Source organism: Dendrobium catenatum, unplaced genomic scaffold, assembly GCF_001605985.2.
Source record: "Dendrobium catenatum unplaced genomic scaffold, ASM160598v2 fragScaff_scaffold_292, whole genome shotgun sequence".
In the NCBI taxonomy this organism is placed as follows: domain Eukaryota; kingdom Viridiplantae; phylum Streptophyta; class Magnoliopsida; order Asparagales; family Orchidaceae; genus Dendrobium; species Dendrobium catenatum.
The window spans coordinates 992,971-1,106,348 of record NW_021318754.1 but is presented as its reverse complement, the minus strand read 5'-3'; the positions used below and the strand labels follow the sequence as shown (position 1 = coordinate 1,106,348).

The 113,378-nt window shown below is 34.7% G+C and overlaps 5 protein-coding genes and 1 long non-coding RNA gene across 14 annotated transcripts; 2 read left to right on the top strand and 4 right to left on the bottom strand.

Moving 5' to 3' along the window:
* Positions 1-4,610: 4,610 nt before the first annotated feature.
* LOC110104870 (calmodulin-binding receptor-like cytoplasmic kinase 2) lies at positions 4,611-9,733 on the bottom strand. 3 transcript variants are annotated; one of them, XM_028693472.1, is made up of 7 exons: positions 9,280-9,419; positions 7,986-8,090; positions 7,840-7,920; positions 7,598-7,766; positions 7,418-7,507; positions 5,973-6,271; positions 4,611-5,222 (listed from the first exon to the last, which is right to left on the bottom strand). In XM_028693472.1, exons 2-7 carry the CDS (start codon positions 8,019-8,021, stop codon positions 4,866-4,868), a joined length of 1,032 nt encoding a protein of 343 aa, XP_028549305.1. In that variant the 5' UTR covers positions 8,022-8,090; positions 9,280-9,419; the 3' UTR covers positions 4,611-4,865. The 3 variants fall into 3 exon arrangements, with proteins under 3 accessions (XP_028549305.1, XP_020689806.2, XP_020689804.2); XM_020834147.2 differs by having other exon boundaries at positions 5,973-6,220; positions 7,840-8,090; positions 9,280-9,733; XM_020834145.2 differs by having other exon boundaries at positions 7,840-8,090; positions 9,280-9,732.
* Positions 9,734-29,292: 19,559 nt separating this feature from the next.
* On the top strand, positions 29,293-44,699 carry LOC110104881 (ethylene receptor 2). Of its 2 annotated transcripts, none has more exons than XM_020834166.2 (3): positions 29,293-29,613; positions 30,108-31,967; positions 43,936-44,699. In XM_020834166.2, exons 2-3 carry the CDS (start codon positions 30,231-30,233, stop codon positions 44,464-44,466), a joined length of 2,268 nt encoding a protein of 755 aa, XP_020689825.1. In that variant the 5' UTR covers positions 29,293-29,613; positions 30,108-30,230; the 3' UTR covers positions 44,467-44,699. The 2 variants fall into 2 exon arrangements, with proteins under 2 accessions (XP_020689825.1, XP_020689824.1); XM_020834165.2 differs by having other exon boundaries at positions 29,293-30,007.
* A 2,509-nt stretch (positions 44,700-47,208) lies between these two features.
* Positions 47,209-56,452, bottom strand: LOC110104872 (bet1-like SNARE 1-1). 2 transcript variants are annotated; one of them, XM_020834149.2, is made up of 6 exons: positions 56,443-56,452; positions 56,022-56,124; positions 52,982-53,126; positions 49,369-49,425; positions 49,195-49,254; positions 47,209-47,342 (listed from the first exon to the last, which is right to left on the bottom strand). In XM_020834149.2, exons 2-6 carry the CDS (start codon positions 56,033-56,035, stop codon positions 47,235-47,237), a joined length of 384 nt encoding a protein of 127 aa, XP_020689808.1. In that variant the 5' UTR covers positions 56,036-56,124; positions 56,443-56,452; the 3' UTR covers positions 47,209-47,234. The 2 variants fall into 2 exon arrangements, with proteins under 2 accessions (XP_020689808.1, XP_028549304.1); XM_028693471.1 differs by lacking the exons at positions 56,022-56,124; positions 56,443-56,452 and adding an exon at positions 53,470-54,059.
* Positions 47,881-49,110, top strand: LOC114579313. Its single transcript, XR_003700240.1, has 2 exons — positions 47,881-48,159; positions 48,928-49,110. It is a non-coding gene; the product is annotated as an uncharacterized LOC114579313 (long non-coding RNA).
* A 1,788-nt stretch (positions 56,453-58,240) lies between the features above and the next one.
* LOC110104878 (actin-related protein 9) lies at positions 58,241-105,254 on the bottom strand. 3 transcript variants are annotated; one of them, XM_020834160.2, is made up of 20 exons: positions 105,111-105,254; positions 104,897-104,969; positions 104,620-104,729; positions 104,452-104,511; positions 104,268-104,333; positions 98,592-98,694; positions 96,492-96,691; positions 96,253-96,373; positions 86,196-86,260; positions 85,860-85,949; positions 85,608-85,658; positions 76,262-76,393; positions 74,636-74,725; positions 72,954-73,024; positions 72,662-72,861; positions 72,041-72,084; positions 71,920-71,969; positions 66,335-66,380; positions 59,018-59,068; positions 58,241-58,497 (listed from the first exon to the last, which is right to left on the bottom strand). In XM_020834160.2, exons 1-20 carry the CDS (start codon positions 105,111-105,113, stop codon positions 58,354-58,356), a joined length of 1,770 nt encoding a protein of 589 aa, XP_020689819.1. In that variant the 5' UTR covers positions 105,114-105,254; the 3' UTR covers positions 58,241-58,353. The 3 variants fall into 3 exon arrangements, with proteins under 3 accessions (XP_020689819.1, XP_028549302.1, XP_028549303.1); XM_028693469.1 differs by having other exon boundaries at positions 96,492-96,661; XM_028693470.1 differs by having other exon boundaries at positions 96,492-96,658.
* A 4,710-nt stretch (positions 105,255-109,964) lies between these two features.
* LOC110104871 (1-aminocyclopropane-1-carboxylate oxidase homolog 1-like) lies at positions 109,965-113,091 on the bottom strand. 3 transcript variants are annotated; one of them, XM_028693466.1, is made up of 3 exons: positions 111,572-113,091; positions 111,148-111,469; positions 109,965-110,274 (listed from the first exon to the last, which is right to left on the bottom strand). In XM_028693466.1, the coding sequence occupies exons 1-3, from the start codon at positions 112,063-112,065 to the stop codon at positions 110,047-110,049; spliced, it is 1,044 nt and encodes a 347-aa protein (XP_028549299.1). In that variant the 5' UTR covers positions 112,066-113,091; the 3' UTR covers positions 109,965-110,046. The 3 variants fall into 3 exon arrangements, with proteins under 3 accessions (XP_028549299.1, XP_020689807.1, XP_028549300.1); XM_020834148.2 differs by having other exon boundaries at positions 109,965-110,298; positions 111,572-113,089; XM_028693467.1 differs by having other exon boundaries at positions 110,060-110,260; positions 111,572-113,087.
* Between the last annotated feature and the right edge of the window lie 287 nt (positions 113,092-113,378).

The following is a 113,378-nucleotide window of genomic DNA, read 5'->3' as shown; positions in this document are numbered from 1 at the left end:
AAGCATAAATTACCGAAATTTCCTAGCTTACTTTATATAATACACAACAATTTCTCTTTCTTAAATGATATTTCGAATTTCTATAAAGAATAAAGCCAACAATTAAGTCGGCTCAAATTGTCGAATTAAATTAACTAAAATTTAGGGCTCGTTAGATTAGCCTCACCTTGATGCACATTTATGATAGAATAAGTTTATATTGGAAGTCGAAGGAGAACTCAGCTAAAGGGACCAAAAGGTGCCACTCACCTAAGCTTTCTTGGGAGCTCACGCTACATGAGCAAATTGATGATTCATCTCTAGAGTTGGTAACTCAGCACTTACCATATTTTTGAATCATATCTCAGTCACTCTCTCTCTTGTAGGAAGACAATTTTCACCAAAGTAAGCTAGATGAAGGCACCTACGTACTCATGAGGCCCTAAATTCAACTCGCCGCGACCTTCCAAGCAAGAGTTCTCCTTTCCCCGTGAAAAATCTTACTCGCCTCTCTCTATTTAGGCAAACTTAGAGCTTCCATTCAAGTCACCGAAATCGTCAACCTACTCACCAACTACTGCTCACCTCTCATATAAGCACTAGCCCAAGCACACTCGACACTACTGAAATTGCCCATAAGCAACTCCTCAAAGCCTTCCAACAGCAGCCTCCTTCGATGAAGCATGAGATAATACTTGTTTAGAGTAGTGTGTAACATTGTACAAATATTCTATGTAGCGTTGTACTTTTTAACTTTTTCTTGTGTAGCATTTCATATAGCACTTAGAACCCTATAAATAGAAGATGATGAAGAATAATTCAAGAAACTTTTGGTGTCGATATAGTGGATACTTTGCCAATTTTGAAACTCATAGTTTTTTTAGTAATCTATAATTTTCCTTTATACTCTCGAGGTGTATTTGAAATATTATGCTTATCGAATTTAGCCTGACAAGTTAAATAAATTAACAAGACAATATTGAAATTCAAGAGCCTAGCTACACTAGTCATCGATTATCAAAAGAGTGAATTATTATAATTGATATGTATATAAACTTTTATATAAATAAAATGTGAAAATATGTAAATCTTCTATTAAATATATTCTGAATTTTGAAACCTAATTGATCAATTGCACCAAATTATATTATCATATGAAAAATTATCACAAGAAGCTATTGGAATTTGGAATATCTTATTATGTAAAAGGAAAAAAAAATTTCTGTGCTAATAATGCACCGTTAAAATCCCGATGAATGAACTAAAAATTGCTAATGTAATATGGTTTTTCAGTTAAAAATAGGATCCTTTTTGGCCCAAACCATGAGACGTTGGAATTTTTATTATGTTAATATTTCACTTTCGCTTTTTTAGTCCCACATTGCTAAATCCTGTTATATATTGTCATATATAGAACTCTTGAATGCACCATGCAACCGCTGAGCTCAGCAGCGCGAGCTTGTAACCCGTGTGGGGGCAGTTGGGTGCCTTGAATGATTCGTCTGATCCATTAGCTGGTTTGTATCTGGGCTGAATATTGGCCCGCCCGATCCAAGATGGGTAGTTAATTGCAACTGTGTTTGGCGAAGGCCTGAAACAGTTGTGTTCTAAATTAGAGGGGAACGCGTGAGGCTGGTTTAACAGAGCAGCGTATACCTCTAGCTCTCATCGGTGGATGGAAAACGGAACGGTGGTCCGGTCAAACCAAGTAGCAGTTGGGTCTGGTGAACCAAACGGGCATCCCTTTTTGTTGCAAAAAAAAAAGTATAAATTGGTCTAATTTTGATAGCAATGCAAGTTTGGACTGAATCAGATTCTTTATTGACTCGCTTTCATGACGAAGTCAGTAGGCCTTAGCGTTAATTTCAATGCCATACATTGGTCTAATGGTGATATCTTGTGACAATGTTGATAGTGATGGTGGCCTTCATGTTATTTCGGGTCAATGGGTCAAGTTCAGGTTCAACCTGACTTGACATGAACATAAATTGGTTAACTCGAATCTGACCTGTTTAGCTAAACGGGTGCAGATGTCCATCCTTGACCCGACCCGACCCGTGAACCTGAAATAGGGTTTAGGTTACATCAGGTACAATAGTAGTCGTTGCAGTTCTGTCGACAGCTGGCCGGTCTGAGGTCGAGCGCGAGTTTCGAGTGCCATTCGGCCTGTCTGAGATCGAGTGCAAGTCGCCGGTTGAAGCTAAGCGGCCTGGGCTAGGCCCACGTGTGGCGTGGCAAGCCAGGCGAGGTAGTCGGGACATCGACAGGCAGGGTTGGGCGTGCACGACAATGTCCGACTTCGTGTGACGTTGTGACCACGTGATAGCGAGTCAATTTGGCGGGTCAATTCAGGTCAAACCCGGGTTGTTGGGTTGACCCGAACCTGACCCGAACTACAAATGAGTTGAAAAAAAGAACCCGAATCCGACCCATTTCCTTGTCGGGTAGACCCGAGCCCGGCTTTTTTGGGTCGGGTTTTTGGATTGTGTCAAATATTGACAACCTTGTCCGCTCAACTCATCGAGCGCCTTGCAGAGGTGACTAGGGGGGGAAAGGAAATCTCAATCGAGCGGGCAGACATGAAGATTCAAAAGTAACTATATCATAATTCCCTCGGATCAAATTAAATAATTTGACACCAAAATTTGATCAATGTGCCCATTCAAGTGAATAGGATCAAGTGAGGTGTATTTGAATTATTGCATGAAATGGAATTTAAACTAACAAATTAAGCAAATTAATTTTAGATAATTCACATTAATTCTGTGCTAAATATGCACCGTTTAATATGTTCTTCTTCTACAGAAAGTAAGCGATAAAGGATTTCTTATTATGCTAAGCTTCCACCTTTGCCTATATATTAATCCCACATCGCTGAATAAGTCTTGAGTATTATTCAATATAGACTTCTCAATTGAATTGCACAGTCGCCGAGCTTGGTGACGTGAGCTTGTAACCCAAGTGGGGGTATTAAGGTACTCTGGATGATTGATCCACAAAGGCTAGTTTGCATTAGGCTGAAGTGCCCGACCCAATACGAGTTGGCAGCTTAAATGCTGCGGGTTTGCAGTTAAAAACTGCGTCGACAGGCTAAATGCCTGAGTTTAAGCCTCTCTAGTAGAGAGAAAAAGAGAGGGAGTTCCATGTCGTTGGGGTTATGGTATGGGTAGCTGGGCTTTCAATCTGGTCAAATTAGCCTTAGCCGTTTGATTCAAACGGGTACTTTTTTTATTTTTACCTTAATATTTAATTTTATTCTTTTCTTTCTGCCATTTACGTTGAAATTTTAATTTGATTATTATTTTTTCCCCTCAACCTCATTCCATTTGTTTTCATTGATTTCCATGAAAAAATCATACCCTTTTTTTATTTATTAAATTGTTATAGCTAAAATTTACTTGCTTAAATTTTTAACGTGTGATAAATTTTTGCTATGTGCTAAAAAAATTATGGAAGAAAGAGTGCTTATTCTCTTGATTTTATAAGAAAATCTAATGCACAGATATGAACATATTGCAAGAAAGGTGGTTGGAGAGAATAATTTGAATCAACATTATTGACAATGACTTTGGTCGAGAGACTTTGGTCAAGCAATGGTAGTCTAATGGCGGTAGTTGTATGACATTGGTCCAACGATGATAGTAGGAACAATAACGATGGACTGATCATGATGGTCATACAGTAGTCGAGCAATGTTTGTATGGTGATGGTGATTGTGCAGGAATACCTCTATTATAGTCATTATTAATTTAAAATGTGGTACAACTTTCATTGTTATGAATGATTATATTATAATGCATAGAAATATTTAACAAAGTATTTCATGAGTTTCATATGGGTTTTAAGTATTTTTAAAGGATGTAAATTATTTCGGTTTAAAGATGGTTTGGAGTTCATAATTAAGAGTGTAAATTATTAATGTAGTTAAATAAAATTGGCACAATTTTTAGCGAGAATGGTTTATACCACAAGCAAGTTCGCTTGACCACCTCCGCTAGTCACTACCATCTTCAAACTTTACACTATATTCATCTTACTTTAAAAAAAAAAATCATTTACCAGAATTTACTTTACACTCATTCAAAAAACTCTAAAATATTTTTTTTACACTGCATTCATTTTTTAACCAACCCAACATCCCCCAATCAATATGGCCACTCACTATTTAGCACTACCTACTAAATAATAAGTTTGTTGAGTCTGACTCCCCTTAAACTAATGCTTTAACCCACCTAAGTTTCCACATCAGATCAATTCATAAATGCATAAGACATGGAATGCTTGAAATGTAGGCTTTATTTGGTTATTTGTTATTCAGTACCTTTTCTTAAAAGATAGTTTTAAAACTATTATTTCAGAGAATAGAATTTTCTAACAGAGAAATTAGTATTAAAAAGCTTTTGAAAACAATACAAAAATACAATTCTTTAAAAAACATTTCAGCAAAGTGGCAGATACAGACAACAACAACAACAACAAAAATTTCTGTCTTTTCGAAACTAAAAAGACAATTAAGCTGTCTCAAATGAGGCTTTAATATGAAATCAACACTTTTTTGGAAACAGAGGCTTTGATGGTATTTCAACACAAACAAAATAGCCGATGTTTGAATATGTGAATAGAAAACCATTAAAAAAAACCTTCTCTGACAATTCTGACTGTACTGATATAATAAAATTTATACAAGCAGAAATATAATAAGACTAATCATCTAATCATGCCATAGCTGTATCTTACAATCTTCTTTACTTAACAAACTCTCAGTCCCTCCACCAACTCCAATATAAACTAAGGCCAGCAAATTATCAATATACAATACATTATGTCCAAATGATATAAAAACTGACCATTTATTATTGGCAGTGGTGTTATTCTTTTTACAGCCTTCAATTCTGCTTACAATACACTTGTTTAGCTGAACGCTGCACGCTGCAGCTTTTACTCGCTTCATTTTTTGATTTAGAAGAAAGATGGTGAGGTTCCATTCTGCCATTAGAGGAAGAATTTCTCCATTGTGAAGGCACAGAGGGAGGCTCTGAATTGAAGAGCTCTCTATAATACTTGCGAATTCTCCACAAGATTTCTGCACATCTCCTCATGCAGGGCCGATTCTGTCGAGTTGGTGCCATGCACTGCAATGCTAATTCAAGGATTTTTTCCAGGGCAAAATTTGTGGAAGGGCTCGCTGGGAGATTTGGGTCGAGTGTTTCCTTTGCATTTCCCTCAGAGAAATTTTTGATAACCTGCATGGTGTTTAACCAACCCAAATTAATGAATTAATCTGCCATTAAAAATATGCTGTTATACATATTAGAGAAATATTTATTGGAAACTAGTCATGGTACATGATAGGTGATGTGTTTAATGGCTTGTTTTGAGGAAATGGATGAATGTGTTTGAATGAAATGAATTAGCCCATTTCTTCTGCTATTCCTCCACCAGTTTCCATCGTCTTCCTCCCATTTTTTTAGGTTGCTTGTAATCTCAAATCGCCAACAACAACAACAACAACAATAAGCCTTTATCCTACTATGTGAGGTCAGCTATATGAGTCCTTTTTCTCCATTATCTTATTAAATACTGCAGCTTGGTACTGATCGGTACTGCGGCTCGATACCGCTCGGTACCTAGCTCGGTAATGCTGACGTTGCACATTCTGGTTGGTCTCCGGACGGTGAACTATGTTCGGCGTTCGCACAGAATAATCTCTCCTAATTAAGAGTCAAATTCTCATCTAATTCTAATAAAGAAAGATCATTTCTAATATTTTATAACCAAGTCTTTTTAAGTATACATCTACCTTTCTTAACATAAATCAAATCTAATACATTTGCTTTCCTAACCAGATCATCAGAAGGAACATACGGACTTTGCTTTTTGAGCAAGTGGCTTGTCTCCATCTTGAACATGTTCCTTGGAATCAACCTTACATAGATATTGTATAAAGAACTTCTTTAAAACCGAAGTGACAAACGAAATAAAATATAACGTACCCATTTTGCTGTTATTGTCTCCTTACGATCCCTTTTTGGTTCTATAGGACGCCTCCCAGAAATTAGTTCCACTAACAGAACACCGAAGGAGAAAACATCACTCTTTTCTGTGAGCTGATAGGTTTTGAGGTATTCTGGGTCCAAGTAACCTGCAGTCCCTTTAACCTGGGTGGTAATATAGGAAGCTTCACTTTCATTCATACCAAAGCGAGCAAATCCAAAATCTGTAACCTTAGCACGTAGTGTTTCTGTAAGAAGAACATTGGATGATTTAATATCTCTGTGGATAATAGGGTGATCTGCACAGAAAAAGATTCACTGTTCTTTATTGAATGTTCTTAAGAGAATAAAAGAGTCATAATAGAGAATAAATAAGAACTGTCTAGCTATCAAAGGATTCAAAGATGCCTGTAGAATATGTTTGAAGGTTCAAAACTAGCTAAATATAGCAATAACTGTGACCAAGAAATAAATCAAAACAGAACTTCTCAACTTATGTTCAAGAGATTTTAACAGGGCAGTTTGTGAAGATGCAAGTTCATCATTCATGCACGCATGTTCGCTGGGTCATGTTGATCAAGTCACACAACGAATGATCAAGAAGTATTCTACTCCAAACACCAACAAATGTGTAAACTTTGACAAAGAAAATGCTAAGTAGTTTCTAAGCTAAATAACAGACAAATTCATAGATTCTAAAAAGATCGAAACAAATATTATTTTTAGTAAACTCGTTTCAGTTTGATATAAAAATAAATGAAGCATAAGGATGTATATTTTTGAAATGTAATCTTGTTACTAGATTGAGGGCATTAAAATTAGAATTTTCTTGTGGCATTCTTGTTTGCCTAGTCTTAATCTCTCTTCTTGCATAATTTAATGATTTTAAGATAAGCTAAAAATAAACTCTTAATGAGATTAAAATAAGAAAAGAAAGAAAGTATAAGTAAGATTATGATTCCCAATCTATACCAGTACTTCTCATTTTCTCATCTTATGTGAAAAATATTCTGTCTTGAACGATGTTTTAGACGTGAAAGATTAAAAAGAACCAATTCTACATTTTAATGGATTGGAGTATGTTTCTGATAAATTCTTCTTGATAATTTAACATGATAACAGGGTGAGTGTGGCTAATTAAATTTTCATCTTCAACTGTTTTTGACATTTTCATTTTCTTTCTTAAACCGTCTCCGGCCCTCTGTCCTCACCCCCTCTCTCTCTACAAGTTATAACCACAACATTAATCTAATTAGAAAGTAAGAATGCATAGTTTTGATCTAACTAATTAACGCAAAAATAAAATTAACATCCTCTTATGAAGCAACTAACACAGTTGACAGACATTTTTGTAAAAATTTGCTGTCTGAAAAGCTGATTTAGAATTTCACAGTAGAACACAAACAAAAATTTTGAAATTATTTTAATATCTAAGAAATCATGACCTGCATACATGTGGAGGTAAGTAACAGCATGAGCAATGTCAATTGCAATATCCAGACGTGCAGCAAAATCAAGAGGCTTTCCTTGCAAGCCTACATAACCAAGAGCATGTCATTCATGAAATTTGATGGGCTCAGAATAGGCAAAGCAACTTCAGAATATGAGGTTTCCATAGAACTCACAATCGAGATGCTCCCTAAGAGTTCCATTAGGTACATATTCAACGACTACTACTTTCTCTCCATCTTGTTCTACATATCCAATGAACCTGACTAGATTGCAATGCTCTACACGAGCCAAGGTTTTTATCTCAGTCTGGAACTCCATATTCCGACAGTTATCGCGGACTCCCTGTGAATAAGATTGCAGTAAAAACAGAAGCTCTTCTTCACAACAAAATAAGGTAAGGATCTCACCAACTCACCATCTTGGCGCGTTTAACTGCGACTAAGGTTCCATCATCAAGATTTCCTTTGTAAACTGTCCCAAATCCTCCTTCCCCAATCTTAAGAGAGGAGCAGAAATTCTCAGTTGCTTTAGAAATCTCCTGTAAAGTAAATTTTTTATTACCAGGTTGTTTTTGGGATGGATTAGATCCTGTGGCATACAATCCTCTACTTGAACTTCTCATCCTGCTTCCTTGGGATCCACCATGGCTGCTTCCCGAAAATGTGGCTAGCAATGATGAATCAAATACAGTTAATCTCAACACCTCTGTGGACTACACTTTATTATATTAATTGATTTCAAAAGATAAATTTGAAGAAATTTTAAAGCAATCACTAGTTTTGTGAATTTATACAAGACGAACAGAATGCTTAAGTTGGCACTAGTATAAAACTAATCATAATCAGTAGCCTTATAATATATCTAACTAACATTAAGGCTTCCTTTGGGACAGCTTTCGTACTGCTTCTTAAAACAGCTTTTTAGAATAATTTTTTGTACTAAAAAACTGTATTAGAAAACAACAAAAAAGCTGTCCCAAACAAGCCTTAGGCTTAAGGTTTCATATGTGACAGCTTTTGGTCACTATTTTTTCATTGCTTTCAAAATATTTTTATGCTAGAAAGTTGCTTTAGTCTTCATTTGGGACGACATTAAAACAGTTTTATGTGCTACAAAGCTGAAAGCCGTCCCAAAGGAAGCCTTAGAAAGCAAGAAGAAAGCTATTACAAACGAACAAACGAAAGCCGCAGGCCGAGAGGGTCGTCCATATTCGTTTCGACGCCACCGGCTGCCTGTTGGAAGGAGATCGGAAGAGAAGAGGGACTGTCCATATTCATTTCGACACCCAATCCAGACGTGCCACGTCACCAAAATACACCGGGACCCAATGTATTTGGGTGATGTGGCGAGGCTGGATTGGGTGTCCTGACGTCCGGTGACCGGACATAATAATTTGCCAACTGGGAAAATTATTACGTCCGGTGTCTGGATTCGTCCGGACACCAATCCAGATGCGCCAATCCAGACGCCCCACATCACCTAAATACACCGGGACCAACTGCCGGTTGCTATGGCATGCGCTTAAAAGAAAAATATATATAAATATTAGACCCGAATATAAAAATATGGAGAATACTATAAAAATCATTAATTTATACCAACTAAAAAAATCCTGGCTTTGCCCTAATTAAGGTCATAAATATACACTTAGGTTCCCAAAATAAGAGTAGGTGTTCGACTTAGTTTTATAATCCCTCTCGGTGGGAGTCTTCTCTTTGCCCTTCAAAAGCCTAACTAAACGGGATATACTCGAACGCTTCTGTTGAGTAAAGCAACAGCCTAAAGGGGCAAAAGGAGGAAACTTTTCACAGCAATGAAAATATATAAAAGGCAGAGAAGACAAGAAGAAGGTTACAGGAAGGAGATTTGAAGTTCTTGGCCGGCTCTTCTTTTGTAGATCTCTCAATCTTCAAGCCAAAGCACGCACAAAACACCTTCACGGAGACCGCGACAAGATTCCTGCAGGTCCGCGGCGCCGTGGAAGCCCAGCCGTACGAGGAGCAATAGGTTTGAGCGACCTCGCAGTTTCCGTCGGAACTTCTCCGGCCACCGGAGCTAGGATTCTGCTTCAGCATCTTTGGAAACCCGGACAATCAAGATGAGCTATTTTGGAGTGGACGGATTTGATATCCAGCTCGCGGAATGCGCGGCAATGTTATCCTGCGCTGAGTGGAGCCAAGAAATCGAGACTGAGCAAGCCTTGAAAGTTTAGGGGACAAGACCGACAAATCAAGTCAAGCAATCGACAAAGGTGACGACTTTACGGGCTAGTTTGGATGATGAAGGTAGGATTTAACTCATGCAGAATTTAAACCCTCTAAATTTGAATTTATTCTGAGGATATTAAATCTTAAAAGTTGATTGGCATGATAAACAATAAATTTATTTAAGACTTCATTTAGGACAGTTTTATTTTCTTATTTTTTAAAACTATTTTTTAATAATAATTTTGTTTATTTGTATTAAAAAATTGTTTTAAAAATCATTAAAAAATCTATCCTTAAATTTGATGAATTATTTAAAATTTGTACGCTCAAATAAGAATTTAATAATAATTATAAATAATTATATTTTATATCATTATAATGAAAATAATCAAAATTATATTTATTATATACTAATATTAAAATAAATATTAATTATTAAATCAATGAAATATTAATTTAATTTATTTTTTATTAAATATTAATTAACTTTATTACAAGTTAATATTCTAATTAATAATTAACTATTGTTATTAAATTTATTAAATACTAGTTATAATTTAAAATATTATTAACCCTAATAAACATGTCAAAATAGTGTGAAATTTATGAAAATGGTAGACTCAAGTGTGACATCAAGTTGGCCTCGGCTTTCTCCTCGAGATGCTCCGCTAGGGTTATGCCCTAGCAGCATCCTCTCCTTCCTTCGCTCCTGGGATTATTCATGATCTTATCGCTTTGGGTTTGGTTCCCATATCTTTTGTTTTATTTGGGTTTTCTCGGTTATATGTGCCTCATCCGACCAGTTTCGCTAGATGGACGTAAATCGGCTGACTGATCGTAGGTTTCTTGATGGCAAATCATCTTCTTGTTCCTTTCTTGAAGCTTTGTCTGGAGCTTCTTCTTCGTCTGAGTTTCCCGACCTCAAACTCGGGACGCACCATGGCCTTCCATCGTTATGGATTTCTAAAGCTGAAATGCTGGTTCTTGCTAAACCCTTCGAGTTTGCATTGGTTTGTAAATTTTCAAATCACTGACCTCCACTTGAAGTGATTCATAAGTTTTTATTTAACCTTAAGCTTAACGGGGATTGCTCTGTGACTGTCTTGGATCCTAAACTTGTTTTAATCATGATGGTGAATGACTTGGATTATAGTAAGGTGTTCTCACATCGTTCTTACTTTTTCTTTAATTGTTGCATGAAATTGTTTAAGTGGTCTCCTTTATTTAATATTTTTGTGGAGTCTCCGGTTATTCCGATTTGGGTGTCCTTCCCAAACATTTGCCCGCATCTCTTTTTCTCCTCGCATTCTTCACAGTTTAGGCTATTTATTTGGGTGTCCATTAAAAACTGATAATGTAACTGCTCTTGGATCGGGACCTTCTATTGCTCGGGTCCTTGTCAAATTAGATATCTTTAAATCCTACTCTGAGTCATTTTGGATTGGTCATGATAATCTTGGTTATACTTAACAAGTTGTTATAGAGGATTTTCCTCCTTTCTGTGATCACTATAAATCTCTAGGTCATTGTAGAAATACTTGTTGTATTTAACACCCTCACTTAGATAGGGCTCCATCAAATGTAGCTAAGTATTTTGCACCCTCACTTAGATAGGGCTCCATCGGATGTAGAATCTCATGTTGTATTTTGCACCCTTACTTAGATAGGGCTCAATCAAATAATGACTAAGATGGAGGTATTCCTGCAAAATCACCATTATCATACAACCATTGCTCAACTACTGTTTGATCATCATGATCAGTCCGCCGTTATTGTTCCTACTATCATCGTTGACCAATGTCATTCAACTACCATAATTAGACTACCATTGCTCGACCAAAGTCTCTCAACCAACATCATTGACTATGTACGCACCTTAGATTTGTTGTTGGCTGTTGCAAATAACGTTAACGCATGTCATTGTCAATAATGTTGATTCAAATTATTCTCTCCAACAACCTTTCTAGCAATATGTTCATATCTGTGCATTAGATTTTCTTATAAAATAAAGATAATAAGCATTATCTTTCTTCCATAATTTTTGTAGCACAGCAAAAATTGATCACATGTTAAAAATTTAAGCAAGTAAATTTTAGCTATAACAATTTAATAAAAAAAAAGGGTATGATTTTTTCATGGAAATCAATGAAAACAAATGGGAAAAAATAATAATCAAATTAAAATTTCAACGTAAATGGCAGAAATAAAAGAATGAAATTAAATATTAAGGTAAAAACAAAAAAAGTACCCGTTTGAAACAAACGGCTAAGGCTAATTTGGCCAGATTGAAAGCCCAGCTACCCATAACTATGACCCCAACGAATGGAACTCTCCCTCTCTTTCTCTCTCTACTAGAGAGGCTTAACTCAGGCATTTAGCCTGTCGACGCAGTTTTTAACTGCAAACCCGCAGCATTTAGCTGCCAACTCGTATCGGGTCGGGCACCTTCAGCCTAATGCAAACTAAGCCTTTGAACCGGATCAATCATCCAGAGTACCTTAATACCCCCCACTTGGGTTACAAGCTCACGTCACCGAGCCCAGCGACTGTTCAATTCAACTGAGAAGTCTATATTTGATAATGCTTAAGACTTATTCAGCGATGTGGGTGTCACGACCCGACCCGAGACGAGACGGATCCCGCCCGCGCTGGATCGCGACGGAGCTGCACTAACCAGGATCTAGCTTTGGAATTTGGTTCGGAACTGAATCTTCCAAATAATTAATTCACACAGACAACAAACACAGAGCTACTATGTATCATCAAATGCAGCGGAACAAAACATCTATCCGATTTCATTTCCTCAAAACAATCATCTACAGAATAGTACATGGCTTTCGACAGAAAGAAAGACAGAACAGAAAAGCCATGACTGTACAAAAACCAAAAGTACAAAAGTACCTATACTGATCACTCTGAACTAATCCTGGACTTCCTTGCTTTAAGGATAAAAGATATTGTTAATGAATAATTTTCAAGATTATACAATATGTTATAATGAGTAATTAAGTATATTTCAATTCATTTTGTACTTGTGATTAGGGGTGCAAATAAGTCTAGGCAAGCTCGAGCCATGGTGTGTTCGAGTTGAGCTCGTATATTAAATACCGAGCTCGAGCTCGACTAGCCTCATGTCGAGCTCCATCCCGAGCTCAGCTTTCGAGCTCCATCCCAAGTAGTCTCATCATCGCATCCGCTGTCGTCCCGAGGTTCATAATCGTTGCGTCCTCTTGTCGTCGCATCTACCGTCGAGATCAGTCGTCATGAGCTTGCTCGCCGTTGTCCCGAGGCTCCACGTCGAGATCCATCGTCCCGAGCTCACCATCGCGTCCGCCTTGAGACCGTTCTTCTCGAGCTCGTTCGTCACCATCCTGAGGCTCCGCCATTGAGATCCATCGTCCCGAGCTCGTCGTCACATCCGCCGTCGAGATTCGTTGTCCCGAGCTCGTCCGTTGTTGCCCCGTGCTCCATCAATTTGGTTTTTCCTGCCCGACCTTTGAATCGTCGCGTCCTCCCGCTCGCACTCGATTATTGAGATTTCCCTTTCTCGCCCAGTCACCTCTGTTAGCCGCTTGATGAGTCAAGCATACGTATTCATAAACAAAACAAAGGTTCATAAACAAATAATGTATATCAATTCTATTCTCCTTTGCCTTATTCATAGCTATGGTGCTCTATACCAACCTTACTATAAACGATAGTAAAAATAAGTATCTTTTTGTACTATGATAACAGAAAGGAATAAGATTGAAGATGGAAAGACGCAAAAAAGGTAAATTAGTCTTGCATATAAAGATGCTTAGGCATTCCCTGCATCAAAAGAGCTTGATTCCAACTAAATAGGGGTGGTAACAACAGCATTTCGCGATGGATTTGGAATTGGATTCAATCAGGTGGCGGTCAACCCTAGCATTGTGGTGAATTGATTGGAAAGAGCTGCTGTTATATTTGATTTTGCATTTAGGTAACACAAGCACATCTAGAGTGTGATTTGGAGATTTCGTATAAACAATAGTGTGATTTGGAGATTTTGTATACACAATACTAAATGGGCACATGCTAGTGGAATGGTTAGGCATTGAATTTTAAGCAAATTTGGCCTGGCCGATAAGTTCATCATCTGAAGCTTTTGGCTGTTCTTGCAACAAATAGTGGAGCATGTTGTCAAGGGTAAGATTTACAACCTATATTTCGCCGTCAGTTTTGGCCTCCCCTTTCTTTGTTTAGCATACGAAACAATGTTCTACCACACAAGATGACTCACGACGGAGTTGAGGCCAATAGATAGAACTTTGCAGCTATTGTATTGTCTTCTCACACTTGACATGTGTCATCAATCCCCCACAATGCACCTCCTTAATCACCTGGTGATGATATGAAGAATCAGAAATATAAAGCAAAGTCTTTTTTAATAGAAAACCATGTTGAATAGAAAAGCTATATGTTGTTTTGTTGTGAAGACAAATGCCCATATTTTGATGAAATTTGGATCATAGGCATATAGTTCCTTTAAACATTGAAGTCCAGTGAGTTCAGTTTGTAGTTGAACAAGAAGATTCATTACACTAGAAGAGGCAAATTCTTATTTGGGAATGTTTAAATAGAGTTTGTGGTACCATAAGATTTTAAAAAGCGCCATTAAATATTGTAGATGTTGCTTGAATGTGGAACTATATACAAATATATCATCAAAATAAGCAACAAATAATTTATCTAAGAATGGCTTAGGAACCAAATCCAAGATTCATTACACTCTGACTCAACAATTTTGAATGCTACCGGGAAAAGGTTATTATTTGCATTCATGCTTACTACAGTCATTAAAGTACCCATGTATTTACCAAGTAGAAATATCCAGTCAAGTATAAGAATAGGGTAACAAAATCTCCACTCATCAATAGAAGGACCGAAAGACCTTAAAATTCTTTGAAATCTATGTACTTGAGGACTATATCATATACATTACTTCAAGTATTGTTGGTATAATGGCTTCCAAGAATAGATTCATAGTTTGATATGATCCCTCTTAATTGTCAAACACAACCTAAAGTCTTTCGTCTAGCATCCCAAGCTTTCATATAAGAAATGATGATATTAAATTTCACTTCAATTCGACCAATAATATATATAGGCTTAAGGTCTATTTATTTTCTTATGGTGGGAAATATAAAGTAGCTAATAAATTGGGAATTACACTGTTGGTGGCCATCAACAAGAATATGACTGGTACACGTATGCTAATGATTTACAAATGAGATTATCCAAATACCATATAAGTGTTTGCTTAAATCTTCCATCCAAACGTCATAAACAAGATTCGACCGAGCTTTCATGATGTTTTGCACAAGCTACTATGAGTTTTTGCTAATTCGATGCAATAAGTATGAATTGAATATTATTTTGGATAGACCATTCATGTAAAATAGGCTGCAAATCTGGTTTTCATGTGAAGAACATCCTTTCAATCAATTCAGCAGGAATTGAAAATTCTTCATCTACTAGGTTGACAGCACTAACATTGTCAAAGGCAATTTCCTCATCCTACTGATAGGTTGTCCGTCATATTTCAGCATAGTCATTATTAACAATCATTTCTTATTCTGTGCCAACAATCCTAGAACAATAATTTCTAATAATATTATGAATCTCATGATAATCATTTATTTTAGCTTCATTTAAATCAGGGCGTAACTCATCAACACTCTCACTGCCCTACTGGCTTGATTTACTGCTCATAGTTTAAAAACTTTCATCAATAATAGGAGATGATCATGTCGAAGGGCTTAGAGCTTTCAGTCCACATTGGTTTTGCATATCACTACATCAAAAATGCATATGTTTACTTAAAAACTAATAAAAGAACTAAGAAGCCTAAGCTTATTAATAATGGGTTTAATGGGCAACTTACTAAGCCTATGACTCTTCCATTGGCAATTGCCTTGAACCACCATCATGCATCTCATCCTTTCATCCAGGCTAAATGATTCACGGATTTGGGATGCCAAATTTTCATCAATACTTGTTCTCACCCCCAACTCTTCAACCTCCATATATAAGATAAGAAATTCTCCGGCATCATGACATAACACAACTTCACATACATCATCGTCTTCAACATGTGAAGCAATGAAATCATTCCCGACTGACTGGTCATAGACGAAGTTCACTATATACTTGGATGCATCGTGCTTGAGTATTTTGAACACCCTAAATTTAAGTTGCTCTAAATTAGAGTTTATTGGCACTTACAAAGACCGATTCCTACCACCAGTATACATTAGAGCAAATTTAACATCCAAAGTTAATTGGCCGTCATATAGGAGCATAAATGATTCTATTCGTCGACTCATTATGAACTCCTAAGCTTCGCTGTTGAATTTGAACAAAAGCCCATTAAAAACTTACAAATTTACCTTACTTTGGGGCCATACCATGTGTTGAAAAGACATAATCCAACTTTCATAACATCTAGCAAATAAATTCTAAATTAGTTGGATTGTGCAATTGCAATGATTGAAAGAGACTTAATTATGGACTTCTAGTTTATCTACAATGAAATTGACTCTTAGCTAACCACTTAATTAATTGCACTCTTTCTTGACGATTTGGATAACCTATTCTAAATCAATCTTATTGAATATTCCTACTTTTATCTATGACGCATTATTATAATTTTCATTTTAATCTTAAGTATGCATTAGTGTCAAACTCATTAAATATAATTTACAAATTTATAAAACATAAAAATAAAGAATATATATATACTATTAAAAAATTTCATTGTAATATTCACATTATTAAATAATCACGTAATTAAAAAAATATAGTTTAAGATAAAAATCTTTTCAAATAAGATAAATATGTAAGTTACTCTACAAATAACTACATTTTTAATTAATAATAGTTATGTTTATTTTTTTAAAATAACATAAATAAGTTAGTAGCATTACAAATAAATTATTAAGTTATATAATTTATTTGTGCAAACTGTGGATCTATCAACATAGAAAGTTAACTATTGCTTCGTTTGGGATAACTTTCTTACTGCTTCTTAAAATAATTTTGAAGTATAAAATTTTTAATTTTTATAATAAAAAGCTGTTTTAAAAAACAGTAATAAAGCCGTCACAAACGAAGCCTATATTTATTCATATAACTTGCTATACTTTTCATCACTAAGAAAATCAACATAGAAAGTTAACTAAAATTAAACTTAATATTCTGTTAACTTTTTCTAAGCTATTAAAAACGACCTAAAGCTCAACTTAGAACCCTAATCTTGCAAGCTTCTCTACACTAATGAAAACAAGATTTTGATGATTTTGCTAAAATAAGACAACTAAAGTAAAATATTTTTATAAATAATTTATTTTGGTTCAAGAACAAATAAAAATCCGTTAAACGAACAACTATGATCTTATATTTTTTTTTCGTTAATGATTTAAATAATATAATTTTAATTAAAGCTAATTTAAAAAAAATTTATTATTTTTTTTTTAATTTAAAAGTTTGTCCTATTGAATCTAGAGTATAGGGCTTGGATGTATTATTTTTTTCATTCTCACTTTGAAAATTGGAATATTCAATGTTTCAAACCATTCAATTTTACTATAAGACAGAAAAAAAAAAGCCTCTCCTAGCTAAGCAGGTCTTAGCCTAAATTGTCAGATTGGTCAAACTTTAATGCCCCTTTTGGATTATATCTCATTTTTTTTAATATAATTTGACATAGTATAAAATTTAATTTATGCTAAAAAATATTTAAAATGATATTGTTATTACTATTATTAATATTTGTTAGAGAAACAAGAATGCATTCTTGTGCGCTGAAACTGAAATCTATTTCTCGACTCCTTTGGGCAAATGATTTAGGTTTTTGTTTGAAAAAATCTTCTTATTAATTTAGAATAACTTTTTTAATTAATATTATTTTTAAAACAGCTTTCTAGTCCAAAAAATTTTTTTACTACAAATTTGTTTTAGCAAACCAGAAGAAAGCTTTCTAGTCGAAGCCCTACTCTCCGCAACCTCGAGCAAACTAAAGGGATTCAATACTTGAAATGATGAACTAGTTTTTAATTATCACAAATTACACAGAAATATACTTGTGCTAATATATGAATAGTTTAAGTTCTGATTTGAATATTTCCAAGCAACGTAACCAACATGCTAGAAATTCGAATGAAATTATTCATATATTAGCACAAGTATATTTCTGTGTAATTTGCATATTTTTATTGATTTATTTATTCATTTTTAAAAGCAGATCTAATGAGGCGCTAACATCCAGCGGCCATCTGGCTTCAAGTTTTTGCTTGGATATTTAGGCCAATTAAGTCAAGCTCACACACACAACACATACAAGCGCACGACTCGAACTCTCAATACTTCTTAGTTGGTAGTCAAAAACTCCAACCAACAGACCAAAAAGAGCTGAGCATATGGCTTCATGTTAATAGTTGACAACTTAAAATAGAAATTATATTAAAAATTATATCAAAATATTCTCATATAAGTTATATTAAAATAAATTTAAAAACTACTAAATTTATTTTATTAATTTAAAAATAAGTTCATCTTTATATAATAATGTCTAGTTAGATTTTGAGTCTATTTAGGATGTTTGCCTACTTCAAAAAAAAAAGTAACTTTTAAAAAGTTGTTGTGGATAATATAACAAATATTCTTTAAACAAAAATCAAACAATTATTTTCTTAAAGATAGCTTATATTAGCAACTCTGATTGTAAAATATTGCTCTCACCGTATGATTTTCTAGAAAGCGATAAAATCATAATTAGAAAATAGCAACCAATAAAATTATGATAGAGGCCTTAAAATAAAGCAATGAGAAAATTTTCGGTAATAAAAATTTTCAAGCTTTTGGTTTCCACTAATTTAAATTTTGGATCTGTTTGGATCTTGTTTTAGTTTTTTTATAAAGGTGGTTTAAAACTATTATAGAGAAAATAATTTTTTTGAAATTAAGCTACTGGTGTAGAAAATAGCTTATTAGTACGAAAAATCAAAGCATTAAAAAAGTGATGCCCAAACAAAAACTATGGCTACATTATGAAAGCAAAGCAATGAGAAAGTTGTCTCAAACGAAGCTTAGGTTTCGTTTGGGATGACATTTTTACTGCTTCATAAAACAGATTTTTAGTACAAATTTTTTCATTTTTTTATTAAAAAACTATTTTAAGAAGCAATAAAAAAGCCGGCTCAAACGAAGCCTTAATCTCGCTATATATCAACTTTTTTTATTTTTTTTATAAATATTTTGATCTAAAGACATAAAATTAATGAGAAGAGATAAATATATCAAATAATGGAATCAGACAAACTCATATAAAAAAAATATATCAAATGAACGTGAGCTTGTGCCCTCGCTTGGTATCCATCCATGACATAGGTTGCCCACAGATATTTTTTTTTTTAAGAATTTTTTTGGGACAATTTTTTTATTGTTTTCTAAAATAATTTTTCAGTAAAAAAAAAAATTTAACTAAAAAATTATTTTAAAAAATAATAAAAAAATTATCCCAAACTAAATCTAATTCTCTCTAATTATTATAATATTTGCATGAACGTTTTGAAGCCTATATGTGGTGGCCAACTGGCCATCATTAGCATGCATGCATATATTTATATAGTAACGTAAAGATGGAAGAAGTCTCTCTTTCATGCAAATGGAGAACAGTCGATCACGGAATGGCGCTTTGGAAGTAAATGAAGATAGATTTGAACATTGATTTTTTTTTTTTTTTTTTTCAAGAAAAGTTTTCAACTTATTTTTTGTTTTTGGCTGACTTTAATATATATACTATGCACGACTTAGAGTCTGTTCATCATATATATCACGTCAAAGTATTATACTTTAAAATTTTTATATTTTTTAAGAAAATTTATTTCACATATTTGAATTATTACATAGGAGGTGAGGGCTTTTAGTGAGCTATAGGGACAGTAAAGTCTAGGGGCGGAATCAATCAAAGTTTTCAGGGGAGGGCAAACTTATAAGTAATTGTTCGCATATATGTCGGGAGTCCAAGGGGGCAGCGCCCCCTGGCGGGGTTCGACATACCCGGTTAGGTCGTGGGGTCAAGGGGCAGCGCCCCTGCAGGGGTTTTCGGGGGCAGCGCCCCATAACAAATTTTGATTTACTATTTCTTTTTGTATTTAATTGATTCATCGTTCCTTAACAATAACACATATACACAATGTATTTAATTATATTGGGGGCAATTGCCTAAAAATCATAGTATTTTAATATTTTTAAGGGGGAGCTAAAAACCCTTGTAATAAAGACTAAAAATCACATAAATAAGAGTATAATAAAAAAAATATTTTTTGGGGACCCCAAAGGGGATCCGCCCTTGGTAAAGTCCAAGCAACAGGTGGTAGGCTATCGAACATCCAGCAAGTGTGACCACGATGAGAAAAAATAATGAACAACACCACTTGCATGTGTAAATAAGATCGGATTAGATTCATGCAAAAATTTTTAAGACGGCAAAAAAAGAAAATTAAGAGCGGCAAATTTTCAAAATTACCATGGCCTCTTATAAGTAAAACTTGACTATGGGTGTCAAAATGGGTTTATGGGCAGGGTTCAAATCCAACCCTAAATTGAGACACTCTCAATACACCCGACTCTAACCCAACTAAAGTATATAAATGAGTTAAAATCTTAGACCCGAACTCAACCGACCACCAACCTAACCAAAAGTTTATGAGTAATTAGTGCGGCACTAATTTTAAAGTTAATCTAAAAGTTTTGAGATATACTATAAACACTTTTTTATCAAAGTTATAATAATGATATAAATTTTTTCAGTTATATTGTGAATATATTGAATCATATTTCCTGATTAAAGTTTTGATAATTAAAAATTAAAATCAAAATTATTGAATTAATTTTAAAATTAACGTAATATATAAGTAATTAATATTACATTAATTTTAAATGGATCCAAAAAATCTGAGAAATTAATGTTGCTCCACTAAATAATTATCTAGTAGATATCTTCCTTCAATAAACAAGAATTTGAATAAGGACTTATTTGATTGTTTATATTTAAAAAAATTTAAAAATAATAATTTTATTTTAATTTATAGTGAATACAAAAATAAAATACTTAATTAAAAAATTATGAAATTTGTAAAATTTTAATATTTGATAAATTAATTTTAGATAATAATTTATATCTTTAGTCAGCTAAATTATCTTCAAATAGAGATGAAATTATTGCGTACGGTCACCGGATGTCAAACGGAGGCTAATCCGGATACACCGCATCACTACTTCACTGTGTATTGTCATTGTATAGCGTTGTGTATCAAATGATGTGAGTCATCTTGATTTACCTTCAGACGATCCTATAACCGCACGAAATAATTTCTCCAAATGGAAAGGATTTTTCATATTTCTAGACATGTCCAAAATGTTGGATACATGTGGATATCTGAAGGCCCACATATTCTAATATCTGTTAAATTCTTATTGGCCAATAGAGAGATATTTTCGGACACATAAAGCTATATATGTTTTCTCTTAATTGTTGAATGGCTTCATCCAACTAAATTTGCTTATGTGATATGTATGTGAATTTATTTTAATGGATCTAAATAACCTAAAAATAAATTAATTAACTCCCTTATTGCAGTTAAATTTAGGGAATTATCTTTTTGCATGAATTGCTAATTAATTTTCACTAATTAATGGATATAATTTATAATGTCTATGTGGGTATCACTAAAATGTAGTTCTCCTTCATTTAAGAGGCTATATTTAGGTAATATAAATAGAATTAAGCATTGTTGTTATGAAGATATAAATTTTAGGTGCATTAATTCCAAAACTATAAATAAACATACATTATATATGTATAAGATAGAGTTAATTATCCTCCTTATGAAGATGTTGTCTCACCCATTTTGTTGTGTTTGGTCCTTCTTCTTAACTCTTGGTTGTAAATCACATTCAAGATTAGTTAGTAGGGATGTAAATGTGTCGAGTCGGGTCGAGTATCAACCTTCTTACTGAGCTCAACTCAAGCTCAGCTCGTTTAAAAAGTTAAAGGCACGAGCTCATTTGGAAAGTTCGCAATTGCTTTCCAAACAGTTTTAAATCAAAATTTGCATTTTTTTATAATTTTTATTTTCACTATATAATTAAATTAAAAAGATTAAAATATACTATATAATGCTAATTTAAATTAAATTTTTACATATATTTTAAGTTCGAGAAGTTTAATGAGCTTACGAGGCGAGTCAGGCTGAGCTCTAGCTCAAGCATAAGCTCTAGCTAAGAGATTAAGGCTTAATTTGGAACACCTTTCTTAATATTTTATAAGATTTTTTTAGTACAAAACGTTTTAATTTAAAAATTTTTATACTAAAAAATTACTTTAACAAACTATAAAAAAGCTGTTCAAAACAAATCTTAAATTATTTGCTTGAGTCATATTCTGTCATATAATTTAGTGAAAGTTCAGATCTCTTACTCTAAATTCTCTTTATCTCTTATTCATTATTGTCAATAAAAATCTTATATTACCGACCTATTAATTTGGAACTAACACCGACATCAATTTCTTATTTTCTTAGGATCAAATTAAATTATTCATTGTTATTTGGTAAGATATTTTAAAATACATAAATCATAAAAATGCAAAATAATTGAAATACATGTAACTTAGGTTTACTTAAAGACAATTTTCTTACTATTTTTTAAAATAGTTTTTTTTTAAAAAAAAATTTGAACTTAAAAAATTGATATTAAAAAGCTGTCACAAACAAAATCTTCAAAATGTGATGGTTAATTATTTAGTTGAATGCAAACCAAATGTATTGAAATATATTTTTTAATAATTATAATAAAATTCAAATGTATTGAAATGCAAACAAGAAAGAATATGAGTGACGTGTGGGTCAAGCAAGGCCCTGATGTGGGTGGTGGCGGTGGGCAAGCTAGCTGTGCTGACTTATTACAAATTAAGATAAAGCTAAGCAAATTTAATTTTAGACTTCGTTTGGAACAGTTTTTTTAATGCTTCTTAAAGCAACTTTTTAATACAAAAATTTTAATTTTTTACTAAAAAATTGATTAAAAAACAGCTAAAAAAACCGTCACAAATAAAGTCCCAAATAAGAACAATTATTACGTCCTCCGACTGGATGAAAAAACTCGGTACACCTCGGTATCGGCACGTTTTTGCCTACAATCAAATGTTTCTTGCATTCGGTCAACCGGACCAAATAAAATTCCCCCAAATAAAGCCTTATTAAATGATAAATAAAATCGATCAAAAGAGGCTCCTTAATTTCTGCTGTTCGCGCACCCAACCTTAGTTAATTCTAAGCCTACAAAGGTGTTTATATAGTACGCAATGGCGAGTTGATCGTTGTCTCTATCTATATTTGTCCTTGGAGCATTTACTCTGATAAATTCGGTGTATGAAAGCTGTCTTCTGCGAAGTTCCCATAGTCAAAAAGAGAGGCAATAGCTTCACAATTTATGCGAAGCTCCAAAAGTCTTTCAAAACATTCCATGCATTAATATTTGAATTCGAGATAGGTTTGAACCAATTCCGATCTTGATCGAGGAAATTTATCTTTTTTCATGTTATTTTTGTTACGAGATAGATCAACTTATGAGAATTTTATGATGAGCACACCTAACTGTTGTTGCGTCCTGGAGTATTCGTGGCGGTAAAGAAATATGAAGTTTAACATCTTAGTATTGCACAAAGATCTAGCACGCAATTAAATAAGAGAGATTGTGTAACATTCATAAGAGACACCATAATTTTTACGTGAAAACCTCTAAAAAGGAGGAAAAATCACGAGGTCTGACCCAGTTTGAATGAATCCACTAGAATTTGTAGTTGATTACAAATGAGGCCCTTCCATGGGAGAAGACCTTGGCTTGATGTAACAAATGTACGTCATATAGAGCGCATTACACGGCGGGGGTTACAATAATCAACATAGACATGTTTGTATGGTTGGCATGGCCATAGTCGTCACGAGACAGGGGTTCGAAAGACCGTAGATTGCAGGAGACCAGGATCAGAAAGACCGTTGTCTGGTGATGGAGGTCGGAAGGACAATAATTGGCAGGAGATAGGGGTCCGAAAGACCGTAGTAGGCAATTAAGAGATTGGGGTTAGAATGACTGTTATATGGTGATGGAGGTCGGAAGGATCATAGTCAGTCGGAGACATGGGTCCGAAAGACTGTAGTAGAAGGGCGGTACTCTGGGAGAACTCTCGGCGTCAAGTGATAGCCCGGCAGAAGTCTGAGTCTCAGGTTGTAGTCCGATAGAATTCCGGGCCTCATGTAGCGGTCAGCAGAAGTCTGGGACTCAGGTGGAGGTCCGGCAGAACTCTGAGCATCAGGTGATGTCCTGGTGGAGCTCGGGGCCTCTAGTGGTGGTATGACGGAGTCCGAGCCTCAGGCAGTGGCCTGGTGAAGCATAGGGTCTCAAGTGGTGGTCTGACAGAAGTCTGGGCATCAATTGGTGGCCTGGTGGAGCACAAGGCCTCAAGTGGTGGTCCGAAGGAAGTTCGGGCCTCAAGCAGTGGTCCGACAGAAGTCTGGTCATCAAGTTGTGGTCCGGTAGAAGTCCGGGTGTCAGGTGGTGGTCCGATAGAAGTTCAAGCCTCAAGTGGTGGTCCAACGGAAATATTCTTTTTTTTTCTTTCTTTCTTTTTTTTTGGAGAGATAGTTTTCTCTCATAATTCTCATAACTTCTCCAACATCCCCCTCTTGCCTATAAATACCCCCCTTTGGGTTAAGAAATTCTTGCACCTCCCCCTCTCTATCTCTTCTTTCAATTGAGGCCTTCCCTTAGCCTTATACGGGTGGTATCCCTCATCCAGGCTCATGGCCCCTCTCTTTGTAATAAGGTGATCCGCCCTTCATCTCTTCTTTCCTTCTGCCCTCTTTCTATACGGGAGGCTTTCCCCTGCTTTTTGATAGGTGGCATCCCTTATCTGACTGTACTGTCCATCCCTATATAGAGGGCATATCGGGTGGCCATTCTTCTTCGAGAGATCCCGCGACCAAGAGGGATTCACATCTGTAGTTGGTTGGCGATGAAGGTCGGAGAGATCGTTGTAAGGAGGGAGGTTGAAAAAACTGTTGACAGGTAAAAATTCGACGTTGGGTAGAAATATGGCGTCGGGTAGGAGTCTGACGATGGACAGAAGTCCGACGAAGGGTAGAAATTTGGGGTCAAGTAGAAATCTGATGATGTGCATAAATTCAACGTCCAGTAGAATTCCAAAGTCGGGTAGAAGTACAGCAATGGTAGAAATTCAACATCGGCTAGAAGTACAACTGTGAGTTTGTTGGAGAGAGATTTAACCTTTGAGTTGGTAAGGCTTTGGTGAAAAGATCAGTTAGTTGATCCATTACACATAGGTGATGGACGGAGATGCTTTGTTTCTTGATACAGTCTCGGATGAAGTGGCAATCCACTTCGATATGTTTTATGTGGTCGTGGAATACCGGGTTGTTGGTGAGGGCTATGACAGATGTGTTATCGTAGTATACTGTGGTAGGTGCTTTTTCGGGTGTATGAATGTCTTCTAGGAGTCGTTTGAGCCATAGGATTTCTGAAGCTTCTACGGCGAGGGCGCGATACTCTGCCTCTGTGGAGGATCGGGCTATTGTATTTTGTTTCTTGACTTGCCACGAGATGAGCGAGTTGCCTAAAAAGTTGCAGTAGCCGGAGATAGACTTTTGATCTTGGTTGTTGCAAACCCAATCTTCATCGATGTATCCTCGTATAGTTAAAGCATTTTGGTTTAGGGGAATACTTGTGGCGATGGATCCGTGAATGTAACGAAGAAGACGCTTAAAGGATTTGTTGTGAATGTTGAGCGGAGTTTGCATATGTGACGCCCCAGGCATCCATAGTGAAAGGATTCGTCTGACAGTCTTACTTTCTTCCTCTTTTTTTTTTCTTTTCTCGCTTAGACCAATACAGACATCCAGAAATGATAATTACATTAAAGAAACCATATACATCAAAATACTATAATTCACATTTCAACATTTCATATACACAGTCCAAAAGAACATGTACAATAGCCACTCGGGCTACAAAACAAAGCCAGAACATAAACTACAAAAACTCATACTAGCGTCTGAAAGGAGCTTCACGCGGGAGGCTCTGCACCTGAAATTGTTAACCACATATAATGAGCTTAAATAGCCCAGCAGGTCACCAAAGCCTATAACTGAAATCAAAGCTCGGCACGAAAGTAATACGCATGTCAAATGATTAAATCTAATCCATAACAGTCAGTTGCACATTTTAAATATTTTTTTATCCTCAATAATCTTGCGTAATTGATATATAATAAAAAATTAATCATGATTGGACACAAATCTCAAAGCAAAATCAAGTTGGAAACTTTCAAAATTAAATTCGGGACATCTGAGCTTTGATTTCTACAAACTTATAATTGAACTAAACGTCTCAAAAATACAAACCCAATGACCCCAAATTAAACCCAATTTGGGCCCAAACGAGTCCAAATTGAAGACTCGAACAACATTCAAAAAGTTTAAACCATAAATTGGCTGATTAATCGATTTACAAATGTGACATGCTTATAGTCGAATATGAGCGAATCCACGAGACGAATCTAACGAGCCCAAGATCATTGAATTCTGATATAATTAAAACACTCAAATCCATAATAAACGGTTTATAATCAAGGGAGTTGATATCATCTATTCATTCAAAACACTCCTAACCTGCCCTTGATTTTATCCATATTTAATGGTTATGATACTCCTAAAAAAATTATAAATAGACACCTCATTCTTTAGTGAAAGGGGGCTTAAAAAAGGAAGAGAAAATAAGAGAGAGAGAGAGAGAAACTAGAGTTCTCTTGTCACCATACTCCTCCTCGACTACTGCTAGACCACCATCGGACCAACAACAGTCGTAGGACCACCAACTGACGTCGAACCACCACTGAATCACTAGACATCGTTGAACTTATGCTCGGCCACCAACCATCATCGGATTTCTGCCTGGCTATCAATCCACAACGGACTTCTGCCCAGCTTTCCAAAATATTGTAATTTCACCATCCTTTGGTCAATCATTCTAACCTAGTTAAACAATAGTAGGATCATTTTGACTAAGCGTGATCCCGTGATTTTTCCCTTTTCCAAAAATTTTCACGTAAAAATTATGGTGTCTTTATTATTTCTGTTTGTGAGCTAGATACTCATACAATACTAAGACACGCAATTTTTCCTACTTTGCCGCCACATATATTCTAGCCCGCAACAATAATATTTTTAATTTAAACAAATTATTATCATTAAATTTAATTATGATGAATTTAAAAATCTTTAAATTTATTTTGAAATAACTCTATATTTCCTTCTTTTTATCAAAAAAAAATTGTCCTTACTAATATAACACAATATTTTAATTTACACCAATTAGAAAGAAAATTTAAAATAGTTTAAATTTATTTTCAATAATTTATAATTTTAAATAAATTCAAAAATTAAAAAATAAATCCCTAAAATTTAAAATAACATAAAATAAATTAAACTAGGATGATATTGATAATTTCCTCTCCCAATTTTAAAATTTATTCAATTCGCCTATCCCTTTCAAGCAAAACAAGTATGGCGCGATACACTTTCACCAGAAATATCCAAAGAAAGGGACGTCGGGGTGATAGGGGTGTCTAGGTTCTCTTAACATCCCTTTTTTTTTAATAATTTAGAAGCCGGAAAAGCCAATGGAATATCACATTAAATTAATGACACATGTATGAAGCCCCACGACAAACCTTGCGTCTTTTTTTCCTTTTTTTTTTTTAAATTTTTTTTGCATGATTTCTTAAGCCACCTTTTCAACATGGGACTTTGTTATCTCCACCCTTGATTTTATTTTATTTTTTTACTTTTTTTTTAATTTCAGATTTTCATTACTCCTTCAAATTTGGATATTGAAATTTTCTTCGCGGATCGAGCAATATAACTCATTGGTTGACGGACGCAAAGTTCTTTCACTGCGAGCGCTCGAATCCCATAACCCGTCCCAAAAAAAAAAATTTCTTTTGTTGAATGATGATAATTACGATGATAATGATAAGATGATGCATATTTTTTTATATTTGTAGTGTTATATATTCTTTATTATTTTCTACAAAAATTTTAGGGTTATTGCTGAGGTAAAGATGTATGATATTATTATCATAGTTAGTTTTATCATAAAAATGATATCATTTTGTTGAGTTGGAATTTTGATGTAAAATACAAATTTAAAATCATTATGTTGATATATAGCGAAAATCATCACCATATCGCTAGTTGTGCCATGGAGTCAAAGACTTGGGATCTAACTTCTTGGTCATTGGTTTAACTTTTATTAGGAGAAAGATCGATCGATTCATCAATGAACTCTCGAAGATAACTATATTACCTCAAGATTTCTCTTACTTTAACCTTTAAAACTAGTGGATAATTAAATCACCACTTGGACTATTGATCTTAATCGCTTGTTGACTGTTGGCTGCCCAATCTCCTCTCTTTTTTTTAAGAGGCACTGCTCCAACCACTTCCATTCACCACTAGTCCTTAATTTATCTAATATTCTATGCTTTTTGGTGATTAATTCTAAGCACATCGCGATCTAATGTGAAATAACATTATTGCATTTTCCTCACCACCATATGAGAGAAAATTCCATACATTAAAGTTCTTTACATTTAGCAACATTTTCTCTGCTCTTAAGAGAAAAAACAAACCTTCACAATTTAAGATCACAAAACAAAATTATTTTGATTGCGCCATGAACACCATAAATTTTTCTTTTTAAATTTTAATAGTCTTTTATATGTCCCATGCATTTTAACTACATTTGTGATTGTGTTGATCATCATTTAAAATCAAATAAATAAATAATTTTTTTCTTTATATACACCAACAAACAATAATTGTGATTAATTCTTAAATTTGGTCTGATTGCGCTCTATTTTATTTAGATGAATCAATAAAAATGCAAAAAGTATTTCAGATAATTTTATCCCCAATATTATTTTTATATAAATTTATTTTGAATTCAAGATTTGCTCATATTAATTTTTGAACTTTATTCTAAAAAAAAACTCTCAATAATTCCAAATCATTTTTAATTTATTGAGTAATTTTAAATCTCATATTATTATACTAAAAATATACTGCTAATCTTGATCTCTTGATAGATATGAAGTTTTGATTATCAATTAAAAGATTTTGAATTCATAGTCTGTGTATGTGACGTGAGAGTGAATTTGATTTAATTGATCTAAATATTAAAAAAATAAAAAAAATAAATATTATATATTTAATAGATATGGTATCAATTTTAATAGTTTTTAAAGATCATTTGAGCTCACTAAAAACAAAATAGCTAAACCCCCTTTCGAGATTAGTGCATTTAGACCTACCGTACGGACAGTTGATTGTTATTATTATTTTATTTACTTTAAAAAGTTATAAAAATAAGTAATTTGGGTGGGGGTGGCAGTGGGTGGGGCGGGCGGTAATTACAAACCAGTGTAGGTTTGGGAGAATTTCGGAGTGAAAATAACAAAGCTTTTTCTTCATCCTTTCGGAACCTTTTTATCTCACATTCATTGTATTTTTCTCTTCAGCTGCGTCTCGTACCCTCCGCTGCTGCCTCCTTGGCTTGGCTGTCGCTGCCCACTGGATCAAAGCTCGAAAAGACCAGACTCTTCCACAACCTTCTTATCCATTTGAACGTGGAAATGGAATGCGGTGAAAGGGCGGACAACTGAGGACCAGTTCCTCGATTTTCTCGATCCGAAAGAGACGAGGAAAGAGCGAACCTGCTGGATTGCCTTTGTTTGGATTCTTTTTCTTTTTTTTTGTTTTGATTAAAATGAGATCGAGCCGACGGTTAGAGAGCGAGGTGTTGGAGAAGTGGATTCACAGGTACTGATTTTCGTCCCCACGACGGATCTTTAAGGATGTGGGCGATCTGGATTTTGGTAGTACGATCGTTTTGTCTTGAAGGTGTTTGTTCTAGCCAGTTGGTAGTTTTGGGATTAGTTGGTGTCTTTTTACCTGTTCTTAGATCTTAATAATGGGTTTTTGAGCATTTATTGTGTATTTCATGCCGATCCCGATCATTTGGTTTGTAAATGTTTGATATTCAGTGCTGCTTTTAGCGAAGTGTTTCATCTCACTCGCTTTCTTGGCTTAGCTCAATTTTTGCGGGCAAGAGATGGTTTTGAAAACGCGATTCTGGAATTTAGAATTGGATAGTTGGTTTTTCGGTCGATGCTACTAATCACTTTAACAGTGGAAGAGCCGGGGCTCATTAACTGTATGATCTTTTTTTTTTTCTTCGTTAAATCTTCTGCTGCTAGGTGTTTTTTCCCCCCTCTAGTTATTATTTGCTAAGTATCTTTTTAAATTGGATTTAGGGCTCACGAAGGTGACTTGAAGGCAAGGAGTTAGGTATTTATCTCTTGGAGGAGTCCCTATTGATTTTGGATATTTAGTGGTTATTTTACAGAAATGGATTGAATGAAGTTCCCTCCGATCAAATGTTGAGAGCATTGTGCCATGGCTTGCTGTTTATGTTACTTATGCTTTCTGCTTCGGCCATTGAGATTGGATATCCTCGCTGCAATTGTGATATTGACGGCTTCTTGAGCGCTGAAGGCATCCTTCAATGCCAGAAAGTAAGCGACTTCTTGATTGCGGCTGCATACTTTTCCATACCTCTTGAGCTCTTATATTTTGCAACATGCTCGGATCTGTTCCCCTTCAAATGGATCGTCTTCCAGTTCGGGGCCTTCATAGTCCTTTGCGGACTTACCCACCTGCTCAATGTGTTTACATACGAACCTCACTCATTTCTATTGATGTTGAGCCTCACGATATCCAAGCTCTTCACTGCACTGGTCTCTTTTGCGACTGCAATAACTCTCTTAACTTTGATCCCTCAGCTTTTGAGAGTGAAGGTGAGGGAGAATTTTCTGAGAATAAAAGCGAGGGAACTGGACAGGGAGGTTGTATTGATGAAGAGGCAAGAAGAGGCGAGTTGGCATGTGAGAATGCTAACTCAGGAGATTCGGAAGTCCCTTGATCGGCATACTATCCTCTACACAACTTTGGTTGAGCTTTCAAAAACCTTGGGGCTGCAGAATTGTGCAGTTTGGATGCCTGATGAAGGTAGGAAGGTGATGAACTTGACCCATGAGTTGAGACAAAGACGCTATGAGCAATCAATTCCCCTTGATGATCAGGATGTAGTAGAAGTTAATGAATCAAAGGGTGTAAGAATACTTAGACCCAATTCTCTGCTAGCATTGGCAAGCAGTGGGTTGGCAAGCAGTGGGGGAGATCCTGAGCCAGGACCTATTGCTGCAATTAGGATGCCGATGCTGAAGGTGTCCAATTTCAAGGGTGGGACACCAGAGCTAGTCCAAGCCTCTTATGCTATATTGGTCCTAGTTCTCCCTAGAGCTGAATCTAGGATTTGGAGCTGTCATGAGCTAGAGATTATTGAAGTAGTTGCTGATCAAGTTGCTGTTGCTCTTTCACATGCTGCTGTGTTGGAAGAGTCACAGTTAATGAGGGATAAACTTGCTGAACAGAATAGGGATTTGCTGCAAGAGAAGCAGAATGCCTTGATGGCAAGTGAAGCAAGAAATTCTTTCCAAAGGGTCATGAGCCAGGGAATGAGAAGGCCAATACACTCCATTTTGGGACTGTTATCTATGATGCAACAGGAAAAATTGAGTTCTGAGCAAAAACTTATCATCAACACTATCACAAAAACCAGTGGTGTTGTTTCAACTTTGATTACCGATGCAATGGAAATATCTAATATCGACAGCGAGAGGTTGACTTTGGAGATGAAATCTTTTCATTTGCATTCTATGATCAAAGAGGCTGCTAGCGTTGCTAGGTGTCTTTGTGATTGTAGAGGATTTGGTTTTGGTGTTCAGGTTGATAATGCTGTGCCTGATAGAGTTGTTGGTGATGAGAAGAGAATATTTCATGTTATACTCCATGTGATTGATAAATTGTTAAGTGGTTATGATGATGGATTTGTTAGTTTCCAAGTTCATTCCTCTAGTGAGGCCCAAGACAGTCAAGATCACGAATGGATCATATGGAAATCAAACTTTCCAGGTGTTTCTGTAAAGTTTGAGATTGGGATCAGAACACCTGACTGTAGTGACTCAAGTACATCTGTTCCACAAGCTTGGAGACTGAATGCTGAAGGCTATGACATGGGCCTGAGTTTCAATATGTGCAAAAAACTTGTGCAGGTAAGCATGTTTAAATCCTAACTTTCTAGATTAAACATCAAAGTCAATGAATTCATTATGCGGATGTGGAACTTTAATTTTCTTCTACTTTAGATAAAATTAATTTTCTTGTAATATTGGTATTAGATATTGCAATACTTTAAAGTTTTAATTCAAGCTATTTTGCATAGGTAAGAATTATCTTATGATAGAGTGTGGCTATAATTTATGTGAAATTTGTTTCTGTAAATTTCATCTAATTTTTAAACTTGATGTAAAGTTCCCCTTAGTAGATTCCAAAGATTTTAAAATTTTTATAAACTTTTCTTAACATATGGTGATATCGGTTTATTGGTAAGATCTATAATAAATATTTAGGTTTTTTTACCCCTCATAAACCCACCAAGTCTCTTGTTGTGTGACATCTTTCCATGTTGATGTAGTGTGCCACATCTTGAAAACTTCAACTATTAAGCAAGCAATTAAAACAAGAAGTTAACACCTTCTCGAAGATAAAAGGCCATTCATCCAAGCCTCCAATTCTAAAATTATAACTAATTTATATAACTTTTCTTAATGTATGGGTTTATGGGTAAGATCTATAATAAATATTTTAATTTTTGCTTTCATTGAATACAAAATGAGCATATACGTGAAAAGGTTGGAGTAGCTCCAGTGGAAGATAAGATTAGAGAGAGTTGCCTTAGATGATTTGACTACATTATACGGAGGCCTTCCGATGACCCTGTTAGAAAAGTTGAGGTATTAGATTTGATTTATGTTAAGAAAGGTAGAGATAGACTTAAAAAGGCTTGGTTAGAAAATATTAGAAATGATTTGTCTTTATTAGATTTAAATGAGAAATTGACTTTTAACAGGACACAATGATGAAAAAGGATTAATGTAGCCGACCACACGTAGTGGGACAAAGGCTTGATGTTGTTGTTGTTGTTGTTTCATAAAGCTTCTTTTTGCATGACATCCTTCCATGTTGATGGAGTGTGCTACATCTTTTAAATTTCAACTATTAAGCTAACAATTTAAACAAGAAGTTAACACCTTCTTGAAGACAAAAGGCCATTGGCACAAGCCTCCATTTCTAAAATTAATATTGTGCTATTGAGAATTTTTGTTAATCCAATCAAGGGAGTGAATTTTATGAAACCCTAAAGTTTGGCTTGATGATGGACAAGGCATGGGCTATCTTGGCTATAAGCTCTTCAAATCTTAAGTATGCAATGAATGGGATTTGTAAGATCAATCGAATAAGTAAAAAAAAAAAGTTTGACTCCCCAACTTAATAGTTCTAGCAGGGGGCAATGATTGATGCGAACTTCGCTCAAATCAATTAGATGAGATGATGCAATGTGTACTTCATAATTTAAGCCATGATAAAATATTGATGGGAATAATTGCAAAGTGAGATTTAATGATCCATCCATATTAGGTTTGGAGCTAAAACAAACTTATTCTCAATGAGTTGAGTTGGGTTTAGGGATGTAAACAATTTGAGTGCAGGTTGAGTTATCCTTTGCTTCAGCTTGAGGTTTATTAATTAATCGAGTTTGAGCTCGATCTCAAGTTTCATTCTATAAGTTTGAGTCGGCTCATGATGCTACTCATTTATTATGAAAGAGAAAAGTAATTATGGTTTAAGCATTATTATAATAAAAAAAAAGAGAAATTAAAAGAGAAATAATAAAAATCATGGGGTATAAGAAAGCGAGATATAATTTTTAAATATTTTTAACAACATCATATTTAAACTCCTTAATGCTAATATAGTATAATGTATTTTACATTAATATTTTTTAAACAAGTCACGTAACGAGCTAATGAGACGAGTCTAATTTGGCTCAAGTTTGACTTGTTAGCTCATCAAACTCAATTTACGAGCCATCTATGTTGCCCCGATATACCTATTTATGTAGGCGTGCTGTATCCGATACACCGATACACGGATACGCCTCCGATACTCCACCGATACTTGTCGGATACGCCAAAGCCGTATCCAATTAAAATACTATTTAATTTCAAAAGGACACGCGTATCTGATACGCGTGTCCATTGAAATGTTGGGTCGACTTAATTTGATCCTAGCAAAACCCTAGTCCAGGGTTTTTCTTCGTGAATGAGTGTAGGGAAGGGTAGGCAGTAATGACCACCTTACCTTAAGGTTGATGGACCCTTGACTGATGGTGCCACAAAGCCCTTCTAAACTTACCATTAGAAAGAAGGTGGCAAAAATCAAGGGAGCAATAGTTTAGGAAAGGAGAGTATGATGTATGTGTGTAGAAATTTCATAAATGATGAGTGGCAACCTAAGAAAAAATTGTTAGCATTGGAGGTTGCTATACCAAGTGAACAAGAAATCAACGTTACTGACCCAACACTATAATTGTGGTCTGAGCTCTTAAGTGAGATAGGACATTTATTATAGGGAAGAAACACAACAACTCACCCAAATTTTTATGGTTGGAGGTGGGTTGAATTTTCATTGTTGGAGTTGGGTTGCTAGTCCACATTGGGATTGTGATAGGAAACACTTGTAGATCTCAAGTATTTCCTATCAATCTTCAGAAAACGGTGAGAATTCTCCACCAAAATCCACATAAAAACAGGAAAACAGTAGATAATTTGTATTATTTGATGAAATAGAAACGGAAAATAGCAAGATAAAGTTGATCCTCAATTCGAGAGGAGGATTGATCACTCCCAAATCTCTAGACGCCCTAGAGCCCAAAGGAAAACTTAAATGTAAGAGATCTCAAATTTCAACCAAATTCAAGATGCCCTAACCCTAAGAAAACAGACTATTCAATGCATACAAATCAAAAGGAAATCCCTAAACAGTCCTGACATTCAAATTTCCCTCCCAAAACCCTAAAAAATCCTTCCTAAAATTTTCGGTTGGCTCTTGCGATCCGAATGGCTACTGAAGAGGCGAAGGATTTTTGCCTCTGTTATGCTATAGGCCGGTCCTGCTGGACCGGTCTAACAATGCTCCCCTCCCAAAGATCTACCTTATCCGTAAGGTGGAAAGATGACACCCTCCTCCATTCCTTTTTCATCACAAACGGTAAGAACCTGAAGAGTCCGGTTCTTACACCTGTGCCCCAGAGTATACTTCTCGTCGCATCTGAAACAGAACCCCTTCGCCCTCTTCTAATGTAATTCTGTTTCGTGAGCTTCTTGACGTTGTCCCTAGATCTTCCTCATGCAGTCTTTTCCTTTGAAGTTCCCCGAAGAGTATCCAGTGTTGGCTCTTTGGATGCCAATAAGGTGGTGGTCATCTTGTTTGAGCCTACTGACATACTACCTCCAGTTTCTCTCTCCAGGTGCCTCTGATCCTCCTCCAACTGAGCTAGTTCCATAGCCTTTCCCAAGTTACGATGCCTCATTACTCTAACCACTTCTCGGATCTCTGGTGTCAGTCCTTTCATGAAATTTTTCTCTTGCACTATCTCAGGAAGGCGGTCCAATCAGCTAGCAAGGTACTCGAATCTCTCTCGGTACTCCGTCACTGAACTCTCCTGTGTCAAAACGAAGAACTGCTCATAAAAGTCTCCTCCCCTGCCAGTTCGGAAATGTTTACCAAACAATTCTTAAACTCTCTCCAACTCCGTATGAGTTGTCGCATGTCCCTCCACTGATACCAAGACAAAGCCTTCCATTCTAAACATAGGCCCGCCGCTGTCAGACTCTCCTTCTCTGTCAGCCCATTGACGGCGAAATATCTTTCTACCTTGTAGATCCATCTTTGCGCATCCTTCCCCTCAAAGATTGGCATCTTCAATTTCTTCAACCTTGGGTCACACCCATTTCCCCTAAATCTTTCATTACCTCACATTCCTCGAAGCAGAGGTGCTCCTCAATTGTCACGATCTTCCCTCCGACGATCATACCCAAACCATGCATCAAAATCCTCTCTTCTTCTTTCAAAATCAGCAACCCGACAATCGAAATCATCCACTCTCCTTACAAATTTAGCATCCCTTCTTGCGTAGTCAATGCTCATCTACTCCCTAAAAAGTGGTTCTAGAGGAGTCATTCCATCTTCTCTCTCCAAGATATCCACTTCTGAATTTTCCCTTCCCCTAAACGTGTTAGGATTCCCATCTCTTCCATGACCGTCGGTAGTTTCCTTTGTTTTCGATGTCACCGATTTGGTTTTGGCTTCAAACAATTTCTTTAACATGTTTTCCAACACTGCAAACTTTTCCTCCATCCTTTCATTGACGGATGCAATCTGATTTTGAAAATCAGCAATCTTCTCCTCAAAATCTGCTTTGAGTTGTCCAAATTTTCCCTTCAAAACTTTCACTTTCCTTCCGGCCATTAGTTCCCCTTCGATCGACGTGATCTTATACCAATTTGATAGGAATCACTTGTAGATCTCGAGTATTTCCTATCAATCTTCGGAAAACAACGAGAATTCTCCACCAAAATCCACATAAACATAGGAAAACAATAGATAATTTGTATTATTTGATTAAATAGAAACAAAAAATAGCAAGATACAGTTGATCCTCAATTCGAGAGGAGGATCGATCTCTCCCAATTCTCTAGACGCCGCTAGAGCCCAAAGGAAAATCTAAATCTAAGAGATCTCAAATTTCAACCAAATTCTAGATGTCATAACCCTAGGAAAACAAACTATTTGATGAATACAAATCAAAAGGAAATCCCTAAACAGTCCCTACATTCAAATTTCCCTCCCAAAACCCTCAAAAATCCTTCCTAAAATGTTTGGTTGGCTCTTGCGGTCCGAATGACTATCGAAGAGGTGGAGGATTTCCGCCTTTGTTGCGCTGGGCCGGTCCTGTGCGGACCGGTTGAACCAATCCAATGGACCGGTCTAATAGATTGCCAGCTTGTTTATCCCTGCTTATCAAATCTTCTTAAGGCAAAACATCAACAAAAATATTGCCAACAATGATGAATGAGTAATCGAGAGAAGATGAATGGGTTAAGGAAAGAGGCTCGGAAAACATGGAAGAAGGATGATTACTTAGTGCTATTTTAGTTGGGGTGGACTATGTTAGGCCCAATCCAGTGTTGTTTGCCTGACATCGGGTTTATGGGCAATTTGAGACCCATGCAAGGCTTGATATTTCATTTGCTAGGCTTTATGTCTATTCTAAGAAGAGATCTTTAGAATTTAGATTTATACTAAGTCATTAATTAGTTATTTTGTCTAATTTTGACTATCGATTAGGCTCCCCATACAGATTTGGATGTTCATCAATTCAAATATGTTGCATTTCCTTGATTTACTTGAAACCAAACTACTCTTTAGTTCGTTGGGCATTTTGATCTATCATTGAACTTATGCCATTGATCTATGATTAATTGGATAATCTTTAGGAGGCTTTTGGGAACTTTAATAAAATTTCGCATGATTTTGCTAAAGATAATCTATCTAGATAAAGCTTAAATGCTTTTTTTCTTTGATAAATTTGGAATTGGAATTTATATTAGGTTTTTGGGATTTGAGGTGAGCTATATTTTGAGCAAGAGAAGGTGAGTATGATAGAGCACTAAATATATTAGTGGTAGCTATGGAGTGACCAAAGAGTTTTTAATTAAAGTAGGATTACATCAAGGATTAGCATTGAGTTTGTATTTTCTTATATGGTTTACAAATGATATTCAAAGTAAAGCATGTTGGTATATGTTGTTTTACAGATAATATAATTTTAAAAAAGTGATATATTTAAATTAAGTAAAAAATTAGATAAATGAGAAATGTTTAGAAGATAGAGAGAATAGTTGAACTAATATGGAATAGAAAGTCAATGACTTGTCAATTGGAATGTGAAAGAGTTTACCAAGATTTGTGATCTAGAGAGGTATCTAATAATGGTTTGTATGAGCTTTGTAATGTTAGTGGATGAGGGTTTCGTGGCATCCGATTAAGGGCCTTTAATTTTGTTTCTTCTTTAAAGGGACAAACATGGGATTGCTAGTAATTGTGGAGATTCTTTGGCTTGTGTTCTTGAAGTTTTGGTGGGAGGAATTATAATTTTTCTTCATGGCTTTTAATTTTTTTTTTAAATTACTCCAAATTTGGTGATATCTCTCCATATGCCCTTGTTAGTTTTGAAAATAATCTTAATTAATTTTGTTACTCTCCTCAGTTTTCACTCCTCCATATAATTGATATGTTGTTTGTGTACTACCCCATCGATATAGGTTGTTCTTGTTTGAACCACATAAATTCTAATGTTCTCATTTTTATGTTTGTTTATTTACTTATTTATCCTATCTTTGTATATTGTACTAATTTTGTTTCTAATCTCCCTCTTCCAAGCTTTCAAAGTAATATTTTTCACAACTTCATTTTGACAAATTTTTGTTGAACATGTTCATCAAAACTAATGTGAATCTCTTACAAAAAAAGTATTATCACATGGAAGAAAAATAATAATACCCTAAGTGTTTTACTCATCACTCATCAGTAAAGGTTTGTATTGTTTTTTGTTAGAGATAAGTTCCAAGTAAGAAAAAATTGAGTTAATATCTTTGATCTATTATATAGAAGAACAGATAGATTTATTAGTTTATAACTTTTAGATATAAGGTTGTATGACTAAAATAAATAAGTACTTTAAAATTATTATACGATAAGAGGATTTCATGGAATATTAAAAATTAAATTTATAAAATTGTAATTATGCCGTGATATGCATATCCTAGTGCTAGATAGTAAAAATTTTATTGATTTCTAAGTTGAGAGTATCAAGAATAAGAATATTTAGATGGGTGCATGAAAAACTTTGGATTTATTAATTGAAGAATGATAATTTTGGGATAATAGTTGGAGTGAAATCTATTGTAGATTAGATAATTGAAAATAAACTTAGTCAGTTTAGACATGTGCTATGAAGGTTAGACAATTCACCGATTAGGCAAGTCCATAAAATTAGTGTTATAACATTGTGAAGGAGTGGACATAAAGCTATATGGGTAAAACTAAATATGACTTAGAAGAATAGGTTTAATACTATATGCAAAACTTAGAAGGAATGAGTGAAAAATTTGGACTCATAAAATCAAGCAAAAATAGTTAGGATAAGGCTAACGATAATGATGTGTTCAAGGCCATTGAATAAGTTGAGGTATGTGATAAAGATGATCATGGTGAACATAGTTGTAATTTTTTGAGTTCTAACAACTTTCCCAAAATTTGATTGTGTTGTTGTGTTGCAGTTTTCACAATGGTCAACTAGTGAAATAAACTTCTTTTGGTACTTAATAACAATCTATTTGGATGATTGCAACTTTTATGCTGGGGGATTTTATGCAGATTGAGAAATTAACTTGATTAGTTGATTCACTTATGATAGGAACTTTCAATAGGTTTTTGAATTATATTCTACTTGTTGAAAATTATTTGTTAGATTTTGCGAACTTTCTTGAAAACATAGGTTCCTTGTTACATTGTTTATTAAAGACTTTTTCTTGGTAGTGTTGATGAACGCTTGCTCCTTGGTTTTATCTCATTGAAGATTTAGTCTTATTGTTTGTTGAAGGTGTTAGGAAAAGAAATCGTGCATAGCTTCAATTGCAGAGGAGTTAACCTAGAAGCAAATATGATGGTCCATAAATTAATTGCAACAAAAGAACAAACATGCAAAAAATATATTACGATTCACTTGTGTTAGTAATATTTACTTATGTCAACAACCGCATAAAGATTAAAATATTTCACTAAGCATCAAGAGATGTACAGTGATAGGTTGCATTTCATATTGAAGTTAAGGAAGAAGAAAAATCACTTTTCTCTTTTTTAGTTTTTTTCTCTAAGTTGAAAGCCCAACACCTCTACTGCTTTATAAAGAAAAAAAAATCATACTGTAGCTGATGATGTTCTTATAATAATGAGTGTGCTTAAGGATGAAGGAGAGTCCTTATAATAAAGGACATAACTCCCGACATTTCTCCGTTGCTAAAATACCTCAATTGTTACAATATTTTGGTTGCTAAATTCCCCCCGTTTGATATGTTGCTTTAATTATTATAGTGTTTGAACTTCTATAGCAACTGAACCATCTTCCCTCTCTTTCTTTTTCTCTGTTGTGATTTGCTTCTTCCTTTCTTTCTTTTTCCCTAGTTTGGCATGGTATGCCAGGCGAAAATCATATATATATTTAATGTTTATTGGAAACTCAAATAACCCCATTTGCAAGCAAGCAAGATCTCACAAATCTGATAAAATTAATTAAATGATTCTCTCCTCTTAAACAACTCAAATCATATCTTATTCTAGATTTATAATAATGAGGATATTACATGCCAGCACTAAATTTAGAAGAAACTTCATTTTAACATTTGCAAACAATCTCTTTAGTGGTTAATGACCAAATACCTATTTGTTTGTTATCCCAAAGAGCCTTTTTAAAATTTCAAAGCCTCGAAATGTGAAGCATAATTCACCAAGCCTGTATTACACCTATTTCAAATACCCACGAGAGACTTCCTCAACAAATGCTGCACGTCAAGATAGATTCATCAATATCTAACATGTTGCCTTTGAATTTTCATTGCTCTGAAATGATTATTCTTCTCTTTCTAAATGTTGCACTAATAAGAGTTGGTATTATGGTAGATTATGCAATACAAGCATAATCGACCTAATCACATCCAAAAGCCTTGTCAACTTGTGTGTTTTTTTAAAGAATCTCTACTGTATCCTAGAAGCTAACTCCTTTTACTTTCCAAATCATTAAGCTTCACCAAAGTTTTTAAATTCAACACTTCTCCACTCCATGTTGCACTTGACAACACATTGAGTTCACTAATTTTGTTTGCCTTCAAGATAACTCAGGTATCCTTACGGTCTATATTAGTATTAACATTACTAGAGAAGTTATATATTACAATACTGAGTGTGCTTAACAATGTTATATTCTCTCTTAGATTTAGTACATATTTGACAACGACCAACGAAATGATCACACCATCTGTTTGAAGTTTACCTTGAGTAGCTGTCACAAAGCTCCTTTGAGCTTGATTTCTCCATCTCCACTGTTATAGATGGAGAGGTTGAAGTTGACTAAGGAGCTTAGAAATTTTCGAAGGACGTCCACTAATTTATACATTAGTGTATAAGTAACTACCTACATAAGATCTTATAAAATTCTAAAGAAAGGTATGATCATCATTGTGTCAAGGATGACTTTCAGGTATGAAATCTTTTATAGTTATTTTGAGCTAGGATGATATTAAAGAAGGAAATAAATTGAAACAGTGAGATATGGGTTAGTTGGAGCTATTGCCATACAGGAAGATGCATTCGATATTAAATATGAAGAATTTTAAGTTTTCGTAACCTTCTATTTTTTATGGATAGACAAAAGAAATGCTACTTATTATGGATGATCTACTCTTGGAGTAGGAAGCACCTTCAGATTTGGACATCCTGCTCTATTTGCTCCTCTATTGGTTTGTTTTTGTTGTGAATTTATTTGTTACTACAACACTTAACAAAGCAAAAACGATCATTGTTGTTTTGCAGTTGTCACAGGGAATCCATCTACAATGAGATAAAAAACTTTAGAAGCTTGGTTCGCAGACCATACCTTCACCTATTTAGGCTAGGGCTAGTATCTTTCTTAGAGGGGTAGCGTGATGCTTGTTTGTTTTATTATAATGAGTTAGTAACCTTTGAAGTTAAGTCCAACAATTGGTTTTCAACAATTAGGGGCCCAAGATGAGGTCAATTGAATATTGAATGAATCAATAATACCACACATGCATGTTGTTGGAGAGTTGAAATCCACACTTCAAAAGGATTAAAATATCATCACAATGGTACGAGCTTGCTACAACATTATGTGAGTAGTTATAAATCTATAAGAAGACTGCGTGATAGTCACATGGGGACTAAACAATGACATTAAACAAGTTGATTGATAACAACTTTGTAAGAAGTGATTGAAAACTATGGATACTTGGGACAAGGCATTTAATCTTTGCACTAGAATGTCCTTTGATATTCATTCCCTGTTATGCATCAATCGATGATATAGGGATGGTTTCTATCACAAGACTCGATTCTTGTGTGCTTATAACATCCATCTATCCCTCTTAAGTCATAAACTTAAAAATGTGATGTTTTTATGTCTTAAATGTGGCTTGCATGGAAGCAATTAAAATAGATGGATAATACATCCCAATGGTACGAAGCCAGGGGAAGGCCTCAATATTCATTATAATAATTAAGCTAGTGATAGAACTCAAATTGCTCGAATACAAGTAAGAGCACTCTGTGAGACTGCTTTGCCTTGGTTGGGGGTTTAGCATGAATAATACTTTGCTCTCAATGCTCTTACTACCGAAGTGCTCACTAGCTAGAATTTGCATGATGGATCAATTCAATGAAAGTTGGCCTTTATAGCTATGGCCATGGGTGTTCTTGGCATGTTGGAGATGTTGATATATTAATTGTGTTTATGCTATTCTTTGACAATTATGCTAAAGAAACCTTTAAGTAATGTAATAATGCTACCTTTAGGCTTTTGGAATATGCTGTAGTCCTCCTTGATCCATTTGATGTAAAGTATGTTTTACCATTTTTTAAAGAGTTGGTTAAAAAGGTCTATGGTCGGGGTATCCCTTTACTCAAATCATCATCATGATGTGTCACATGAACTCCAAGATTCATGTCTTGCTAAAACATTAATGTATGTGATGAAATGATGTGCGAAAGACACAAAGTACGCTATGCTTTAGATCTGAATAACACTATTTTGATGAATTAGATTTTGACCGATTAAGGTCGATCCAAATTGATACTCAATTCAGAGACCCCTTCACCACTAGGTCTTTGTTCCCTAACCAATGGATTCTGAGGACCATTTTCTTAGTGATGGTAGCTAAGGATGGTTATGATTGGAGGATCGTCCATTTGATGAGGCTATGGTTGAATGACAGTTGCAATACTAATGTGTCATGAGGCAATTATGGGTTGTTATCATCGCTATTTTAGTGCCATGTTGGGGTAATCTAATAAGGCCAAAGGGCGCAGTTTATCCTATCAATAAATGTTAGTAAAAATATGTACCTCAAATTTTCATTGACAACATTAGGCTTCTTGGAGAATAATTATTGCTGACTGACTAGTTCCCTTTATCAGCTAAGTCATTTTTGGGCTGCATGAATGCTCAGTGCTATTTTATTGGATAGAAGTTCTAGGGATACAGTGCATGTTCTGCTTGGTGGAGTAGATGGCTTGATGTTGGGTCAAGTCCACCCGGGTTGAACTTAGCTTAGCTCAGCTCAATTAGGTCAAGTATACCAATTATTGGATAGCTCAAGGCACCTCGAGACTACCACAGGCCTGAGCCTTCCTACTTGAGATTTGTGCATCTTTGAATCAGAATCTTTTAGGACATATCACTTTTAAATTCTTTAGCTATCTAAACTACTATGAAATGAAATGTCATTTATATTTGTAGATTTAGTATATGTTTGTTGAGGGGAATAATATGCAACTAATGATAGATAATAATAACAAAATTGCATGAAACTAAAGGGCTGTTTGGCAACAAGTAGTATTTAACTTTAGTGGGATTTAGTAAATCCTATAAATCCGGATTTAGTAAATCCCGAGGGTATTAAATCCTAAAAACTATTTGGTATGACATATGTTAAATTCTGAGAATTATATGATTAGTGGTAAGATTAGGAGAAAATTTATTTTGAGATTGTATTTAAATAGCATGTATAATATATATAATTATATAAATTAAATCAAGTGGTCTATGCATGCACTGAGAGTACAAGATGATCTACCAATATGGTGAGGGAGATAATATTGCTATGAAACAACTAGGAAGAAAGGATACACCAAAGGCAACATGAATATGATTTATTTGAAAAAAGAACAATTTATGCAAACTAAAATAAACTGAAATTGTAGTTATACATACTATGAAAACCAAAGAATAATTATACCTTGCTCCGGTTATACACAATTTTGCAGATGATGCATGGGGATATCTGGGTGATTCCTAATTCAAATGGTTTTCCCAGAAGTATAAAACTAGTTCTTCAATTCCAACAACAACCCCTCACCCCGATCTCCGAGTTGGGTGGATCATCAGGACACCAGCACAGCCACTCCATACCAAACTTCAAAGGTCTCAGAGTTCTATTAGCAGATGATGATGATGTCAACAGAGCTGTTACAAGAAAGCTTCTTGAGAAGCTTGGTTGCAATGTCACATCTGTTTCTTCTGGAATCCAGTGCATCTCTTCTCTCAGCAACTCTGATACTCTCTACCAGCTTGTGATTCTTGATCTTCACATGCCATTGATGAATGGATTTGAAGTCGCCATGAGGATCCGGAAGCTGAGAAGCCGGTCTTGGCCGGCAATCGTGGCTCTGACGGCGAGTGCGGAGGAACATGTGTGGCAGCGATGCTTGCAGGCCGGTATGAATGGTTTGATCAGGAAACCAATTATGCTGCAACCCATGGGAGATGAGCTATATAGAGTCCTTCACAATACTTAGAACAGGGATGATATACAATTATATCAGATTTTGGTTAATGCACATGTATACAGATTTCTGGTTAGTGATTCATTCATGTTGGCAGATCTCACTTGGAAAGCATTGAATGGGGATAATTATTCCATTTATTAATTAGTTTTGATTATAAATTCTAGTAAGAGTTCATCTGGATCTGGTTGCTTGTAGATAGGAAACATATTTTATAAAATGATGATTTTCTTTTCTCCTGTTTTGATTAAAATTCTCATATTCTTGGGACTTTCAGATGATCTTTGAAGCTCCAAAATTTTCTCAGCTGCTAGGCTGGTATCCAGTGAAGCTTGTAAGCTCTTGTTGGATTTGCCCCATTTGTGCTTATGACACAATAGAAACAAAATTTAATGGGGGAGATATTGCAACTTTTATAGGATTATGAGGATGAAGGTTTCATTTGGAAGATTTCATGGTGCCTTTAGATTTGTATGGTAGTCGAGTCAAACAGACTAGTGATCAAACTCTTTCTTATATGCAAAATATTTCTAATTTTTTCTTTTTTATCTGTGGTCTTATTTTACTTTCCATTATTTATCTATTTATTTATTTTTACTAAATTGAATTGAGCTGGTTCAAATTTATAAAATTATTTCGTAACTTTCAAAATTAAAATTGGGACCATCTGAACTCCGATTTCGATGAACTTATATCAAATTGAACGTCTCAAAAATATGAACCCATCGTCACCAAATTCGACTCAATCCGAGCCCAAATGGGTCCAGACCAAGGGCCTAAGGCAATGTTGGAAGGTTCGAACCACAATTTGTATTACCAAACGGTTTCTAAACGTGACATGCTTATAATCGAATCAAGCGGCTCGATGAGATGAATCCAATGATCCCAAGATCACGAAATTCCGACATCATTAAGACCTTCAAATGTCTGGTGAACAGCCGTCCATCTAAATCACTCTCTATTTACCCTTGAATCTTTTTTTTTCTATTGTGTCATATTCAAAGTTAAATTCTCATTTAAATCTAATAAAGAAAGGTAATTTCTAATATTTTCTAACCAAGTCGTTTTTAGGTCTACCTCTAAATTTTTTGACACAAGTCAAATCTAATATATCTACTTTCCTAACAGGGTCATCAGAAGACAGGCATTTTATGTGTCCAAATCATCTAAGGCAAAATCTCTAATCTTATCTAAGGCGACTATCACTAATCTTATTTAAGGCGTCATTTTATCAAATTGTCATGTCAAGTTCTGGATGAGAAAAACGAAGGATTGCGTTAGATAGTATACAACTATCTTAAAATTTATCGAATAATCATACATGATTCCTTTAATTATTGCCGAGTGATAAAATTTTAAAAAGAAGCTTCCTTTCTTTTTAAATTTATATGCTAAATAAGCTTATATATGTTAAGAAATGTACCGGTCAATAGGAGATTTCTAAAAACACTAAAAATCTCTCGGAAATCTGATGTTGACAGTACCTTCAATAATAATAAATGAATCAACCTAAAAAAAAAAAATTAGTTAATGATTTCGAGGAGCTGAAGACATCTACACCATTGATATAATCTTAAGCTTCTAACAAGATGATATCATTTTGGTCTGTTCCTACTAAACTTTTTTTTTTTATTATATATTTTTTTATTTTTTTTAAATTTATTTATTTATTTATTATTATTATTATTATTATTTATGTTCCTCCTAAACTATTAATTAAGATATTTTGAATTTAAAATTTGTATGTATAATGTATATATGAATTTATTTAATTATTTTTTATTTGGGAAATGGCTCAAATATCTTAAATAATAATAATAATGCTTGACGTACAAATTATTAAACATTTCTTATTGAAAAAAAAAAAAAATCCTGCTGCCAGAGCTACATAGCAAGCCAATGTATTAATGCAGCATTATAGATAAGCGTATCAATCTAATAAATAAAGAAATTTTTGTACAGTGATGCACTGCTAAACCATTATTATGTAATATTTTTAATACTTGATGAAAAAAGAGAGTAAAATAACAGATAATGTAAGAGGAGAGAGAGCGTGTTTAAAATATTTATTGTTATTTGAATACGTGTAAAATAAATATATACTATTAATTTTTATTTTATTTTAAATAAATGAATGTACCGTAAAATTTAATGATGATGGTAATAGCTAGTGGTCGACGAGTGATAGAGATAGCAATCACCATTTGCAAAAATAGTGGCGTCGTAGCCAACGAAAGGCAAAAGTGCTAATGACAATATAGGTTGTATCGAGCAACGATCGAGACCACTTGTGGCCTCTAGTAGTAGTATATGGATGCCCTCCGAGGTTATGATAAAAAAGTCGCAAAATTTATAATATATTTAAAAATTGATTAAATTTAACGATTTCTAAATATATCAAAATTAAATGAAGTTATTACAATACTTTAAAATTTCTCTTTTTTTTTTTTTGCTTTAATCGAACACCATTATTTTTATAATCCCTACCATAAAAAAATTTTTACACCCCTTTTATTTCAAACTAAATTACCCCTAAATGGAAGCAATTGTTAGTAGGATTGTTAATCACTTGTGCTTGCTTTCTTATAGATAAGAAGGATTAGTAGTTCATAATTTTTAGTTTTTATATTAAAAATCTGATTTGAAGAATAGTAAAAAAACTGTCACAAACGAAGCCTAAGAATTCAACAGATTTCACATAAAAAATCTGTTATGTAAATAGTGAAATAAATAGAAGAAATACAAGTGAGAAAATGATTAAAAGATTGTTGCTCATTGAGTTATTCAATTGCAGACAAGCATCTGATGAGATAATAAATGAGGAAAAAAGTTGCGATAAATGAAGCCACAATTGCTGCCATATGACGGTTTGATTTGCTCTGAAACACCTGACACAAAATAATAAGTGTAATCAGTTGCGCGATTTTTTTATTTTTTTTGGAAATTTAGGTCATTTAAGGCAAACTCACGCACACAACGCATATACAAAGACTCGAACCCAAAACCTCTTAGTTGGAAGCATAAGCTTTCAACCAACAAGCCAAGGTGAGCTGTGTAGTTGCGCGAATCATAAAAACTAAAGAACAGAAAAGTACAAGACCAGAGATCTGCTAAAAGTATTGACACATTCACTGCTTCCAATCCTAATAAACCTATGCTCTGTTCTATGTTGAATATTGGTGGAGATAATGATCTGTTCTCCTATTTGGGTATTCCTGTTGCTTCCAGACGCTTGAAGATTTCTGATTTTCAGTCTCTTAAGGATAAAAATTTCCCTTCTCCTTGAGGGTTGGAAGGCCAAGTGTCTATCCCTTAGCAACAGACTTCAACTCATTAAATTTACTATAATGAAAATGTTAGACTGGCACCGAGTGGACCGGTCCCACTACAACCGGCCCCTAGTGGGCCTGTCTCAGTTTACTCCAGGAAGGGACGGCGACAAAGAAAGAGGGAGGGGGTTGGGGTCCACTAAGAGTCAAATTCAAATCCCTTTGAGGGAAAGAAGGGGGCGGCAAGGGCTGAATAGTAATTTTGGTTTGATTAATTAGTGATATGCTTTAAGTAAAAGGGAATTAGGGCTAGATTATGCATGATTTGAGTTGTTCTTTTGGAGTCTTTCTTGACGTCTTGGGCTCTAGATCTATCATCTAGGGATTGGGAGAGACGATCCTCCTCTCGAATTGGGAATCAATTGCTTCTTACTTGGTATTTGTTTTGCTTTGATTCTACTATTACAATCTATCATTTTTTGGATTGATTTCATCTAGATTTTTGTGTTATTCTCGCTGTTTTGATCAATTATTACTAGGGTTGCTTGCGAACTCAAATATTTCCTCTTGGATTACTTATGAACTCAAGTATTTCCTATCAGAAAATCATTGCCTATTAGATTAGGGGTTACATTTTACAAAAAAATCTGTATTAAATACCTTAATAAAGTATGCTCCTGATTTCTTTATCATGATGATGTTAATGTCAAGAAGCTTCATATGGTGTCATGGAGTAAAAGGAGTAAACCGCTCAAATTTGATGGTTTTGGTGTCCCTGCTCTTACTGACCTCCAATTTGTTTTAACACAGAACTCTTGTATTTTGTGTAGCACAACTGCTGAAATCGCTTCAAATCTGTTTTTTTAATGTAATTTTTCATTTGCCTTATTGAGAAGGATTCTTCCTGCCTTCTCCAGTTTTCTGTTGCAGCATAACTTTTGTTAGGCATTTGACTATATAGATGAATGTTTTAATCACAACTCAGAGGTGGTATATGCGCACAATCTCTTCTAGTCTTCTATCATCTATTTTACATGGCAAGAACGAAATGCTAAATTATTCAGGCAATCTTTGGATACAGTTACAGTTTATTATAAGATCTTGAGAGCTTTATATTTGATATTCCGAGGATGGAGAAGTTACATAGAAATCAAAATTTTTATTGGGTAGCATTTTGGGGCTCTGAAATCTTGCTCTTTTTCAGGCTGGATTTTTCTAGATGTTTCGGTTTTTGTGGGACAATGAAGTTTGGCTCCTCACCAATCCTGGATGGCCACTACACTGCATTTGTTTTTCTTACAACTCCTGTTATGTCTTATTTTCATCTCTTAGAGTTGTAACTTTTGGCTTCTTTTGTAATTATTCATTATAATAATTAATAATAAAATGGGCTAGTCCCTTAATTTTCACAACAACAAAAAAAAAAGAGAGAAAAATACAATGCTGGACCCAATTATTAAATGTCAAATACCTTCTTGAAACGATCCAGGTTTCCATGAAGGGTTCCTCTGGAAGCATCCATGCTGTGGCCCTATATAAAGAAGAAAAAAAATTCACTTAATGAATAATACACTGTATATATCATTAGTTTTTTTCTTGTCTCTTTGCTTTGGGTAGCGAGACTTGTGATTTGTATGATACCTACCATTTTATCCAATAGCTTATTATGAGTCTCCATCTCTTCATGTATGTCCCCAGTCAGCTATCAGAAGTCAAAATTAGCAACAAATCATTGTTAATCAAAACTGGAACATCACAGGAAAGCTGTTGAAATTGAAAGAAAGTAGAAGAGACATGTGGACCAAGTTCAATACACTTTCTAGTTAGGTGAAGCCCATATTTCATTTCAAAAAATTTCATTTACTCATTGGAATGAAGGAAGATACGAAATGAGCATATACTTGAAAAGGTTGGAGTAGTTCCAATGAAAGATAAGATTAGAGAGAGTCATCTTAGATGGTTTGGTCACATTAAATGGAGGCCTTCCAATGACCCGGTTAGAAAAGTTGAAGTATTAGATTTGACTTATGTTAAGAAAGGTAGGAGCATACCTAAAAAGACTTGGTTAGAAAATATTAGAAATGATTTTTTTTTTATTAGATTTAAATGAGAATTTGACTTTTAACAGAACACAATGGCGAAAAAGGATTCATGTAGCCGACCCCATATAGTGGGACAAAGGCTTGATGTTGTTGTTGTTGATTGTTGTATTGGAAGGAAGGAATTAAAGGATTATAGAATGATTGAATGAAAATAGACAAACATATCATTAAAGGTAGATTTATGAAGCTTCACTTTTTTTTGTTTCTATTAATTCTGCTTATTATTTGAGATACAGCATAAAGCAGTCATACAAGAGGAAATAATGAGAGAAAATGTAGGAGAAATAATGGCTTAATTATGCAGAACATAGTGAAAGAGATTTTTCCTTATGTTGAGGAGAACAAGAGAACCCCTACTCAATAAGCCGGCTGGCCAAGCAATTCTTTGAGTAGCCCAATAATATATTTAAATTTAAATGTTATATATCCATGTATAGAAGGTTCATTGTGAGCTAGTTTTAATATTAATATTTCCATCATTATATATAATACATCCAAAATAAATTAAAAAAATAATGTTACTTCGCATACATAGTCCATAATACTAACTATATCCTCCCCATATGAAACCTTCAAATCTTGATGATTACCGACAAAATTCAAAGATTTTTTTGGAGCCTTTAACATAAATGTGTATGAGTAATGCTAAAAAGAGAAATTTAAAACTGTAAAGTCGAATCAAATTTAGAAGTGAGAAAATGGTGAATTATTTTAAAAAATTGCTAAGGAAACTCCAGAACAAATGAGAAACAAATCAGATAGTAAGCAAAGAGTTTTTTTCAGAATAATAAAAATAATACTATTATGCTATACAATAAAAATAAGGAAAGTTAAAATTTTGCATAAATAGTAGCAAGCAAAGCACTAGGAACAAGTATAAAATTTTATATTATAGATCACATATTAAGGAAAGGTGAAAGTAGTTAACATAAGTTAGCTAAGATTAAAAAATATAGATAATTTGATCAATCTAAGTTTATTAAGAGGAGGATTAAAAAGTTCAACCACCTTGAATTAATAAACAAAAGAATTGTGATATTTATGATCACTTGTAGAGTAAAATGAACAAGAGCGCTAAGATTGAAACATAAAAAAATATATATAATTTCAACTACAATAAGACGTGTGGTTGATATCATAATCTTAGGATTAAGGAGTGAGAAAATTTAAGAGGCCAATAAAGATGATTATATAAAAAAAATATGACAAAAGTGGCAATATCTTCATGTGGCTTTGGAGATGCACAATGATGGGCCACAGAATTTACGAGAAGCTAGGATAAGTGATAGAGGATCAGAAGAAAAATGACAAGGACAAAAGGAAATAAAAGTAGTCAACACCTCATCTAGCCATTTAGCAATAAAAAAATGAAAATATTCCTTATGCTGACAACAAATAATTAGAATAAAATTAATGATGATGTTGACTAAAAATGTGCAATTATTTTACTAAATGTTGTTGTATTCAGAGTTGTGCATAACTGGAAGAAATAAATGTAAGTCCGTATCCATAGTAGAAGTTTATTAGGATGGGGCCAAGCATGCCGGCAAGGCCAAACATATTTGGAGGTTAGTAGTCAAGAAAAAACAAAAAAGATTGTGTATAAGAATTATGTATTGTTTATCTACATTGGCCACATATTATCCGATCAGAAAAGTTCTAGTACAACAACAACAACATCAAACCATTATCCCACTATGTGGGGTTGGCTACAAGAATCCTTTTTCTCCATTATATCCTGTTAAGAGTCAAATTCTTATTTAAATCTAATAAGGAAATGTCATTTATATTATTTTCTAACCAAGTTTTTTTAGGTCTACCTCTACCTTTCTTAACATAAGTCAAATCTAATATATCTACTTTCCTAACATGGTCATTAGAAGGTTGCCATTTTATTTGACCAAACCATCTAAGGCGACTCACTCTAATCTTATCCTCCATTGGAGCTACTCCAACCTTTTCACGTATATGTTCATTTCGTATCATATCTCTGAGAGTAAAACTACTCATCCACCTGAGCATCCTCTTCTCTACAACACTTAACTTAATATTATGCATCTCTTTTAATAGCCAACATTCTGCACCACAAAGCATTGCAGGTTTCACCACTATCTTATAGAATTTTCCTTTAAGTTTAAGGGGGAAGTGGAGGAATGCAGAATTGAATTCTACTAATAATATCACACAACAAGCCCGATGCATTCATCCACTTCAACCTCCAACTTGAATTCTACTAATAATATCCCCAACTATTTCACCATCACTCTGAATAATAGACCAAGATATATAAAGCGTGTACTCTTATTAATGACTTGATCGCCCAAAGCCACAATCCTCCCACAACGTCTATTATTACTAAAATTACACTCCATATATTTAATTTTAGATCCACTCAAACGAAAGAGTTTAGAATCTAAGGTTGACCTCCATAATTCAAGTTTACCTTCAACTCCCTATCTAGTTTTATCAACAAGTATATCATTAGCAAAAAACATACACCAGGGTGCAACCTCTTGCAAAAATCTAGTGAGAACATCCATGACTAAAGCAAAAGGATATGGGCTTAAGGTTGATCCTTGATGTAATCCAACTGAAATAGGAAAATACTTGGTCCAACTACCCTTTGTTTGAACACAAGTAACAGCTCATGCATACATATCCTTAATGACTTGAATATAAGCATTATTAACCCCTTTCTTTTCATCAGAAAAGTTTTGGTGAAATATAAAAATTCTAATGCAGGACAAGCATGGGATGCAATCTGAACACAGCATCGCCAATAAACCAAAACAAGAGATAGAATAGGAAAAAAAACATCAGAGAGAATATCTTTAATTAAAAAGATATATTATAGAATAATGACAATGTTTAATATTTATAAACTTTCAATATGATAACATCTCTAAGATAACATCTATTACCATTAAGGGGTCGGATGTGTCAATTAAAGTACAGTTAGGTTACAACAAGTCCACAACGTGCAATGTTGGAACATGCCCAACAAAAAAAAAGGTCAAAATAAAATATGAAAGAAACTATTCATAAAATTTGAACATAAAACCGTCTTTTATTTTAGGTCTATATATTTTCCAGATAAATTATATGAGCATAAATTAGCACCAGATATTTTTTCAAAGGAACAATTGTATTACTTACTGCCTTGAGAATATTAACTCTATCCTGTAGCCCATCAATAGCTATGTTATTGTCATGCTCATCAATATCATGATTATTGTATAAGGCACGTACTCCTCCCTCTTCAATGCCATCAAACAGAGCAGCTCTAATGCTGCGGCGATCTCTGCAATCATTTGCATTGTGATTGATAGAACAAATATGTACATGAAAGAATAAAAATAAGCAAATGCGAAACATAGCATGCAAATACTAAATTTGTGCGAGGTCTAAAATCCCAATAAATTAACCTTTGTAACTGACTAGTTACATGTAATTAACCTTTGCAAAAGGCTAGCTACATGTTAACGATCAAAAGAATACAAAGTATCATATAACCAGCACAAATTGGGTTGACATACATCTCCTAATTTGAATTTTAAATAATATGAATGAAGTTGCATTCTAGTTTTGATGTTAAATGAGCACTTCTTAAACATAATTCATGCTCCAAGCAGAAAGAATCTAACCTCATGTTAAAAAGAACTTATCATTTCATTTCCATGATATTCTCTGCTAAAATTTGAAACTTCGCCTGATGAATGTACTTCACCATCCTTTCCTCCTTTAAAACACGGTTTACACTGATATATATGATTGTGGAATCACAAATTCATATAGCAAGATGAAGAGAACATCAAAAAATGGTAGACGACAGACCAAAGCTAGTCTTAATATCACTTCAACCATAAAACCAGTCCCTCCATCTTACCCAACACACTCACATGCAAGTGCCTATCTACTCATGCCACGCGTCATGTATAGTTTGTGATGGATCATTATCAATATTGTACTTATATTTTTACCTTTTATTGTCTCTCCATAACATTTCAAATTCTATAAATAAAAAGGTTAGAAGGCACATTTTGGGTCTTTTCTTTTTACTCCCCGGATCTTTGGACAATTCACGATTTCTTATTTTATGAGTATACTTTGCACTGCATTTCTCTCTCTCACTCTCCATACTCACCCAATTATCTCTAGATTCTCTAAATCTTTTCAAGAAAATTGCTTGCTAGTAAAGTCGGTTGTCATCCATAGACAAATTTGGATAGGACAAGATTTGCTTTCTTGATTTCATTTTACCTTCTTTCTTTTTTCCTTAGCTTATCATCTTGATTTCTTGATAACTATGAATTAAGTTCCAATATTTTATTTGATTCACCCTTAGAATCAAAATCACCTTATAAATCTAGCCCTAATATTATGAAAGCCCCTGATAACCCACATAAGGAAAACATATACTAGTCTAGACTAAGAAAATTTTCCAACATGATTAAAAGGATGTTCAATGCAATGATTTGAATTGCTGATTTGATGGATAGCCCAAGCGCATAAGACAAGTGCTTCCACAACTATCAGATCCGAGTATCAAAAGATATTCTCATTTAGTGCACTGCGCTGCATATGCTTTAAGTTTCAAACTAAATAAATCATCAAGTATCACAGATGCCAACAGATAAGCAACTTACATAGCATACTAATAATTAACTAGGTATCGTATTATTATTATTATTATTTTTTTTTTAACTAGGTATCGTATTATAATTAAACACATTGTATACAAATATCCTAAGGGTTCATTTAGATAAAATAAAATGTTTTATTAAATGATGATTTTACTTTCAATCATTTTGAGTGTGAAAATAAAATAATTCAAACAAATGATGGAATCTAGAAAATTTATCACTCTTCAAACCATATTTTCTAATTCAAGCAATCAAATAAGCCTTAAAGTAGATAACTTCTAAACTTGGCAACTATCAAAAACTCATGAATTCAAACATGACAGAGCTTCTTCACTCTCTCATCTATAACCAACATAATTATGCATTCCATGATGTGCAATCAATCGATTGTAATTTTCCATTAAGTGACATATGTTCTCTTTCTAAAAGCGGTAGCGGTATTGTTCTTACTTCATCCCCTACTTTGTGGAAGGAAAGGTGCGGAGCAAGGAGCAGCGAATGCCATTTTCATTTCAGGAAAGCACTCATTCTCACTGTGTTCGAGCTAATAGAATGACCTTTCTCTAAATTCCCTCTTCGTTTGTTTTTGGTCGCTCCATCACTCACTCCGCTATAAGAATCTTGAAGGCAGTTACCTACTTGCACAACTATCAGATCCGAGTATCAAAAGATATTCTCATTTAGTGCACTGCGCTGCATATGCTTTAAGTTTCAAACTAAATAAATCATCAAGTATCACAGATGCCAACAGATGAGCAACTTACATAGCATACTAATAATTAACTAGGTATCGTATGATAATTAAACACATTGTATACAAATATCCTAAGGGTTCATTTAGATAAAATAAAATATTTTATTAAATGATGATTTTACTTTCAATCATTTTGAGTGTGAAAATAAAATAATTCAAACAAATGATGGAATCTAGAAAATTTATCACTCTTCAAACCATATTTCCTAAATTTAAGCAATCAAATAAGCCTTAAAGTAGATAACTTCTAAACTTGGCAACTATCAAAAACTCATGAATTCAAACATGACAGAGCTTCTTCACTCTCTCATCTATAACCAACATAATTATGCATTCCATGATGTGCAATCAATCGATTGTAATTTTCCATTAATAAATGGCATGATCATCCTATGCCAGAAGAAAATTCAAGAAACCAGTAACTATAACATCATATGATCCCTTGTTATGAATTGTAGATTGAAATAATATATAATCATAACTGAAGGCTGGACTATCTATTAACCCAAAGAAAATGCTACCATATCATTAAAGCTCGCGACTAAAACAATATGTGCGATATAAATTTCAATTTCCAGTCAAAAGGGAAGTTCTGTTTTTGGGTGAAAAATGATTTGCCCTCAAAGGTTCCATACACCACAAGAAAAGCTATATAACGGTCATAAAAGTCACGCAATTCAAAAAACACGAAAAAAAAAAACCCAAAATGTTAGTATATATCCAAGTTTTAAACATGGAAATCTAATCATGCAATCAAATCTAAAACCGATGAAAGAACAGAGCAAAAAATAAAATAAACCTTCGTGAATTCATGGTTGATTTGGAATATTGGAGAGGTTTTTCGTGCACATGTCAAATTCCTCGATTTCTAACGCATCAAGAAGAAGAATGAATACGCTCTCCTGCATATAAAAGATTTACAAAGTTATTCAACAAATAACTCCCGGTAACGCTGCAGTATTCATAGCATTTAATCCTCGGAAGAAAGTGATGATATAAAACGAAATTTGGCAAAAAAAATTCTCATTTTTTCCAAAAATAAAAAACACATCCAAGAACAAATAAGGTGCATAATTTGGAAATTGTTACAACTCCGGTGCTTTAAACAGAAAATAGTCATCCTGGCATAAGCAATTGAATAAATACAAGAAGAACTCAAATTTTTTCACAGTTCTGATGGACTAATAGAAACGAGAGAGAGAGAGAGAGAGAGAGAGCACCCTTCTAAAGGGCAAATTATTGGGTCAGGTGACCGAAGCCATCTCTCCGTTCGGTCGCCAATAAAAATGCGCCATCTGTCAGTCGTTTTTTTAATTTAATATTAACGTAGCCTTTAGTCGACGATTCGAGAGTTTTGGGAGGGGGGAGACTGACGCTGTAACTCTCCCGCGTGCTGATGACGCGGCGGCTCGGCTGGCTCCGGTTTTTAAAGTTTTGGAATTTTTTTTTATTTGGTCTGCGAAGTGGGGTCCACTTGATACATCCAAATATTTTTTGAATTTGGACTTTAGTTCAAATTTTAATTTAAAATAAAATAAAATAGTTTAATCTTTAATTCAAAATAAAATAAATTTATTATTATCAATTATGCTATGATTATAAGAAAAATTATGTATTGATGAATTAAATTAAAGTAATCATAATTTTAAATTACTTATGGTATACTTTATACATTAATAATAATTATAATATTTTAATTAATTAAATAAGAATTTAATGAAGTTCATTCGCTATAAATTATTTTTACAAGATGATTTAAAGGGGGAATAAAGTATCGAGAAGCTATCATAAGTTCAACAAAAGCACATTAGCCTTCAAAATTTTTTATAAAATCATTATATTATAGAAGGATTTAAAGAATTTATGGATCTTAAATCATGCACATTTTCTAATTATGCTCATTTCGACTAAACAGTGGACTTAAATTTTATGAAATTTCAATTTTATTTTTTAATCAAGCACTGAAATGGGACCACCTCAAAAAAAAAAAAAACATGAACATAATAATATATAATATTACAAAGAACATAGAAGTTAAATCATAATCACTAAATTTGCTTATTTGCTAAATTTATTATATAAATATCAATATTATAGCATCTAGCACAACTTATTAAGGGTATATCTCTTGAAATGTAATGTTAGGTCTTAAAGAATGCAAGGAATGCAAACGCAATTTTACTTTCCAATTTCGTATTAAATGCTAGGTTTTAAGTGATAATAATATTATATAATGAAACTCATAGATCAGGGCCTTCACATGAAATTTCTCATTTAATATTTGAAGCTATGAAGTTCATAATAAATACAAAACAGGGAATCAAAATATATTTACACAAAGTTAGCAGCAAAAACAGAGATTAACTGCCATTCATGACTGGCTTCATTTTGGACAACTTTTTTACCGCTTTCTAAAGTGATATTCCAATATAAAATTTTTAATTTTTTATTAAAAAACTATTTTAAGTAGGAAGAAAGCCATCCCAAATCAAGCCTAAGACTTTATTTGGTATATATTTCTTACTATTTTCTAAAGCAACTTTTTAATACAAAAAAAATTATATTTTAAAAAAATTTTGTACTAAAAAACTGCTTAGAAAAATAGTAAGAAAATTATCCGAAATGAAACTTTGGGGCAGCTTTCTAATTATGTACGAAAGTAATTTTTTAATACAAAAATTTTATAAACTAATAAAAAATATTTAGTAAAAAAAAATTATTAAAAAATTACTTTTAAAAATAGTAAAAAAGTTAACCCAAACGAGGAAGCTTTCTGATTGTTTATGAAGTAATTTTTTAGTACAAAAATTTCATCTATTAATAATTTTTGTATTAGAAAATTGCTTTAAAAAGCAATACGAAAGTCCTCTCAAACGAAGCCTAAGTTCCAATTCCACAAAATTAAAAGGCTGCATAAACTTTTGTTTTTTGTTTTTAACTTCTGAGCCCATTAAAAGCAAACTCACGCACAACACATGCATAAGCTTCAAATCCAAAACCTCAACTAACAGATCAAGATGAGATGCAAAGACTGTATGAACTGCAATCACTAAGACATAAAACAAAGTTACCATAATTACAATATAATAGGCATTACTGAAGCAATTTCTGAAGCATAGTCAAGTCATAATTTAGGTGTTGATGTAACACATCGTCTGGGCCTGGAGAAAGTAAGAATCCTTATATTTTCTGCCACTTCCTATATGTATTCCATTTCGAATCCAATCTTCTCTATGGATCCATGCATCACGACTGAAATCAAGGATGGCAAGTATCTGCCAGAAAAAAGAAGTATAAATAAACATAATGCTTTGAAGGAATACTGATTTCTGCAAAAATAAATCATGAAGCAAATCAAATTAAAACATTTCTCTTCAGGTAGGAAAATGTTAAGGAACTGGCACTCTGAAACAGAAGTTAAAATTCAATAGAAATCTGTCTAGTAAATTCTAGGAGAGTTTATTCTGTGCGGACACCAGACAGTTTACTGTCCAAAGGCGAATCAAATGCAACCACGTCATCCAGTACCGAGCAGTATCGAGCCGCCGTACCGAGTAGGGGGTGACATGACGTATTTTCATTGGCCTCTGGACGGCATTCGGCATCCGCACAAAATAATTCATCAAATTGTGGAGCCTTATTTTTATCCTACAAAGAAAATACGGTACACAAAAATTGATAGGCTATGCTGGAATTATGTAGTTTTTTTTTTGCTATCAAGCAATCGATCTGACAAAAAAGAATTTTGAAGGTAAGGTATGAGCAACTAATTCATAAGGGAGGCGCTTTACTTACAGTGCCACCTTTCCATGAGACAAATGATGGATCACTTCTTGATTGCAATACCTACACACCATAAAACATTATTTTTAACCTTTTGCATTCTCATACAATCTTAAAAAAGGTAAAAATTAAGGATAGGGATTTGGAAAGATCAAACTATAGTGCCATTCATAGGCTTCATGAAAAGATTTTTCATATAACATTAAAGATTAAGGAAGTACCATGAGAAATTATTTTTATGCACATTGCAGGAATAATGTATGACAAAGATAGGTTAAAATTATTAAAGATACATATGATAGAGCATTAACTAGTTTTAAAAAATAATTGTGGAGAAACAAAAAAAAAATCTCTAATAACAGAAATTATATTAAGGATCAATATTAAGAAATAATTTTTCAAATTTGATTATGGAGATGAGTGGAAATGATATTTATTGAAGCTAATGTGCCTCAGGGTGTGCTATTGGTAGATCTCTTGATTTTAATCAACGAGATATCTATTGGTACAAGTGAAATTTTTAAAATAATAGAAAGGTAGTTATGAAAATAAGTGACTTATGATCAATAAAATGTGTTAGATTTAAAAAATTGAAGAGGGAAAAAATTAAATTTTATTGCACGAAGTTATCCCTATTTATAAATCTATATCAAATATCTTATTAAGGAAAAAAATAATTATGAAATAATATATAATTGCCCTAATATAATCCTTCCTAAATCAGACACTCAAATCTAGAAAAAGATTGGCGTGATCCAAGTGAGCCTCCCACAGATCCCCATGTTAGCCATAGGATTAAGGGCCCAAGGGACTGCTAGGATTTAACACTCTCCATCAAGCCGAAAAATATTGATATGTCATTCCCAACTTGGTAATTAGTCCAAGAAAGTTAAAGTTATCAAGTTCCTTTGTAAGAATATCTGCAAGCTGATCTTTTGATGAGACATGATAAATACAAATAAGTCCACTGTCCAATTTCTTCTTTATGAAATGTATGTCTGCTTTTATGTATTTGATTTTGTCATGCTGAGTTGGATTGTGAACTATGTTGATTACTGAATTATTATCATGGTGTAGCTTCATGGGTCCTTGTCACTTGATTCTTAGGTCTTCTAGAATCATCATGATCAATAATAACTCATAATTCACACATACTTAAGTTCATAGCTCTGAACTCTGCCTCTGCATTAGACCTTACCACCACATTATGTTTCTTTATCCTTCAAGTAACTAGGTTTCCTCCAAGGAATGTGCAGTATCCTGATGTAGATCGTCTATCTACTGATGATCCTGCATAATATGCATCAGTATAAGCTTCTCGGATTACTCCACATTCTCTTCTAAAGAGAATCCCCTTTCTTGGATTCCCCTTGAGATAGTGTAGTATTATATCTACTGCTTGCATGTGAGTCTGCTTTGGTTTCTATATGAACTAACTGACCATGCTTACAACAAAGGATATATATGGTCTAGAGTAAGAAAGTTAGATCAATTTTCCTACAAGTCTCTGATAAGCTCCCTTATCTATGTCTGTATCCTCTTAAGCTTCTACCAATTTGAGATTTGATTCTACCGGTGTAAGTGCCAGTTTAAAAGTTAGTTTACATGTTTCTTTAAGAAGATCAGTAATATATTTCTGTTGTGAAATGAAGATTCATCTGCTGGAGTGGGTCACTTTAATTCCTATGAAATATTTTAATCTACCATGTTTTTTATCTCAAATTCCTTGGCAAGGCATTTCCTTAGAATCATTTTCATCATTCTCAGTCAAAATGATATCATCCACATTTAGTAATAAACTGTAACTCCCCCTGAGTCTGAGCTTGAAGAATAGTGTGTGATCCTCTTGGCTCTGTCGATATCCATTGAGTGGCATGACCTATGAGAATCTTCCAAACCAAGCTCTAGGTGACTACTTTAACCTATATAGAGCCTTCTTTAACCTACACACTTTGTCACCCCTAGAATTCTCCTTGAATGCTGGTGGAATCTTCATAAATATTTCTTCTTCCAAGTCCCCATATAGGAAAGCATTTTTAACATCTAATTGTTCCAAATGTCAGTTATAATTATCTACTAGGGAGAGTGAGATCCTAACGGTGTTCATTTCAACTAAAGATGCAAAAGTTTCCTGGTAGTTAATATCGTACGTCTGAGTGTACTCATTTGCTACCAATTTTTCCTTATACCTTTCCGGTGTACCATCAACTTTATATTTGACAGATAATATCCATTTACAGTCAACTAGCCTTTTTTCAACTGATAGGTCAGTGATCTCCCAGGTATTGTTCTTCTCTAGGGCCGGCATTTCATCTTTCATGGCACTTTTCTAGTTTTCATCAAATAAAATCTCAGAAATATTAGTATGAATATGAATATCATTTATTGTGATCAAATTTTCTGTGTGAAGGTGAAAAATTATGGAAGGATACAAAGTTAGTTATGGAATACACGGGAGATTTTTTTGGTGAACTTGTATTTACCTCAATTTCAAGATATGGCTCAGATCCTTGGATCTGCTCAAGAGCATATTTTGGATTTGTACGTCTGGAATACACTTTTCCAAATCTTATGTTATCCATAATAGCTTTATCCTCAATTTTATTAGCTTCGGTTTCAAGTTTGGATGGATCGATTTGAGATGGAGTTGGAAGGTCAAGTGGGGTATACTCACTTTCCTCATCTTCCTCAGTTTCAGTCTACCCTTGAAGATGAGGTTTAGTGAAATAAGAATTTTATTCGTCAAAAGTGATGTCAGCAAATATAAGGGTTTTTTTGGTGGATGAGTGATAACACTTATGACCTCACTCGGTGGATGAATATCTGAAAAAAATACATTTGAGTGCTCTTGGATCTAATTTTCTTCTATTTTGCCTATGAATGTGAACATAAGCAATGCACTCAAAGATTCTGAGTGTGAGATTGTTATGGGTTCGGAATTCAGAGTAAAAAAATGACAAGATATATATTGGTATTTTTAGTTCTAAAGTTTTTTAAGGTAGTTGGTTTATAAGATATGTGACACTTAGAAGGGCTTCCCTACAGTAGGATTTGGGTATATTGTAGTGGAATAAAAATGCACAAGTGGAGACAAGAAGGTGGCAATTTTTTCTTTCTACAACTTCGTTTTGTTATGAGGTGTGAACGCATGAAGACTCATGAATGATACATTCCTTTTGAAAATAGGAGGATAGAGTTTAATTAAAGTAGTCCTTGACATTGTCTAAACGAGATTTTTTTATTTTTATTCTGAATTAATTCTGGATCATGGTATGAAAAATGGAAAGGATAGTGCTAACATTGAATTTATTTTTTGGGAGAAAGACCCAAGAGAATCGAGTGCAGTCGTCAATGAAGGATACAAATCATTAGGCCCATGAAATGTTAGGAATTTTTTAGGATCCCCACATATCACTATGAACAAGGTAAAAAAGAGCATGAAATCTCTTATTTTTGTTTGTAAAAAAAACTCATTTATGATTGGCTAACTCACAGTTTCACAATGAAGGATTAATTTTCTAACTAATAAAAAAGTTTTGGATACATCAAAAGATGGATGTCCTAATCTAAAATGATAAAGCCAAATAGCATATGTTTTTAGTAAATAGGAATAACATAGAATAGCCACATTGATAATAGTGGATTTTTTCAGCACTTCTAAGTAGTACAATCCATCTTTTCTTTTAACAAGTTCAATCTTCTTCTCCGATCTCTGGTCCTGAAATAAACAAGTAGGCTTAAATAAGACTTAGCAATTATGGTCACTGATAAGTTTTTGTATTGAGATTAGGTTTGTAGATAATTAAGGTACGTGGAGAATATTTTTTAGAATGAAACAGGGAGCTAAGGGTATGTCTCCTTGGCCTACTACTATGGTAAGAGAACCATCAGCAATGATGATTTTATTATCACTCGAGCAATGTGTGTAGTTAATGAAGTTGATAATGGAGTGTGTCATGTGATCTGTGGTTCCTGAGTCAATGATTCATAAACCTTTCAAATGATTTATAGAGACATTTAATCTGATGGATATAAGAAACTTACTTGGACGTATAAGAGAAGATGTAGATGATTTTTCAAGGTATGACAGGTGTTGTTTTAACTTATCAATATCTTTTTTAATGAGCTATCTGAAGCTGGACGACATTTCTAGGTTTGACTGACTTATTGTAGTATTAGCTTGTGATGTCCCATTTTGTCCACTTCTTTGATTTCACTCTTTACTTAGGGACTTTCCATATAGCTTCGAGCGGGTCTCCTTTGTGTGCCTTGATTTTTTGCAATAGCTGGACCAAAGGGAGTCTTTGTCTTTAGGTTTTGAGGAATTATTATCTCTTTCCTTGCATTGCGCCTCTTTGGTTGTCACCATTGTTGAACCTTCAATAGCCTTTGGTTCTAGCATTACCCCTCGTTGGCTTTCCTCAGCATGAATGAGAAAAATGGTCTCATTTAGTGAGGTATCTCCTCTTTGCCAAGGATCTAACTCTAACTTGGTTAAACTCCGTATGTAATCCTACAAGAAAGTCATACGCTATCTTTATCAATAAATCTTTTCTAGATAGCAGCATCTTCTGGAAACTTGGTCTTTATACATCTGTAGTGATCAAGTTTGTCACAAGCCTTAAAGGAGAGTGGCATATTCAGTCACGTTTTTGCTTCCTTGTTTTGTGTTTTTTTGTGCTTCTCACCTTAACCTTAATTTCAAAGACTTAAGCAGCATCCCAAGATTTTGAGAAAGTTTGTTTGGCGGCATCCCATATATCCTTTGTAGTATATATGAACATAAAAGTATCACTAATTTCTGGAGTCATGGAATTCCATAACCATTTCATAATCATGAAGTCTTCTTCATTCGATGCCCAAAAATTAGGATCTTCTATTTTTGGTCCAACCCCAAGGAGGTGATTCATATTTCTTTTCTCTTTCAAGTAGGCCTTCACAAATTGAGACCGCTTCAAATAATTCTTCCCATTTAAGTATAGGAAGGTTGCATATTTTGGAGGTCTCCTCTTCCTTGGGCACCATAGAGTCCTCAATTTGGTCAAAGCTTTGGGGGGAATTTGCTTCAGACATTATGGCGACAAAGGGTAGCAATGAAGAGTATATCAAGCAGGGCAACAATGAAGGTTGTGTTGGTTATAGATAGGATAACAACAACAAGGGAAGGCCAACAATGAAGGCACCACAGTAGAAAAAAAAACTCAAAATTTTGGCAACGATAATGAAGGCTCTGATACCATGTTAAATTCAAAGAACTGGAGAGGGAAAAAACTTAATTTCATTGCACAAGGTTATCCCTATTTATAGATCTATATAAGATATTTTAATAAGAAAATAAATAATTATGAAAGAATATATAATTTGCCCTAATATAATCCTTCATAAATCAACCACTCAAATATGGAAGGAGATTGGCATGATTCAGATGAGCCTCCCACAAATCTCCATGCTGGCCATGGGATCAAGGGCCCAAGGGATGGTTAGTATTTAGCAGAAAAATTTAGAAGTTTATGTTATCAAACAATATTGCTATAAAAACGAATGATAGCTTGGATCTTATTATTTAACAAAGTATACATAGATGGACATATAATTTCTAAAGTTAAATTTGGGTGGTTATTGCCTTTAAGTAAAATAAGCCAATGACAAATCATGTATCATCTGCAGTCAACCTATATGATCAGATTTTTGGGTTAAGCAATCCATTCCCTTAAACTGTTTCAAATAGTTATGTGAGATAGATGGGTTAATTCCTCCTAGGTAAAATTCATATCTCGTAGTTCATCGGCACCTTCCTTAATTTCCCTATACATTCAAGCCCAACACCCACCCCCATTGTATAAAAGTGATATCAATGCCCCATTCTTCCAAGCTGTCACTCTATCATATGGTTGACCTGGCATGGAGTAAGCATGTAGATGAGTGACAATAAGGATAAGGAACAACAATGATGCTGACAGCCACAAAATTACTTCGGCCTCTAATCATGTATGAATTTTGGTCAAATAATAAAACAAATAAAGAAACGAGCTCGGAAAAATAATACTCTGCTTCAGTATCTCAAGCTGAGTAACAAGTTTCTAAACCAGAGCCATATAAAAAGCTACTCAAGAAAATCATGACCAATTGGAATGATGAATACTACAACAACAACAACATCAAGCCTTTATCCCACTACGTGGGGTCGGCTACATGAATCCTTTTTCTCCATTGTGTCTTATTAAAAGTCAAATTCTCGTTTAAATCTAATAAAGAAAGGTCATTCCTAATATTTTCTAACCAAGTCTTTTTAGGTCTACCCCTACCTTTCTTAACATAAGTCAAATCTAATACCTCTACTCTCCTAACCGGGTCATCGCAAGGCCGCCGTTTTATGTGACCAAACCATCTAAGGCGACTTTCTCTAATCTTATCTTCTACTGGAGCTACTCCAACCTTTTCACGTATATGCTCATTTCGTATCCTATCTCTAAGGGTAAAGCCACTCATCCACCTGAGCATCCTCATCTCTGCCACACTTAACTTAGTATTATGCTTCTCTTTTAAAGGCCAACATTCGGCACCATAAAGCATTGCAGGCCTCACTACCATCTTATAGAATTTTCCCTTAAGTTTGAGGGGTGCATTTCTATCACATAACAAGCCCGATGCATTCCTCCACTTCAACCATCCAACTTGAATTCTGCTGATAATATCCCCATCTATTTCACCATCACTCTGAACAATAGATCCAAGATATCTAAAACGTGTACTCTTATTAATGACTTGATCGCCCAAAGTCACAATCCCCTCACTAAGTCTATTACTACTAAAATTGCACTCCATATATTCCGTTTGATGAATATGGAAACAAAAAAAATACAGAGACAGAAAATAATAAGTATAAAAAATGTTATACCAAAGCAAAATCGTGGAGTACAATTTAGAGTTTTAGACTTCGTTTGAGACTGTTTTTTTACTATTTTTTAAAGTAACTTTTCAATATAAAAATTTTTTGAACTAAAATTTTTGTAATAGAACACTGTTTTAAAAAACAATAAAAAAACTGTCCCAAACAAAACCGTAACTTTGGAAAAGTAACTTTCTGGAAAGCTTCATACAATCATGAAGAGCATGCATCCACCAACGCTAAGTTTTGGCAATTTTCTAGCGCATATTAGTGGGATGAGGTCCAGAAAACGAGCAATACCCTTAAAGAAGTAAATATAATTTTACTGGTACTAATAAATAGATAAATACAATTGATGAAGAATGATATTCTAATTATGATACTTCTATAAGAAGCATAAAATACCAATAGACAGTAAGGAAAAAAAAATGTAAATAGACCTCAACAGTATCGATTGCTTCATTTGAAGGAATGGCGTGCAAAACTCTGCATGGATTAAATAAGAAAAATTTAACGGCAAATAAATGAGAATAAGAAAAAATTAAGAAGAAAAATATAGAAATGAAATCTTAGTAAAAAGATAAGTACACATTACTAAATTAAAACTACAGGACAATTAGCCAAACATATATTAAATTCACTAAAAAAAAATTGCTCAGGCAGGTTTTACTTGGAGATGGTTTCAATAATTATAAAGAAATATGGCTTTTAAGCGGTTATTAGATGATTGTCAATAGAAGTAAGGAAATGATGAATAAGGCTTTGCTTGGGATTGTTCAAAATGAAGTTCCCACTACATAAAAAAAAAAAAAAATAGAAGAGATGCTCTATAAGTGCATTATTCATGAGCAAGAAACCACATAATGGTATATGCGCAGGGTAGGATTTCCATCATATTCCTAAGTGATGGAGAGGGGTAAATAATGCATGCATGGACAAATTACATATGTATATATTTTAATCATTGCAAGCCCATTCTCTCCTAATTTTTTAAGGTAAACTTTGTTCAAAATGATTAGCAAGGTGCTCCTACGGCGTAACTTCCCTATCGCACATCAACATGTTACAAACCAAATAGAGCCTAAGAAAACCTAACAATTCATTCAAATAAATCCCCTCCATTATAAGATAAATATCAAATCAAAGTCATCTATTGGTGAGACAAGAGCTTGCACGATTCGTCTATCGACACCACTATTGACGACTGCTTGGAATCCTTACACATCTTCTTGCTTTGGTTTCACTTGCTCTACTTCATTGATGTCAATTGACAATTTGATCAGTCACAATAGCCCATTCTCACTTAACCCTCGTCGCGGCGCTTTGAAAAGCGTGCGAAGCCTAAAATAGGATTTTCGGGTTTTACAACGACTGCTTGGAATCCTTGCACATCTTCTTGCTTTGATTTCCCTTGCTCTACTTCATTGATGTCAATTGACAATTTGATCAGTCACAATAGCCCATTCTAGCCTAGCCAGCTAGACCCTCGTCATCGGAGACGCTCATATCATCAAAAAAGGTAAAATCTCCAATAACATGTTCTGTAAGATTAGTGAGACTGCTCCAAACAAAGATATCACCCAAACAGAGGCTAGCACATCGCAATTGGAATCGAAGGGTTGTAAGAGGACGTTGAAGTTCACAGTTAGTTTTTGGAGGTGGAATAGAAGTAAGAGAAGAGTAGGTTAAAAGAGTTGAGAGAGAGAGAGAAGAGACAAAAGAAGCAACAAAAATTGGGCCGAGGGTATTGTGCAGGAGGAATATTTTTTTAAAGGTGAAATGGATGCAACATAATGATGCAAGCAAAAAAAATGGGAAAAGCTCCAAATTTTTGCGAGCAAATGAAACTCTTCCTAGGATAAAAAAAGATACACAAAACTTCCAAAACTACTAGACAAAATACGACAAAATACAACTTTATAAATAAAACATAACGCTTACAACAAATGACGCTTACAAGATGCTTACAAAAGGACTTACAAACTTTCAAAACATAAACTCCTAAAACTGCATTTCATCCGTTGAGAAGAAGGATACAGGTGGGGTGGTCACTTGCGGATAGAAGAAAGAGGTTAGAAGACTAAACGAAGTATAGCTCGCAAGCTATAGAGAGGAGAGGAAGGTGGATGACATAGCTCGCAAGCTATTCCAAAGAAACCCCCAGGTTCTGTCCAAAAATCACATTATAACAACCCACTCTTTTAAGCTCAAAACCAAGCAGTCAAAGCCCAACCCGGGAGCAGCCAAGGCCCAAACCAAAATACAGCAAATAAGGACCCAAGTTGTTCCCCCCCCCCTGCCTACATCCATTCTCTTCTGGTTGAAAGAATTCATCTCCCGATGAAGTTGCTTTAGATTTGATCCGAGGAGATGATGGAAGCGCATCAAGCTCTTGAATCTTTGTCGCGTACTTCTTCAAGATTTCATCTCGCTCTTGCTTGAACTGTTCTTGCAGACGCTTCCTTTTCTTCAAATAATTTTCCGTACTCATATGCAACTACGACTGAAGTTTGTATAGCTCATTCTGCAGGGGATCTGTCGAACTTCGTTCCGTCAGAATCCACCTGTCCATTGGAATAGGGACTTCAAGATCTTCTGGATTGCATTCTTCCACGACTGAATCAATCTTTTTGTGATTTTTCATTTTTTTTAACACATAAAAAAAGACACGAAAAGAGACCTAGGAAGATACAAACCTAAGCTCTGATATCAAATTGATGCAAGCAAAAACTTGAGAAAAAGCCCCAAATTTTTGCAAGCAATAACAAGACCTTTCTAGGAAATAGAAAATTAAATAAAATATATCCAAAAAGACAAAATACAGCAATTGAACCAAAAATAATTTCACTTTATAAAATAAGAGGACTTACAAATTTTTACACTTACAAACACAAACATAAACAATTACCTTACAACTCTTGACAATCATAAAACACCTAAAATTGCATTTCCTTTGCTTAAGAAGAAAGATACAAGTAGAAGGGAACTTACAGATAGAAGAATGAGATAAGAAGCCCGAGAAGAAAGATATGAGGACAATCTCGCAAGCTTTTCCAAGAATGAAAGGAAGAAATGGAACAAGCTCTCAAGCTCTTCCAAGAAAAACCCTCAGGTTTTGCTATACAAAATCACATTATAACAACCCACTTTTAAAACTCTAACAACCACAAAACATCTCCAATTTATAAGCAAAAGAAAGAAGCCAAACAGCCATTCCACCTCCAACCAAAACTAATAAAGTTTGGGGAAATGAAAGGCCAAAAGACACCACAACAGCCCCCCAAATTCTGCACAAAAAATAGGAAGAAAAGCCACGGGAAACCCAGCCAGCAAGCCACAGGAAAGCAGCCAGAGAGGGACCCAAGGAGCCAACACAGGAAACGGGGCAGAGGGGTCACGGGAAAGCAGCCAGGGAGAAGAAACGAAAAGACAACCAACCCATAGCATTTACTCACAAGGAAGAAAACAAAGAGACACAAGAATAGGAAGAGACAAGCTCCACTCCACATAACTTTATGAATTTATGAGCTAGGAAGTGCAAATACTCTTCTAATTAATGAACTAAAATATCAGCTCAAACATTTATGAGCTGGAACCAAAAAGTCCCAAAATTTCAGCTCAAAACCAAGCAACCAAAGCCCAACCCGAGAGCAACCAAGGCCCAATCATAGAGGTAACAAGCAGCCCAAAGAACAAAATATTCATTTTGTTTTGACCCCCCCACCCCCCCTTGCCTACATCACATAATCATAACATTTGGTTAAAATTAAGCCGGACCTTTTGATCTATATCTAAGAGTGAAAAAAATAAGGGGGAATGGATACATATATATATAACCTAGAAAAGATTGAAATTTCATATGCCAACCAAAAGAAGTCGAGTCAAGCAACAACAAAGCAAAATCAAACAAGCTTTCTAGCCTTTTTAGGTCCTTTTTAGCCGAATTTCATGTGTTTTTATTTAATTTAATTTATTAGGTTGCAGAAACTAACTCTAATTTGAATTTAATTTTACTGTAGGATTATATTTGATTTTAATTTGTTTGATTTTATGCATGTGATTATATTTCTATAACTTCGGATTGATAACTTGTAATTAAACATGTTATTGATCAATTAATGGATGAAACTATTTAGCAAGGACAGTAGATTGTTATTTAGGTGCCAACTATGTACGTGGATTGCTTCAAGTTCTGTACGTGGAATTTCACCCACTTCCCCCTCCATCAATTTTGGTATCAAAACCAGATTTGATTTTTCTCCATGAAACTGTTTGACCTCGCAACCCACCTGCATCCCGCATCATACTCTCATCAGTTCCGCAACACGCCAAAACTAGCAACCAGTCTCACATGCTTTCACACCAAAAGCCAATTGCTCCTTCAAATAATCCCTCCATCGGGCAAGAATATCACACAAGTTCACTCCTTATCCCTCATCTAACTTTGCCCGCTCAAACATTTCCAGCAAGCATAATCTGTGCTGACCCTGTGTGTTATGTTATTCTTTGTGACTACACAAACCATACTCACACAAAGTCGACACGTAACCTACTATCAATCTGATGTGACCTACATGTAATCTGTGCGTAAGTGTTCATTGCATTATAATTTTGTCTTATCTACGCACATTCATCATAGTCATTATCTAAACCACCAAATCACTTGGCCAAACCAAACACAATAGCCTCAACTCCATATTTTTCCTCTTGCTATGATGATGACCTTTATGATACGATGGCGCGCCACTTTCTGATAATGAATTGGCCTTTAATAATTATTATGAGATACTGGTATACAGGTTCATTATTCTTCTTAAGGTTGATTCTAAGATAATCTTAGAGCATAAAGCCGAATCCTGCATCAGATGAAGTGCTTGAGCCTGAAAATGTCATTCAACATAAGACAATTTCTTGCAAATTTTCTTCACTATGTCATTATTTCAAAAGATACAAACTAACTTAGATTATCATAATTTGTCTCAGTTGAACCTACCAAAATTGAATTTATGATGCCGTTGTTACCATCATCACTTCATCCATTGTTGGCCCACATTTCAAATATTGTTTAGGGGTGTGAAATTTGATGTGACCTAACACCCAAGCCTCCAATTTTATGTGTATTATTTGTATTTCTTCCTCCTATTATTCCTTTTATTGCAAGGATGTTTCTTTCGTTTGAGGATTTAGAGATATCACTTCCTCCTCCATGGCCTCCAACAAACTCTTCAAGAACAGAGTTATTTCTTTGCCAATTGGGTGAGTTGATACAGTAAAAATTAACTAGTTTAACTTAGAAAAAATCAAATTGTAGTAAGTCAACCAAAAAGAAATCGAATTGAACTAGAAAGTAACAGAATCAAACTAATTTTCCTGACATTTTAGGCCCACTTCTATTTTTGGCCTAATTTTCATATAATACTTTATTTGATCTATTTTATCAGGTTGGAATTTAATTTTATGATAGTATTATATTTGAATTTCTCTTAGTCTTGCAACCTTAGTTCTATTACTTGTATAAATAGGCACTAATAGCTTGGAATTAAATTGATTATTAATTAAATTATTTTGTGAGGCCAATCGAGTACTCCAAAGATCCAAGTTATGTACGCAGAGTTTCTTCCTCTTCATCCATCAGATGCAAGTGTATATGTGAGCATGTAATGTACAAAAGAGTGATGACTAAGCAATGAAGAGGAGGAATAAAATTAGAGAAATAGATGCTTATAATGTAACAAGAAAATTAACATCAAAAGGGCATCCATAAAAACGCATGGATACACAAGTATACATACTGATAGAGTTATGACACGTTTGAGGGGTTTCATAACGGCTCTGTTGCTTTGTTGGCATTAATATGGGGGAAGGAATACAAATCAGTCTCAAGTATAAGTTCCAATGAAGAGATGATTAGCTAAATTTCAGCATATGGTCAATGGGTAAGAAGTATTAATATATCTTCTGCATAAAACTGCAATCAACTAACTGTATCACAGAACTTGGCCAAGCAAGAAAAGAAAAAACAAACCTCTCTTCAACCACGGGAACAAGGCCAGCGGTCAAAGCAACTCCACCAATCTAAAAGAATATGATAAAATGTGAGATTCAATTTGTATATGAACTTCAACTCATAATACTTGAATGCTCACTATTTGTATGCTGCAAAATAACTTCCTTTGAAGATCTATGCGACCTGCAAATTAAGAAGTGTATACATTAGCTAAGATAAATGAAGCATGGGAGACATCAGAACAAGGAACAATGGATTGATTCTAATTCCTAAGCCGCCCAATCACGCACAAAACATGTTGGATCATTCAAGTGTGCATAATAACCCATCATTATAAATGCAAAGCTACTTGTGAATAATCAGCACTCCCTTCTGAATTATTAATACTCAACTTTGTGCTACAAATACCCCCACTCCAAATAGGCAACATTATCATTAACAAAATCTCAACTAATGTAACCAATATGCAAACTAATTTTTTTAGTACGATAAGAATAAAGTAATAATTCACTAATATTACAATTCTGATACCACTTATTAATCATCGATAAGCTGCTTGTTAAAATTTTAAGGTTCCATTTAACCTTTATACAAAACCCTGCAAAGTATCTCAGCCTAGTCTGTATTTTGCACTGAGCTTCACCAAATCACTCAGATGGCAGGGGTGAATTTATACCATCCCTCACTCCACTGTGGTTCTCAGTTCAGATTCCCCTCAAACACAAATGACTCCATGTACCAGACAACTAAGTATAAGTACCTGTTGAAAGAATGCTAGTCGTGATTGCCTCCGCAAGGCCAACCAATTCATCTTTCTTAAGTCTTTTTGGATACACTTGATAAGTATCCCACATGGAAACACCGCCACTAGAACCAAGATAAAGTCCATCAGACATGTCAGGTCTTCTGGTGAAGTCCATTTGCCAAGAATCTTCTAGCATATCTTCATAGTCATGGAACCTGGCAAGAATAAGAAAAATTGGACAACTACATGAGAAAATGAATCCACAGCAAGAAGGAAAAGGAACCAGGATAATATATAAGTATCTCACCCTGAGCGTGGTGGTGGTGGGTATTCTTCTGGAACAAAAAGAGTTGGAAGGAATAGGCCCATAGGAGGAACCTAAAAAACAAATTAATCAAAATGCAGCCAAGATGCAGATTCTTACCATACAATTCAAGCTCAGTGGATCAAATATGAATCGTGTTAAATGGATTACTCTTGAATGGTTCGAAAATGAGTGACAAGGCAAATTGAAGGAAAAGATAATTTCAAGCTGTATGGTGGGGAGTGAATTAGCAAATGTATTCTATTCATCATCAATGTTAATCTCATCGTCAATTACGTATTTTAGGACAATAAAACCCAAGATAGCTCATTAATCATATCATATAACTTCTATTAATCTATTTCAGTAGAACATTTATCGGTAAAAACATCTTTTCTAAAACACTAACCAGATGGATACGCCATGACTTGATGGTGGTAAAATAGAGACTTAGGGAGATTTCATAATTATAACTATTTCAAGAAACATTTTACAAAGACATGATATATGTTTCTATATTATACATAATGAATCAAAAACATTGAAACCACATTTTTTTGTGTGGGGTAGGGGGGATATATATATACACACACACACAAAGCAAGTAAATATATTTATATACAGTAACAACATTTGCAAAGCCCACATAAATTCTTGATTCATCTCTCAGTCCATTCAAATATTCTTAAACAGGAAGTTTACAAACTAATATAAGGATAAAACCACTTTTCTAAACATCTTTTTGTTAAGGTGCATAGAAGGTAACTCACACAAAGCACATCTCCTTAAACTGACCCCACAAGTAAGCTGAATACAACACATGAATAGAACTGAGAAATAATAAACAGTTCCCTTTAGAGACCTTAAAATGGAAGGTGCTAGAAGATTAAAATAAAGGCAGTCTCTTAAATTATCTAAGTATTTTCTAAAATGTGCACTAAAGAATCCACAAGGTAGTAAAAATTGATTCTGAGAAGGGACGATTGAAACCTAGGCCAGCAGTTTAACAGGTAGACCAAGGAAAGTGTTATCCAGTATGTAAAATATTATTAAAACAAAATCAATAACTTAATAATACGCAAGTACATTTTTTTATAATAATTTATGGTTAAATAGCCAAAGAGCTCAAACTCACTTCTATTAAAAAAATGAGCTTTCCATCCAATTTCATTCAGCCAGTGTCAGATTGATTTTCATATTAAAAGAACACTCCAGAAAGTAAAATGAATCATATAAAATGTGTCAGAATGTAACTTACGAATTTCTGCTAAGAAATATTATCATCAATCGAACAACCACAAACATCATAAAAATTTATTCTACCCATTTTTGCGATGTACTATGTTATTCATTATGTCCAAATGACGTGAAAGAAACAAATTAAAGTGAAAGTAAGATTACATGCTTTAATTAATCCTTTTGAACTTAGTAGCGCACAAGTTCAATTTTCTATTTGATACAAATTCTTAGAGTTTGAACACACAACATAACCCAAGAAAACAAAGTTTGTGCCATGAGAGCGTTTGGCATGAATATATAATCTTTCATAAAAAGAAAGTAAAATATCCTGAAAATTGATAAATTTCTTCCGGTAACACTTGTCACAACTTGCAAACATGTTTATTGATCTAAACTAACGAAAAATGATATACTCGCAAAGATGGTATTCAAGAAAGACGGGTTACATTGAGGGCAGATAGTCTAGCCTTGTGTGATCCAGCAGGCTTTCCTTCCTCACAAGAGTGTACAATAGCCACAGCATCAAACTCACCCTCCTATACCAAAAAAGGGTACAGTCAATGGTAATATTAATGAAAGCCATACAAGACATAAATACTTCATAAGGAACATGCGCTTTTCCATCAAATACGAATTATGGCATATTAATCACCAAATATAGTACCTGAAAAGTAAATTGAGAATAAAAGAAACTGCTGAAGCTCATGAGTACATTGAGACCCCTAAAATGTATTAGAATTCATTTAATCCCACTGTTTAAAAATCAAAGTTAACCCATTTCATGCCCATAAGGTCCGATTATTCTTCACTTGCCTTACTGGCCAAATGATATCAGTCACAAAAAAAAAATTATATTCTGATAGACCTCCTTTAGTTTGATGTCAGATTTCTGTCTGTGGCCTTACTCTTTTGCAGTGTACGCACTACGTGGATGCTGAAATGAGATGCTCTTCATGAAGTTTTAAAAAAACCAAGCATTAAACAGAAAGATGATGACTTCTTTTTGCTAGATCTCTAGGATCCCTGATTTCTCTTTCTTCAATTAATTTACTTATTCAAAGATCAGCCCTTGCTTCAATCCTAACATGATAAGAAGAATGACTAGAAGAATGTAGATAGAAAAACTTAGGGAGAGGAGAGGTAGGATCTAGTAAATGAGAGAGGGGGAGACAAAACTAGGCTTTCAGCTATGAAAGACTAGTTAAGGGGTCCATTTTGAAGAGAGGAGGGAGATTTCAGGATTGCAAATAAACTTCAAACCATCATAATTACAAGAGTTTCTCATCATCTCCTATTAATAAAAATAGGGTCACAGATACAACCATGAAAATAACCTACAATTAAAATAGAGGATATTTCCTAACTAAGGTACATAGAAAAGAAAATTTGTGATTTGAATAAACCGAATTGGTTTGTGTCTAGAACCATGTCATGTTTTAGGCCTAGCAATGTATGGACAAGCTGGTACCAGAACAGAAAGGTATGAAAACCATGGACACTTGGGTCAAATAAAAATTGATAAGTCAATTAATCTAGTCAGTTAATAAAATCTATTAATAGTGCCAAAAGATTGATGGGGCAATTTAAAATCTTTAGTTTGTAGCTACAATTCTTATACACTCAAGTAGGTCTAAGATCTAATGAAATGCAAGTTGTCCTGTCTGCTGCCAAAAGTCAACTCATGTTACCAGGTCGTTGCATATACAAGCTAACTGTATAGCCCTTTTGATGAAGAGAAAAAATTGTTTTAAGCAGATATTTTCTAAAATTACTAAAGCCCACCACTCACAATTTTTTGATCAGTTGATAAGCAATGAAAAACATAGAGGCCAATGCTTTAAAATTCAAGTCTTCAAGGTTATTTGTATAAAATCTAAAGTTAGAATTAAAGACAAAGCAATCGTACAAGCAACATACAAAGGAAACAGAAACGTTTTCTCAACAAATACATGTCTTTAAAAACAATAAAAGTTGGTAATAAAATACAAACAAATTTCACGCAAAATAAGAGGGAAAAGAGAAAAATAAGGAAAAAAAAAAAAACTTATTTAGGAAGGTAAAAGCTAACTCACTCTAATCTGGCAGTAAGACTCTTTTATTTTATTTAGCATGAGCATGTCAATTGACTTCATCACCGGATCTGTGTTTATACTTGGCCATGCCTGATGATAGCGTTGAACCCACAAAAGGCACCTTGAAATGTCCTACAGCATTATTCAATTGAATATTTAGACACAGTAGGTAAGTCATGTAGAGATATCATGACATTTTAAATAAGATTTATGATGAGTTGATCATTGCCCATTTTTTGTTCAAATGATTGATTGCAGAATGCATAATTTAGAAGAGATTATTTGATTCAAAAATTTTAAATTCCTTAAATTGGTTGTTGCTTGACATCCACAATTCTAATTAACTCTTAGCAAATGAAGAATACCTATGCATGAGGTTCCTTAAATGATGATCTAGGATAGGAGGATGTATAAAACGTCACTTGTCTCTCTACTGCATTCATAGAAAGAAACGTAAGCCATAGCATGCTATAGATACTCTCAAGATATAGGGGATCTCATCGGAGATAATGTCGTCGCACCACCTAAAGAGAACATTAGTATTGGCCTTTCTTTGAATGTCATATTGCAATCCTTTTTGTGACCCGTGGATCTCGTTGAAGCCCTTCACACCCCCATCATAAAAAAAGAACATTGTCGCCAATCTCAAAACCACAAGTATATAATATACAGGAACTCACAAAAGCAATATCATGTTTAAAAAAAATCAAGATGAAAATCTTGATAAGAGTGTAAAAGTCCGAGAATGCTCAAAATTTTTTAATATTTTCCATATTTTTTTTAATTTTTCTTGATTTTCTTTCTTTCTTTTTATTAAAAAATATCACAAAATATTCAGAGGATTTCTCATCTGTTGACTCGCTTAACTGTGTATACATAGTGCTCAGAAGATTTGTTTGAACCATAGAATTAGGTTGCATGCTTTTTAAATCAGTTGCATACATTTCAAAGTGAAGCCCATTCAGAAAAAAGTGAACATTTTTGGAGCCATTGTGATTTCAATTTTCAGGTTATCACTAGCACAGGTATTTTATCTAAATACAAGCATTACTGTGCATTTTTGACAAGTTGGTGTGCTTTTGAAGTGCGTACATCCTTTTCAAAGCACATGCATGACTTTTGGTGCTCCTCAAATTCGAATTGAATTGTCTTATAAAGCACACTTCATTTAAAACTATTTAGGTTTAATTTTTCACGCATTTGTTAGTTGTCATTTTTTCCATGCAAATTTTTGGAGCACACCTACACGTTATTGGAAATGTTTTTATAAGTTCATATTTGTCCACTTGCAAGTTTGTTTGAGTTTATTTGTGTGCATGCCCACAATGCGAAGTTTTGATGAGTCGTGTAATAATGTCATCTTATTTCTATTTTGATTGCGTGGAAAGCTGAGCGGGTTCTATAGTGGGAGCATCCATGCCAATAAATGGGGTCGTCTTCCATGCTATTTTGAGTTCATAGTGTTCCAAGAAATAGCAAGGCCGACCTAAAAGTGTCTATTAGCGAGTCTCTAGAGTTCCTTTTTTTTCTCATTTTTCATCACTTTATGTGATTTGTAATGCATTTCAAGCATTTGTTTAATTTGTGTACTGCTTAATAGCTCTTTTTAGTTGTCATAACTTTTTTTTTTCAAAAAACATTTGTTTAATTGTTTAGGTAGATTTCGTGTGAATTTGGCAATGCTTATATGTCACTCTTGCATATGGGGTACCGAGAAACATGATAGCCCTACCCACTAAGTCAAGTTGATCATGGTTAAAGCTCTATCCCAGTGCATGAAGAAAATAAATATATGAATGCTGCATGGTGAACAAGAATGAGTTTTCTTTTAGTCCACCATGCAAGAAAGACATGTGTGAACATTTTTGGGGAAATTACCCACATAATGAAAGCACAAAACAATAGGATATAGCCCCTCATCAAGAAAAATAGGAATTCAACGAGGCAAGATCACTACATATGCCTCTACATGATATCGACTACACGTTAGTAAAGAGAATAAGAGATTAGAAAGGGAGAGTGAGAAAGAGAGATGACCAATATTGTGTGTTTGTGAGAGAGAGGATTAGTGTTGGGTGTTGGCGAGTCAAAGCTGAGAGGGAGAAATGAGGGAGGAATTTTTATAAACCTTCTCTCTCTTTTTATATCATTAAGGAAGGCAGGGTAGGGGAACAAGTGTGTATGAGGGGATGAAAAAGCAAAGTGAGAAATGAGCGAGGATTTTTATAAACCTTCTTTCTCTTTTTATACGGTTAGAGGAGGCTGCAGATGACCCCCAATTAAGGTGCCTAAAATGTCGCATGCAAGCACTAGTTGAACAAACAATTTCTTGGACAATAAAACTACTCCTAATATTTTTCTCAAAGATAAAACAAAACATTTTTAATATTTTTCTTGTTTTTAATGATAAAAAATCTATTATTAATATTAATGTATACATTTCTTATTTTATGTACAAATATATATATATATATATATATATATATATATATAATTATTAATAATATATTCAAAAATAAGTGTGTATGTGCAGACACTACCATAAATTTATCATCACTCACATGTTATAAATGTTTTCATCCTCCTTGCACAACAAGTCGAGCGATACAACGAGGCTTCACAAACTTTTTTGGTGTTCCAAACATATCGAGGTAGTCCATTTGGTGAAATAGGTGATAGGTGACTACGCTTTTTATGTGAATGCGATATTTTGAGTCGAATTTTCGCTAAATTGCACCCATCTATCATTATAGTCATTGCATTCAACCTGGTTAACTTAGGGAACACTTGGAGGTCAACAACATGAAAATAGCATACAATGAGAACTTCAAATGGAATTTCAACAATGGTAATATCTAAATTTATAAGCTTATTAGCATTTCTACAAACTTATAAACTTATAAGAAGTCATTCATGATATTTTTTAGATGAAGTTGGATATCGATAAGTGATATGGATTAAATATCTTATAAATAGAGATATTTATAGGGATGGTAGGCATTATTCATCCTAATACTTCCACTCTAAATCACTAACATCAATACATTGAACTACTTATTTCTTTTACTTGAATTTCCAATTTATTAGTTATATTATATTGATCCTTCTTTTTTTTTTAATATCAAGATTATCCAATCATTTATTAAATATAATAGAAGTTACTTTTCAAACACAAGTTGTATAAAAATAAAGGTATGGAACAATGAAGGGGTTCAGCTAAACTTCTTATTCTTAAACATAAAAGAGTAATTTTTTATTTCCTAAATACTAAATAACTATGGTTCCATACTTAAATTGGCATTCTCTCCTTGTTATGGAGCTACGAAGGACTTCAACGAGACCTACAAGCCACTAAAGGAATGCAGAGCAACAGTCTATCATATATTAGCATCCTCATTCCCCTCGGCAATAGAACAATGAAGGTTTAATGTTCCACTTCTCCGTGAAGAGCAATGTCGACTCCCAAGAGAGAACATGCAACGTGTGATGCCTGCATTTCTCTATGGAGATGAGTAAAAAATGTTACACTTTATTATTAAGATTAAGAATAACTTCTGGTATTTTTATAAAAGTGAACGGGTATTTCAGCCATTAGCTAGTGTGCTTTCTAAAAAAATCCAATTGTAGTTTTTTTTTTTGCATCCAAATAGCTATCTTTGACCACATTTCTAGGGTAATTACATTCCATGAAGCATGCAAAAAAAAAAAAAAACTCACTCAAAAACTAGTTAAAAGGACCTATAACTGCTTCTTAAACCAAATGCAGGAAGAAAGCACAAAAACATAAAACCCAAGTTCATCACATATTAAGTGCGCCGTTTAATTCCAAATTGCTAAACAAATGAAAATAGCATTAGATGGATTTTTTACTTACTCATTTTTTTAAGTTTTAATTCTTCAATTATACATGGCTTTAAAGGTTCACCTGCTCTGCGACCTAGTTTAATAGACACAATCTATAGTTGAGTTGAACAAGAAAATAAGTTGTGCTAGCGAACCTCTATGACCAAATTAAAATTGCAGTGCAGGGATCTAGTTAAAATCATAGCATAGGAATTGAATCAAATAATTGGTTGGACAATTTTGCAATACAAAACCTTTAACCCAAAGTATAGACTTTGAATTATCACTCCCTCCAACCAAATACTTCAATCAAGTTATGGTAACAATAAGAAAAGTAAGAATCTCTCCCAAAAACTCTTCCTTCAATGTATCAATTCGCATCTCATGCTAGTGCAACACCATAAGTTAGCCACCTCCAAGCTCATCACAGCTACATTTCCATGGTAGACCAGTGGATCTATCAGTTGAAAGACTACATCTTCTCTGTAATGACAAGCGAAGAACATCAAGCATTAGTTCTTTATCTTCCATCTGGAAGAGCCCATCGCCAAGCTACCTAGTTTTCCTCTTTAACTCAAAGCCCACGCAATTATACCTCAACCAAGACAGACCAATGTTGGAATTAAAGAGAGAGAGAGAGAGAGAGAGAGAGAGAGAGAGAGAGAGAGAGAAAAGGATCAAAATAGTATCTTGACTATTTATGAAAGACAAAAATGATTTCCAACTATATTAAAATATCATTTTAATCCCTCAAGTCTTTAAAAATGAATCAAAATAATCTCATGATGGGACTTTTAGATACTCTTTAAAAAGTTGAGAGACCAAAATAGTCCTTTAATATAGTTAGGGACTATTTTGATCTTTCATAAAGAGTCAATAGCTATTTTGATCATTTTTCTGTAAAAAAAAATAATGCTCAGGTTCTCCAATTTTTTTACCCATTTATTATCAATCCAACATTTATCTTTTATCATTCATTTTTTTATGTTTTTTACATAAAAAGTCATTATTAATTATGACAACATTATCACTAATGGTTGAAGGTCAAATGATAAAACTGCACATTGACCATCAGATTGAAGTAGTTCTATTTTTAGTCCGGTTTTAACATCATATATTTAAAGAAAACAATAGGATGTGGCATTTTGGTCTGGTAAATTTTATGATTCTCAGTACAAAGCTTCACATGCATGCCAAAACTCCTTTAATTGCTATAGTAGACATATAACTCATAATCAAAGTTTCAAAATCCTTCTCGAACGCAAATCAATAATATTTTTTATAACGAGAAAATTGACCACAAATACTGGCTATAAAAGCAAGACATCTTCCACCAGAGCAAATTTTGCTCATAGTATAGCAGACATATAAGCAGTCTGATGTCCGAAACCTATTGAAACACATTCAATATTGGCATGCATGGGATTCTAAAATCTAACAAAAATGCATTTCCTCTGTTACATAATATCGTAGAAAAGGTAATGAGAAATAAATGCACCCCGACGCCAAATGATAGCAACTCCAAAATGCCAAAAGAACTGGACGATTTCATGAAAAGTACTGAAAAAATGCTTATATCAAGTCAAAAGCATGCATTTGAGGGAGGCCAACAATAGGAGAATAGTTATAGCAGGATGTTGGATAGAAAAATAATATAGCTGATTCTCCTGTAGATGAATTTCAAATTGCACCATGTCAACAAGGAAACAATATATCAGAAGTTCTCAGAGATGCTAATAAAAACACATAAAATATAGTTATTTTAATTTATATGTATGGATTGAACAAATGATCTGTTGTGTTATTGGTCTGCCATCCTCGAATTAAACGATTAAAAAATAATAGATAATAAGAAACATATAATAAACTAAAGCATATCTTAGATCATCAAAGAAATTAAAAAAAAAATATATACATCATAGCAAGGTTGGGAAAACCAGACCGGACGTTGAACCAGAAAAATGAGAGGTTCAAAATTCAATGATTCGATCGGGGTTGAACTGAATGATATAATAAATATTATAATTATTTTAATAAAATAAATAATATAATAATGATATAAATTTGTGTCTAAAAGTAAATTTAGTTTATATACAAACTTAAACATTTAATATAATTTATTACTAATTTATGTTAAATTTAATGTAAATTATTATAAATTACTATTAATTTATATTTTATATTTAGATAAATTTTACAGTCATAAATTATATATTAAATTCACATTATATTTTTACTTCTATAAATCATTCATGTTATATTATTCATAATTAATAAATAGATAAAAATTAAATTTAAATAATGTATATTTAAAAATAAAATAGATAAACAATCAAAATATAACTAATCAACAAAATAAATATTATTCTAATTATTAATAAAATAATTAAAATTTTGTTTCAAAATATATAATGTATGTGTTTTTTATCTTTGAAGTAGAAATTTTAAATTTCAACTAAGTTATTTAGTCCCACATCACTTGGGAGTTTTGTATATATAGATTTTTTTTTGTTGTCATGTGTTAAAAGCCCACATAGGGTGGTGGGACCATGTGAGCATGTTGCATTGGTGCTTAGATCGTAAATAATTATTAAAAAAATTTAGGCTTATTAAATTAATATTAAATTAATTTATTTAATTATTTAAGTAAGAGATCAATTGAACCGGCCGATTCTTGAAAACTGGGATCGATTCAACAGTTGGCAGGTTGAACTGCCATTTCAAACCGGTTCACATCGGTTTGATGTTGGGCCAGTTTTTAAGGAGGATCGAACCGAGCATATGACTAGTTCACGGTCGAACTAACCGGTCCGGTACTCCAATCCGATTTTCAAAACCATGCATAATTGTGTTAACAAGCAAATAATGTTTGTTGTTAGGATGGCATTGCGTGGCACTACCAAGGAGAAAAGGGAGTCTTCAACTAGAGACTCTTCCTGAGTCGAGGAAAAATTCCTACAGCATCCCCATTTTTAGAAGTCGAGAAGAAAAAGCAATGTAAAAGAGAAATGATAACAAAGAGCATGCAAAGATGGTAGTATACATAATTCAGCTTTGTATCCTATGTTGACAGTGTAGTGGGAGACAATTCACTAAAATAGTAAAAAGTGCAAATTATAAGGAATGAGTAAACTAGCCAATCGAATTGTGCAACTGGGCCAAGGGACCAAGAATCCATTATACATCGAGTTAATATCTCAACTAAGGTTCAAAAAGTCCCCCCTTCCTGGAAAAAAGTAGAGGCAAAATATTCAAAAATAGGAGCTGATGGGATGAAAACGAGGTATTATAGTGTCAGCCATCACGACCAAAGGTCTAATGGCTTATAGGTGGTTGAGGCCCAAATTAGCATTTTCGTCATGCAAGAATGCAATTGGAAAGTTGTGGTAGTCTTGTTGAACATCATGGATAGGTGTCAACAATGAGGAAATAGAAAAGTGCATGTATTAAAGCCAACAAGTATGTCCAAACTCAGTGACCTCAGAAGGTAATTGTCAGACTAGGAATTCCGGATACTGCTATGTGACCTCAGTCATAGCTAGCAACTCGCTAATGAGCCGACGACCAAGGAGACGTAGGGCGGAATCAAGGAGTTGACAAACTGAAAAGAGGCATCGAAAAATGAGCTAACAGGTAAAACCAAAAAGATGGTAAGAGACGGCGGAAGGGATTGAGGAGACGATAAAGGGGTGGAGGGTAGCTCCAAGGCAACGATAGAAGAGCTGGCAACATGGAGATGTCGAATCCAATGAATCAGTAAGTTCACAGGCTGACAAAGCTAAGTGGATATAATAGAGCCAATTCACCTGTTGGAAGAGCAAAGCAACGAACTGAGTGACCTCATCAAGATATGGATTATAACGAGAAGCACAAGAGTTGTTAACTCGGAAGATGCTAAGTGAATGAGCCAATAAAACCGGTTAGCAAGAGAGACGCCAATCAACAGGGTCGACAGAATTGATCAACAGGAAACCATGGCAAGGAGAATGACAAGCGGTTGGAGACCATGTTGCTAGCCAAAGAAGTGATGGGAGGTAGCAAGTTATTAACAAGCAAACCAAAATACGACGACATCGTGAGAAACAAGAGACCTGGTGATGGATTGAGAAGGTGACCATGGTACATTAACCGGACAGCACCTTGATGCAACGACATCAAACAATTCATTGACAACCACATGTTCAACCTTGATTTGGTGTGGAAAACTGATTTTTACTAATAGGAAAGCACAGAGTTTAAAACTTGAAAAGAAGTCAAGCATAAAATATTACACAAAGCATAATTTTAGAGTTATAAATAAGATTCAAATACAAGTCTAAAGCTTTAAAAATCAATAATATTTCATCAAAGTTTATTCAGTTTAGCAAACAAAAACACCCCCAAATGCACTCAATGGAATGCGATGGTAACCAAAAAAGAGAAAGTGAGAATCAAAGTTTGCCAACCTCCGAGAGGAAGAGATAGAGAAATGCGCAAAAAGATTGACAAAGTCTCCATTAACCCCGAGCTTTCAAGTGAGAGAGTTTACATTGTGGTTGAGTCGTTGATCAAGAGAGGCATCAACAGGAGAGTGACATTTTATGTCTTAATTGTGAGTGCAAAAAAATATTTATTTAGGGTTAAAGGCTTCCTCCACTCTAGGAGACTATAAAACAAAAACCTAATTTTAAGAAAATAATAATAAACCCTGCCACATTACACGGCTACATGCTCGCGAGTCCTCATTTCCACAATTTGATCATGCCCCATGTTGTCCAAATTCAAGAACTGAATGTCAAATGAAGTCCAAAGCCCATGATCCATCGCAAAACAAATAAATAGCATGAAATGCGTTCCTCGGTATCATAACGCTTAGAAATGTACACCTCAATCGATCGAGGCATATGTTTTCATTCAAACTAATTGAGTCATAAGCTTCAATTCAAATCTTTAAGCTTCAAAATAGAATGAATGCTAAAGCGTAAGTTTTGAATGTTTTTTAAAATCATGGTCCAACCACTAAAAGGTTTATTACATCATTTCCTCCGCTCCGTTCCTACCCAAATACTCATGAAATAGATTTTGTGAAGGCACTTAACTTCTAAAATATTGTGTATCCACAAATAGTGCATTGAAGCAAATCAATCTATCATCAATGACATCCTCTAGTATATATATACTAGAGGCTTTGCATGAAATTTTCAATATAAAATCAATAAACTAATATTTTCAAGCATTTTAACTAGAAGTAAGAGAATACACATATACTGACTAATACAGTTTTAGATTTTTGTATGATAAGCCAATCTCCAATATATATCCAACTGAAACGTGTCATGCAAGACATGTGTTTACCATCACGGCATTGCAAATAAAAAAAAAACATTGCATCATATTTACTAATTTGAAATTCGACTAAAAACTTAACAACAAATAACATAACAACATCCGAAACAAAAGATAGTGTAAAGAGAATGCAATTGCCAATTCTTTGAATAAAATTAAAAGTAATAGCAATACCCACCTCTCCACCATATGGTTGTGTAATTATTGTTGAAGGTAAAGCAACTCCGTCCTGAAAACGAATCACCATAATAGCAGTAAATGTCATTTGGGAAGCTGTAGATTGTATGTTTTCTGAAAGCCATTAATATGAAACTCAAATCTTTATAACAAGATGAGGGGAGGTAAAAAAAAATTCGCAGAAATAAATATGCAGAAACCAGCAAAAACAGAAACAACGACTCAAAGTATAGATGAGTTTAGAACTCCTTGCCTCAATACAAATTACAGACGTAACTTGAGCACCAATATTTACCACACAAGCCGTGGATAGCCCATTTCCAAAAGCTGCTGCAAGTCCTTCCTGTTGTATGGATTTATAAATAATAAACAACCATATAACCAAAAAATATATCTAGAATAAATGTCCGAAGTTCAGTAATATATTCATTTACACGAGAAAGAGAACTGTCAGGATGTATTAAGAATAAAGAAAATAATAAATACAATGGATTGCAGCTAAATATCAGGATGCATTCAAAGAATCAGATGTCAATAGCTCCATGTTTCAATGAAAATAATTATTTCAGATAAAGATTATGTGGCACACCTGATGTACAACGGCTGTACTAAATCTCAAATCCCGCAAGACAATAGATAGCATTTCTTTGATCTCTACACAAGCAGAAACAAAAAATAACATTTTCATATTATCTTTTGGCTTAAACTTGATGCTCAGAATATCACGATTGTCAATAGCAAAGCAACAATCAGTAAGAATAAACTTCTCAAGATCAAATCAAAATAGCAACATTAAATTGTCATACTTGCACTCAATAAACTTGTACATTCATCAAAAGGTACACAATTTAATGAAACAAACAATTTTAGGAAACATATAGCATTTCCTATGTTGTGCATGAAATTATAAGCCCGAATTACTCAAGTAGCTTTCAAGCAGTTCCCACAAGTAAACGAAAACAAGAAATAGTATTGCCAAACTTTAGAAGGCAGAAAATTAATGAAATCAAGAATAAAATTATAAATGAAAAAAATGTGAAAAGCACTCATGAATCTCATGCAACTCATAAAATATATTCATGCTTGAAGAAGGGGAAACTAACGGCTAATTACACATCCTATTACATAATTAGTTAATCAATTAATTAGGTTAACTCTACTGATTGATTATTAAATAATTATTCAATTAATGTTCTTTCAAAAATATGGCCAAAAAGGTAAGACTTTGTAAAGCTGGCACTCAATCCAATAAGCTAAGCCACTACAGAAGCAAACTGATTATTATTATTAGGCCGGCCCTTTGAGTCATGCACGATGGCCCATCTTGATCTCTTATAAGGCATGAGTAGCAGCCTAAATAGGACCGCACAAATCCCCATAAGTTGAGTGAATAGATATATTGTACACGAAATACAACCTATCATTATATAAAAGAAGGGGATGCACACTCACTGTGTCGTAATTATATAAAAAGGAGGGCAGACACAGTCATCATGTCATACATCCCTTATCATGACCAAACAAAAGGGGGCAGCTTTAGGGCAAAAAGAGAGACAATGCTTCAAAGAATGTTTCCTCCACTACGTGAATGAAAAAATATTGGAAGAAATATGTTGAAATATTCACTGAAAAATGGATGAAAGTGATAAAGCTATGAACCCCACCTCATTTCAAGAGACAAAAGGCTCTTGTTTTGTGAGTCCCGGCGCCTCATTTCAGACCTATAGGAGGAAAAAGATTAAGGGGATATTCATTGGAGGAAATGTGAGGTGCATTTATAGTGGGATTAGGGCTTATTTTACGGGAGAAAGTTTGATGTGGGAAGGATTATGTGAAGAATTTTTCAGAAATAGTTTTTTCTTAGGTGATTTTGGATTCCTAGTTGCTTCTAGGAAATTGGGGGAGAGCCGATTCACCTATTAAATAGAGAATCAATTGTATATTGTGTTTCTTTGATTGAAGATTGTTATTTCAGCTTTATTAGTGATGTTCCTGCATGTCATTGTTGTTCTCTCTTGATTTTGGTGGTTGTCTTTTGTTGGTTGGTGCAAATTTTGCTCTAGTGATTGTTTTGGGTTCTGATTTGATCTCCAAAACATATCAAATTGATATCAGAGCAAGTTTTTGAGACCGATAGCTAGGAAGAGTTGAGGCATTGGAAGAAAAGTTGGAGGGGAAAGTAGGGCAGCTGCGAACGAATGTGGGATCGTTGAACGATGATGAAGCAGATGTTGGAGTTTCAAACTAAAGCCGCTTCACCGGAAACAAGGGGGAATCAGGGAAATGACATGCCAAGGAGAGACAGAGAGGTGAAATTTTAGGAGAGAATGAGGGAATATCCCACCTTGAGCCTCTATTGAGAAGGGGGATGGATAGGGAATATAGAGGTAGGAGGGAATGAGAAAAAGAGAACAGACGGGCTGAATTTGAAGGAAGAGAGGGATATGAAAGGAGAAGGGAGGAGAGGGAACAATGGAGAGACCCCAATGCTCGCTTCATGGGAGGCATGCAGGGCTAAAAAGGAAATTGGGGAAGTGATGGGGACATCAGATCATCATGGAAAGTTTATCAGAGACGTGGCCGCCGATCTACGGCCACGATCGAGTCTTTATATTTTTGTGTCATTAGTGTATTTTATTATTCATGTATTTTGTTATTTGCTTAGGTGCGTTTTATTATTTCCTGTTGTACCCCTCTTATGGGAGTTGTCGTATGTAAGCCCAAAGGGCATTTGCGTCTTTTGTTTTGAGTCATTTGTATGAGGCTATTTAAAGCCCCACTTTGTTCTATTTTGATTAATGAATGATTGCTTATGAATTTTCTTGTTTGATAAGTTTGAGAAAGCTTTAGTGTGCTCATGGAGAGAGATCCCTAGGAGAGTGAGGATCACGCAATACCCACCAATCTAGATAAGTTGGGTTCGTGGTTTCGTTCTTTATTTTCTTTTCTCTTTATTCCCCCCACCAATCCTCACATAATCGCCGAACCTCCATTGCTCCGAACCCCTTTCCCCATCCACCTCATATCCCCGACCAAAATCCCTACCCAACTCCCCCATACCGCCGGCCCAACACCTAGCCACCGCCGCCCTCCCACTTATGTTTCCCATTGAAACCCTTGCCTAATTTGGGTGAATTAACTTTGGGAAGATTTTCAAAATTTCAAATTCAACAAATTTGAAATTTGAATTCTTTCCTAATTTATCATCCTATTTATGGAAAGTTATTAAATCAATTTTTATTTGAATTTCAAATTCAAAGAGGATTTAATTATTTTTTTCCTAAATCTCAATCCCAAATTAAGTAGCCACAATTGAGTGCATTAAATCCATATTTCCCTCTATGGATGCCGCCGGCCCCCTTCCCCTCTATCTTGGCTTTAATTAATAATTATTGCCTATTCTCCCCATATTGCTTTTAGAAATTATATTCAAATCCCTTTACGTTGTCTCTAACAAATTTTTGCTGAGCCTTATTTCCTAATCTAATTCCCAAATCAACTCATTGATTTAGGAATAGAAAATCCCTCAAATTTCCCCTCTATCCCGCCGCTCTCCCTGTTCCTCTCTCCTCACCCGACCACCTCTCCCTCTCAAATTCCATCTCCCCCACTTCAACACCTTGCTGGACTGAAAGCTTGACTTCTCCTCCCAATTCCCTTTGCTCCTAAGCCAAGATTTTTGGGATTTCTCTCAGAATTTGGCTCCAAAATCTGAAGTCAGTTTAGAGTTTTGATAAGGGAATTTAAGAGTTATTCTTTCTTCGCTTGCAAGAAAAATTCCTTTCTCTTCGACAACCTTCAAGAACACTAGCAAGACAATAGGAGATTTGGTCTCAAGCATACATGAATGGCGGATCCGGAAACTAATTACGGCATAACTTGGGACGAAGACAGCTACGTAGACATCCTACAATCTACTTTCTTCGACGTAAACCCAAGAGTTGATTTCACCGTCGAGGATTACTTAGAGCGCACGTTGATCTATTTGGTAGAGGCTATCGACGAACACTTCGAAGGCATTGAGTGGAGGATCTCCACCTCTCCCTAACGAAGGTTTCTCTTTCCCCTTGCGTCTTATTTCTTTTATTCTAAATTCTTGTTGGTTTGATTGCAGTCACGACGGACTCTTTCAACTGCTCTTGCTTAAGCTTAGTAATCGTAGGATTTGAGCGCACTTTCAATGCATCCTAATTCTCATTGTTAGATTATGGATTAATTTGAAAACTACTACTTGGTATTGTATTATTTTTCTTATTTGTCTTGAAAGTTTCAAAACTTGTAACATGTGATTTAGCCTAAGAAGATAACTCCTTATTTGTTTTGATTCTTCATTTTAAAATTGCTATTAATTTTATTCTAATATTATTCTAATCACGAGTTGTGCAATGACTAAATGATTCCATAATCATCTCATCTAAGTAGTCCTGCATCAGGAAGGGAAGATTCGAAGGTCAGGAAGCTGGAAATGCCGGTGCTTGAAGACGAGGATGCGCATGGGTGGATCTATAGAGTAGAGAGATATTTTGTGGTGAATGGGTTGGCGGAAATGGAGAGGCTTATAGAGGCGGCTCTATGCCTCGAGGGTAAGGCACTAGCATGGTACCAATGGAGGGAGATGAGGTACATGATCCCTTTATGGGAGAAGTTCATTGAACATTTATTGGAGCGCTTTTGAACCAAGCAGGAGGGGGACTATTATGAGCAGGCCTTTGCTTTGACACATGTGGGAATGATGATGGAGTACCAGGAAAGATTTGAGCTTATGTCGGGACATTTAGGGAGACTATCAAAGATGGTGTTAGAGAGCAATTTCATGAGGGGACTCAAACCAAAGTTGAGAACCGCTATGCGGGTGACAAGACCCCGTGACTTGGGAGAGGCTATGTAGTTAGCCTAATTGATAGAGAACAAGAATTCACTTGAGAGGAGTATCAAAGGATGTAGTTTTGGAGGTTCTTACCGCACGAAGACCACCTTCCTTACATCTAGGATGCTGACTGCATCGGGTCAAAGAGAAACTCCAAAGGAGAAATGTTTGGGAGCTCGGCCGGGAGGGAACTTTAAAAGGCTCACGGATATGGAGTTATAGGACAAACAAGCTAAGGGGCTATGTTTTAGGTGCAACGAGAAGTTTACACCGGGTCATAGGTGTAAAAATCGCACCTTGCAGATCCTTTTTGTTTGTGATGAGGGGATTGGTGGTGGAGTTTTAGGGAATTCACTAGAGTTGGGAAGTACAGATCTAATCTTTGGTATGAAGTGACTACAAACTTTGGGGGAGATCAAGGTGGAGTGGAAGGCCTTAGCTATGGAGATTCAGGTGAAGGGGAGAAAGGTGGTGATTAAGAGAGACCCTAGTTAATCCAAAGCAATGGTTTCCTTGAAATCCATGGTGCATGCCATACAGGGTAAAGGATTGTGATTGTTGGTGGAGCTTCAGAGTTTAGAGGGAGTAGACGCCCAAGAGATAAAGGACATTCCAAAAATAGTTCAGCCGCTTCTCCAGCAGTTCAGTGAGGTTTTCCAACCTCCCCAAGGATTGCCTCCTCCACGGGAGCACGAGCACGGTATTATTTTAAAGGAAGGAGTCAGTCTCATTAGTGTCGACCATACTGCTAACCACGGGTCTAGAAGGATGAGATTGAGAGGCTGATTCGGGAGATGCTTGAAGCCAAGATCATCAAGCCCAATGTGAGCCCTTTTTCTAGTCCCATGTTGTTGGTGAAAAAGAAGGATGATAATTGGAGATTTTGTGTAGATTATCGTGCCTTAAACAAGGAAACTCTGTTGAACAAGTTTCCCATACCGGTCATTGATGAGCTGCTAGATAAGTTGCATGTTCGGTGGTGTTCTCAAAGATCGATTTGAAGTCCGAGTATCACCATATCAGAATGAGACCAGAAGACACTCACAAGAAGGCTTTCAGAACTCATGAGGAATATTATGAGCTCTTGGTGTTGCCTTTTGGCCTCACTAACGCCCCTACCACATTCCAATCACTCATGAATAGGGTGTTCAAGCCTTATCTTCGAAGGTTTGATATGGTATTCTTTGATGACATCCGTATTTATAGCAAGTTGAAGGTGAAGCATTTAGAGCAATTGGGCAAGGTGTCGAGAACTTTGAAGAAGCACCAACTATATGCCAACTTGAAGCAGAGCTCTTTTGCATAGAAAAGAAAGGAGTATTTGAGACATATAGTGTCTCAAGTCGGCGTGTCAGCAGATACAACCAAGATAGAGGCAATGGTGGAGTGGCCAGTGCCTAAAAGCCAAGGGCTAAGGGGGCTCATGGGACTCACAAGATATTACATGAAATTTGTGAAGGGATACAGCTCTATAGTTTGGCCTTTGACAGAGCAGTTGAAGAAGAATAATTTCAAATGGGGGGAGGCAGCCACTCAGGTATTTGAGCAGTTGAACAAAGTCATAACTAGTGTCCATGTGTTAGCACTACCATATTTCAACCAACCGTTTGTAGTAGAGACTAGGATATGTGTTGGGAGCAGTTCTCATACAAGGGCAGCAACCTATAGCTTATCTCAACCAAGTATTGATTGTTAGGGCCAAACGAAAATCAATATATGAAAGGAAACTGATGGCAATTGCGCTGGCAATTAAGAAGTGGCGACCTTACCTATTGGGGCGGCACTTCATAGTCAGGACCGATCAGAGAAGTTTGAAATTACTGTTGGAGCAGAGGAAGGTGACAAAAGAGCATCAATGGTGGCTTTTCAAGTTATTGGGGTATGACTTTGAGATCCAATACAAGCCCGAATTGCAAAATAAAGCGGCAGATGCTCTCTCCAGACGTAGTGAAGATCCCCAAGTTATGGCTCTATCAGTCCTCATAGTGGTGGATTGGGAGGACTTGAAGCAAGAGAGCGAGTAGAATGAAAAGCTGAGTAAAATCAAAGGAGATTTACAGCAAAACAAGGATTGTTCATCCTGGTTATTCCTTGGGGGGTCAGAAGTTGCTATACCAGGGACAGTTTGTGCTATTAAGGACATCACCACACATCCCTCACTTATTGCAGGAGTTTCATGACACAAGGGGGGGGGGCATTCAGGAATCAAAAGACATATCATCGACTGGCAGCGAAACTATACTAGGTGGGAATGCAGAAGGATGTGGAGAACAGGGTGACCAGTTGTGAAGTATGCCAGAGACAAATACCAGGCTATGGCTCTAGGTGGTCTTTACAACCTTTTGCTTTACACGAGAAGGTGTGAGAAGAGGTGACTATGGACTTAATTGAGGGATTGCTTAAGTTAGAAGGATTCATCGGGATTCTTGTGGTGGTGGACTGATTGGGCAAATATGCTCATTTTATTTCCCTACACCACCCATACATTGCAGTTTTAGTGGCAGTCGCATTCATTAGAGATGTAGTCCATTTGCATGGCATACCCAAGTCCATAGTGTCTAATAGGGGCAATGCCTTTTTGAGACATTTTTGGAGGGATCTATTTAAGATGCAAGGGACTACCCTGAAGCGAAGTACTGCTTATCACCCTCAAATAGATACCAGATAAAGGTGATAAATCACAGTGTAGAGACTTATCTTCATTGCTTTGTCTAGGGATAACCCAAAGATGTTGACCAAATGGCTAGCCTGGGCAGAGTACTGATATAACACTTCATATCATATAGCAGCCCAAACAACACCATTTAAAATTCTATATGAGAGAAATACCCCTCATCTGGTACATTGTGGGCATGGCAACACATTAGTATCGTTAGTGGAGAAATAATTGAGAGAAAAGCAGATGGATTGAAGAGACATCTACTGCGAGCACAACAAATTATGAAGAAGAAAGATTGAAAAAAGGAGGGATGAGCAGTTTGAGATTGGAGATAGTGTTTATCTGAAGATCCAACCTTACAGATAGAGGACTCTAGCCAGACGAAAGAATGAGAAGCTTTCCCCTCGATACTTTCGGTCATATGAGGTCGTAGAGCGAATTGAGACGAGCCATTGGAGACCATACACCCTCGCCCGCACTACCAGCTACACTGTCAAAAAATATGGAGGTAATATTAGAACCACTAGAGGTGCAAGGGGTGCACCAAGGAGTAAAGGGGATCAAGGAAGTGTTAAAGAAGTGGAAAAATTTACCAAAATATAAAGCGACATGGGAAGCCTACAGCACAACTCATCTAGTAGATCATCGATCACCAGAATGGAAAACTTATCCGGCATAGTCTCTTTATTCAAGGCATGGCCACACAAAATATCCAGCTCTCATCCTACTTTTTGACCAGCAAAAATGGGCTAGAAAAAGAACTCACGCTCAGTCTAATGATCCCCGCCTCCAACATCTCTTAGATCAGATTTTCAATCTCATCCTTTTGAATCAAAGGTTAGCATTAAGGTCGGACATTAATCGATGATACCCCCTCTCTCAAGGTGATGGCTTTCACATGCTCCCATGGTGGCAGTAAGCCTTGAGGTGGCTGAAATATCTCCCTGAACTGTTGTTTAAGTGATTGTACTGAAAGCAGAATGCCCCCCTTCTTCCATTCTAATCCCCTCTAAACTTTGCAGCTCTACCAAAAATCCTCCACCCATCTCTTGTATGGCCCTCACCATGGTTTTGAGAGACACCATGGCTTCAGATAGTCATGCATCTCCCCTGATCACCACCCTTCTTCCCTCCACCACCAACTCCATCGTTAGTGCTCCCCAATTTACCTTCGTATCCCCCAAGATTTATAGTCACTTCGTCCCCAGGATAACATCAATGCTCCATAACTCCAATGGAAGGAAATCCTCCCTCATCTGGAACCACTATATAGTCAGTACCACTCCCCTACACACTCCTCTACCCGTCTCCATTTTCCTAGTGCCCATCATCACCCCATAACACCCGGTGTCCATCAATTTCACCCCCAATTGATCTAAGACCTGGTTGAAGATAAAATTGTGGATAGACCCACTATCTATCAGTACCACCACCTCTTTGTTTGTTATTGCTCTCTTCACTTTCATGGTGTGATTCAGAGTAAATCCCACCACTGAGTTCAAGGAGACTTCCGCCATATCAAGATGCAGTTCTTCCTCCCCTTCTTCCAAAGCCACACTCCCACCTCCCTCCTCAACTTCATCATCATCGCAGACGATGGAACCTGAAGAGTTCAGTCCTTACACTTGTGCCCCGGTGTATACTTCTCATCACATCTAAAGCAAACCCACTTAACCCTCTTCTCCTGCAGCTCCTTCGCAATGAGCTTTTTGAAATTTTCCCTGATTCTCTCTTCTACAGGCTTCTCCTTTGGGGCCTCTAGCAGACCACCAAGTGTCATTCCCTTTGTGCTAAAAAAGTGGTGGTCATCTTATACGAGTTTCCCGAGCTGCTGCCCCTGGCCCCCCTTTCCAGATGCTTTTGGTCCTCCACCAACTATGCTAGCTCCATAGCCTCTTCCAAGTCACGAGGCACCATCACTCTAACCGCCGCCCGGAACTCTAGTTTGAGCCCCTTCATAAAGTTCCCCTCCAACACCGTCTCAGAAAGCCAGTCCATTCGGCTACCAACCAAGGTGTGCAAACCTCTTACGGTACTCTACCACAGATCTCTCCTATGTCAGGGCGAAAAACTGCTCATAGAAGTCTCATCTCCTGCTAGTTCGGAAACATTCCAACAAGCAGTCCATGAACTCCCTCCAGCTCCGTATGGGTCGTCTCATGTCTCTCCACTGTTACCAAGCCAAAGCCTTCCCTTCCAGACATAACCAGTTGTCGTCAGCTTCTCCTCCTCTGTCAATCCATTGACAACAAAATAACTCTCTACCTTGTAGATCCACCCGTGTGCATCCTCTCCCTCAAAGATGAGCATCTTAAGCTTCCTCACATTTGGATCGCCTCTATATCCCCTAAATCCTCCATAACCTCCCTTTAAGTCTATTTTGGCTGAAAACTACAGGGCTAACACAACAGTTCAAAAAGGGAAAATAATGATTGACTTGTTGCTTTCAAGGCAAAAAGAGAAGGAAAAAAAAAACATAAAGAAGGTTCGTCTGTGAATCAATCCAGCAATTATCAAAAATCCTCAGTCACGGAAGAGGCAACCATAAATTGTGAAAAAGGTCATTCCTAAACCCTCAAAATTTATCAAGAAAACTCATAATTTTATGAGTAATAGGGGGTATACAAGGCACCAAAGGGCACAACATAATACAATGCATCTTATGAGTTAGATAGGCATTTCTAGATGCATTTATTACTTGAATCCAGCAAGTCATAACTTTATTTGATTTGGCATTTCTAGATGCATTCATTTCTTGAATCCAGTAAGTCATAACTTTATTTGATTGTGGCTTATTTAACAGAACTTAATCTTACTGTTTAGACAAATAAATGAAGATTTCCACACGTATATTGTGTAAGATATATGGGTTATAAATAGATGCAGAGAGGACAGTCAAGATGCACCTACCGTACACTGCAGATCACTGAATCTTAAAAATCAAATACTGTTTACAATGGTTGAACCATTCTTTGGAGAAACTTTTAAGATAAAACATTTTAAAAAAATCGAAAGACTCAACAATAAAAAAAGCAATTGAAAAGTCAACTTCAGAAAGATAAGAGGCGTCAGACTTGAAGATTGAAATTAAAGGGCCCAAGGCAAAAAGGAAAAAATCACCTCGGCTATCAAATGACTCAGGCAAAACAAGTACAGCTGAATAGAAGCTTCTATCAACTGGAAGTATATGCAACTTATCCACCAATATCCAATCCCAAATCACATATAGATCGGTAATCACCTGCAATAAATAAGAAGCCATACGTTTTATAGAAAAGAAACATTCAATTTGATCAGAAGATAAACTACATACGTTGACTACTATCTGATAGTAAAACAATCGTTCAATGCATCAAGACCTGCTGTAAAGGGTAATCCTGAGAAATGTTAAAATGGCCACGACGAATAGGACGACTTAAGCAGTATGGTTCGCACGGTGAAATTCTTAGGGCTTCATCTCCAAAAATAGACTCCTTCAATTTATATTCATCAGAATCAGAGTCTCCACCATCAAAAGATTTGGATGCTTCTGAGGAATGCAAGTTAGTAGCCTTGCCATCTAAACAATTTTGAAGAATATACCAGCAGTTTCAAGATCATTACATGAAGAAAAAGTAGAAAGACTATATTTTTGGATTAAGAACTAAAGCCAACAACATAAAAATAGATAGCATATATCATGGCCATTGGCATGTTGTTACTTGATAATAATCATGCTTTGTTAAGGGTGAAAAAAATATCCAAATCTATGAATGATTAATAACCTTAAAAATTTAAAAGTATATATAAACAAGACGAATAACATGTAATGAAAGTAGGTACTAGAAGAGTTAAAAAAAGTACAAAAATAAGGTTTCAATAAGATCCCTACCATTCATATTATGCATTATTTGACTAATACATGATTTGGTCTGATAAATTCTAGCGCAGCTAATGAGGAGCTTATGGCCTACATATTCAATAGAAAATCAACGAATATGAAAACAGGAAATGCCTTAAACTTGCTTTCTTACGTCATTTTCCTTTTCTTACGTCATTTTCCTTTGTTTTTTAAGAAGGGTGTGGGGGGTATTGTGTTGATTTTATACTAGAATGCTACAGATCAAAATTCTGAAGATTTAAATCAAGCGGTTCAGTCTCATCGAAATTCATTAATTCTCTTTGGACGGAGGTAACCATGTTGCAATTACCTCTGAGTAGTCAAATTTCCTGTGAATTTTGACAGTTCATTTGCCTAATTACCAACAAAAATGTTCTTACAAGCATAATAACAATAGGGAATAATCTGGTGATCTTATGCACCGTCTCAAATCAACTGAAAGTTTTTTTATGATCAGATATTTCCCCAAGTTCATAATAATTCTTAATTATAAATGGCATGAGGTACTCAAGTCATTGAAACAATGAAAAGAATTTTTAGTTCCCATAGCATCGTATCTTTCGGCAGCTTGGTTATGGTATAGTTCTTAAAAGAACATCATAAGGCTATCGAACAAAGGCAACACTCCAACAAACTGGCATTTCTCACTACACTATAAAATTTAATTTTGGACAAAAAACAACAACAAAATCAAGCCTTTATCCCACTATGTGCTACATAAATTTATTTTCTATATTGTGTCCTGTTAAGAGTTAAATTCTCATTTAAATCTAACAAAGAAAGGTCATTTCTAACATTTTCTAACTAAGTCTTTTTAGGTTTATCTCTACCTTTTTTAACATAAGTCAAATCTAATACATCTACTTTCCTAATCAGATCATCAGAAAGCCGCCGTTTTATGTGACCAAACCATCTAAGGCAAATCTCTCTAATCTTATCTTCCACTAGAGCTACTCCAACCCTTTACGTATATGCTCATTTCGTATCATGTCTCTAAGAGTAAAGCCACTCATCAACCTGAGCACCTCATCTCTGCAACACTTAACTTAATATTATGCTTCTCTTTTAATGGCCAACATTCTGCACCATAAAACATTGCAGGTCCAACCACCATCTTATAGAATTTTCTCTTAAGTCGAGGATGACTTTTCTACCACACAACAAACCCGATGCATTCCTCTACTTCAACCATCCAACTTGAATTTTACTAATAATATCTTCATCTATTTCCACTCTGAAAAATAGACCCAATATATCGAAAATGTGTACTCTTATTAATGAGTTGATCACCCAAAGTCACAATCCCCCACTAGATCTATTATTACTAAAATTACACTCCATATATTATATTTTAGATCTACTCAAATGAGAACCTTTAGACTCTAAGGTTGACCTCCACAATTCAAGTTTACCTTCAACTCCCTCTCTAGTCTTATCAACAAGAAGAATATCATCACCAAAAAGCATACATCAAGGTACAACAAATAAAAGTTTTATTTTGGAAATCATAAAAACTAACAATTTGCAAGCATTCAACATATAGATTAAAATACAAATGGGATATTAGCTCAAGAAATACCCTTCATAGCGAATGAGTTGGACTTCTTGTCCATAACTTTTGTCCAGATGATAGGAGAATCATTTCGGTATTGATGTGGTGCAAATCCATCTACACGTCCCACCTGCAGGATATTTCATGCAAAAAAAAAAACTTTAATGACTAACAAATTCCTAAGTGTATCTACTTGAGTGACTTTCATATTTGGTTATTGCTGAAAGCGCACTAGGAGACCAACCGCACACAATACTGTAATGCTATAACATAGGAAGAGATGTGATGACAAGGATGGCACAACATTATTTTCATAAACTTCTACTAATCAAGGAATTTTCTGAAATTTTTTTTTTTTCTGTTCCTCAATCTCACTATTAAAAAGTAATCAACATATCACACTAAAACAGTAGCCTACCATTACTTCCTTAAAAGACAAAATATGAAAAGGCTTCCAGAGAAAGGAACCAAGTTAAGTTTGAATTAAAGCTGTTCTTTCAAGGAATTCTAAAAATCTAAAATTCTATACAAATTTAATGCTTGATCCATGGGTTTCAAAAGGCGTATTTAAAGAGGACAACCAATAATATGGTAATCAAACTAACAATTCTTTGAAATGAAGAAATTTACTTAATAAACTTAATGGTTCGAACAAAAAATAACCATATGGTGCTAAATATTTGATACAAGGGAACCACATTTTCTCTAAGAAAAGCTGAGGCGTCTACACAACAACTCATTTCTCTTTCTAAAATGCAGTTTCTAGAAACTAAATTCAAATAAACTTCACTATTTCCTAAGACCTTATTTTCAGCTATATGATATATTCAGCCATAAGTTAAGTTTAAATAGGTATACAATCATTTTTATTTTCTGCAAATTCTCTGCTATCCAACTTGAAGAAATTGTTTAGAGGAAAATTCAAATTTTATTCTATTCCTTAGAATCATTACTTTTATATTGTAGAAGAATAAATAGAAAAAGAAAAGACATTTAATCTAATTAATTATAATAATCATATCCCACGGATCTCCAACTGCAGCCCTCGGATTACTACCCACAGATCTCCAACTGCAACACTCAAATTGCTGCCCATGGGGATATCCAATTGTAGCGCTCGGATTGCTACCCATGGATCTCCAACTGCAACCCTCAGATTGTTGCCCACGAATTGCTAGTGTGGCCTCCCCTTAGCTGCGTGATTCAACACTCCCCCTCAAGTTGGGTTGTATAGGTTGAACAATCCTAACTTGCAAACAAAATTATCAAGTAGAGGGCCTGGTAGTGCCTTTGTTAGAACATCGATAAGTTGCTCATGAGTTGGGGCATATACTACTTCAATCTCTAAGTTCTCTATTTTCTCAGATATAAAGTGTCTATCAATAATAACATGTTTTGTTATGTCGTAATGTACTGGATCTTTGGCCATACTGATTGCGGCTTGATTGTCACATTTCAACATTATTGTGACTTCAATCTTTATTTATAGTTCAATCAATACTTGTCTAATTCAAATAACTCCACAAATAGTAATTGTTAATGCTCTCAGTTCAGATTCTGCACTGCTTCTGGGAACAACAAATTGTTCCTTGCTCCTACATGGTTCCATGTCATTAGGTTCACCCGGACAAATGAATAATATCATGTGGTCGATTGACTGTTAACCTGGCTTCCTACCCAATCTGCATCAGAATAAAGGATTAATTTTCTATCTTCATTTTTCTTGATTAATAGCCCCTTTCAAGGAGTGTTCTTAAGATATCTCAAAATTTGATATACTACCTCCATGTGCTCCTTCATAGGATTATGATAGAAAACAGCCCAAGCTAATGAAAAATACTGTAAACAGCAATTTTTGCCAAAACAATAAGAAAATCAGGGAGAAAGCACTTGAAATATCAATAGTAAAAGGAAAAGAAACAACCAAATACAATGAATCTTCAATTCGAGAGGAAGATTCAACTCTCCAAATCTCTAGCCAAAGACTAGATCCCAAAACCAACACCAAGATCCCAAATTCATATTCAAATTCAAGATGAAAACCTAACCCTAGCAAGAATGAGATTATTTTAAAAAAATGACAATTCATTAATCTCTAAACAACCCCTAATTTGATTTTTTCCTCCTAATCCAAGCCTTCATTATTGTGTGGGTCCCACACATGCTGCCTCCCAAGCCAAGCTCCCCCCCCCCATTTCCGCATTTTGTAGACCTAAACTGATGTATGCAGGGGGGGGTCAACACAAGTTGAATTTTTCTTGTATTTTCTTGCCTTGTGTCTTTTCATCTTCCCCCTCTCCTTTTATGTTATCTGTCCTTTCATCTTCCATTTGTCCTTTGGATTTTTGAAGGACCAGTTCAGCTGACCTAAGGGCCAATCTAACATATTACTCATATATTGGCTTACCATACTCAAAGCTAACCCAATATATGGACGAGTGTTGGAGAGGTATATAAGCTTTCCTACAAGAGTACAAGACATTAATATATTCCTTTATCTACTGGAACTCCTTCCACTTTTATCCCAAGTTTCTTCTTAGGATCCATAGGTGTACTGGCTGGTCTGCATCCCAGCATGCCGGTTTCCTTTAATAGGTCTAAGGTATACTTGCATTGGGAAATAAATATAACTTTGCTTGATCGAGCTACCTCCATACCAAGGAAGTATCTAGGTGATCCTAGATCTAGAACTTCAAACTCCTTAGACAAAGTCTGTTTGATCTTCATTATTTTCTCTATATTATTCTAGTAAGGATAATGTCATCCATATATACAATCAATACTGCTAACTTGTCTATTTCTTACAACATCACAAATAAGGTATGATCTGTCTGCATTGTTTAAAACCATGGCCTTTTACATACTTTGAGAATCTTCCAAACCATGCTCTTGGAGACTGATTTAATTCATACAAGGATTTCAACAATTTACATACTTTCTCACTTCCAAAAGACTTATGAGTCCCCATTGGAATCTCCATGTAGACTTCTTCTTTCAGGTTCTCATTCAAGAATGCATTCTTGATATATAGTTGATATAGGGGCCAATCTAAAATTATTGCTAAGAAAAAAATAATCATGATGATGTTGAGCTTTGCAACAGGAGCAAAAGTTTTCAAATAGTCTATTCCATAAGACTGAGTGAATCCACCTGCAATCAGTCTAGCTTTCAGCCTCTCAAAACTACCATCCACCTTATGCTTTACAGTGAACACCCATTTGCAAGTCATAACTTTCTTTACAGGTGGGAGATTCATAATCGCTCATGTTTGATTTTTTTTCCAAGGCTATAATTTCTTCTTTAACAGTTTGTTTCCATCCTGGGTGATTCAAAGCTTCCTGAATATTGGTCAGAATCGTACACCATTCAACTTGGAAAGGAGGACTTCATAAAGGTCTGATAATCTGCTATAAAAGAGAAAATATTTGATGGTTCATGATTCTTTCTGGCCATTTGACGACTCTATCTCCTTTTGAACTTCCTCGTTTTTTCTCCTCTTTATGAATTTCTATAGTTGTTTGATCCATTGAAGTAGAGTTGACAGGTGCAAGATGTGTCTCATTGCTCGGCAAATGCTGGTTTTTCTTTATTTTTCTTGAGTGTATATATTGTTGTTCCTTAATTGCTTCTCTTTGTAGGGATTAATTGGGACTTATGAGTGGAGGTAATAGGTCTCAAGGTAGACTTTGAGATATAGGAGATATACCTTGGGAAAAACTCGTGGTTTGAATTTCTTGTTATTTTTATTGATTTTGACTTAACTCTGTTTGATTGTATAATAAGGAATTCCACTCCCGAGTTTGAAATTCTCCTTCACTCTCCCCTTGATTTCAAAACTAGTGAAGTATGGGTTGTTTTCAAAGAAGGTAACATCTATGGTTTCAAATACCTCCCTAGAAATAGGGCAAAAGCATTTGTAACATCTTTTTGTGTGGAATAGTCAATAAAGATACTTTTTTTATCTTGGTCAAGCTTGCTTCTATCTTGTGGATAGATATGAACAAAGGCAGAGCACCCAAAAACTTTAGGTGGAAGGTTTGATGATATGAACCGAGCATCAAAATAGGCTTTGAGTAGAGTTTGTCTAGGTGTTTCAAATTTAGTATCCGAGTAGGTAACCTATTTATTAGGTATGCAACAGTAAGAATGGCTCCCCCCCCCAAATAATTATTTTGGTACTTTTATGAATAGAATAATAGATCTAGCGACTTCCATAAGTTGCCTATTTTTTCTCTCAGCTACCTCATTTTTTTGAGGCGTATACGCACATGAACTCACTTGAATTATCTATTGGCTTGATAGGTATTCTCTCATGATAGAATAAAAGTATACTCTCCCATTGTCTGATTTTAATATTTGAATTTTTATATCAAACTGGTTTTGAATCATCAGTTGAAATGATTTGAATATCCTTTCAACTTCAAATTTTTTCTTCATTAAATAAACCCAAGTGAGTCCAGTATGATCATCAACAAATATCACAAACCACCTTGCTCCACTTATATTTTTAACCCTTGAGGGTCCCAAAATATCACTATGGATCAAGGCAAAGGGTTTAAAAGATTGATAAGGAACAATTGGGTAAGACGGACTGATATGTTTAGCCAATTGGGAAGTTTCACATTTGAACAAACTTGAATTTTTATTAATAAATCAATAGGGAACAAGCTTTTCAAGATACATGAAATTTGGATGACCTAACCTATAATACCACATGAGAATCTCTCTATCTTGACTGACTCTAGAATGACTCTCAACAAACTGACTTACAATAGGATGATTCTTAATAGGAAAATTCTTAGGAGCAACAATCAAGGTTTGTATGGATTTGGGTGTCATGATGTAATATAACCCAAAACACATCTCAGCACTACTAATCTTCTTCTCCGTAATCCAGTTCCTGAAAAATTCATACATTATTGAAAAAATTTGTTAAGCAATTACTATCACAAGTCAATTTACTAATGAAAATTAGATTGCACTCAAGATTGGGCACATAAAACACCAATTTAAGGGTGATAGCTTCTATGACAAAAGCATAACCAGTCCCCAAAACTTTGGATGTTAAGCCATCAACAATCTTAACTACTCGATTTAATTGATAAGGTTGATAGTCATGAATGAGTGTAATATCTCCTATCATATGATCTGATGCTCTTGAGTCAATAACCCAAAATTTTGATTGTTTTATACCTGAGCGAGCGTGCAAAAATAACCCACTTAAGGTTTCTAATAGATCTTATTTGGTAAAAACAACCTTTAAATAGCGAGTATGAAGAATAATTCACCTGAATGAAGCTTAGCCAAGAGTATTTCTATTTTGACGAATATTGCAATGAAATAGTTAACTGGGTTGAGCAAAAGTTCATATTTAACAGAATTATATATATTCATAATCAAAAATTTTATGCTCAGAGCTTGTTTTACATTGTCCAAGTCGAAACAGCTATGATAAGACTAATGACTTGAAGTCATTTTTTTAAACCAGTCTGATTTCCTTAAGATTCTAGAATAAGTTTAACAATCTTACTAGTTACCAGTTAGGATACGCCTCATGTTCTACCTCAAGTGGTGAAATATAATTTTCCTGATGCGTGAAAGAATTGCTAGGCTAAAGGCCTCTAGCAGGTTTTAACATAAAAGGCAGTAATCAAGAGAGAATATTCGTAAGCATCATCTTAAATAGTGACTAGTAAGACAAACCTTACGGGGGAAAGAGTTGTTTGTAGCTTCTTCATGGAGAAATGGTATCTTCAGCGAAGATGCAATCTGAAATTCAAGGTTCACAGTAATAGCTTGAAGAAAGCAGGAACCACCCCCGCCACCCCCCACCAAAAAAAAAACAGTACCAGCAAGTGTATACAAAGTATAAATTGCCCTTATATACCATATCATAAGCCTTCTCACGTTCCATATTTTGGGCAGGAGTTGCTTGTGTGTTCAGCATCTGAAACAAAAAACAAAAAAACAAAATGGAGGAAAGACAACCAGAATTTCACACTCATGAACAAGTAATATATATTTCAGCCACGACGTGAAATTTCAACATTCATACCTGATCCTGAACTTTTTTTTTGGGGCCAGACTTCACACGTCTTGCAATACAGTGTGGTATATTATAGGGCACATTTTGATGAGCAAAGCCGATTCTAACATTGGCAGATCCTTTAAAAAATAGAAAACAGAAATAAACTCTAGAGGCATGTATAGCAGTGGAGAAAGCTCCCAACAAATCTACAATCGTCCAAAATATCTCCTAGAAGGTATAAATTTCTGTCTCTGTTGCTTCTATATGGTTCCAAGGGTTTTAAGCTAGGTTATGGGTTTGATACCTGGATTGATGACTACCAGATTGGAACCGCGCTCTGCAATGAGCTGAGAAGGAACGACGCTCTTGAGGTAATCCTTCATAAAAAGAAGAAGACAGATAGGTTATCTATTCAGCACATTGAGTGGAAACAATGGATGAAAAAAAAAAACAAGAGGTTTTTGGAATGTCCGGCAAGAGAAAGAAGAACGGGAGGTAACAGAGAGGTTGCGATTCACCATTGCTTTGGTGGAACGAAGCGCGAGAAAGCTGGTGGGCGATCGCGAAAACCTCTGCCGCTCCCAAGCTTGGCGCGTCTCGGCCTTCCGGATCGTTTTTAATTGTCGTCCCAATAAACTTTTAAGGGGCTGTTTGGTATGGGATTTGATTTAATTTTAATGCTATCTAATAAACCTGTAAATTCGGATTTAATAAATTTAATAAATTTTGAAATGAATCAAATAGTGTTTTTAAAATATATTTAGTGTCCCGCTAGTAAGCTAGTATTGAGGCGCTACCACCTAACATTGTGGTGCTAGTTCAAGATCTTAAATTTCAAAACTGGTAACACTGCAATGTCAGTATTTGACGTCTAATACTGTAACAACACTGAGACGCTCAGACACCTAACATTGGATGCTTAAATAATGACATATTTTATATATATATCTTATTTCTTTTTTAAAAAAATTTCAAATTTTTATTATTTTTTCTCTCCCCTCTTCAAGTGTAAATACCCCCTCACAAGGAGAAGAAATGTATCTCTCCTTTTCTTGTAAACTTCTTTTTTTTTTCTCTTAAGAGAGGCTTTTTACTCTCTTATATAGGCGGTGCATAAATCCTCCAGTGCAGGCTCTAATAAAATATTATTATGGATAAGTAGTGTGTATCTCTCTTGCAAGCTCAAGTACCCCTCCACCAAGAGTAATGAATCATCCTTCAAATACAAAGCTATACATAAATAGCTACCTCTCAATTTCTTTTTATAGATTTTGGTTTTGTCTCCTAGAAGACAATGTTTGTAAGTATTGAAAAAGTATTCTCCCTTTATAAGCTCTACTAATTTCTCTATTATGTATACCAAACCATCTTATGGGTGAAATTGTAAATGATATGCGAAGTTTTTAATCTTTGTGGTGGAGCTCTGATCTTCCTTTTGAAAGGAGTTTGACTGTCAATTTGGAAAGGTTTTATTCCAAAAGGAGTTTTCACCCCTATTTTAAAGCTTTAATTTTCTCTCTAAGAGGGAGTTAATTATTATCAACATTTGATACAACTCATGCCAGAGTTTATAGTTGATGCAATAATGATAATGTGATGATGATGTCGAAGAAAGTATTATAATTCATGGAGTTTGAACTTCAGCTTCCTATCAATGTTTGGTGTTAAAATCGATGCTTCCACATATCAGTGTTGACATTAAAGCTATATAAATCATATATTGCAAATGAAATAAAATTGTATCTCCTAGCTTCACATTTTAAGAGGAAAGAGACAAGAGTTTGAAAATTAATATGTTGTAGGAGATTATATGTTGGCATCATGTAAATATAGTTATTGTATTTAGCTTTAAAATGTATATATTTTCATGTACAAATTTAATTAATTTTCATAATCAATTTGTTGCCATGATAAATTATATTTATCTTCATAAGAGTAATTTATATTTATGAGAACTCGTCCTCCAAATGAAATTGAGTTTTTTGGTTGTCTTTGAGATGTAGTTAAATTCTTTAAATTTTATTAGAATATATGGCCCCTAGTTGAAACACAATAATCTTGTTCTCTTAGTTGATAAAGATCTTCTAAGGCTTATTCATTCTGAGATTTTTTGTTTGATGACCACAATATATTGTAGCTTCTTAAACTTTTTAGCCTTCTAAATTTTTTGGAAAATTGAAGAAACGTATATCTTCAAAGGCTTTTAGCATTTTGAGATTTTTGAAGAACCTAAGAGCCTTATACCTTCTCAGGCTTGTAGCCTTCTAAGAGATTTTAAGTATCAGAGAATATGTGTCTTTTGAGGCTTTTAGATTTTTAAAGTCTTAAGACAATTGGATAAACATACATTTTCCGAGTCTTTTAGGCATTTGAGATTTTTTTTTTTATGTATATTTATCTTTTTAGACTTACGTTTTTTGAGAGTTTTGGATGATCTTACACTTTCTTAGGCTTATGACTTCTAAGCTTATTGGTGTATTTATAAATTTTGAGTCTTATGTCTTTCGAATGTTTTAGATGATACTATGTCTTATGAGCGTTTACCTTATGAGTTTTTTTTTTTTGAATAATTGAAAACTCTGTCAATCACTTAATTTCATGGAGTCTTTGTTGTGAGTACTCTATCCACTACTAGCTTTCTATAGAGGTTGCCTCATGGGCGTGCCTTCCATGGATTGTGAGTGGTGACCCACTCTACCACTTGCCCTAATGGAGGCTTTAATTTCTTATAAAGGCCACTTTATAGACATGCCTGTTGAAAGTTTTTGTTATATGCAATATTATTTATAGAAAGAAGATTTTATTGATTAAAGATAAACTTTTATATAAATATCCAACAAAGTTTAAGATACAACTTGTCTTAGAAATTTTAAGGAGTTTAACCTTTTTGAGTTGTTTTAGTCATATAATATTTCAGAGTGATGGCACTTCTATTTAATATTCTAAGAATTTTCCCGTTATAACTCTTCTTATCTTCTTTATTTTGAGGTTGGCGATTACATGCTATATTTATAAATAATAATCCAAATGTACTTGACGAGTTAGATGTTTAATATGTTCATTCAATTAAAAATATATTTTTGTTGAATGTCAACTAGAACAATAAAAATCATAACATTAAAATTGATGTCCATCATTCAGAGTATTCAAAGATTTTAGCCATTTGACATGCATCATAATTTAGGATCTCCATCAAGATTTTAATCCTAGGTGTATTTAAAGTAGTGACCTAGGATCATTTAGTAAGAAGGGAAGCTTTTGTCTCTTCATTGCTTATGCTTTTTTTTGCACCATAAGTTAATTAATTTCTTATTGTGAATTATTATGTTGTCTCAAGAATCATTCAATGTTTTCTAATGAGCATAAATGGCCTCATTAGTTGTTATTTGACATTCTACTCAAATAATAAGATCAATGCATGAGTAGATTATCTCGCACATCAACTACGAGCAAAAAAGTTTAAGGCAATGAACAATGGGAGGAGTCTCTGATAATTCTTTAACGAACAATAAACTGCTTGACAAAGAGTCTGATTAGAGTAGCAAAAATATGAATAATTCTATCATAGAGAATATAATCATATGCAAGCTTATTCATTAAGTGTTGTAAAGAAGACATGGTAAAAGAATGCAGTAAAGACATGTTGATTATGCATGTTTATTCTATATTGATCAATTTTTATTCATAAGGATTAGAAGTCCCTTCATATGGATTAGTTATATGCAACTTAAAATTATTAGAAATGGGGCGCTTGAGAATTACATTAATGGTGAAAGTTCACAAAAACTAAGATGAGGGATGAGTTTGTTTTTTTCCAAAATATTTCCTCCTGCTTCAACAAAGTGATTTTGATTTCATTCTTTCATAGAGAGTGAAAGATTATAGATTTATAGAGCAAAATAGGAAGGATAGTTTAACTAGGCATTAATATCTAAGAGAATTTTGCTGATTTCATGCCCCAAGATACAATCATGGGAGAATTTTATATTATATCTTTTTTTTTAATCTACCAAAATGACAAAATTCATTTATTTAATAAATTTAGTGAAAATAATCATATATATCAAAATATTTCACTATATTCATTTTTTATGAATATTTTAATTATATTAACATATTTCTAATCGACAGTGGGAGAGTGAAATTGATAGCATAGATGCCTAATATGAAAATAGGATTAAGCAATAATTTTGGCAATATTATGTGATTTTTATCACATTCCTTCAATATTTTCCTTGAATTTTTTTAAGTCCTCCCACATGCATACATTATTTATTTTATTTTTAATTTGAGAATTTTTTTTGTGCCATAATTTCAAATTTTCTACAATTTCAGTGATTTTGTTTTATTAAATATTGTGGTAAGAAATTTAGTTTTTTGTCTACATCATGCCTTCTTTAATATTTTTTTTTCAAGACAAAACATCAATGTTTGGTTGGGAAAGCCCTCAAAATCAAAATTTTGATGAACCTATTTTTATTTTGTATAGTTTCTAACTTGAAAGACTTCTCATGACCTCCTCAACCATTTAAAAAAAATGATTTTTTTTTATCATTGCTCCCCTAGACTTTAGATATCCTATAAAAAATTTTCAAGATTTTTTTTTGATTTGATGTAATTTTAATAATATTTAAGAGCCATTTGGTTGTCCAACATGCATATAGTGAATGCAGTTTATTTAAAATTTTGGAAATTGTTTGAAATAGTGTAAAATAAGTGCATCTGATTTTTTTTTTTACAAAAAGTGTAATGTAAAGTACAACAATGATGGTGACCAACAATGTTGGTGGCGGCGGCCGACGACCAACGGAAACGACAGGTGGATGCCATGGTGGCTGGCGGGTGGCGAATAATATGAGTGGCAACAATTCGGCGAATAATAACAGTGGCAATAATGATAGAGAATTTTCAATATATGAAATGTTTTACTCCCCTTTACTTGAAGCCAAAACTAAAGAGCCTCAAGTGATCAATAAGGTTTCATTTGGAACGACTTTCTTACTGCTTCTTAAAACAGCTTTTTATAAAAAAAAATTTAATTTTTGTACTATAAAGCTATTTTAAAAAACAATAAAAAAACCGTCCCAAATGAAGCTTAAAATAAACTAAAAGCAATCAAATTAAGTTCTTTTTACATTATCTCAATATAATTGGCCCAAATACCATAAAAAATACACAATTGAACCAAACATTATAGATATTTGAAGAATTACAAATAAATCTTATATATACACAAAGGCTTCATTTGAGACGGCTTCCTCATAATTTTCCAAAGCAGTTTTTTAGTGCAAAAATTTGTAGAACTAAAAAATTTTGTTTAAAAAAACAGTAAGCTTAAATATTATAATTATTTGAATACAATTAAACCAAAAAACTCATAAAATATTAAGCATTCCATAAGTTTATTATAACCTCCACATTATCACATACATAAATCACAAATCTAATAATTGATCATAGCCTAAAATTGTCCAATGAAGATTTACCATTTAGTCCTTTTGAGTTATAAAGAGTGACATATTCTCTTACAGTAATATCTTTGTATTTAGGAAGATTTGTCTCTGATAACAGCTTCTTTATTGGACCATAACGCCTTTCCAATGGATAGAAGTGTGTGGTGAAGAAACAGGCAACAGAAACTCTTGGACCAATCTTGCTTGTTTGTACTCTATGCTCAACACTCTTGAATTTATCATTAGTGATAAGCTATATTATCAAAAATTAATTATATTATTAAGGAAATAAATAAACGATTAAGTATTATTTTATTTAATCAATTTTATTTTAATCCAAAAATTAAGAAAATAAATAAATAAAAATTCCAGTAACTGAAGCATTTATTGGATGATTGTGGTCTCATTTTGGCCAGATTTTTTTATTTTTTTTGCTTTTATTAGAGAGCTATTATGTTTGTGCTTACATTTTTATAAAAATTTTCAAAAATCTTTGTTATGAGAAATAAAGTTTTACGGCAAAATCAATAGGAAATATTTTGCCTAATTGTAAACAAAAATTGTTTTATGCTTTTTTTTTAAAGATATATATTGACATTCTTATCACTAATATGAGGGCAAATTATTATGTGTGGAGTCGTGATGTCGTCTAGAGACCAATAAAAATGCATCACGTCACCCCAAAAGTATACCACGCTCGGTACCACTCAGTACCAAGCGGTACCAGACGGTTCTCCCGTCCGGTGTCCGCACAGAATAATCTCTCTACTATGATAATGAGACTAATATATTCAACTTAAATGTGACCATTTTTTTACCGTGAAAAAATTGGCTAGCTGTGCGGAAACAGGATACAGAACATCGTAAGGAGAACAATTAGAATGCGTCACATCAACAATATCGAGCTGTGGTACTGAGCGGTATCAAGCATTACCGAGTTGCGGTACCGAGCAAGGGGTGAGGTGGTGCATTCTGATTAGTCTCCGGACGACATTAGGAGTCCGCACAGAATAATTAATCCCAAAATTGAGCTAAGTGTCTAAGTCCTGCCCATAAAAAAAAAATAATAATAAAAATAAAAAAAATAAAAAAAAGCTCTTACCTGTAATAGATCACCAATATTAACAACAAAAGCTCCAGAAATGGGAGGGACATCAATCCACTGATTTTGATGAAGAACTTGTAAGCCACCAATGGTATCTTGAAGAAGAATAGTTAGGAAGTCTGGATCTGCATGTTTGCTTGTGCCAAGAGCGAGCTCTGGCTCAGGACAAGGTGGATAATAATGGCTCAAATGAGCCAATCCTTTGCCACATTCCAGATCATTTAAATACTGAGCATCTAGGCCAAGTCCCTCTGATAGTAGTTCAAATAGAAGATGCCCTAATCTCTGGATCTGTCTTGTGTATTCCATAATTATCTCTCTACATGTATAAAATTATTTTATTGGTCAAAGATTGATTATTTAAGCACCACCATGCAAAAAAGATTTGAAATGAACTAAAATTAATTTGAATGTTGATTACCTGCAAGCTTCCGGCAGGTCCTCCGGCTTAGCGGCCGGCTCCGGCGCCATCGCGCAGAAAAGGGTATCCCTCCAATTCGCCACCGGAGATTCGTACAAATCGAAGTTACAATTAAAAAGCACGGTTTTACTCTGATCGCGTGTGTAATATCGCATCTTCACGTTCAAATCCTGCTCGTTAAACCTCCTCACTCCTTCCAGCATCTCGTCCATCACAGCCTGAGGAACCCCATGATTCAACACCTGGAAGAAACCAAACGTCTCTGACGCCCGTCTCACGAGCTCCACCACCCTCTCCCGCCCCGCCGTGTCTTGTAGATCGATGACTGGAATCTCGGGATGGGTAACAGAGGTCGGATCTGGCCCATCATTAGCGTCGGGCAGGCGGTGGAAGAACCGAGGGATTTCGGTAACGCCGGCGTCTACGAGGCCTTTAACGCCGGCTTTTGTGTCGTCGAAGGCCTTTATCTCGCTTTTCCTGTCGTAGGTGGCCATGATGGCTTCCACCGAGGCGGAGAGTGGGGAAGCAAGGTTTCTTTGCGAAATTTCGTCGAGCAGTTAGTGGTTGGTAACATGTCACTTAGCTCGCTGCGTGGCCTTGAAACGAGTGGCTACTGATCCAGGGCAAGCAAGGTAATTATTAGTTTGAAAATCTTATCAATCTTGGGATTCATGTAAAACATTTGGATTAAACGCACTAATTCTTCCATTGCCTTCCAAGTTTTTTACCACTAATTATTTCTTATAGGAGTTTATTAGTTTAAATTTGACGAAATTTAATTTTTTATGCCTCAATAATATATATAGAGAGAGAGATTATTTTTGCTCTTTTATATTCATAAAATGTTTCTTGAAGTTGAAGCCCTTAGAAATTGGTTCAAATTAGTTCAAATATGAACTTTTATCTATCTTCTCTTATCAACAAAAAAAAATCTGAATTTTCCTTCTAAAGTTGGAGAAATTATTTGGTGCGGAGTCTGGACGTAGCACTACAGCTAGACTCCAATCCAAAGGTGACACATTTTTTTCGTTTAATATATTATGTGCAGTTGCGTGACTTCTTTTACTAATGAGCGACCTAACGACTCGGCCCGACTATTTTAGTTGGTGCTCCTTTAAAAAAAAATCACAACTATTTCCCAAAGTTTAGGATTTTCAGCAAATAAAACTTTTCTCCAAAATTGTCTCCAAAATTTTCAGCGAAGAACCAACATAAGAAGAAAATGGAGCCTACTTTTGATGACATTCAAATCTCACAGATATATTAAGAGATAGCTGATGAGAATAATCTTTTTGTGAAGAGAGATCTTGCACTAAACAGAGAACATTTCGAAAGCAAAACCCTAAAAATTTTGCCCGAGCAATTTCAGAATTGAAGGAGACGACGCTTCGGCTCCTTTTTTTTTCAAAATATTTACCTAATGATCTAGCCAAGTTGGGTCGTCGGGTCGCGCATTAGCAAAAAAATTCACATAGCTACAATTGTTGCGTCCTGGAATATTCGCGGCGGTAGAGAAATATATATGGTTTAACGTCTTAGCATTGTACGAAGATCCAGCACACAAGCAGATAAGTGAGGGGGTGAAACATTCATAAGAGACACCAGAGTTTTTACGTGGAAAACCCCTTAAAAGGGGGAAAAACCACGGGGCCTGGCCCAGTTTGAATGAATCCACTAGTATTTGTAGTTGTTACAAATGAGGCTCTTCCTTGGGAGAAGGCCTTGGATTGATGTAACAAATGTACATCATGCAGATTGCATTACATAGTAGGAATTACATATACATGTTTGTCTGGTCGGAAGGACC

What these genes read in the sequence shown, in the direction of transcription:
- LOC110104870 (XM_020834145.2), bottom strand. Translation starts at nt 9,499, where the DNA reads ATGCTGAAGCAGAATCCTAGCTCCGGTGGCCGGAGAAGTTCCGACGGA. An exon ending in TCTTAGGGAGCATCTCGATT is followed by an intron (nt 7,508 to 7,597) that starts GTGAGTTCTATG and finishes TTGGTTATGTAG; the next exon opens with GCTTGCAAGGAAAGCCTCTT. An exon ending in TTACCTCCACATGTATGCAG is followed by an intron (nt 6,272 to 7,417) that starts GTCATGATTTCT and finishes TTTTCTGTGCAG; the next exon opens with ATCACCCTATTATCCACAGA.
- LOC110104881 (XM_020834166.2), top strand. Translation starts at nt 30,231, where the DNA reads ATGTTGAGAGCATTGTGCCATGGCTTGCTGTTTATGTTACTTATGCTT. An exon ending in TGTGCAAAAAACTTGTGCAG is followed by an intron (nt 31,968 to 43,935) that starts GTAAGCATGTTT and finishes ACAATTTTGCAG; the next exon opens with ATGATGCATGGGGATATCTG.
- LOC110104872 (XM_020834149.2), bottom strand. An exon ending in ATAAGCTATTGGATAAAATG is followed by an intron (nt 49,255 to 49,368) that starts GTAGGTATCATA and finishes TTCTTTATATAG; the next exon opens with GGCCACAGCATGGATGCTTC. An exon ending in ACCTGGATCGTTTCAAGAAG is followed by an intron (nt 47,343 to 49,194) that starts GTATTTGACATT and finishes ATTTTGTGTCAG; the next exon opens with GTGTTTCAGAGCAAATCAAA.
- LOC110104878 (XM_020834160.2), bottom strand. An exon ending in CACAACCATATGGTGGAGAG is followed by an intron (nt 76,394 to 85,607) that starts GTGGGTATTGCT and finishes ATAATGCTGTAG; the next exon opens with GACATTTCAAGGTGCCTTTT. An exon ending in GTTCCCGTGGTTGAAGAGAG is followed by an intron (nt 66,381 to 71,919) that starts GTTTGTTTTTTC and finishes TAATCCATGCAG; the next exon opens with AGTTTTGCACGCCATTCCTT.
- LOC110104871 (XM_020834148.2), bottom strand. Translation starts at nt 112,065, where the DNA reads ATGGCCACCTACGACAGGAAAAGCGAGATAAAGGCCTTCGACGACACA. An exon ending in GACCTGCCGGAAGCTTGCAG is followed by an intron (nt 111,470 to 111,571) that starts GTAATCAACATT and finishes TTATACATGTAG; the next exon opens with AGAGATAATTATGGAATACA. An exon ending in ATATTGGTGATCTATTACAG is followed by an intron (nt 110,299 to 111,147) that starts GTAAGAGCTTTT and finishes TTGATAATATAG; the next exon opens with CTTATCACTAATGATAAATT.